The sequence below is a fragment of the Leptodactylus fuscus genome, chromosome 2, assembly GCF_031893055.1.
Source record: "Leptodactylus fuscus isolate aLepFus1 chromosome 2, aLepFus1.hap2, whole genome shotgun sequence".
Lineage (NCBI taxonomy): Eukaryota > Metazoa > Chordata > Amphibia > Anura > Leptodactylidae > Leptodactylus > Leptodactylus fuscus.
The window spans coordinates 24185022-24306917 of record NC_134266.1 but is presented as its reverse complement, the minus strand read 5'-3'; the positions used below and the strand labels follow the sequence as shown (position 1 = coordinate 24306917).

At 43.8% G+C, this 121896-nt stretch overlaps 4 protein-coding genes across 4 annotated transcripts; 1 reads left to right on the top strand and 3 right to left on the bottom strand.

Moving 5' to 3' along the window:
* Positions 1-1980: 1980 nt before the first annotated feature.
* Positions 1981-5882, bottom strand: LOC142194342 (carbonyl reductase [NADPH] 1-like). The gene is made up of 3 exons (XM_075263414.1): positions 5469-5882; positions 3014-3121; positions 1981-2437 (listed from the first exon to the last, which is right to left on the bottom strand). The coding sequence occupies exons 1-3, from the start codon at positions 5788-5790 to the stop codon at positions 2001-2003; spliced, it is 867 nt and encodes a 288-aa protein (XP_075119515.1). The 5' UTR covers positions 5791-5882; the 3' UTR covers positions 1981-2000.
* A 1399-nt stretch (positions 5883-7281) lies between these two features.
* Positions 7282-11379, bottom strand: LOC142194387 (carbonyl reductase [NADPH] 1-like). The gene is made up of 3 exons (XM_075263502.1): positions 11011-11379; positions 8179-8286; positions 7282-7866 (listed from the first exon to the last, which is right to left on the bottom strand). The coding sequence occupies exons 1-3, from the start codon at positions 11294-11296 to the stop codon at positions 7430-7432; spliced, it is 831 nt and encodes a 276-aa protein (XP_075119603.1). The 5' UTR covers positions 11297-11379; the 3' UTR covers positions 7282-7429.
* Positions 11380-24306: 12927 nt separating this feature from the next.
* Positions 24307-30117, bottom strand: LOC142194389 (carbonyl reductase [NADPH] 1-like). Its single transcript, XM_075263503.1, has 3 exons — positions 29710-30117; positions 27322-27429; positions 24307-25001 (listed from the first exon to the last, which is right to left on the bottom strand). Exons 1-3 carry the CDS (start codon positions 29993-29995, stop codon positions 24565-24567), a joined length of 831 nt encoding a protein of 276 aa, XP_075119604.1. The 5' UTR covers positions 29996-30117; the 3' UTR covers positions 24307-24564.
* A 2109-nt stretch (positions 30118-32226) lies between these two features.
* On the top strand, positions 32227-43488 carry SETD4 (SET domain containing 4). The gene is made up of 11 exons (XM_075263518.1): positions 32227-32289; positions 34173-34260; positions 36253-36348; positions 36654-36691; positions 37543-37631; positions 38059-38488; positions 38824-38998; positions 40415-40496; positions 41031-41111; positions 42314-42437; positions 43338-43488. The coding sequence occupies exons 2-11, from the start codon at positions 34197-34199 to the stop codon at positions 43467-43469; spliced, it is 1311 nt and encodes a 436-aa protein (XP_075119619.1). The 5' UTR covers positions 32227-32289; positions 34173-34196; the 3' UTR covers positions 43470-43488.
* Positions 43489-121896: the final 78408 nt, after the last annotated feature.

Below are 121896 nucleotides of genomic sequence, written 5' to 3'. Positions count from 1 at the left end.
CAGTGTCATGCTGTTCTCCCTCCTTCATCTGCCTAAAGTTTCATGTCCCCCCCCCATCTCTGCCCCCAGTTTCATGCTGTTCCCCCCATTCATCTGCCCCCAGTTTCAGGGGCCCCCTACATTATGTTCCCCTCAATGTTTAACACAAAAAAAACCACTTATACTCACCCTTCCCTCGCTCCCCCGCAGCTTCACTCACATAGCTGTAGGCACAATGTTACGTCATCACATCGCGCCTACACATGCCGGAGCGCAGCGGTAAAGCAAGAGCTGAGCTGTGACAGGACAGGACACCGAATCCGTGAATGTCCCGCGGAATCCGGGATGGTTGGAAGGTATGCTGCGTCTGCACAGTAAACTCCATAAAAGTAAAGCCCATATGAAAGCTGTGTAAACGCATTTTTTCTCTAATTCTCCCCCATTCTAAATGTTTTTCCAGCTTCCCAGTACATCATATGAAATATTAAATGGTGCCAATCACAAAGTACAATTGCTCCTACAAAAATTAAGCTCCCTTACGGAAATATTTAAAAAGTTATGGCTATTGGAAGGCAGCAAGCAAAAAAAATGACTGCAATGGGAAGGGGTTAAAGACAGGCATAACCAGGTTAGGGGTAGGACTGGCTGGTTTGGGCTTGGTCTTGGTCAAGGGCGAGGACTTGATGTGGTCTATGTAAACATAACCAGCTCATAGGACGCACAATAGTATGAGCCTTAAAAAGTGTTTAGTCATGGTTGTCCTGCAAAATAAGATTTGCTGACTCATAATGAGTTTCTTACTAAGTAATAAAATCTGCTGCATGTGAATCTACCCTTATACCCTTCCATGTCGTCTATGATGTGACATCCTATAATTGATGCAAAGCTCACAGTGCACCGAATTCAGAGCACTGTCACTTTTGCAGGTATATGCTCCAGTGCCAGATATATCAGTACCGTTAGTTTTGGTCTTGTACTGTTGGGGGCCAGGGGGAGGGTTCCTCATCCCCTGCGTCTAGTTGTGAGGCTGACCCCTCCGATACAGGAACTAACCACACCGATATCTCTGGCATTGCCCATTCTGGCAAAACTGAGAGCACTGTCAACTTTACAGCAGTCTATCATTTATCACATTGTAGAGGACATGAAAGGTTCCATGTATGTGAAGTATCTGTTACCTTGTTAAGTGTTGCGGTTAGGTAGCATGCACTTGACTGTACTTGTGTTAGGGGGGGGGGGGGGGTTTGGTGAAAAATGGTATTGCAGATTATATGTGGCAGAAACTAAGGTTGTCTTCAGAGGGTCATCCATCAGTAGGTCTCCAACATACAGTAATGACTTTGAAGAGTCCAAGAAGTTCTCCATCAAAGACATGAATCCTTTGTACTGTCCATACCTGATGTCAGAGAAGACCATCTATGCCCCAGATTACATATCCACTACAAGATCTCATCTAAAGAGCTTCCATTCCTAAAAAGTGGGGCTTCTCATTGAAATTTGTAAATGATAAATTCATGGGACTCCTCTAGTACTTCCTCAAAATCTGTACATGTTTCTAACTTCTCAAATAATTTATTTTTTTTTTTCAGAAGTTCATTCTGTATTCAGCCTTGTTGTCTTGGATCTTGATAGGTATAATGTAGTTAGCTACCCCCTAATGACCAAGCAGGCACCACTTCACTTAAGAAAAGATCAGTCTCACATCTTGGTCATGAGCTAAAGATGACTTTGCCGGTGGACAGCCATTTAACCCCCTGCGTGCTGGCTGCGTCCATTCATTCCTATGGGTGTGTGCTATTCGAAGCGGGAATTTCAAATAGTACTCGCTTATGACCTGACCTCCTGGAGGACAAGTGTGGTGCACACCAGGATGAGACTGCATACAGTTCTGTAACTGTTCCAAAATATGCACAAATCTATCCATAAAAGACAAACAATAAATCCTACAGTTTAGTAAATCTTTATTTTTACATATAAACTACATTTCCAGAAAAGTTGGTTTTCCACAGATTCAAAGGGATCTACCAGGGGACAACTTCCTTTTCGTGAACCAACTCTCCATATGGTGATTCCACTCCAGTTGGGAGAAGAGCCAAATATACCGGAGTCTCAGCACCTTCATCTGGAGACTTTGGGGCTTCTGGGCCAGTCAAATCAGTCCTCACCCACCCTGGGCAGCAGGCATTGAGTATAATGCCCTCTCCTTTCCTGGTCTCCTCGAGTTGACGCGCTTGAATTTTGGACAACACTGTTACCCCGATTTTGGACACCCCATAGTTAGTGTTTGGCCAGCCCTTCTCCAGATAATCTCCATTCTTGGCATCTTCCAAAAACTTCTCCATCAGCTTCGTCAGCTCGTCTTCGGTGATGGTGTCACTGCGGAATTTTTCCTTAAGTTCATTGCTGCATTTGGCGAGAGCGGTGTGGCTGACCATGCTGGACACATTGACAACTCTTCCTGTAAGAACATGATATATGGTATTTAGAAGCTCAATAGAGACGGTCCTAGGGCTAAGCCAATAATATGATGTCCATGGGGACTACCAAACCCTCACCCATAGCCTAAAATCAAAGGGGTTCTCTCCTGTTAAGCAGCAAAGGCCTATGAAATTTTTTCCAAAATATCAGTCCATAATCTGAGGTTTATGGGGCCTAATATTGGGTGGGATTTCTTCTGGATTTCTACAGGAGTAACAGAGGTACATGTTAGGTGCTCAAGGCCCTATGAGCTTCTCTGGGGGGGAACTGACTATGGTAATGGTCCTCAATTATTAACCATTTATAATGAGTATCTAGCCGGCCTGTTTTTTTTTTTTTTTTTTTTTTTTTACATATATGGCCAATTTGTTTCTGAGAAGATTCTAACCAATATGGTCGCACATCCTATTGTTACTTATGCAAAAAAAATAAAATAAAAGTTAGCTACATCCAACAAAAAAAAAAAAAAAAGTGGAAACTAGAATTTCTTAAATTTAACCCCTGGTGGTTGTGGTGCGTCACCTTACATCGCCCATAATTATTACCATGCACTTACCATTTGGTTTAATAAGTGGCAGCAGCTCATTGGAAACATCTCGTGTGCCAAAATAGTTGATCTTCAGAGTAGTTTCAGCTTGGGTAGCAAATGGGATTATGTTCCCAGCTGGAGAAAAAAAAATTAAAAAAATTTAGAAATTACATCAAGATAGGTACAAATTTTGCATACAGATTCAATTGAGGGCAGAAGAGTGACCAAGTTCCTGGCTGGATAAAGATGTGTCTGTAGTAGTTAGCTACCAAGTCAGGTTTGACCAATAAGTGTTCGCTGATCTCTGTATAGATGTCAGGGCTTTGACGTCGCTAGGCCGAACCACTGACTTTGACTTCTCTATTTTTCCACAGTCATGAGTTGGTGGTTTGGCCTAGCGACTCCACAGCCCTGGGTGGAAGTAGCTCGTAGATGTCCTGGTTCCTTATACAACAGATTTTGTAGGCCACTCAGTCATAAGAGGCCATGTACGTGGTCACAAGGATCCATATTGAAAAACTATGCCTATGGACACCTTGAGAATAACTCTCTCATGAAGGACATCAGATTATTCCAATACGTAAAAATTACAGTCTGTATGGGAGACGGCCTTCACCGGCCATGGCGTATTCTCAAAGATCGCCATCATAGAAAAAGACAGGAAGTCACCAATGGCATAGCACTGAACGCAACCAAGTAAAAAGGTGCAAGACCTCAAGCCTGAGAATGAAGGTCCCACAATCTGTCCTGCCACCATTGTAAGCGGAAAGGTGACCCTGCATATGTAGCTGTCTCCATTCACTTCTATGGAAGTTCTGAGTTTTTCTCCTCTCACAGCCAGGGGTGTAATAAGGATAACGTGGGCCCCCTAGCTGTTCAGAAAGCACCCCCACATCATGCCAAAGATCCCTGTGGCAGAATAATGTCCCATAGTGGCCCCTACTCTAATAGAAAAAAAATATACAGCTAATTTTGCAAAAATACTATAATTCTCTGGGGTCACTTCATAGCCCAAAGTAGAAATGGAGACCTAGGGGAAGTCACAAAACATAGCAAACTATCTTACTCACCTCCACTGGTTTCCAGCGTTTGTCACTGTCCTCTTTGGGCCTCCTGAGTGACATCAGGGACCACCAAGACGTGTGGTTGGGCCTCAGCGGTTACGTGGATCACTCCAGCATCATTATGTAAGGACACAAGCGTCATAATGTTCATGTGACCCACCAGACCGCTGAGGCCAGATCACAGGTCTAAGTGGTCCCGGAATATAATGGGGCCTAATGTGGGGGCAATCACTTGATGCTGGGCCCCCTTGCAGAGTTGGGCCCGGGCGTCCACACATTTTGACCTTATCTGCCCCCTGCTCACAGCAATGGAAAGTATAGGAAGTCCGGCAACCCCTGTTCTGGAGATGGAAGTACCCCTTTAATGCTCTGATGTGGAGCAGTGGAATGTCTTAGAATTATCTGATGATCTTTGTGATAATAGTGGACTTCTGAAGGTGGTCATAGGTTGTCCGCATTGCTGTCATGACATGGATGGTTGGACAAGCTTTCATCTGTTTTTGCACTATGGCTGCACCTTGGACTTTGTTCACATAGAACTTGTGTGTCCATTGCCCACTATGGGCCTGTTCAATATGTCTATGGTCGAGTGCAGATCTACAGGATCATTAGACCTACAGTTAGGTTGGGATAGATAAGCGACACCATATTTCAGGCAAGATGCATATGTTCATGTAGAGGTATCATAACAGGAGGGATGCGATTAAGCACATATGCCTTGCAGGATTCAAAGAAAGCTGGACGGCAGCTCTTTTTTGGAACTGCATTGGTAACCAAAGTGTAAATAGCAGCATTACCTGATGTGCAAAAAAAATGTGACATAGCAAAAAGCTTCATAATAAAACCAGACGTGCAGGTTGTGGAGCGGACACAGCTCAGCAAGAGTGGGCAGATCTACAGCCACATGTAATGGGCACAGACAACAGTACCAACATGTCAGCCAACGCCAACCTGTGGAATTACAACCTTCAACATGCCCCGGAGCTGCAGACAACAGGGGCTCTTTCCATCTGCTCTGTTCCTGAATAGGGGACCCCATTATTACCCAGAATTCCCCAGTAAGGCATCTTATAAACAAGACAATCCCTTTAAGTGTTTGCATTTAGAATAATGTTGCGGGTAGTCAGCAGGGGAGGTTTATTTCACAATTTACACCAGTTTCTGCTATTGAATGTAGTGCAGTTTTTGCAACTTTTTACAAAAAGTCACATTATTTACTTCAGAAATCTGGGGCAAATAACAGCTGAAATCTGCCCCAGCTGGTGTAAGTTTCAGCTCCTGGTGCAGGAGTCACTCAAGGTGCATAAAAATTATCAAGAGGCGCATCGGATGCCAACGGGGAATAGATTATGGGCAACATAACAAGCACCAGTTTTAATAAATCTCCTGACATGGAGTCAATTACCTGCAGGACTTACCTCTAAATCCAAATCCTGCATTATTGATGAGCACATCCAGTCCGCCATACTTCTCCTTTAAGAAACCCCGCAGTGCCTGGATACTGGTCTGGTCAGTAATGTCCAGCTGATGGAATAACGGGGACAACCCCTCATTATTCAGGGCCTGGACAGCTTCTTTTCCAAGTTTGGGGTTCCTGGCTGTCAGGTACACGTCTCCCTGGAACTGTTTGCAAAGGGCCCTGACCACAGCCAGCCCAACACCCTTATTAGCCCCTGTGACTACTGAAACCCGCACTCCGGCCATGCTGACAGCACAAGAACAAAAGTAGAAATGCACCATGCAGGGCACAGACAGGAGGTAATAATATATACAAGTAAGCTGATGCAGCCCCTCCCCACAAGGCCTGGACTAAGTGCTATCACCTGCCGCCCACATCTAGCGGTCAGATAGAAATATCTTAATAAATGACCTAAGGCCTGGTTCACATCTGCGTTTGGGAAGTCCGCTTGGGGACCTCCCCCCCCAAATGGAAACCTATTCTCATTAAAAAGTGGTTACGTATGAAAACAAGGCAGACCCCATAGACTATAATGGAGCCCATGTGGTTTCTGCACGAATCATGCGGAGAGAAAAGTGTTGCTTGCAGGAAATTTCTCTCTGCATGTTTCATTCAAAGAACCACGCGGACCCCATTATAGTCTATGGTCCACAGGTTTTAATGTGCATAGGTTTCCATTCGGGGGTGCCCCAAGCAGACTCCATGAACGCAGATGTGAATAGGGCTTAAGGCTTACATTTGCATATACGATAGTAAATGCTTGTGACGTTTCAGATTTATCAGTAAATCTCTATGGACCCAATTTATATAAAATAATGAATGACAGCAAACAGAGATTAGAAAACAGGGAGGAATTGGTACCGAAAGTATATTGGGAAATTGGCAGCACGGTGGCTCAGTGGTTAGCACTATAGCCTTGCAGCGCTGGAGTCCTGGGTTCAAATCCTGCTAAGGAAAAAACACCTGCAAGGAGTTTGCATGTTCTCCCTGTGTTTGTGTGGGTTTCCTGCCATTCTGCAAAGGGAAACAAAAGTGTATTGGAAAATTGTTCAACTTTTCATTATATAACTAATGACATTTGTCTCTCAAATATTGTTTTTAACTGGACAACCCCTTTAACAGGAAACTGTCTGAAAAAAGGGAAAAAAGTGACATGGAAACAGAACGAGGCATATTTATGACGCCTGGCCTCACGCCAATATTCATGGGCACACTGTCATGGTGGCTACCGGTGAACAAAATTGTGGGTTATCTAGAAAATTTTAAAAAAAATTACCAAAAATAAAATATTTGAAAGACCCCTTTACTCACCTCTTTAATCCTTCCCTGCTCCGGTGATCCCCAAAGGACTCTGCTCAGTTTCTGTTAGTGATTTTGTGCCGCCATAAATGCCCACGTGACCACTACAGCTAATGACTTGGCCTAACCTATGATGCCACCATACGTGGTACACGCCCTTTGAATGAAAATATCAGGGGCAAAATGGTGGCTCAGTGGTTAGCACTGCAGCCTTGCAGCGCTGGAGTCCTGGGCTCGACTCCTGCCAAATACAAAACCTCTGCAAGGCGTTTGCATGTTCTCCCTGTGTTTGCATTGATTTCCTCCTGTACTCGATAGACATACTGATAGGGAAAAATATACATTGTGATCCCTATACGGGGCTTACAATCTACAGAAAAACAAAAAAATATCCCTTGGGGCAAATGGCATAGAAGGGGATTTCACAGTCTCGTTGCGACCACGTTCATACAAGACTATAAATCGATAAATCCTACAGTTAAGCAAATCTTTATTTTTACATAAAAACTTCATTTTACCGAAAAAAAAAAGAACAAATCATTTATGCAATAGGAGTGTCAGTTAAGGAAACAGCTGACGTAAGGGCAACGCGGCATTGGTTTTCCAGGGATTCACATGGATCTACCAGGGGACAACTTCCTTATCACTGACCAACTCCCCATAGGGTGCATCCACTCCAATTGGGAGAAGAGCCAGATATACAGGGGTCACGGCACCTTCATCTGGGGACTTGGTGGCATTTGGCCCTGCCATATCAGTCCTCACCCACCCTGGGCAGCAAGCATTGAGAATAATGCCCTCTCCTTTCCTGGACTCCTTGAGTTGACGCGCTTGAATTTTGGACAACACTGTTACCCCGATTTTGGACATCCCATAAGCAGTGTTTGCCCAGCCCTTCTCTTGATGGTCTCCATTCTTGGCATCTTCCACAAACTTCTCCATCAGCTTTGTCAATTCGTCTTCGGTGATGGTGTCACTGCAGAATTTTTCTTTAAGTTCCTTGCTGCATTTGGAGAGAGAGGAGGGGCTGACCATGCTGGACACATTGACAACTCTTCCTGTAAGAACATGATATATGGTATTTAGCAGCACACTCGAGAAATGGTCCTAGGGCTAAGACAAAAATGTGATGTCCATGGGGACTACCAAACCCTCAGCCATAACCTAAAACCACGGGGGTTCTCTACTGTTAAGCAGCAGAACCGTATTGGAAATTTGTCCAAAATATCAGTCGATAATCTGATGTCTATGGAGGCTCCCATAGCCTCACCCATAGCCTAATGTTGGGTGGGATTTCCTCTGTATTTCTACAGGAGTAACAGAGATACATGTTAGGTGCTCAAGGCCCTAGGAGATTTTCTGGAACTTACCGTTTGGTTTAATAAGTGGAAGAAGCTCATTGGAAACATCTCGTGTGCCAAAGTAGTTGGTCTTCAGAGTAACTTCAGCTTGGGTACCAAATGGGGTTGTGTCAGAAACTGTAAAAAATAGAAATTACATGATGGTCTGGTTAAGAAAGTCGCGTATGGATTCAATTGATTGCAATGAAGAGTGACCACACGTGTGACGGACTTTATGCTTGGATATAAATACATGTTTGTAGTAGTAAGCTGCCAAGTGACCACCAATACTGTGCTACACGTGTAGATGTTTGTTACCGACTCCTCTATTTCTCCACAGTCCAACACCTTCATAAATGGCTGACAGTGACGGTCATACAGACTCAGAGGAATAGAGGAGTCGGTGGTTTGGCCTAGCGACTCTCCAGCCCTGAGTAGAAGTAGCTGGGACAAGTACTGTATCCTTATAGTACACAGACTTTTTAGGTCCCTCAGTCATAAGAGGCCATGTACATGGTCATAAGGATCTATGTTGAAATACAATGCCCCTGGCCTAAGTAATAAAAGCAATACGTGAGGCCTACGGACACCCAGTGAAGGACATCAGATTATTCCAATACGTAAAAATCACAGTCTCCATGGGAGATGGCCTTCACCGGCCGTAGCCTATCCTCGAAGATCCTAATACATAGACAGCAAGTCACCAATGGTGGAATACATCGGCATACCACCGAACACAACCAAGTATCCAAGTCAAAAGGTGTAAAACCCACCGGGCCCAACTCCAGTTTTGACCTTATAACTTCTACACGCCACGTTATTTGTTTGGTATACCTATTTACTTAGATGCTACGTGGCCCATAACAACCAATCCCAGAACAGCTTTGATTGTTCTATAGTAATTTAGGAGATAAGAGCTGGTTACTATCAGCAACAAGATCTGATTTTCGATGAATTTTAATACATTTTCTCTAATATGGAGTCTTAAAGGAATAAAGTGTCCGCTGAGGTGTCATCCCCAGTAGGTAAGTCCATCACTAGGTGCGAGGCCGTCTCTACACTTACAGTGGTGACAATTGGGGTTAAAAAAGCTGTTGGAAGGAATATGCAAATGAGCCTCAAGTGCAATGGGGGCGTGGACACAGAACCCTTGGAGGCTCTGGCACACCCTTATTGCACTTGACTCACCTTAAAGGGATATTCCCTGAGACATTTATGGCATATCCACAAAATGCACCCTAAATGTTCAATAGAGGGGGGACCCGCATCAATCCTGAGAATGAAGGTCCCTCAATCTGTCTTGCCCCCATTGTAAGCAGAGAGGTGACTGCATGTGCAGCGCTTTCCATATACTTCTATGGGAGTTCTGAGTTCTTCTCCTCTCACAGCCAGGGGTGTAATAAGGGTACCATGGACCCCAGGCTGTTCAGAAAGTGGTGCCCCTTCCCCAATTCATGCCAAAGATTTCTGTGACAGAATAATGTAGTGTAGTGGCCCCTAAACTGTATAAACACCAACTGCTAATTTTCCAAAAATTCTATTATACTCTGGGGTCACTTCATAGCGCAGAGTAGAATAATTGTAGACCCAGGGGAATTAGAAAACATGGAATTTGGCACGTTCTCCATTCATGGACTGCTGAGACCTGTGGTTGGGCCTTAGCGGTTATGTGGGCATCATTAGGTAAGGACACAAGCGTCATAATGTTGGTGTGACCCACATGAGCGCTGAGGCCAGATCACAGGTCTCAGTGGTCCCTGATGTCACTCAGGAGGCCGGATTATAATGGGGCTTAATGTGGGGACAATGACTTCACGTTGGGCCCCCTTGCAGAATTGGGCCCGAGCGTCCACACATTTCGCCCTAAGAATCTGCCCCTGCTCACAGCAATGGAAAGTATAGGAAGTCCGGCAATCCCTGTTCCCTTTAATGCTCTGATGTGGAGCGGTGGAATGTCTTGTAATAATCTGATGACCTTTGTGATAACATTGGACCTCTCAAGGTGGTCATAGGTTGTCTGCATTGTTTTCATGGTTTCGGATGGTTGGACAAGCTCTCATCTGCGTTTGCACTATGGCTGCACTTTGGACTTTGTTCGCACAGAACTTGTGTCTATTGTCCACTATGGGTCTGTTTGGTACCTCTATGGTCGAGTGCAGATCTACAGGATCATTAGATCTACAGTCGGGCAGGGATTCATGGACATATCATTTACACCATATTACTGGCAAAATTCTCCTTTGGGAATAATCCAGCACTTATCTGACTTTCCAAAAAACTTAACACAACAAAAAAATGTTATGATAAAACCAGAAATACAGGTTGTGGAGAAGACCCAGCTCAGCATGACTATGCAGATCTACAGCCGCATGTAATGGGCACAGACACAACGGTACCAGCATAGTCAACATGTCAGCCATCTCCGACCTGTGGAATTACAACCCCCAACATGTCCCGGAGCTGCAGACAATAGGGGCTCTTTCCATCTGCTCTGGTCCTGAATAGGAGACCCCATATGTTGCCCGGTATTCCCTAGTAGGGTATTTTCTAAACAAGACAATCCCTTTAAGTGTTTGCATTTTGCAAAATGTTGTTGGTAGTCACTGGGGAAGGTTTATCTTACAACTGGCGTAAACTAAATGGCAAAAGTTTTACAAGACGACAAATTTAACATTATTTGTGTCAGAAATCTGGAGCAAATAACGGCTGAAATCTGCCCCAGTTGGTGTAAATTTCACTTGAGAAACTCGATATTATCTAGAGATGCATCCGAAGCCTGCGGGGAATAGATTATGGATGACGTATCAAGCACCAGTTTTAATAAGTCCCCTGATATAGGAGTCAATTACCTGCGGGACTTACCTTTAAATGCAATTCCTGCATTATTGATCAGCACATCCAGACCGCCATACTTTTCCTTTAAGAAATCGCGCAGTACCCGGATACTGTTCGGGTCATTAATGTCCAGCTGATGGAATAGCGGGCACAACCCCTCCTTATTCAGGGCCTGGACAGCTTCTTCTCCAAGTTTGGGGTTCCTGGCTGTCAGATACACGTCTCCCTGGAATTGCTTGCACATAGCCCTGACCACGGCCAGCCCAACACCCTTATTACCCCCTGTGACTACTGCAACCCGCGCTCCGGCCATGCTGACAGCACTTACTATGTGCACAAGAAGAGAAGCAGAAATGCAGTGTGCAGGGTACAGACAGGAGGTAATAATACAAGGAAGCTGACGCAGCCCCTCCCCAAAAGGCCTGGACTAAGTGCTGCCGCCTACGCATAGAGCTGTGTGATACTGCCGCCATCTAGTGGTCATTAAAATCTTAATGTGCCGTCACTCGGTCAAGGAGTTTGGTGCCAGGAAAAGGCTTCTCATAGCCATAGCAAAATAGAAATAAATTTCCTGCACTCAAATTAATGCTTCCAAAATATTGTGAACTTTTATTAACATCCGACAAAAACGTTTCGGTCTTATATAGACCTTCTTCAGTTTGTCTTAAAAATACAAAAGGAAATAACAAAATATAAGTGATTCCATCTCATAAATATAGTACAAATAATATACAAATAACATACAGACAATAGTACACAACAAGGTAATCAATGGTGTTAGATATGTAGCCCAAAAGGTATAAGGTTTATGACATGTGCATATCTGGGTAACACCATAAAATGAGCAGGCAATAGTAGAGCATGCATAAACAGGTGAAGTAGGTGTATTCAACAAGATGATATACTGCCAAACTGAATAGGATATGTCGCCGTGCTTCTACTGAGGAATGGTGCCCAGCTTACTAGACAAAATGTTATGTCCTATGAATACATTGGTATCACAAATCCTGTACAATCTTACCGGTGGGGTATAGTGGAAAGTGGAAGCTTCTGAAATGGTCCAGGTCAGAGGGTGCAGTAGAGGTATGAGAGTGTGGGGTTAAAAGGGATTTTTGGCGCCAAGAGCCATCAGACCGGGAGCCCCGCCCCTAAAGGGGGCGTGGCCCCAAGCCAAAGGACCCTCGGCGCCTCCCCCACAATGTCTAATCAGCTAAGGGGAAGAAGGAGGAGAAGGAGGATGGCGTTGGTGGTATAGAGGGCAGACACAGGTTTCCCTGTGTCCGCAGCATTATAAGCCGCCCCGTGGAGTGTGGAAGTCGGGCACTTCCGGTTCGCGTGTGCCGCGACAGGAAGTTATGCGTTCCACTGTGGAACGCACAAGGAAGACGGGCACTTCCGGCTCGCATGTGCCGCGGCCGGAAGTTATGCGTTCCACAGTGGAACGCATCGGGGGAAGTATGTTGTTCGGCTAAGATAGCCGATAATAGGAGAGTGCAGGCAAGTCTACATAGGAAGAACTAATGGAGTAGATCACAGGAAAGAAGAAAGGAAGGAGAAAGTATAATAAAAATAAAGAATAAAAAATAAAAAACAAGGACAAGTGTATAATGGAATAACCATGCGTTCCAGGCTGGAATACATGGAGGAATTAAAGGGACATGTGTATATAAAAGGAAAAAGGAAAAAAAAAAGGGGAAAAAAAGGGGAAAAAAAAGGGGGAAAAAATCTAAATAAGAAAAAAGGAGAAAAATAAGGAAGAAAAAAGTGAAGGAATAATGGGGAAAAAAAAGGGGAAAAATCAGAAGAGAGGGGGGAAAAAAAAGGGAAGTACTAAGGGGAGGGGGGGGGAAGAAGGAAAAAAGAAAAAAGAGGTGAAGGAGGGGAAAGGGGGAACGAAAGGAAAAAAGAAAAGAAGAAGAGAAGTGGGTAAGGGGCAGCGAACTACCCCTTGTAAGAAGACACCGGTAAGTATTGCCCGGGCACCATAATTTTCCTCCTAGGTCATAATCGATTCTGCAGAGAAAGAAAAATATATTTTAGTAATCAAATAAAGAGTCTAAGCAAAGACTTAACAAAAACTCCTGATGTCATAATCACGGTTCAGTCCGCGAGGCTCTAGTGTTTGGAATTTGTGAATCCAAAAAGCCTCTCTGAGTTTTAATGTTTTAATTCTGTCACCCCCTCGTCTGGCCTTGGGTATATGTTCTATGACCTGGAATTTTAACTGAGAAATGGTGTGTTTGGCTTGGTGGAAGTGGTAGGGAATTGGTAATAACAAATTTTTAGTTCGTATGGTACTCTTATGTTGAGAGATACGGTCACGAATGGCCTGTGTCGTTTCTCCAATATACGCTAAACCACATGGGCATTTAATCATGTAGACTACAAAATTAGTGTCGCAACTAAAGTAGTCTTTAATAGGAAACTTCCTACCTGTGTATGGATGTGTAAGATGGTCACCTTTCTGAATGTTATTGCATTGTGGGCAATGTAAACAAGGAAATGTACCATTTTTGCGGGTATTGAGAAATGTTTGTCGTGGTTGTCTAGTACTTGAGCCTAAGTCTGCTTTGACTAATTTGTTGCGTAAATTGGCGGCTCTCCTGAAACATGGAAGGAAAGGTTGCGTGAAAGATGGAATATCAGGATAACCTTTTTGTAATAACGGCCAATGGGTACGGATAATTCTGTGGACCTTGTAAGTAAACGGATGAAATGTATGGATAAAGGGGATACGCTTAGAGTTATCATAGTGTGTTCTGGGGGTATGATTTCTGTTCAAAGTAGTGATTTTTGATGGGTATCCTCTCTCGGTGAATTTAGATTGTGTTTCTAGTAACCTTTGTTCCCTGAGTGAGCTGTCAGACACAATGCGCGAGACCCTTTGGTATTGGGACCATGGAAGAGATCTTTTAGTTGCTGGGGGATGGTAGCTAGAATAGTGTAATAAACTATTACGGTCTGTAGCTTTAGTGAATAAGTCAGTTTGAAGAGAGCCATCAAATTGTTTAATCACTGTGGTGTCTAAGAAATCAATTTGCTGTGTATTATGGTGTATGGTGAACTGTAGTTCAACCCATACTGAGTTCAAAAAAGAGTGAAAATGGAGGAGGGTGTCCAATGGGCCCTCCCATATGCAGAAAACGTCATCGATGAACCTTTTCCAACATAAACAATGTTGTTGAAACAAAATGTTGTTGTAAATGTATTTCTCTTCGAAGAATGACATATACGCGTTTGCATATGGGGGGGCCACATTGGACCCCATAGCGGTACCCTGTACCTGTAGGAAGAAATCATCACGGAACATAAAGAAATTGTTAGTCAAAACCAGTTCTAAAGCAGTCATGCAGAATTCTATTGTGGCTGGAGATTTATAGGAATTTTCTAGTAATGTACGAGTGGCCTCAATACCTTTCTGATGTATTATTGAAGTATATAGGCTGTTGACGTCAAACGTCACCAGCCAACAATCCTGTCCTAGTTTGGGTAGGGTCTTAATATGGTTTAGGAAGTCTCCTGTGTCTAATAAAAAAGATTTAGTTTTTTTGACTAATGGAGTGAGTATTCTCTCCAATACAATGGCCAGGGGTGACAGGACCGAATCCGTTGAAGCTACGATTGGCCTCCCCGGGGGGTTTTCCAATCGTTTATGTATTTTGGGAAGTACATAAAAGACAGGAATGATGGGATATTTTTTAAGGAGAAATTCATGTGTCTTGGAATCAATGATCTTTCTTTCCAAAAACATGTCCATAATAGTCTTGATCTTATTCATAATGGATAGGGTAGGGTTACCTGGTAATTTCTGGTAGATTTTGGTATCAGTGAGCTGAGATTCAATCTCCTGAATATAAGCTCTTTTATCCCATATCACTATTGCCCCACCCTTATCTGCGGGTTTAATTATTACGTCCTTATCCTCCATAAGGGTTTTGAGGGATGTTTGTTCTTCTGGGGTCAGGTTGGGAGGATTGAACCAGGTACCTCTCTCTATATTAGTGCAAAGGGCCCTAATATCTTTCTTAACCAGGTCCACAAATGCTTCTAACGCATGTGAGCCTCTTGGGGGAATATAAGTACTCTTATTTCTCAATCCGAGGGTAGTGACGCTCACAGGAGTAGTATCCTGTGAGGTATCTGGAATAGAGGCTACTTCGTCCTTGTGAAAATGGGCTTTCAAGCGTATATTCCTAAAGAAACGCTCAAGATCCATTTCAAGTTGGAAAGAATTGAACTTGTAAGCAGGACAGAAGGACAAGCCTTTCTGAAGTAATTTAAGTTGGGAGGGTGATAAGTTCTTGGAGGAAATGTTCACTACAAGTGGTGTTGTATTACCTGTGAGCGAGTTGTCATCCGTGTTTGATCGTCCTCTCCTGCATTGGCCACCCCTCCTTGTCTTCTTCCTCTGGGTGGTCTTGAATTCCGTCCTAAAAAAGTGGACGGTCCGGAACGATTTCCAGATAGGTCGCTCTCCGAACCTGAATTTGAAGAGTAGCCATGGAAACGGGGACCTCTTCTGTGGAATCTTGAGGAGTTGAGTGTATCCTGCCATTTGTAGACCCGGTTGGTGGTATAATCCTCGGCGTCCCGTAGAAATTTATTCCTTTTTTTCTTCTCCTGTTCCTGTCTGTAGGTAGATAGGGTAGAATCTACTTTATTTTTAAGTGTGGAGAAATCCGTTTCAGAGAGGGTGGATCTCAGTTGTGACTCAATACTTTTAATTTTTTCTTGTTGTTGAGTAATGGATTTTTGAAGGTAGTCAACTGTTAGGGTCATCAAGTCCAAAGAGCATTTGTTCAGAATTTGCTCAAACAATGAGCAATACTCCGTATTGTCGCTGAAAATGGTGGGTCGAAGATGTGACCGTAGGCCCCTAGGGATTCTAGGGCTTTAGAGGCCTTTTCATAATCCCTGGAGCGTAATTCAGTGGGAGCAATATGTAAAAATCCCCCTGATGTGGTTGTTCTGGATATGATATTTGCTGTGTCTTCAGGATTATAGGAAAATGTATTGATGGACATTATACCGGTGCTCGGTCAAGGAGAAATAATCCTTAAAATCTTAATGTGCCGTCACTCGGTCAAGGAGTTTGGTGCCAGGAAAAGGCTTCTCATAGCCATAGCAAAATAGAAATAAATTTCCTGCACTCAAATTAATGCTTCCAAAATATTGTGAACTTTTATTAACATCCGACAAAAACGTTTCGGTCTTATATAGACCTTCTTCAGTTTGTCTTAAAAATACAAAAGGAAATAACAAAATATAAGTGATTCCATCTCATAAATATAGTACAAATAATATACAAATAACATACAGACAATAGTACACAACAAGGTAATCAATGGTGTTAGATATGTAGCCCAAAAGGTATAAGGTTTATGACATGTGCATATCTGGGTAACACCATAAAATGAGCAGGCAATAGTAGAGCATGCATAAACAGGTGAAGTAGGTGTATTCAACAAGATGATATACTGCCAAACTGAATAGGATATGTCGCCGTGCTTCTACTGAGGAATGGTGCCCAGCTTACTAGACAAAATGTTATGTCCTATGAATACATTGGTATCACAAATCCTGTACAATCTTACCGGTGGGGTATAGTGGAAAGTGGAAGCTTCTGAAATGGTCCAGGTCAGAGGGTGCAGTAGAGGTATGAGAGTGTGGGGTTAAAAGGGATTTTTGGCACCAAGAGCCATCAGACCGGGAGCCCCGCCCCTAAAGGGGGCGTGGCCCCAAGCCAAAGGACCCTCGGCGCCTCCCCCACAATGTCTAATCAGCTAAGGGGAAGAAGGAGGAGAAGGAGGATGGCGTTGGTGGTATAGAGGGCAGACACAGGTTTCCCTGTGTCCGCAGCATTATAAGCCGCCCCGTGGAGTGTGGAAGTCGGGCACTTCCGGTTCGCGTGTGCCGCGACAGGAAGTTATGCGTTCCACTGTGGAACGCACAAGGAAGACGGGCACTTCCGGCTCGCATGTGCCGCGGCCGGAAGTTATGCGTTCCACAGTGGAACGCATCGGGGGAAGTATGTTGTTCGGCTAAGATAGCCGATAATAGGAGAGTGCAGGCAAGTCTACATAGGAAGAACTAATGGAGTAGATCACAGGAAAGAAGAAAGGAAGGAGAAAGTATAATAAAAATAAAGAATAAAAAATAAAAAACAAGGACAAGTGTATAATGGAATAACCATGCGTTCCAGGCTGGAATACATGGAGGAATTAAAGGGACATGTGTATATAAAAGGAAAAAGGAAAAAAAAAAGGGGAAAAAAAGGGGAAAAAAAAGGGGGAAAAAATCTAAATAAGAAAAAAGGAGAAAAATAAGGAAGAAAAAAGTGAAGGAATAATGGGGAAAAAAAGGGGAAAAATCAGAAGAGAGGGGGGAAAAAAAAGGGGGGTACTAAGGGGAGGGGGGGGAAAGAAGGAAAAAAGAAAAAAGAGGTGAAGGAGGGGAAAGGGGGAACGAAAGGAAAAAAGAAAAGAAGAAGAGAAGTGGGTAAGGGGCAGCGAACTACCCCTTGTAAGAAGACACCGGTAAGTATTGCCCGGGCACCATAATTTTCCTCCTAGGTCATAATCGATTCTGCAGAGAAAGAAAAATATATTTTAGTAATCAAATAAAGAGTCTAAGCAAAGACTTAACAAAAACTCCTGATGTCATAATCACGGTTCAGTCCGCGAGGCTCTAGTGTTTGGAATTTGTGAATCCAAAAAGCCTCTCTGAGTTTTAATGTTTTAATTCTGTCACCCCCTCGTCTGGCCTTGGGTATATGTTCTATGACCTGGAATTTTAACTGAGAAACCGGAAGTGCCCGACTTCCACACTCCACGGGGCGGCTTATAATGCTGCGGACACAGGGAAACCTGTGTCTGCCCTCTATACCACCAACGCCATCCTCCTTCTCCTCCTTCTTCCCCTTAGCTGATTAGACATTGTGGGGGAGGCGCCGAGGGTCCTTTGGCTTGGGGCCACGCCCCCTTTAGGGGCGGGGCTCCCGGTCTGATGGCTCTTGGCGCCAAAAATCCCTTTTAACCCCACACTCTCATACCTCTACTGCACCCTCTGACCTGGACCATTTCAGAAGCTTCCACTTTCCACTATACCCCACCGGTAAGATTGTACAGGATTTGTGATACCAATGTATTCATAGGACATAACATTTTGTCTAGTAAGCTGGGCACCATTCCTCAGTAGAAGCACGGCGACATATCCTATTCAGTTTGGCAGTATATCATCTTGTTGAATACACCTACTTCACCTGTTTATGCATGCTCTACTATTGCCTGCTCATTTTATGGTGTTACCCAGATATGCACATGTCATAAACCTTATACCTTTTGGGCTACATATCTAACACCATTGATTACCTTGTTGTGTACTATTGTCTGTATGTTATTTGTATATTATTTGTACTATATTTATGAGATGGAATCACTTATATTTTGTTATTTCCTTTTGTATTTTTAAGACAAACTGAAGAAGGTCTATATAAGACCGAAACGTTTTTGTCGGATGTTAATAAAAGTTCACAATATTTTGGAAGCATTAATTTGAGTGCAGGAAATTTATTTCTATTTAGCCATCTAGTGGTCAGATAGGAGACCTGTCCTAATCCTATCCTACTTCCTATCCTACTAATATTTGTGTGTTTGGTTGTTTATGGGTTTGTATGTTTGGATGTTTGTTCCCTAATCAAACCTAAACTACTGAACGGATATGTGTGAAATTTTGCATATACTTACCTTGGGTCCCAGAATGAAAGATAGGCTACTTTGTACACCCCTCCGCCGCCGGTCTTCATGGCAAATTACGCCAATGTTCGGTCTGGTTTCTGCTTCAGGACCTGAGATGACGTCCTCCCAGGCCCTTGAGAAGTAAGCCGATTGGCTCGCGCTGCAGTGTGGGCAGAGCTATCGGCCCTGCAGCAATGTAAAGAACATGCTGTCAGGACTCCTAGGACTATAGAAATTTGGCACACTCATAGATAGGAACCCCGATTAACATAAAGGGTACTTTTTATCCCGGTAAATGACGTCACTACATGACTGCTTAGCACGAATTTACAGACACATCACAGGCCCTTCAGCCGTCCCATTGGATAACGCTATGTGGTGGGTGGAGCTACACACTAATTTGGGGGCGGAGCTAAACAGGAGGTAGTTGGACAGTGTGAAAGCATACACTGTATGCACTCTATATACCACTATATACTGCTGTATACACTGTATGCACTCTATATAGGTCATCCCCCGAAAATAATTTCACATAGAAGCACCTCAAGTAACACAAAAAATGGCCATGAAAAACATCATCCATAACATCACGGAAAAAGCTCAAGCCAACACACAATCCAATTTGTTAAAAAAGTTTTTAAATATTTATTAAATATTTTGGCAAGTAATTGCCACTTAAAATTCAATAATATACAGCAGGGCAGATGGATTTAGCCAAAGACACAAACAGAATAGACAAGTAGAACAAATAGCATAAGGTGTTTATTAGAGATGAGCGAACACTAAAATGTTCGAGGTTCGAAATTCGATTCGAACAGCCGCTCACTGTTCGAGTGTTCGAATGGGTTTCGAACCCCATTATAGTCTATGGGGAACAGATACTCGTTAAGGGGGAAACCCAAATTCGTGTCTGGAGGGTCACCAAGTCCACTATGACACCCCAGGAAATGATACCAACACCCTGGAATGACACTGGGACAGCAGGGGAAGCATGTCTGGGGGCATAAAAGTCACTTTATTTCATGGAAATCCCTGTCAGTTTGCGATTTTCGCAAGCTAACTTTTCCCCATAGAAATGCATTGGCCAGTGCTGATTGGCCAGAGTACGGAACTCGACCAATCAGCGCTGGCTCTGCTGGAGGAGGCGGAGTCTAAGATCGCTCCACACCAGTCTCCATTCAGGTCCGACCTTAGACTCCGCCTCCTCCGGCAGAGCCAGCGCTGATTGGCCAAAGGCTGGCCAATGCATTCCTATGCGAATGCAGACTTAGCAGTGCTGAGTCAGTTTTGCTCAACTACACATCTGATGCACACTCGGCACTGCTACATCAGATGTAGCAATCTGATGTAGCAGAGCCGAGGGTGCACTAGAACCCCTGTGCAAACTCAGTTCACGCTAATAGAATGCATTGGCCAGCGCTGATTGGCCAATGCATTCTATTAGCCCGATGAAGTAGAGCTGAATGTGTGTGCTAAGCACACTCATTCAGCACTGCTTCATCACGCCAATACAATGCATTAGCCAGTGCTGATTGGCCAGAGTACGGAATTCGGCCAATCAGCGCTGGCTCTGCTGGAGGAGGCGGAGTCTAAGGTCGGACCTGAATGGAGACTGGTGTGGAGCGATCTTAGACTCCGCCTCCTCCAGCAGAGCCAGCGCTGATTGGCCGAATTCCGTACTCTGGCCAATCAGCACTGGCTAATGCATTGTATTGGCGTGATGAAGCAGTGCTGAATGTGTGTGCTTAGCACACACATTCAGCTCTACTTCATCGGGCTAATAGAATGCATTGGCCAATCAGCGCTGGCCAATGCATTCTATTAGCGTGAACTGAGTTTGCACAGGGGTTCTAGTGCACCCTCGGCTCTGCTACATCAGATTGCTACATCTGATGTAGCAGTGCCGAGTGTGCATCAGATGTGTAGTTGAGCAAAACTGACTCAGCACTGCTAAGTCTCTGCATTCGCATAGGAATGCATTGGCCAGCCTTCGGCCAATCAGCGCTGGCTCTGCCGGAGGAGGCGGAGTCTAAGGTCGGACCTGAATGGAGACTGGTGTGGAGCGATCTTAGACTCCGCCTCCTCCAGCAGAGCCAGCGCTGATTGGTCGAGTTCCGTACTCTGGCCAATCAGCGCTGGCCAATGCATTCTATTAGCCCGATGAAGTAGAGCTGAATGTGTGTGCTTAGCACACACATTCAGCTCTACTTCATCAGGCTAATAGAATACATTGGCCAATCAGCGCTGGCCAATGCATTCTATTAGCTTGATGAAGCAGAGTGTGCACAAGGGTTCAAGCGCACCCTCGGCTCTGATGTAGCAGAGCTGAGGGTGCACAAGGGTTCAAGTGCACCCTCGGCTCTCCTACATCAGAGCCGAGGGTGCGCTTGAACCCTTGTGCACACTCTGCTTCATCAAGCTAATAGAATGCATTGGCCAGCACTGATTGGCCAGAGTACGGAATTCGGCCAATCAGCGCTGGCCAATGCATCCCTATGGGAAAAAGTTTATCTCACAAAAATCACAATTACACACCCGATAGAGCCCCAAAAAGTTATTTTTAATAACATTCCCCCCTAAATAAAGGTTATCCCTAGCTATCCCTGCCTGTACAGCTATCCCTGTCTCATAGTCACAAAGTTCACATTCTCATATGACCCGGATTTGAAATCCACTATTCGTCTAAAATGGAGGTCACCTGATTTCGGCAGCCAATGACTTTTTCCAATTTTTTTCAATGCCCCCGGTGTCGTAGTTCCTGTCCCACCTCCCCTGCGCTGTTATTGGTGCAAAAAAGGCGCCAGGGAAGGTGGGAGGGGAATCGAATTTTGGCGCACTTTACCACGTGGTGTTCGATTCGATTCGAACATGGCGAACACCCTGATATCCGATCGAACATGTGTTCGATAGAACACTGTTCGCTCATCTCTAGTGTTTATGCTGAATCCTATAGTATAAGTTCAGGTAATTTCAATATAAATATATGGAATAGCAGAATTCTGTTATATTCACCATAGAATATTATTAATATATAACAATATTCAAAATATGTGAACCATGAATGTAGATATACAATATTATGTCAGTGCATCATTAATAGCAATGGGAAACACATCAAGATTTTGTTACACAAAATTGAGCATGAAAGTGTAAGGCAGCTATAAAAATACTAGTCTCATTGACAAAAGTATAGCACCCATAAGATCATACATAAATATGCCCAACCATCTTCAAATTTAAGTGTAACATCCTGCTACAAAGCCTGACAAGAGTTCCAATATAATAATGACTGTATTAATTACCTGATGTCATGTTGAAAGATTTTAAAGGTCAGCAAAACGCCCAAAGACAATGTATTGATAGGTAGAAGGACCACCCCTACGCGTTTCGCCACGAGACTGGCTTCCTCAGGAGGTGACTGCTGTATATTATTGAATTTTAAGTGGCAATTACTTGCCAAAATATTTAATATTTAAAAACTTTTTTAACAAATTGGATTGTGTGTTGGCTTGAGCTGCATCCCCCGAAAATAAGGCATGGGGGAGGTTTCTGTTTAATTGGCTAATATAAGGCACCCCCCGAAAATAAGGCATCTCCCAAAAACCATTGCAGCCTGCTGAACACTGTGCACGATGTTCTGTGTGCACAGGAAAGCCGGCTGCTGCCTCTGCTGTGATACTGTAGGTTGTATCCACTGTCCCTGCTGTAGGAAGAGCTGGGAGATGCTGTGCATATGCTGCGGGGAGTTGGCTCTCCCAGCTCATCTCACAGCAGCAGTATGAGTGAGCAGAGCGGACCGATGAGTTATTTGAAGAGAACCCGCTGCGTCAGGTCAGAGGACGGTGCTTTACTAATTGGTTTTCGTTTTCCCTGACCCGGTGTAGTGCGATTACGTTCTCTTCAGATAACTCATCATCCACTTGCCCGTTCTGTGTAGGGCTGTTGTCAGTAGAGTTAACCCTTGCTGGAGTTTACTTGCTTCCTCCCAGCACAATCTGCCATGCCAGGAAAATATAGCTCGCGTGCCACTTTTGGCATGTCTGTTGGGGGTTACCGACCCCTGCACTGTGACCTCTTGTGACATATGTCAAGAACATCCATCGAATCCTCTCCTTCTTCACCCCTGAAACTACCAAGATGCTCGTCCAGGCCCTCATAATCTCCCGCTTAGACTACTGCAACACCCTTCTCCATGGACTCCCAGCTAAGACCCTCACCCCCCTCCAGTCCACCTTAAACTGCGCTGCTCGCTTAATCCACCTCACCCCCCGATCTTCATCGGCTACTCCCCTCTGCCAGTCCTTCCACTGGTTACCCATAACCCAGCGAATCGAGTTCAAGCTACTAACGCTAACACACAAAGCCATCCACACCCTGTCCCCTCCATATATCTCTGACCTAATCTCCTGCTACCTGCCCACACGTAACCTCAGATCCTCCAATGACCTCCTACTCCGCTCTGCCCTCATCCGCTCCTCACACAACCACCTCCAAGATTTCTCCCGTGCATCCCCCATACTCTGGAACTCCCTACCAAGACACATAAGACTGATCCCCACAATCACAGGATTCAAGAAGGCCCTGAAGACTAAAGGAAGGCCTACAACCCCCAATAACACTGTCATCGCACCGCCATCTGTACAGTCTCCCCCTCTCCTTCTGTCTCTATCCCCCTTCCCTCATAGATTGTAAGCCCTCGCGGGCAGGGCCCCCTACCCCCCCATGTGCCAGTCATTGTTAGTATTATATCTACCTGTATATTCTGTGTATTGTATGTGACCCCCAAATGTACAGCACCATGGAATTAATGTAATAATGTAAAGCACCATGGAATTAATATAATAATGTACAGCACCATGGAATTAATGGTGCTATAGAAATAAACAATAATAATATGTGTCAGATTTATCAGTAAATCTCTATGGACCCAATTTATATCAATTGTGACTTTTTATGCCATATGTCCCAGAAAACTGGCTTACAAGATGTAATAAATTTGCCCCAAGGTGCGTAGGAACTTTCATATTTTACAGATTAATATGTAACATTTGCATACAGTGTTTTTTTTGCCTAAAAATCACCATAAAAAAGCACCACATAAAGGTCACAAAAAGCCCTAAAACACAGTAAAAATTTTTATGTGAAACAAGTCTTGGGTTACATGTGCATCGTAGAACGGATGACAATGATATCTGTGCGCCGTCTGTGGCCTTGGAAAACACATTCATTTGCAGCATTGAGCCTAGGCCGTAAAATAGGACCTATCCTGAATTTTAGGGGAAAACCGTCTCAAAATCAGCAGCAAATTCCTTAGTGTGAACGGCCCCTTAAACGTCAAATGAAAAAAATGTTACTTTCCTGACGGCTCTTTTAAAACTCAGACACATAAAGGTCAAAGTTGCCTGATGGCGCGGTCATTGGAGGCCGTTCCAAAAAAAGTGTTTTTTTTTTTTTTTCTAACTATGTTTAAAAAATTCTTGAACTATACAAATTTTTTATTAAATTACCACAAGAAAGGTTTCATGATCCTGCACTGATCATGTACATCACACATTGTATGTAACTTTATAGTTTATTCTTACATAAAAAACTACATCTCATAGGAAAAATAATAGGTACATATACCGGTATTAAAGGGGTTATCCAGGATTGGAAAACATGGCTGCTTTCTTCTTCTCGGGAAGTGACATCACATCTCTTGGTCACATGGCTCAGAACCATTCAAATGAATGGGACTTAGTTGAAGCATGACCATGTGATCAAAAGATGTGTCACTTCCTGAGAAGAAGAAAGCAGCCCCTTTAAGGCCAACAGCTGATGTTAGGGGTTCATAGGGATTTTACATCTACCAGGGGACAACTTTCTTTTCGCTGACCAGCTCCCCATACGGTGAATCCACTCCAGTTGGCAGGACAGCCAAATATACAGGGGTCACGGCACCTTCATCTGGGGACTTGGGGGCTTTTGGCCCTGCCATATCAGTCCTCACCCACCCTGGGCAGCAGGCATTGAGTATAATGCCTTCTCCTTTCCTGGTCTCCTTTAGTTGACGGGCTTGGATTTTGGACAGCACTATTATCCCGATTTCGGACACCCCATAGGCAGTGTTTGGCCAACCCTTTTCCTGATGGACTCCATTCTTGGCATCTTCGACAAACTTCTCCATTAGATTCACCAGCTCATCCTCGGTGATCGTGTCACTGTGAAACCTCTCCTGAAGGTCACGGCTGCACTTGGCAAGAGCGGAGCAGGCGAGCATGGTGGATATATTGATGACCCTTCCTGTAAGAACATGATATTTGGCGTGAAGAAGCAGAACATGAGAACAGCCTGATTTCTACAGAGGGTTCCACAACACTTAAAGGGGTTTCGCCATTAAAGACACTTATCCTCTACACACAGGATAGGGGTCAGATTGCTGGGGAACTAACCCCTAGGACCCCCCAGCGAGAAGAACAGAGGCCCAAAAGTCCTCCATGCGTGTCTCCTATATGTGAATGTATCGTATGCATTGCTATGGGACATCTAGACAAGACAGAATCAGAAGCCTAAAAATCAGAATTACTAAAGGGGATGTCTAAGGATTAAAAAATAATTTTTACAAGAGCTCAAAGAGGTGGACAAAAATTTATAACGTCATAGTCACCGATCCCTGCTGATCCTGTCTGTCCCCCTGCCAGTCTCTACTTCCTGCTGCAGCACTGATGTCCCAACACTACCGATTGACTCAGCGGTCACATGACCTTTTTGGAGGTTTTCCTGAGTCTCTGGACCAGGAAATAGAGACTTGCAAGAGATTAGAGAGAAGAGTATAACTTCAATGGATAACCCCTTCTATCTTCTACGACAACAACTGTTCTATAGGGGCCTCATCATTAGCCATATAGGTCAACCAATAACCCCTTCCCAAAAGAGACATTTTTCAAGTTTGCGAGTCCCCGCCTTCCAAACCACATAACTTTATTATTATCCCATGCGCAGAGCCACATGAGGGCTTAATGTTTGCAGGACAAATTGTTCTTCAAATGGTGCCATGTATTATTCTGTACATTCTTCTGGAAAGCTGTAAAAAAAATTAAGAATTTGGCTGAATTGTAGAAAAAGTGTATTTGTGCGGCTTTCTTATGGGCTTTGTTTTAACAGCATTCACTCTGCAGCCAAAATGACATGTCACCTGTATTCTGTGTTTTGGTACGATTCCAGGGATACCAAATTTCTATAGTTTTATTTACATCTGCGGGGCTGGGGTGATATGCTGGTTCTGGAGACACTAACCTATCTATCTGTAGGGCTGGGGTGATATGCTGGTTCTGGTGACACTAACCTATCTATCTGCAGGGCTGGGGTGATATGCTGGATCTGGTGACACTAACCTATCTATCTGCAGGGCTGGGGTGATATGCTGGTACTGGTGACACTAACCTATCTATCTGCAGGGTTGGTCTGGTGACAGTAACCTATCTATCTGCAGGGCTGGGGTGATATGCTGGTTCTGGTGACACTAACCTATCTATCTGCAGGGCTGGGGTGATATGCTGGATCTGGTGACACTAACCTATCTATCTGCAGGGCTGGGGTGATATGCTGGATCTGGTGACACTAACCTATCTATCTGCAGGGCTGGGGTGATATGCTGGTACTGGTGACACTAACCTATCTATCTGCAGGGCTGGGGTGATATGCTGGGTCTGGTGATACTAACCTATCTATCTGCAGGGCTGGGGTGATATGCTGGATCTGGTGACACTAACCTATCTATCTGCAGGGCTGGGCTGATATGCTGGATCTGGTGACACTAACCTATCTATCTGCAGGGCTGGGGTGATATGCTGGTACTGGTGACACTAACCTATCTATCTGCAGGGCTGGGGTGATATGCTGGGTCTGGTGATACTAACCTATCTATCTGCAGGGCTGGGGTGATATGCTGGGTCTGGTGATACTAACCTATCTATCTGCAGGGCTGGGGTGATATGCTGGATCTGGTGACACTAACCTATCTATCTGTAGGGCTGGGGTGATATGCTGGTTCTGGGGACACTAACCTATCTATCTGCAGGGCTGGGGTGATATGCTGGGTGTGGTGATACTAACCTATCTATCTGCAGGGCTGGGGTGATATGCTGGATCTGGTGACACTAACCTATCTATCTGTAGGGCTGGGGTGATATGCTGGTTCTGGTGACACTAACCTATCTATCTGCAGGGTTGGGGTGATATGCTGGTTCTGGTGACAGTAACCTATCTATCTGCAGGGCTGGGGTGATATGCTGGATCTGGTGACACTAACCTATCTATCTGCAGGACTGGGTGATATGCTGGTTCTGGAGACACTAACCTATCTATCTGCAGGGCTGGGGTGATATGCTGGTGCTGGTGACAGTAACCTATCTATCTGCAAGGCTGGGGTGATATGCTGGTTCTGGTGACACTAACCTATCTATCTGCAAGGCTGGGGTGATATGCTGGGTCTGGTGACAGTAACCTATCTATCTGCAGAGCTGGGGTGATATGCTGGTTCTGGTGACGCTCACTTTAGATTTAACCCCTGGTGGGGGAACATGACATAAATTACAATCCATAATCATTACCATGCACTTACCATTTGGTTTAATAAGTGGCAGAAGCTCATTGGAAACATCTCGTGTGCCAAAGAAGTTGGTCTTCAGAGTAACTTCAGCTTGGGTACCAAATGGGGTTGTGTCAGCAACTGGGAAAAATGAAGATGGAAATGACATTAGGTTTTGGCCATGGTTATATTTTCAGTAGACATTGATGGACAGTGACCACTTGGGGATCATTGGTGGAAATGTGTTTGTTGGGGGAAAGGGGGGGGGGATCGCTTTGTTAAGACCGCCATTACTGTACTTCCATTGACTAGCAGAACTGGACTTAAAGAGGCAGTGACCAACATCAGATTGGTTTAAGAATTATGTGCAAAGACTGTATTCACCAGCTGTGAACACTGAGTAGCAAGGAACACTGGGAGATCACAAGCCATAACTCAGGGCAAGATAAGATATGTGTAATATATGTACACAGTGACTGCACCAGCAGAATAGTCAATGCAGCTCTGGAGTATAATACAGGATAAGTAATGTAATGTATGTACACAGTGACTGCACCAGCAGAATAGTGAGCGCAGCTCTGGAGTATAATACAGGATAAGTAATGTAATGTATGTACACAGTGACTGTACCAGCAGAATAGTGAGTGCAGCTCTGGAGTATAATACAGGATGTAACTCAGGATCAGTACAGGATAAGTAATGTAATGTATGTACACAGTGACTGCACCAGCAGAATAGTGAGCGCAGCTCTGGAGTATAATACAGGATAAGTAATGTAATGTATGTACACAGTGACTGTACCAGCAGAATAGTGAGCGCCACTCTGGAGTATAATACAGGATGTAACTCAGGATCAGTACAGGATAAGTAATGTAATGTATGTACACAGTGACTGCACCAGCAGAATAGTGAGCTCAGCTCTGGAGTATAACACAGGATAAGTAATGTAATGTATGTACACAGTGACTGTACCAGCAGAATAGTGAGCTCAGCTCTGGAGTATAATACAGGATAAGTAATGTAATGTATGTACACAGTGACTGTACCAGCAGAATAGTGAGCGCCACTCTGGAGTATAATACAGGATGTAACTCAGGATCAGTACAGGATAAGTAATGTAATGTATGTACACAGTGACTGCACCAGAAGAATAGTGAGCTCAGCTCTGGAGTATAATACAGGATGTAACTCAGGATCAGTACAGGATAAGTAATGTAATGTATGTACACAGTGACTGCACCAGCAGAATAGTGAGTGCAGCTCTGGAGTATAATACAGGATGTAACTCAGGATCAGTAATGTAATGTATGTACACAGTGACTGCACCAGCAGAATAGTGAGTGTAGCTCTGGAGTATAGTACAGGATGTAACTCAGGATCAGTACAGGATAAGTAATGTAATGTATGTACACAGTGACTGTACCAGCAGAATAGTGAGTGCAGCTCTGGAGTATAATACAGGATAAGTAATGTAATGTATGTACACAGTGACTGCACCAGCAGAATAGTGAGTGCAGCTCTGGAGTATAGTACAGGATGTAACTCAGGATCAGTACAGGATAAGTAATGTAATGTATGTACACAGTGACTGTACCAGCAGAATAGTGAGTGCAGCTCTGGAGTATAATACAGGATGTAACTCAGGATCAGTACAGGATAAGTAATGTAATGTATGTACTCAGTGACTGTACCAGCAGAATAGTGAGTGCAGCTCTGGAGTATAGTACAGGATGTAACTCAGGATCAGTACAGGATAAGTAATGTAATGTATGTACACAGTGACTGTACCAGCAGAATAGTGAGTGCAGCTCTGGAGTATAATACAGGATGTAACTCAGGATCAGTACAGGATAAGTAATGTAATGTATGTACACAGTGACTGTACCAGCAGAATAGTGAGTGCAGCTCTGGAGTATAATACAGGATGTAACTCAGGATCAGTACAGGATAAGTAATGTAATGTATGTACACAGTGACTGTACCAGCAGAATAGTGAGTGCAGCTCTGGAGTATAATACAGGATGTAACTCAGGATCAGTACAGGATAAGTAATGTAATGTATGTATACAGTGACTGCACCAGCAGAATAGTGAGCACAGCTCTGGAGTATAATACAGGATAAGTAATGTAATGTATGTACACAGTGACTGTACCAGCAGAATAGTGAGCACAGCTCTGGAGTATAATACAGGATGTAACTCAGGATCAGTACAGGATAAGTAATGTAATGTATGTACTCAGTGACTGTACCAGCAGAATAGTGAGCGCAGCTCTGAACTTTTATGCATACAGTGAGGTTGTGAATGGAGGACCCCCTTAGTTACTCAGGCAACCCTTTTAAGCATACTTTGTAACATATTGCAAGCTTTTTATTTACTGATAAATTACCTGATAAGGATTTACAAACCCATTAGGACTTACCTTTAAATGCAATTCCTGCATTATTGATCAGCACATCCAGACCGCCATACTTTTCCTTTAAGAAATCGCGCAGTGTCCGGATACTGTTCGGGTCATTAATGTCCAGCTGATGGAATAGCGGGCACAACCCCTCCTTATTCAGGGCCTGGACAGCTTCTTCTCCTAGTTTGGGGTTCCTGGCTGTCAGATACACGTCTCCCTGGAATTCCTTGCACAGGCCCCTGACCACAGCCAGCCCAATTCCTTTATTACTCCCTGTGACTACTGCAACCCGCGCTCCGGCCATGCTGACAGCACTTGCTATATACAAGAGAAGAGATGCAGAAATACACAGTGCAGGCGCAATCAGAGCTTATTGTCACTGGAGATTAGAATGCAAGAAATCACTGAATCTGCCTGCAAGCCTTGCACTATGGCCAGCCTCCGGCTCATAGAACTGTTTGGTTATGCTGCCATCTACTGGTCAGAAAGGAGGACTTCCCTGCTAACTTACATAAGGCTTTGTGCACACTGAACTATGGCATTGTAAACACTGACAGGTTACATGAACAATATCAACTAGACAATGGTGCCTGCAAAACCGTGGGGTATATTAGGCATCAAGTTCCCAAAATGCCGAATATTAGGCCCAGCTGGACAACTAATATGTTACTGGTTCTGCACATGAGACTTCAAAATCCAGTGGTAACCTGCAAGGGTCACAGCAGCCACACTAGGGGGTAGATAAGTTTTTTGTTTTTTTTTTGTATACCTCTCATTTTCATCTGGGTTAGCCTGAAATAAAAAAAATCATTAATAGAGATGAGCGAACACTGTTCGGATCAGCCGATCCGAACAGCACGCTCGCATAGAAATGAATGGACGTAGCCGGCACGCGGGGGGTTAAGTGGCCGGCCGGCGTCAAAGCGGAAGTACCAGGTGCATCCATTCATTTCTATGGAGCGTGCTGTTCGGATCGGCTGATCCCAACAGTACTCGCTCATCTCTAGTGCTTATATATAAAAAGAGAGAAACCAAAGTGGCAAAGACTAGCAAAACAGTTGTAAAGTAAACGGGAGAAACAAAATAAAAATCCTTATTAGTTATAGTCCTTTTGTTTCCATGGAGCTCGGACGATGGCCAGCACTTGGCTTGTTGGCGCTCTAAGAAGGTGTGACAACATTTTCTTGGAATTGACAATTTTTGGAATGATGGGCCCAGGCTCATGTACAGTCGCACACTCTCTGTTCATGAGTCTCATCTAGTTCAGATGCCTCTTTGTCATGGAACCCCCTCAGCCTCATGAGAAAGTTGGGTTTCTCAGACTGTTCCCTCGCATCTTCTCTGATGTCTAGTAATAAGTTCCTATGGCAGTTTTATAACCCCCTCATGTGTCTTGTTCTACTTCAAAGAGGCACCAAGCACAGACTTAAGGCCTCAATCACATCAGCGTTCATATTCCGTCCGGGGGAGTCCACATGAGCACCCCCCTTCCCTGAACGGAATACCGAACGCAACTGCAAGCAGTGCGCCAGTGAAAGCACACAGACCCCATAGACTATAATGGGGTCCAGGTGCTTATCGCGAGATCTCCAGAGGGATCGTGCGGACAGGAAAGTACTTCACAATCTACTTTCCTGTCCACATGATTCATACGGGCAGAGCGCGGCAAGCATACGGAACCCATTATAGTCTATGGGGTCCGTGTACTTTTACTGCACACCGCTTGAAATTGCATTTGGTCTTCCGTTCCGGGGTTCCCCATGTGGACGAATACCGAACGCAAATGTGAAGGAAGGGTAAGGCCAGAGGTGACATCACATATGTACACACATACACCATAGAGTTCATATATACAAGTAAGGTTTTCATCACGTTTTAGTCATACTTGTCAACATGATCTGGAAGAAGGATGGTGGGAAACTTTTCAAGCATTGGCGTGCCCCTTTTGGTGAGGTCACACCCCATATTGGACATGATGTACCCATTTATTTATGCACCATCAGTATTTATAGTTGGAGACCCCCTTTAATAGCCTCTTTTATAGACTAGGGTAGCTTTTCTGGGCCAATGCACTCAGTGTATGCAGTACACAATTAGTCAATTGTAACAATTTGTCCAGAAAATTCTGAAATTCCCTTAAATCTAAAGAACACGGAAAATCTAAGTTGCCAGACGCCGCCATCATTGAAAGCGTTTAACAACGTGGCCTCCCGCAAAAAAATTAGTAAACTTCTTTCTGACATTTCTCTTTATTCTCACCTATTTTGATTGGTTTATCACATTTATGAATTTAATTTCCATTTTTGAGGGTGTTTTTTTTGCACCTGACACTTTCCTAAACCACTAAAGCGTTAAAAATTTAACATTTTTGTATAATTTATTTGCTTGATCTGTGAGAGTGATACTTAGACAAGATGGCGGCCTGCAGACAGCGGAGACATTGAGGAGAATGAACTGATTCACGGCTTCAACTCTGGTGCCGCGTAGTTCGTGACGTCACACAGTACTATCCAATGAGACGTCTCGCCGGAAGAAGCAATCCCGGAAGTAAAGTTCTGTCTCCCACGTGGACACCGCTGCATCCAGATCAGGTTTATTGTACGCATGGCTCCTGCGCTCAGCACGTCGCCTTGTTCTCGTTACATTACTGGATGAGATTGTTAATCGGTTCGTGTCAATGACCGTATATACCTGCTGACAACAGCTGAGGACGTGTTGCAATGTGTCAGTATAGATATCAGCCTGGAATCCAGGGAAACAGAGACCATTGAGATGCTGCAGTGTCTACCTGATGTTGTGTAGGCAGGATACATTGTAACACACTGTAGCTGTGTGAGCAGGACTAAGCCAGGAGTGGACTTAAAGGGGGTGTCTAATTTTTTTTCTGTATTAGCTGCAATGGTCTTCGTGTGGTTCAGAACGACTCAGGCGACATTCACATCTGTGTTGGACTGATGTGACACATCTTCCTCGCAGTGTGTCCAAAATCTCTAAAAAGTCCAGCAAGTTCAATTTTTTCATCCAGCTTTATTGAAGTCCGTCGGACTCTGTATGTGACCACTGTTGTGGCGATCTACCTGTCCGTTGTACTGGTCCTCCGAAGGTCCAGAACAACAGAAAGGCCAGCGCTGGTGTGAATGTGTGAACCTAGAGTCTGGAGGGGCCGAGGTCTGGTGTCCATATTGGGGCCATGTTAGGCTGAGGCCCCACGGGACGATTTGCAGCTATAAAGCACTGCGGAAAAAAACGCAGTGGGAATGCATCATGGTTCTTCCCGCAGCGCTTTACACAGAAAATTTGCGGAGTTTTCCTCCGCGGACTTTCTGTTATCATTATATCCGCCGGCATTTCCATAGATATAATTGACATGTTCAAATTTCCAAAACCGCGCCAGGTTTGGAAACCGCAGCGTGTCCGTGCTGCGGTTTTTACAGCAAAATGAGCATGGGATTCACATGAATCCCATCCATTTTGCAGTTACTGTAAAATGCTGCGATTTTTACACAGCAGTTCCAGCCCATGGGGCCCTGGCCTTAGTGTGAATTCAGCCTGAGTGTTTATGTGTAGTCCATCTGTGTTGTATGGACTGTAATACACCCACAAATCCCCAGAGGATAGGTCATCAATTGATAAGCCTAGAATAACCCTTTAAAGGGATCCTATCATTCAAACACAAGTTTTTTTCTAGGTACCACATCGGAATTGCCTTAAGAACGGCTGCTATTCTCCTACCTTTCGTTGTCTTCAAGCGCCGCCGTTCGCCTGTAATCCCGGTTTTTGTCGGTATACAAATGAGTTCTCACGCAGCACTGGGGGCGGGCACCAGCGCTCAAGCAGCACTGGGGGCGTCCCCAATGCTGCAAGAGAACTCTCCAGCGCCGCCTCCATCTTCTTCAGGAACCCACCTCTCTGCGTGTCTTCTTCCATCCTGGGTTTTCAATTTTCTAGGCCTCGGGCAGAGCCGACTGCGCATGCCCGGGCCACAAGAAAATGGCCGCTTACATTGTAAGCTGTGTAAGTGGCCATTTTCTTGTGGCCCGGGCATGCGCAGTCGACTCTGCCCGAGGCCTAGAAAATGGAAAACCCAGCACGGAAGAAGACGCGCAGAGAGGTGGGTTCCTGAAGAAGATGGAGGCGTCGCTGGAGAGTTCTCTCACAGCATAGGGGACGCCCCCAGTGCTGCGAGAGAACTCATTTGCATACCGATAAAAACCGGGATTACAGGCAAACGGCGGCGCGTAGAAGACAACAAAAGGTAGGAGAAGAATAGCCTTTCTTAAGGCAATTCTGATGTGGTACCTAGAAAAAATTGCGTTTGAATGATAGGATCCCTTTAAAGAAAATTTGTTTAGGAAAAATGACGTGTTTAAGAGAGGTCATACACTGTGCCAAATCTGTAGATAACAACCTTGAGATGGTGAAAGGAAAAATATTTTCACATCCCAAATCTTTATCTTTTATGGGGTTTTTTTTTTTTAAAGCTAAAACAAATATGAAGAGTAAAAATGACTCCTAAGCGAGGACGGACAGGAAGATGTAGGAAGAAGAAAGTTCTAGAAACATCTACAGGTAACACCAAGACTAGTTCTTATCGTCACATTCATAGTTACCTTTGTGTATGTTTTGGAAAATCGGGCATCCAAGACCTGCCCTAGGAATGACCACGACCTGACTAAGACAGCCCACTTCTGGGCCTGGTTTCCTAAAACCCTGCCTCTTTAACAGCCCCAAAGAGATTAAAGGGTATAACCAGCTTCCAAAAATTATCTGCAAATATATCCACAACAGTGCTAAATACTCACTATTCCCTTGTGCACCATTTGCTTGGCTTTATTTTACTTGCAGTTATTTACGTGCAGTGAATTTGTGGACAAACTCCACTTCCCATGATTCATCTGCCTGTTCTCACTCTCTGTTTACCCCTCCCTTCTCCACTCTCCCCTGTAAATCGCTCCCACAGGTCATGTGCTTCAGGGAGTTTCATTAGCTGGCTGCCTTGTTCACAGACAGGGGTAGTGAGTAGGGTTGAGTGTTCGGAAAAGATCGGATTCCGATCGATTTTAGGTGGGATCGAGATCGGTGATTATTTCCCACAATGCTTTGCTACTGGCCAAGCATTGTGGGAAAAGCAAACAATGTTAGCCTTCACACTGAGTATACGCTCCGCTCATTCTGAGCGGAGTGTATACTCAGTGTGAAGGCTCCTCTGCGGTTCCATAGGAATGAATGGAAGCAGCCGGCACACAGCCTTTACCCCCTGCACGCCGGCTGCGTCCATTCATTCTAATGGGAGACTAGCTAACATCTCTAGTAGCTACTTACCTGCAGAGATGACTGGTCTGGTGCCCGGTGTTCTTGTTCTTCTTCGCCTCGCTGCCCCCGCCTCCAAGGTTAGTGTTTAAAGAGCTAGGAAGAAGGCGGGGCTTGTGGCTTAGGAGAGTGTGGGCGGGTACAGGGCGGGGAGACATGACGTCTCCCAGTACCCGCCCACACTCTCCTAACCTGGGAGGCAGGGGGCAGCGAGGCGAAGAAGAACAAGAACATCATACACTGGACCAGCCATCTCTGCAGGTAAGTGGACACCAGGGGGGACTAAGTAGCCAGGGGATTAAAAAAAAATCCTCTGGCTACTTAGTGATTAAAAAAAATCACTACACAGCGTGGATTCTAACAATTAAAGCGTTCAATTGTTAGATTCCATGCTGCATAGTGAATAGGATTTTTTTTAAAATCAGATCTCCAATTAGTAAAAAAAATCCCATTGACTTGCATTGGGATCAGAATTGGGATCGTGATCGGGTTTGAATGAAAAATGATTGGAAATCGGATTTCAAAATCGATCCTGAAAAGTCAAGATCGGCTCAACCCTAGTAGTGAGGTTGCAAATGAAACGTCACTGCTGAAATCAATGATCTGAAAATAAATGGATAAAAAGTGCTGAATTAAAATAGGATATATAAGTTAGGAAATGTTTTGCATTGATGCCTCCTGTTATTTGGCCCATATTTTTTTTAAAAAATTGGATAGCCCCCTTAATTTGCCAAAATTGTATCATTGGAACAGACCCGGCAAATTTGGGACTGTTGGCAAGTATGCAATCTAAAGTGATTCTTGGGGAATGCTGGTTCTTATTGTCATCAATATCTAGTCACAATTCACATTAGTCCCTGCCTCGGTGGGCCTCACAATCTAATCTTCTTATCCCAGACATACACACACAGATAATAATCACATAGGAAGTCAATTACCATAAAGTATATCACCTTGACATGCCGGGCTGTGCCTCCCCTTGCTAAGAATTGTGCCCAACCTGGTTCCTGTTTGGAGAACTGTGAAACACAAAAAGTAGAGAATTTTGACCCAGAAATATGAAAAATTGAGATTACTGTGCGGGGAGGAGGGAGGTGGAGCTGAACTGGCCTCATCACCTATTGTCCGGGGCAGATCCTGTGTTATCTGCCTCTGGCTTTATAACAGACACGTTATCTGGGAGGGGATTACACCGTCCTGGTGTGGGATGTTATCTGTCATTGTAATCCTTGCTGTCTTTGTCGTCTGTAGTAAATCAGAGCCAAGAATGGCCGTACATCCAGCTGATGAAGTGGCTGAAGGAGAGAGGTTTTCGGGACAAGCGACTGAGGGCGGCACATTTTCCAGGTTAAAACAAAAAAAAAAAAATCTCCTTTCTAAGGGAAATATATAGTATATTGGTTGTGTATACTTTTGCAACGTTTCGGTTTTTTTTTGGCCAGTGCAACTAAAATGATAAAATGTAGCAACTTTGTAAATGTGTGTCTTCATGGTTACAGACTACAAGCAAACCCCGTGTAGTCTGATCCGCCTTGTCATCTGATATTTTTTTTTTTAACTTCAAAACAGTGACAAATCTAAATACCAGAACACTCGGCTTTCCTCCGCCTTCTCCATTCACTGTCTAACGCTCAGTTTTAATTATTTTCTAGATACTGGGAGGGGGTTGATGACCACTGAGCCTGTGCGGGTAGGTGATCAGACACGTCTAGTAGTATAGAGCTTTCTACTATGTGTATAAGTTGATAAAATTCACATGTTCATAGTTCTTGTTGCTTCTGGGGTCAGATTGGGTCTGTTCTGGGTTGTCCGCCATTACAGGGTGGGGAGAAACTTACTAAAGTCTTCTTCAAGGACATGGCATCCCCATGGAGTATCAATCCCTTACTAGCTTTTATTATCTCTGCCTGCTGTCAGTGAATAGAAACATCACTGGTTGTATTCACCGTACCATATGGCGGCACATAGAAGGGTCACCTGACTTTGTAGTGCGCACGAGGCCTTCGATTTTTCCAGTGATTGGAATGGAATGCACCATTTTCTTCATGTGCATTTGATAAAGGGGTTTATACCCTGAAACGCGTAGTGTATTGTTCATGAATTAGGGTTGAGCCGATCTTGAGATTTCAGGATCGTTTTTAAAATCTGATTTTCGATCATTTTCCAGCCGATCCCGATCGTGAAATTTGGTTGATCGCTGATTGGGATCCGATCTATCCCGATCGCTCAACCCTAAATGCAATAAGTCATAGGTAGGGTTGAGCCAATCTTGAGATTTCAGGATCGTTTTCAAAATCCGATTTTCGATCATATTCCAGCCGATCCCGATCGTGAAATTTGGTCGATCGCCAATCGGGATCTGCTCTTTCCCGATCCTGATCGCTCAGCCCTATTCATGAATAAAGAAGACTTTGATTGAATTTTCCTGGGTAAGTCCTCTTACCCAGTTGGGGGTCTTACTCCTGGTCCTTTTTCCAGTCTCCTTGGGTAGAGATTTATTTTAGGTGTGTTTCTTCACCATAATCTCCATTCTTTCCCCAGCCAGGCGAGCTGATCATTTCTCTACCGGAGTCTTGCCTGCTCACCACCGGCACTGTCCTCACCAGTTACCTTGGCCAATATATCCAGGGGTAAGTAATTCATGACCCCTCTTGGACCAGTGGGGGGGGGGGGGGCTGTACTTGTTGTTGTGTCTAGTTTTTGTTTCAATGCATCCTACATGAAAAATGAAGTTACTTTGCAATAGGTTTTCATTAAAAATTATTTACGAATTTGCTTCATTTTCAATTTAGATACAGTGACACATGAGGAAATAGCAGGGACCTTACAACTACAGAACTAGGCAGATAAGCCATTCAGTATCCTAGGAAAGCTGGATGACCCCCCATGGGGGAGCTGTAATAGCAGCCATATTGTTTGGCACTCTCTGACTATATCATACCTGCAGTGCTATGTAAATTCTCTTCATTCATCACGAGTACCAATAGACAAACTCAGCTCTGCTGCATCACACCGACATCATTGCCTGTAATGGAGTCATTTTATGTTTATGTCTAGGTGGCGCCCCCCTGTGTCCCCTTTGCTGGCTCTGTGTACATTCTTGGTCTTAGAGAGGTACGCTGGAGATCGGTCATCGTGGAAGCCGTACCTGGACATATTACCCGGCGCCTACGACTGTCCGGTGTACTGGGCGGCCGAGACGCTGAATTACTTGCCGGATCCTGTTAAGCAGAAAGCCTTGGAGCAGCGGAGCGCCGTTCAGGAGTTCTACTCTTCTGCACTGCCGTTCTTCAAGTCCCTGAATCCCTTGTTTCCCGAAATCCTGGAGAAGGTGCTAACCTATGACGCAGTGCGGTGGGCCTGGTGCACGGTGAATACCAGGACGGTGTATATGAAGCACGCACACAGGGAATGCTTCTCTGCTGAGCAGGATGTGTACGCCATGGCGCCATATTTAGATCTACTCAACCACAATGCAGGGGTGCAGGTAACCTATGGATTTATTAGAAGAATTATGCCCCCTTGGGTTCAGGGAGGTTGTTCCCGCCATCTTGGAGGACTAAGCACAGATCTTCTGTGGATGTTGCTTGCTCCAATCCGTCTGTCTCTTCATGTCATCCCAGACAGACTGGATGATGATGAGATCAGGGCTATATCTGTGGGGGCCGTGTCATCACTTCCAGGACTCCTCCTCTAAACGACAAAGGTCACACCAAATATTGATTTGCCCAAAACCTATGCACAGTACTGTATGGGGGATGTATAGAGTAGTGTTGTTTATAGGAACCGTATTCTTTGTCTCATATGTTTTGACTTTTCCAGGTAGAAGCTGCCTTCAATGAGAAGAATCGGTGTTATGAGATAAGGACGATGGTCCCTTATAAGAAATATGATCAGGTGTTTATATGCTATGGACATCACGATAACCAGCGCCTCCTCCTGGAGTACGGCTTTATTGCAGCCAACAATCCCCATCGAAGTGTGTATGTGACCAGAGGTTCGTATGGTCTTCAATGGTTGTGTGTAATATCTATCTATCTATCTATCTATCTATCTATCTATCTATCTATCTATCTATCTATCTATCTATCTATCTATCTATCTCATATCTGTCCATCTATCTCTCCTATCTATCTATCTATCTATCTATCTATCTATCTATCTATCTATCTATCTATCTATCTATCTATCTATCTCATATCTATCCATCTATCTCTCCTATCTTCTATCTATTATCTATCTAATCTATCTATCTATCTATCTATCTATCTATCTATCTATCTATCTATCTATCTATCTATCTATCTCTCCTATCTATCTATCTATCTCTCCTATCTATCTATCTATCTATCTATCTATCTATCTATCTATCTATCTATCTATCTATCTATCTATCTATCTATCTCTCCTATCTATCTATCTATCTATCTATCTATCTATCTATCTATCTATCTATCTATCTCTCCTATCTATCTATCTATCTATCTATCTATCTATCTATCTATCTATCTATCTATCTATCTATCTATCTATCTATCTATCTATCTATCTCTCCTATCTATCTATCTATCTATCTATCTATCTATCTATCTATCTATCTATCTATCTATCTCTCTCTCTCTCTCTCTCTCATATCTATCTATCTATCTATTTATTTAACTATCTATCTATCTATTATCTCTCTCTCTCTCATATCTATCTATCTATCTCTCTCATATCTATCTATCTATCTATCTATCTATCATCTAATATCTATCTATCTATCTATCTATCTATCTATCTATCTATCTATCTCTCTCATCTATCTATCTAACTATCTATCTATCTATCTATCTATCTCCTATCTATCTATCTATCTATCTATCTATCTATCTATCTATCTATCATCTAATATCTCTCTATCTCTCTATCTATCTATCTATCTATCTATCTATCTATCTCTCTCCTATCTATCTATCTATCTATCTATCTATCTCCTATCTATCTCCTATCTATCTATCTATCTATCTATTTATTTAACTATCTATCTATCTATTATCTCTCTCTCTCTCATATCTATCTATCTATCTCTCTCATATCTATCTATCTATCTATCTATCTATCATCTAATATCTATCTATCTATCTATCTATCTATCTATCTATCTATCTCTCTCATCTATCTATCTAACTATCTATCTATCTATCTATCTATCTCCTATCTATCTATCTATCTATCTATCTATCTATCATCTAATATCTCTCTATCTCTCTATCTATCTATCTATCTATCTATCTATCTATCTATCTATCTATCTATCTATCTATCTATCTCTCTCCTATCTATCTATCTATCTATCTATCTCCTATCTATCTCCTATCTATCTATCTATCTATCTATCTATCTATCTATCTGTCACATTCTATGATTGTAGATATCCTCCTCCAGTACGTATCCAGGAGAGACAAACAACTAAAGAAGAAATGGTCGCTGCTTAAAGAACATGGCTTTTTAGAGTAAGTTCTTACCCAAATCCTATTAATCATTCATCTATGGACATTGCTGTTACCGTGGGATAGGGGATAAGTGTCAGATCTCAGGGGGTCTCACCGAGAACAAGACCCAGAATTATCTCTGAATCCTCCCTGTGAATAAGACGCCCGTGCTTTTGTCTATTCACCTTTATGGGGCTGTCGGAGACTGCGGTTCCAGACGTCCCGTAGAAGTGAATAGAGCTCAGGTCGCACTTGTACTTCATACACGTTAGGATACAAGGACTTTCAGGTCCTGATCATTGGGGGTTTCAGCAGTCTGTCCCCCGGTGATCTGACCCCCTGTCCCGTGGATAAGGGATAAGTGTGTGTAATGGCACAACCCCTTTAAGTATCTGTTGTTACTGTGTCAGTATTGTCCGGTCACCTCGTACGCTTCTTCTCTAGACCATGTTTAATGGCTGTGTCGCTGATGTTTTTGTGCCTTTGACCTCGTGCGGACATGTTTTATGTCTACTCTCATCCATAAGTGATTCTCAGGGTTTTGTCTTCTTCCAGGAATCTGACTCTTGGACAGGACGGTCCCTCCTGGAGGCTCCTTACAGCGTGCAGACTGCTGTGCCTCGCTACCGATGAATTGTATGGCTTGTTTCTTACTTTATTATTAGTTTTACTGTATACATTATATCTATATACCTTACACGTATAGATACAATAAGGAAATGTTCTTTCTAATGCATTCTTGAGCTGCTGCAGAACCTCTTAGAGACGCGATGAATGGCCGTAATGGTCATTGACTGACACAATTTTCCTTTCAAAGAGGTTCTGCTGCAGGTAAAGTGTATATGGTCAAAGGTGGGGTAATAAACCTTCTATTATCAAATCAAATCAAATAAGCTTTATTGGCACGTCCGAATAGATATTTGGCATTGCCAAAGCTAGTAAAGTGTGTGTGGGGGGGGGAGTTGGAGTCGGGGAAGTGGGGGAGGGAGAGTATGGGGGGGGGGGGTTTGGGGTATAACAGTCCGTGGAGTCTCGTCTTCCTCTTAGTTGGTGACCGCTATATGGGGAGGTGGGGTGGGGTGGGTGGTTTGGGGTATAACAGTCCGTGGAGTGTCATCTTCCTCTTAGTTGGTGACCGCTATATGGGGAGGTGGGGTGGGGTGGGTGGTTTGGGGTATAACAGTCCGTGGAGTGTCATCTTCCTCTTAGTTGGTGACCGCTATATGGGGAGGTGGGGTGGGGTGGGTGGTTTGGGATATAACAGTCCGTGGAGTCTCATCTTCCTCTTAGTTGGTGACCGCTATATGGGGAGGTGGGGTGGGGTGGGTGGTTTGGGGTATAACAGTCCGTGGAGTCTCGTCTTCCTCTTAGTTGGTGACCGCTATATGGGGAGGTGGGGTGGGTGATTTGGGGTATAACAGTCCGTGGAGTCTCATCTTCCTCTTAGTTGGTGACAGCTGGACATGTATTGGGCAGCGATCTCCACAAAATTCCTTTAATCTGGGGCCCATGAGACCTGATCGGCACCAGATTATGGGATTTGATAGGTTATAGAAGGGAATATAATGCCAACATACCAGTGTATTACCGTATATGCTGCCTTTAGCTGTAACCAGTGTCCGGATTATTGTATGCTGGATTACAGGGATGTCAGATGTGTCACATATAATCCAGTGTATTCTGGCCCGCTCTCCTCTTTACGTTCCAGCCTCATTGCAGACTATTATTACCGTCTCATTGAGCGTTTTCTGTAAAGGAGATTAAAAATGAATGAAATAAAAATAAATTTCAGTAAATTTTTCACTTTTTTTTTCTCTTCTCTACTGTTTTTATTTCAGCACATACTGGAAAAAAGTCTTTCTGGGAAGTTTTGTGTCCGAGTCCAATGAGCGGGCTTTAGGGGAACTTGTAAGGAAAATCTGCCTCCATTTACTAGAAGAGACCTCCCAGGCGGTGGCCGCGGTGAGTCAGGGGAGTGTGGAAATACAGCTTTGGAAATTGGAGCCAATTTTTGTCCCAAATTAAAGGGATATCGTCATTGAAAATGTAGCACAGTAACCTGTAAAGGGTTGTATGTAATAAATAATGATGGCTGCACTCTTTTTGAAACAGCGCCGCATTTGTTTTATGGCTGCGTCTGGTATTGCAGGTTATCCCTGTTCAAGTGTCCAAGAGCGACTCTGTCTCTACTATTCATTGGGTAGGATTTAGCAAGACTGGCGTATTGTATGGTGGTCATGATGACCCTTATACCATGGTGATGACCATTCGCGTCGGTCCAATCCACACACCAATTCAGGGCTGTCCTAGATTTTGCCATTATTTACTCCACTTTTATTGTATAAATGGTGATAAATATGAGTGTTGAGGTCACATAAAAATCACAAATTTTTGGCGTAACCACAATGGAAACCCCATTGATTTTTCCTCTACTTTTCTTGACCTCCTAATTTCTGGAGTGTTGTGTTGTGCTCGCTCTGGGGTTGGTACGGTTACATCAATACACTACATCAAACCCTTCCTGTAACTCCCATTGTGGCCAGTACATCCTGTTTCTACATTTAAAGGAGTTGTCCAAGGCTAAACAAACATGGCTTCTTTCTTTCCTAACCAGCATCCCTCCTGTCCAAGGGTCATGCCTGGCTTTGACGTTTATCTCCATTAAAGTGAATGAAGCTGAGCTGCAGTACCACCCATGGACAGGTGCGGCGCTGTTTTTGAAAAAAAGCAGCGTGTTTTTTCTAATCCTGGACATCCTCTTTAAATGAGGTCACGGGACCCCTGCTCCTGATAAGTGGAGGTTTTGGCGGAGACCCCCACACTTATAAATTGCTCATTTTCAACATAATATCCTCCTTTCAGATATCTTCTCGGAAATATGAGAAAACGGCAGATCCTCACCTGGTCTTAGTGGAAGCTTTAAGACAAGAGGAAATGAAGATCCTGATATATTCGGTCAATATCCTGGAGAATGGAGACACGGGCACAATATAACTCAGAAGAGGGAGCTAAGATGTATGTATATGTCTGCATTGTACGCGCTCCTCCTCCCCTACCTGCGCCGTCCTGACTACACATCAGGGTTAGGAACTGTCCAGGAAGATGTATTGGGAGAGAACGCCATTATTCGTTTGCCTGTAACAAGTTATTTGTCATACAAATATCTGGGCAACCCACTGGCCGGACGTGAGCCCACAAAGAGGCGGCACAATCTATAGGAATTCTCTAGATATCACCCTGAGATTGGCTCCACCCCAGACTAGATTTTCAGCCTTTACCCTTTGGCCACATGACATACATATGCTAGCCCATATTGTCGTATATTTCTGGTGGTCGCTTAAAGGGATCCTATCTTTCAAACCCTTTTTTTTCTAACTAACACGTTGGAATAGCCTTAAGAAAGGCTATTCGTCTCCTACCTTTTGTTGTCTTCTCCGCGCCGCCGTTCGCCTAAAATCCCGGTTTTTGTCAGTATGTAAATGAAATGAAATGTAAATGAGTTCTTTCGCAGCACTGGGGGCGCCCCAATGCTGCTAGAGAACTCTCCAGCGCCGCCTCCATCTTCGTCTGGAACGAGGTCTTCACCACATCTTCTAACTTTCAGGCCTGGAGCAAGCCGACTGCGCATGCCCGCCGGCCACGAGAATATGACTACTTACAATACTATGTAAGCGGCCATTTTTCTTGTGGCCGCAAGCATGCGCAGTCGGCTTGCCCAAGACCTAAAAGTTGGAAGACACCGCCGGAAGAAGATGTGGTGAAGACCTCGTTCCAGACGAAGATGGAGGCGGCGCTGGAGAGTTCTCTCGCAGCATTGGGGACGCCCCCAGTGCTTTTTGAGCGCTGGGCACCGCCACCCAGTGCTGCGAAAGAACTCATTTACCTGCCGACAAAAACTGAAGTGAATGGGATGTGCTGGCGTGTACGGCTATCTCTGCTCATGCCGAGCCGTATACACCAGCACTTCCCATTCACTTCAATGGGACTGCTCGCAGTGAAAGAAGCAGCCCATTCATTTCTATGGGGAGCGCTCGTATGCCGGCTCCCAAAGAAATGAATGGAGCTGCTTTATACGCCGCTTATTCTGAATGTGTTTTACGTTCAGAATAAGCTTCAGTATACGTAGTGTGAATGCACCCTTATCGTTTGAATTTATGTCTGTTTTTACTATATATTTATAGGTATATTGTTTGCCCCATAATTTTATTACCATCATGAATTTTGATATGTAATACATGTGTTTTATATACAAATGAATTTGCTTAAAATTTTGTTATTGTACTTTTATACCTCTAGGTGGAACTTTTTTTTTTTTTGTAATAAAATGCATATTATTTATTTTATAGTTTAGTTTACTATTTTATTTATTTATTTATTTATTTTGCTTTAATTTAGTTTTCAGGAGCCTCTACTTGCATTTTGTTTAAGCATAACGTGCTGAGATTTGTCTTTACTTTATTATTATTATTACTTTTAATTTATTTATTCCCCCTCCCCCCAAAAGAAAAAAAAAATCCCTTAATCCAATCTTTTCTGAGAGCTAAATATTGTTGGCCTATCCTGATTTGTGATCCATGGTGGTCCAACACCCAGATCAGCAGAATGAACGCTGCTTCAGCTTCAAAGAAAAGTGATGTGCAGCCCAGTCCTATTCAAGTGAATGGGGCTGATCTGCAGTACCAAGCACAGCCACTATACAATGTTGGCGCTGTGCCTATTTTTCAGTGATGAGGCTGCAGCACTCACCTTAATGTTGCGGGCTCTCAAACAGCTGGGGTCCCAAGTTCCAGACCACAACCAGTCTGATAGTGATGACCTGTACTAAGGATCGGTCAGCAATATTTTTGTCTTGGAAATACCCCTTTAAGGCTTTGTTCACACTGGAACCATGGCTCTTCTCTGTACGTGATCTGTGCCCCCAACAGATATAAAAGTGTAATCTGCTGGGTTCCGAAAAATCCGTTAAAAGTCACAGGCCATATTAGAAGCAGATGCTTCATATCTATTGGGGCAACCAATTCACAGGATCCACGACTGATCAATGTTGTAGCGGATCCCATTGTCCTGTAATGGGATCCGTCAGGTTTCTGTTTATTTCTCCATTGCAAGCCACACTTATAATGCCCATTGTGGGCAATGAAAGTCTATTGGAACCATGACACCAGTGTGAACAGAGTCTTAGACGGTAACCCCTTACGGACAGGATCCCCTGTACTATAAAGTGTAAAGAAAGTCGCTCTGGACATCACAAATCGCCAGGGCTCTGAGATCTGGATTTAATGCTGATGTCTGTCAAGTGAAAGGGTTAAATAGGCCGTAAATCCTGCCTGCAGTTTGCACACTGGCCTGTAGAGGGTGCTGTTGGCTTTAAGATTTTCCAACCCTCTGCACAACCTTCTAAGGACGGCAATTTACGAGGAGAGGAAATGGCTCTCACTTTATAAAGTGTATAGTAGACCTTCAAGGACTTCTCATGATGTCAGACTGAAAATAAACGGCGCTGAATATTCCCGTACTTCACAGAAGGATTTGGCAGCTGTAAACCTTTTACTTGGCAGGAAGCAGTAGCCGAAGTGCGGCCTGCGGGGAGGTGAGAGGTGGAGGTTATGAGTGCGCTAGCGAGTGCTGAAATAATGGAGTCACAGCCCGGCAGTGGGATACTCGCCGGGTAAATGCCCTTCAGTCTGGTAAATCCCAAATGTCAGAAGCGGCGTCATCGTCGTCAGCGGTGCGAACGCTCACTTTCTACACTTTCGGGGGGAATTCCAGCCAAAAAGCGCCTTATTAAGGAAAATATCACAAAAAATGGACATGTGAATAGTTCGATGGATTTCAACGGGCAGATTGATTAAATTTATTGTTTCATTAACAAGGTGGGGACGTCTATTTTTCCTTTTTGTTATCATTAACAGCAGCATACAAGGGGTTAAATGGCACGTGCACTTCCGATTGATAATGAGGGGTGATATCTGGAAAAAAAAAGTCCATGGTGCCCCCTCCCCTGGGGTTATCTGACGTGACAGGCAGGGTTGCACCTCTAATGAGGGGGCGGAAGCCGCAGCAACTTGATTTTTTTTTTCTAAGCTAGCGCAGAACAGAGCCGCTCTGAAAACAAACCGAGTGGCCCTCTCTTGCGCTGGTTTAGACCTCTGCGTCTTATCGGAGGCGGCGTCATCATGCCTTCTGCGCTGAGATGCATAAGTCTTATTGACGGGTGAAGTGAAGTACCATACAGGCCCGAAGCCTGTGCTAGCTGTACCATACAGGCCCGAAATCTATGCTAGCAGTACCATACAGGCCTGAAGTCTGTGCTAGCAGTACCATACAGGCCTGTAGTCTGTGCTAGCAGTACCATACAGGCCTGAAGTCTGTGCTAGCAGTACCATACAGGCCCGAAGTCTGTGCTAGCAGTACCATACAGGCCCGAAGTCTGTGCTAGCAGTACCATACAGGCCTGAAGTCTATGCTAGCGTACCATACAGGCCCGAAGTCTGTGCTAGCAGTACCATACAGGCCTGAAGTCTGTGCTAGCAGTACCATACAGGCCTGAAGTCTGTGCTAGCAGTACCATACAGGCCGAAGTCTGTGCTAGCAGTACCATAAAGGCCTGAAGTCTGTGCTAGCAGTACCATACAGGCCTGAAGTCTGTGCTAGCAGTACCATACAGGCCCGAAGTCTATGCTAGCAGTACCATACAGGCCTGAAGTCTATGCTAGCAGTACCATACAGGCCCGAAGTCTATGCTAGCAGTACCATACAGGCCTGAAGTCTATGCTAGCGTACCATACAGGCCCGAAGTCTGTGCTAGCAGTACCATACAGGCCCGAAGTCTGTGTTAGCAGTACCAAACAGGCCTGAAGTCTATGCTAGCAGTACCATACAGGCCCGAAGTCTATGCTAGCAGTACCATACAGGCCTGAAGTCTATGCTAGCGTACCATACAGGCCTGAAGTCTGTGCTAGCAGTACCATACAGGCCCGAAGTCTGTGTTAGCAGTACCAAACAGGCCCGAAGTCTATGCTAGCAGTACCATACAGGCCTGAAGTCTATGCTAGCAGTACCATACAGGCCCGAAGTCTGTGCTAGCAGTACCATACAGGCCCGAAGTCTGTGCTAGCAGTACTATACAGGCCCGAAGTCTGTACTAGCAGTACCATACAGGCCCGAAGTCTGTGCTAGCAGTACCATACAGGCCCGAAGTCTGTGCTAGCAGTACCATACAGGCCCGAAGTCTGTGCTAGCAGTACCATACAGGCCCGAAGTCTGTGTTAGCAGTACCATACAGGCCCGAAGTCTATGCTAGCAGTACCATACAGGCCCGAAGTCTATGCTAGCGTACCATACAGGCCCGAAGTCTGTGCTAGCAGTACCATACAGGCCCGAAGCCTGTGCTAGCATACCATACAGGCCCGAAGCCTGTGCTAGCAGTACCATACAGGCCCGAAGTCTGTGCTAGCAGTACCATACAGGCCCGAAGCCTGTGCTAGCGTACCATACAGGCCCGAAGCCTGTGCTAGCAGTACCATACAGGCCCGAAGCCTGTGCTAGCAGTACCATACAGGCCCGAAGTCTGTGCTAGCAGTACCATACAGGCCCGAAGTCTGTGCTAGCAGTACCTACAGGCCCGAAGTCTGTGCTAGCAGTAACAGGCTGGTTTTGGGCCTGTATGGTACTGCTAGCACAGGCTTTGAGCCTGTATGGTGACAGGGGCAGGAGAATAAAATAAATCCTCTTCTCCCTGCACTGTCGGCCGCTCCTGTTCTCCTGGTTAAAGTGAAGCTGTGAGTAATTGCAACTTCACTTTAACCAGTGATATCTCTAAATCTATGGGGACTACAGACATGATCTCGGTCCAGCTTTAAAGCCAAGATCCGGAGATATATCTGTTATAAGTTCCAGGGACCCTGACCATGTCTTACTCAGGGTGAACTGTAATGCACTTAGCCCAAGCCCAGAGTCCTGCTTGTTCAAAATTGTAGGGGAGGTTAATCTTAACAACCTATGTTTTGTTACAGTACAATTTGAGAATGTGGCCCAAAAAATTGCGACCGTTGACTTTTTGCACGTAATGGCTATATGCAACCATCGGGTGGTGATATTGTCATTCCAGAGATGAATGGAAGCTGCGTTGTGATTGGCTGCTACGAGTAACACAGGCAGTCTTCATATTCATATATCTTCATATATCTGCCCCACTGATCCGAGTATGGAGTCATGTACAAGACAGCGCCCTGTGCGGGACGCCTCTCCCTGTATGAGATGTCCTCTAGAGATGAGCGAGCCGATCTGAACAGCACGCTTGCATAGAAATGAATGGACGTAGCCGGCACGCGGGGGGTTAAGCGGCCGGCTGACGTCAAAGTGGAAGTACCAGGTGCATCCATTCATTTCTATGGAGCGTGCTGTTCGGATCGGCTGATCCGAACAGTACTCGCTCATCTCTAATGTCCTCTAGAAGCAATGCTTCCTTATACCGCCATATGGTGTCCGATCACATCACATATTGAATCCAAAAGAACAAAAATTTCTAATCCTCTATATCAGGGATAGGGAACCTTCGGCTCTCCAGCTGCTGTGAAGCTACAACTCCCAACATGCTCCATTCACTTCCATGGGAGTTTCAAGAACAGCAGAGCCAGTATGCATGCTGGGAGTTGTAGTTTTGCAACAGCTGGAGAGCCGTACGTTCCCTACCCCTGCTCTATATGGACCGTCTATTTTTATTTTTCCATAAATTTCCAGATTTAGGTGATGCTCTGTGCCAATATCCCTTATGCAGTGTTCACACTTGCGCCGCTGTCCGCCCTTTGTGTTTACACCTAAATCCTTGGAAAAACTGCAAAGGGACAGCTTGCTGGCGGTCAGTTTAAAAACCCATTCATTTCAATGGCTTTTTTAAGCAAACCGCCCGTGTCCATATGCCTGTTGTTTTTTTTCTTGCATGGACACAAAATCTTGCATGTTCCACTGATTTGGGACACTAAACTACCAAGAGGTCTTTCACTCTGCAAAGTACTCTTATTATGGATCAGTTTTGCACCACAATTATATTGGTTATACATATGGCCGGTTATAGATATGGCGGGCCCAAAACGTTCAGGAGACTCCTGCAGAAAGGAGTGAATCCCTAAAGTCCCATAAGAACGGGAACGGGAGGCGTTACTAAAGGCATTGCTAAGGGGTGCAATGAAATGAAACTTTTTGCAACCTGGATGTCGCTCTGCAAAAGTTGGCAAGCCTGCTTATTATAGATCAGTATGTGGTTTCATATGAGGGCAATAGGGGCACATTTTTGCCCCCAATTTACAGCCTGAAATCCCAAACGTGGCCCTTATGACCCGAACTACGATCATCACAGATGTGAAGCAAGGCTTTCTTCTAAATATCACACCAGTTTTTCAGTGACTGGCCCCCTCCCATTGTGTGCGTGTACATACAGTATAACCTCTTGATAAAAGGCTGAAGGGGCCGTCCAGGGATTTGCTGTAACCAGTGATGTCATCGCTATGCGTTACGTCTCCTTCGTCTTGTCTGAGGTCGGCAGGGGGACGTGCCGGGGTGAATGGCTCCTTTTGATCTATCATTATCACACCTCACTATTGTTTTAGCCGCTCTTTTCATCTTTAAACAAAATGGCTGCTATTTATAGAAGGCCTCGCTCCTGGCGCCAAGGAAAAGTTTTGCTTAGAAAATGGGAGGATTTATTTATTGAACCTGATATTGTGAACCAGTGCCGGAGCTTATGGATTGACTAAAGCCAGATATCCAGATTTATAGTCTATGAGAGGGGGATTTATCAAAACTGACAGAAAACTGGCCTTGTTATCCATAGCAACCAATCAGATAATCACCCCAGTCCTGCAGATAGATAGGTTAGTGTCACCAGAACCAGCATATCACCCCAGCCCTGCAGATAGATAGGTTAGTGTCACCAGAACCAGTATATCACCCCAGTCCTGCAGATAGATAGGTTAGTGTCACCAGAACCAGTATATCACCCCAGCCCTGCAGATAGATAGGTTAGTGTCACCAGAACCAGTATATCACCCCAGCCCTGCAGATAGATAGGTTAGTGTCACCAGAACCAGTATATCACCCCAGCCCTGCAGATAGATAGGTTAGTGTCACCAGAACATCACCCCAGCCCTGCAGATAGATAGGTTAATGTCTCCAGAACCAGTATATCACCCCAGCCCTGCAGATAGATAGGTTAGTGTCACCAGAACATCACCCCAGCCCTGCAGATAGATAGGTTAATGTCTCCAGAACCAGCATATCACCCCAGCCCTGCAGATAGATAGGTTAGTGTCACCAGACCCAGCATATCACCCCAGCCCTGCAGATAGATAGGTCAGTGTCACCAGAACCGGCATATCACCCCAGTCCTGCAGATAGATAGGTTAATGTCACCAGAACCGACATATTACCCCAGCCCTGCAGATAGATAGGTTACTGTCACTAGAACCAGCATATCATCCCAGTCCTGCAGATAGATAGGTTAATGTCACTAGAACCAGCATATCACCTCAGCCCTGCAGATACAGTACCTTGCGACTGACTGACTGACTGACTGACTTCAAACTTAAAGATATAAAATTTTAATTTTTTGGGGAAGAATCAACAACAATTGGGACTCAATTGTGAAGTGGAACGAAATTTATTGTATATTTTAAACTTTTTTAACAAAGAAAAAACTGAAAAGTGGGGCGTGCAAAATGATTTGGCCCCTTTACTTTCAGTGCAGCAAACTCACTCGGTTCAGTTTAGTTCAGATCTCGGAATGGTCCAATGTTGTCCTAAATGACTGATGATGAGAAATACAATCCACCAGTGTGTAGCCAAGTCTCCGTATAAATGCACCTGCTCTGTGATAGGCTCAGGGTTCTGTTTAAAGCGCAGAGAGCATCATGAAGACCAAGGAACACACCAGGCAGGTCCGAGATACTGTTGTGGAGAACTTTAAAGCCGGATTTGGATACAAAAAGATTTCCCAAGCTTTAACCATGCCAAAGAGCCCTGTGCAAGCAATCATATTGAAATGGAAGGAGTATCAGACCACTGCAAATCTACTAAGACCTCGCCGTCCCTCTAAACTTTCATCTCAAACAAGGAGAAGACTGATCAGAGATGCAGCCAAGAGGCCCCTGATCACTCTGGATGACCTGCAGAGATCTACAGCTGAGGTGGGAGAGTCTGTCCATAGGACAACAATCAGTCGTACGCTGCACAAATCTGGCCTTTATGGAAGAGTGGCAAGAAGAAAGACATTTCCCAAAGCTATCCATAAAAAGTCTTGATTAAAGTTTGCCACAAGCCACCTGGGAGACACCAAACATGTGGAAGAAGGTGCTCTGGTCAGATGAAAACAAAATCCAACTTTTTGGCCCCATGGCACAACAATATGTTTGGCGTAAAAGCAACACAGCTCCTCACCCTGAACACACCATCCCCACTGTCACACATGGTGGTGGCAGTATCATGGTTTGGGCCTCCTGTTCTTCAGCAGGGACAGGGAAGATGGTTAAAATTGATGGAAAGATGGATGGAGCCAAATACAGGACCGTTCTGGAAGAAAACCTGTTGGAGTCTGCAAAAGACCTGAGACTGGGACGCAGATTTATCTTCCAACAAGACAATGATCCAAAACATAAAGCAAAATCTACAATGGAATGGTTCACAAATAAACGTATCCAGGTGATAGAATGGCCAAGTCACAGTCCAGACCTGAATCCAATAGAGAATCTGTGGAAAGAGCTGAAAACTGCTGCTCACAAATGTCTCCATCCAACCTCACTGAGCTCCAGCTGTTCTGCAAGGAAAAACGGGCAAGAATTTCAGCCTCTCGATGTGCAAAACTGATAGAGACAAACCCCAAGCGACCTGCAGCTATAATCGCAGCAAAGGTGGCGCTACAAAGTATTAACGCAAGGGGGCTGAATAATTTTGCAAGCTCAATTTTTCAGTTTTTTATTTGTCAAAAAAATGTAAAATATCCAATAAATTTCATTCCACTTCCGCCAAAAATTAAAATTTTATATCTTTTTGTTTGAGGTCTGAAATGTGGCAAAAGGTTGAAAAGTTCAAGAGGGCTGAATACTTTCACAAGGCAGTGTAGATAGGTTAGTGTCACCAGAACCAGCATATCACCCCAGCCCTGCAGATAGATAGGTTAGTGTCACCAGAACCAGCATATCACCCCAGCCCTGCAGATAGATAGGTTACTGTCACCAGAACCAGCATATCACCCCAGCCCTGCAGATAGATAGGTTTTTGTCACCAGACCCAGCATATCACCCCAACCCTGCAGATAGATAGGTTAGTGTCACCAGACCCAGCATATCACCCCAGCCCTGCAGATAGATAGGTTAGTGTCACCAGACCCAGCATATCACCCCAGCCCTGCAGATAGATAGGTTAGTGTCACCAGACCCAGCATATCACCCCAGTCCTGCAGATAGATAGGTTAGTGTCACCAGAACAAGCATATCACCCCAGCCGTGCAGATAGATGGGTTACTGTCACCAGAACCAGCATATCACCCCAGCCCAGCAGATAGATAGGTTAGTGTCTCCAGAACCAGCATATCACCCCAGCCCTGCAGATAGATAGGTTAGTGTCTCCAGAACCAGCATATCACCCCAGCCCTGCAGATAGATAGGTTAGTGTCTCCAGAACCAGCATATCACCCCAGCCCTGCAGATAGATAGGTTAGTGTCTCCAGAACCAGTATATCACCCCAGCCCTGCAGATAGATAGGTTAGTGTCACCAGAACCAGCATATTCCCCCAGCCCTGCAGATAGATAGGTTAGTGTTACCAGAACCAGAATATCACCCCAGTCCTGCAGATAGATAGGTTAGTGTCACCAGAACCAGCATATCACTCCAGTCCTGCAGATAGATAGGTTACTGTCACCTGAATCACATACTGTTTTCGCTTTGTGAATGACTGCCTGCTTTGCTGAGAGATCACAGTTTTTAGCAGTATGCAAATTAGCTCTATGGAGCAATGAGGGTGTTGCCATTGCTCCAGCAGCAACGAAACAGAGGCAAGGATTCACAAGTGGAAACAGAGTTTGAGTCAGGTGATCTTAACCTAGCTTTCTAATCTGCAATACTAACCTCAATGACAAGACCTCTATACAAACATACAAGTTCATCAAGTCCAACAAGAAAAATCCCCTGAGGTGGTGCCATCTGCCTTATATTCAGGGAAAAATTCCTTCTTGACTGCAAATGTGGCAAACAGAACAAATCCCTTTATTGATATGCCATCTCCAGAAATCTAGAACCAATAACTTGTAATATAATAGTTCTCAAAAAAGGCACATAGGCCTCATGTAATTTACCATCACGACAGCCTGTGTCAGCGAGTTCCATCTCACTGCTCTTACTGTAAAGAATCCCTGTCTATGATGAGATCAGGTGCTCAGGAGGGCATTTCTCTTCCGAAGTGCAGTAAAAAACAAGGTGCTCTCGCTGTCACGGGGAATACTCTGCCGTCAGGTCTTGGGCTTCTGCTTGCCAAGTGTCTGCCCCAATTTGTGGAACAGGTTAACGTCCCACTCCTTGTTGCGGGCAGATCATACGTCTCTACCGTCTTGCTTGACCTTCTAGGTGTTGACTCTTCCAAATGGTCCATCAATTGCACATCAGATAAGAGCCTCAAACAGAGTGTAAGGGGAGACTGAGAGTGAGACCCTGGGCTTAGAGCCAAGACATGTCAGAGGAGAGGCTGCACCAGCGCCATCTTTACAGCAGTTCAACTTGGAAGTTGGACAAAATCTGAGGATTTTTCATGAATAAGTAGACATGACTGAACCTCTCAAGATTCGTTTCGTCTTGGGTTCAGGTGGCTAATTTGTTTTGGGTCAAACAAGTTTGGCACGAACAGGAAGTGAAATTATTATACTGTGGGGTCTTTAGACCTCAGAATATAGTAGGTGGAGATGCCGTGGAGTGTCATAGTACTGTACCCAATCTCAGGCGTCAGTGGTGATATGGACACGTAGAGTGTCAAGATGTCCTAACGCTCGGCGTGCTCATGCGATTGGGCCACAGCAATGACCTGGGTGCATGACGTCACCAGGAGGCTGGGATTGGCCCAAAAGAGGTGAGGGAAGGTGTATAGATATTTTTCTAATTTTTTTCACCTCCCCTCGGCCTCTACCTCTATACTCTAGGAACTGAAGAGACCCTGAGTATAATAATGTCACTTCCGGATCATGCTAAACTCGTTCGACCCAAAACAAATCAAGGCCCAAACCACCCAAACCTAAGACAAATTTAATCTTGGGAGGTCTGCCCATCTCTGGAATGACCCCAGAGTATAACAATTTACCGCAATGCTGGTGGTGGCTATTTTAGTTTGCCCAAGACGAAACCCCAATTGTTGGTTTAGTTACAATTTGGAATATTCGAGTTGAACCAGGGTCGGAATGAATTGGTCGCCCATGTCAATTAATAACTTTGTTTTGGGGTTCCACTGGCACAGGTACCTAAGGGGGCCCAAAGGCCCACCTGCTACATGAGAGAGTACCAGTAGTATAAACGCGCCGCTGCATTGCGCCCCAGACGTTCTTCTAGTACTTTGAAGGCCTAACTCTTCTACGGCGGTCAATATATGTCAAGGAGGATCTAATATAAACATAAACCTCTTAGTAACTGTAAAGTACTGTACCTCATACTTCAGATTACAATAGTGGTGTCTTAATGGATGCCTTGAGGTGACAGGACTAATTCCTCTGAGTGATCCTACACGCCGGGCTACGATGGGTGGTCTACCGTAGACAATTGCGGTTAAGGGGAAAAGGAGTTTATGCGGTAAATAAATCACACTTGGCCTGGCAGCGATGAAACATGTTAGGACGGAGCGCTCGCCATCCAGCTGTATATACACAGTAAGTGTGAGGAAGTCAGGAGTATATTACTAGCAGATGTAATGAGGTGACAGCGCCCACATCCACAGGTGGAAGATCCCCTGAGGTCCTGCCAAGTACCAGGACTGATGAGGTGACGGGATGAGGGCTGTCATGCGGACGACCAGCGAAACAATGAAAATATGAAGTGACCTCGATTTGGGGGAAGAAAAAAAAAATCTTTTGATAAACTTTACACATTACTTTGACAAAACCTTTGAGATCAGTGGTGCAGATGAAGTACGTGTTGGCTCGGAATTCGTGCCGTGATCTGTAGGGTCGGGGTTTACTGCAGAAATAAACACTGAGCTCACACTTATTAGGACGTGCGATGAAAGAATTCCACCATAACATTTAGGAACCTCTTACGTTGAACCTTGTTGAACCTCACCAGGTACATATCTAAATTTTTTTATTTTTTTTTGCACCCACCCTTCATAGATGAGAACTGACAAGGCCCTTTAGCGTGAAACTAAAATCTGAAAACCGTTTTTGAATATATTTTTTATAGGCTGAGATAGGAGTGCTTGAAATTGCAGGCCCGAAGCCTGAGGCTGCACTACTGGGAGATTCTGATGAAAACGTAATACAAATACTTTTTTGATTTCTGTCAAGTACAGTGTTGTCCAGTTGTCATTTTAACCATCTATGATCTCTTCAAATAACTGATTGGTGGGGGTTTTGGGAGTCGGACCCAGGGGTGAACCTAGCTTTTATGCCGCCTGAGCCGGACGACAGACAGCGCATCCCCCCCCCCCCGGGAGGAGGGGACGGAGCGAAGGGGGGTGGGGCGGAGCGGAAGGGGCGGCATTAGGAGGCAGAGAGCAGGCAGGGAGAGGACCTGCTCTCTGCCTGAGCATGAGGGGAGGCCGGTGGAGCAGCGCTGCGTCCAGCAGGGCCGCCCCAATCCACCGCTCGCTTCCCGTGCCGGGCTGCTGAGACGGTGAGACAGTTTGTCTTGGACTGGCTTAGGTCAGCAAAAATGCTGCCCCCCCGGGGGCCTAGCATAGCGCCGCCTGAAGCGGTCGCTTCAGGTCACCTCATGGGAGGTGCGGCGCTGGTCGGACCCCCACTAATCTCATACTCATGACCTATCTGAAGGATAGGTGAAATATTTTATAGCCCTGCAGATCCCCACTAAAGGGGTCGTGCCATTATGGATAGTTATTCATTATCTACAGGACACCTCATCGCTGGGTGTCCAACAGCCAAGTCCCCCATCGGTGAGGAGGATAGGGGACCGAAAGTCCCCCTAAAGACTCCTTGTGAATGGAGCACCAATGCGCTTGGATGACTGGTGCTCCATTCACTGCCATGCGGCTGTGGTCCAACATGGTACTCCATTCATAAGGAGGCTTTAGGATGACTTTTGGACTCCTGTCTTCTGGATCACTGGGTTACCCATCGATCGGACACTTATCCCCTATCCTGTCCATAAGAAGTTATGGTATCACAGTACCCCTCCTACCCCGTCTTGTACCATACAGCAATTTCCACTTCTCCACTTCCCATATCCAGTCCCACAAATCCCTCTGCATATTACTAGGGGGGCGTTACATCACCATGGGATTACTGCGGTTTAGGACAATGTTTTGTCCTAATGTTTTGCTCCGACCCTGCGCAGGGGCCACTAGGAAGCTGACCTCTTAATTTGTGGTTTATAGAAATGGCTGCCAGGTCACAAGTCATCCTAATCTGACACCCGCTCTGTGGTCTGCAGTAACAGCAGCCGCCTCATCTCCAGGATCCCAAAACCAAACATCACATAAACCTACTTACATCCCAGGAAGGAATGTGAGAGCCACTGCCGGGACGCCCGTTAACCCTTCACTGCCTCTGCTTATGACGGGTCCTTAGAAAGGAAAAAATAGACATGAACTTTTTTTATTTTTAGTTTTTTAGACAGAGCAATCTGGGATGGAAATAGTTAAAGTGGCCAAGGATTTCGGACACCATTTCATATTGCCGTGTAGCACTCTACATATAGAAAGGGGTTGTCTCTGGAATGTAACTGCACCACCACAAGAGGGCCCCATCTTCAGCTTTGCCCAAGATGGGGCCCTATTGTACAGACCTCCTGTACAAAAGGGGACATTATACTCTAGGAGCAACCCGGCATGGAGACATTATACCGTGAGGGCAAAGTAGAGGGGGGGAGGATAATATAATGTCTGAGGGGCCACTGTAGGGACCCTGTTAATTTTTGATGCCTCTGCAGGGACATTTAATAGTGTGATAGTCCAGTGAAGAGCATTATATTTTATGGGATAATTAAGGAGGCATTATAAGGGCATTATAAGGGCTACTAAGGGGTATTATACCATGTGGGATTCACTGATGGGGAAGACTAGGTATAATTTGTGAGGGTGAGGTATTTTGTAAGGTGTGGTGATGGGGTCCCATTTATGAAACCTCTGCACTGGGTCCATCCGTGTGCTGAAATGGCCTTGGTTTGAGGCATCTAGTCTAGGACTGGTCTGGGGGTTATTTAGGAGTCTGATCTGGGGTCTCTTTGTTTGGGGCATCTAGTCCAGAGTCTGGATTTGTTAAGGAGGTTTGGTCTGGGGGTGCATCTATTTAGGGTTTGGTCTGGGGTCTGTGTTTGTTTGGGGTATCTAGTTCAAAACCTTTATTGGTTCAGGAGATATGGTCTGGGGGTGCATTTATTTAGGAGTCTAGTCTGGGGTCTATATGTGTTTGGGGCATCTAGTCCCGACTGTGGATTTGTTCAGGAGGTATGGTCTGGGGGTGCATTTCTTTAGGGGGTCCTTATTTGTTTAGGGATCTTGATTGGGGTCTGTTTGTTTGGGGTATCTAGTCCAGAGTCTGTATTGGTTCAGGAGGTTTGGTCTGGGGGTGCATTTATTTAGAGGGCCAGGTCTAGGTCCGTAATTGTTTAGGGGTCTGGAGTCCTGTATTACTTTTTGGGTATGATGAAAGGGGTCCTTATAGGAAGTACTTTTGATTCAGGGTGGGGTAACTTTCCATATGTGAATGGATGGGCCTTATTGTGAATCTCCTTAATGTCACTTATTAAGAGTTGCCCATTCTATAGGACTCTCTCACTTAAGAATTTCAGGATTATCAGATGCAGAATTAAAGGAATTGCACTAGATATTGAATTAGGACGTATTCGGGAATTAGCGTTTTCTCGTGCTGTCTCGGGGACCATGTAGGAATCAGTGACAAGGGCATAAATCCAGCCTTGTGAACTTCCAAGTTACAGTAACTTCTTGTCGGAGGAGCAGGATTCCTTTCATCCAGCTATCTCCGCTCACACTGCCTTTTTCAACTCACTACCAAATGGTATTTGTCAGAAGTAATTGGCAAGTGCCCGAGGCGGTCTTCAAGGCTGTCTGAATGGAAAATCTCAAAGCAGTTTGTCTGCGTTGAAAGAAAATATTACATTTGATCTTTTTTTATTGTATTCGCAGACATGATGTATGTCTGCATTCTTTAGCATGAAGACACTTATCCCCCTTCAACCCCTCCCCCACCCCCCCAAAAAAAGAGACTTACAATTCATTAACAGCAAGTAACCGCGGCCTGAGCCCATACAAATCCTTGTAAAGCTCCTTAAATAATTGTTCAATTACATTCAGAGGTTTAGTAGGTTGTAGATCTACTGATCGGCGGGGAGGGAGATCGGCTGCTGTCACTCCATGGAATCCAAGGGAGCCTACTATATTTGGTTGGATCAGGGATACCCCATTAAATCATCCAATCCTTCCGAAGTTTGGCCAACATTTATGTAATTATGGGCATCTTTGCCCCGGGTGCTGGTTGTCGGGGGTAGACCAACAAGCCAAAGTGAAACGGTAGTGAACTGAGTCTGTGCCCCAGGTGAAGGAAAGCCGAGCTACAGCTCTGGTGTATGGCCACCTATAAAGGGAACCTGTAAGGTCTATAGGGGACAGAAAAACCACCCACGGGACCCCATCTGTGCCCACAGTTAAAAAAACAGAACCTTAATACTTACCCAGCTCATATACTTCCAGCACCAAGGCAGTTCTACACTAATGCTGGAGAAGTACACTCTGGCTTCAATGCGCGTGCGCTGGATCTTGGGCACATGCTCAATGAAGCTAAGGTGTACGTAACCACTATACAACTTTGCTCCGTGCTGTGTACAGGTGTCAAAAGCTGTACCCCTTAGAGCTGATCTGTATGGGTGCAGCCTCTAACCCGCCCCCTTTTCCACAGATCAGATATTTATGGCCTATCCCTAGACCAAAGTACAGGCATTGGAAGCGGCCCTGTACAGCTGATCCATGCAGGGACTGCCTGTCAAACCCCACAGGCTTAAGTCATAAAAATTCATGGAAACCCCTTTAAGGATAGGCCACCAATTTCAATAACTAAGGGTAACCTCATTAAAGTCCTTTTTTTGTCAAATATGAGAGTTTTTCCCCAAGACAAGTGCCAATCGACAATATTATTGGGTCAGTCGGTCCATTTAGGCCCCGTTCATACGACCGTAGTGGATTTACTGTCCGCAAATACTGCTCTGCAGAAAAAAAACACGCCCGCGTTGCATCTGTATGCCATCCACTATCACTGATCTTGTTGGATTCCCTGCACAGTTCTGTGCCACATGTGCAACCTAATATAGGGCATGCGCCATAATTTACCATCCTTGAATATGGCACGGACACACGGCTGCAAAAACTGCGGTCTGTGCCCATAGAATTTGTGGATCTGGTTGTGTGCACGAAACAATCATCCTGACTGTGACGGAACAATTGTCTGTACGATGGTTCGGTCACGTGGTAAGCTGCGCTGTCCGCAAATAACATAAACGCATAAAAGATGTGATCACCCGGCGATCAACTGACCGTAGATCGCTTACGTTGGGAACTATTCCTTCGCCTCACTCACTCATCGGCCTATTAGTCTTCCATTTTTTAGCCGTAGGGTGAGCTTCTTCGGGATTGTACCTACTACAACATAACATTGAAAAAAAAAATGGGTGTAAAAATCCGCCCAGACTACACAACATTCCTAAAGTAAGTCATCCATGTTTGCCTTGTAGGATGAGATCCTTGGGGTCTGTAACCTATTTCCAGGTGATGTGTTGCAGCCTGCAGCAGACAGATTCTGTCATATTGTTATCTGTATGCGCACATCAGCGTTCAGGTGAGTGATCACATGACAACGGATGGGTTTTCGCGCACCTCTTCAATTCGTGTAGACCCCCCGGGCATTACAGGATGCTTCCAGCCGGCTGTCAGGATTAAATACTGGCAGGCCTTGTAGTGCCGAGGAATAACGCTCTTCCTACGTCTTTATCATGATAGATTGAGACATTTTGGCCCCGCTAACTGGTAGATTTTGTTCTACCTGTGATAAAATTTTCAAAGGGATAATGGATGAAATGGAAGAGCCGGCAAGATGATGAATGTAGGAAGCTGCGCAGCGAGCTCGAGTGTCTGCTGCGTGTTAACGGATCGCAACGTGATGGTTTATTTCATATAGCGAGTCCCAATGGGAAATCGTTGATTAAGACGTCTTTAATGGATGTTTAGGGTATTCTCGGGGGTCTTACAAGTCTTTTAATAAGAATAAAACTTTGCTAATGACTCGTAAACTACCGTAATACTAATAGTCTGAAGGGCACCCACCATCTTTCGTTTTTTTTTCTGAGCCTACTATATAAATAATAGTTGAAATAACAATAAATTTTGGTTCTTTTTTAGATATGAGCGGAGCTTGTAAGCAGGGGTGAACCTAGCTTTTATGCCGCCTGAGGCGGACGACAGAAAGCTGCCCCCCACCTGGGAGGATGGGGCGGGGCGGAGTGAAGGGGGGCAGAGCGGACGGGGCGGCGTTAGCAGGCAGAGAGCAGGCAGGAAGAGGACCTGGACCTGCTCTCTGCCTGCGTGACGGGAGGTCGGTGGAGCAGCGCTGCGTCCACAGGGCCTCCCCAATCCACCGCTCGCTTCCCGTGCCGGGCTGCCGAGACGGTGACAGCAAAAATGCCGCCGCCCCCCCCGGGGGCCCGGCATAGTGCCACCTGAAGCGGTCGCTTCAGGTCGCCTCATGGAAGGTGCGGCGCTGCTTGTCAGATTAATGTTCTGAATATGGATTTTGACAGATTCAGCCCCAACGGAAAAGGTGTATTTTCCGCCTCCCATTCATTTCAACGGGGGCTCTCTGGCGAAATACGCCCGAAGAATGAGCTGGGTACCTATATTTTCACTAATCTGATTTCAGGCAGAATTTAAGAAAGACTTTGAGGCAGAATTTGCCTCAAATTCAACGTCAAATTCCTACGTGTAAGTACTTACCTTTCCGCATCTCTCCATCACCACCTCAGGGTCCATTTTGGTCATCTTCTGAGCTCTTCCAGTCTCTTGCGTGATGTTTCAGGTCTGGGGTGACCATTGAGGCCTGTGACTGGATCTCAGTATTAATGTGGGGCCTATGACTACACCCAGGTGGGTGAAAAACAATGGCGGGGGACCACGAAGGAGCCTAGGAGAGGTGATGGGAAGTGAATCTACGCCAGACCCTCCAACGCAGAGGCCTTACTTGTACTCAGTTTACATCATACTGCGGCAGATCTTTGTTGCCTATAGCAATGAATATGATGACCTATTATTTTAGCTATAATGGCAGTACAAAGTCCCTGCACCTCGGCGTGCTGCCATATGATGTGTCTAGTGGAGAATTCCTCTATAATATGGCATGACGGCGTCATCAATGGGAGCTGAAATGCTGTAACTAGACAGGGCCACTATACAGTGTACAGAGCTGTCTGCTTCTGGCTCTGCGCACTGTATAGTTCATGCATAGTACAGGGATTGGACACATTCCTGACCAGCTGATCTGTCACGCATCAAATATTTAGGCCGTAACAAAAATTCCTGAACAACCCCTTTAACAGGCCCCAAATTTCCTATATAGTGTAATGTAAAGACTATATTATAATATAGGATATAAAGCGATTCATAGTAAAATATCTGTCCATTCTTGCCAACATTGGGACAGGTCTTTTATGGAGACTGGCACACAAATTTTTGGGAGTGGTTATGCCCAGTCGGTGAGACCATGTCTCCTCTGGGTGCAGGCCCGTTTTTGTAACATGGACACATTATGTGGTGCCATGTGACAACCTGTCGACTACAGGAACGTTTTGTTAGGCCTGGGAGATTTCCCAACTCTTCCAAGAATTCATGAGGTCATCTCTTATTTTGGGAGATATTTGGGAGAGTTGGCAAGTATAGGCTAGGCTTTCCTTCACCCAAGGCAAGGATTTGGTTCAATGCATTGGATATGTATAGAATTACCCTGTCATTGGTGGATGCCCCCGACACCCAGCGTCTGGGGCATAAGTTCTGCCAAATACCCTGAATTACCCCCCTGTTCTGACCAGAGAGGGCTACACGTACATTCAGACACTTTCCATATTACTTAGCTTGAACATGGCGCCAGGTGACATAAGGCTTACATAAGACGTCTTCTGCTAGATATTGGTCTGGTAGGAACAGGAGCCCTAGGAGGTTTCCTGACATTTTTAGGACTTAAGAACCAAACTCCTCCCTGGAAGACAAATTAATCAAAGTCAGAATCTGCTTTTTAGCCAGAAGAGCTGTCGTGAATCACTTTGTTTCTTCTTAGATAATTTTACATGGAGTCACCTTTGAAGCGGAAACCCGACCTGACTTCTTGGCGTATTACAGTAGCTCTGAAGAAGTCTCGGTGTCTGAAAGCCTCTCGGAGGAGCAGACAGGTGTTTGGTTTCAGGATGATCAAAACCTTCTTTTATTAACTTCTGCAGCTTTTGTATCTGGACTTTTCATGTAGGCGAAATGTAGTCAGCAGAGAGATGTCAGGTCATGGAAAGGATCACATGTATGACGTGGACTCATCGGGAAAGATGACGTCAATGGAGGGGGGTCTTCAAAACTTCATAAGAGTGGTATAGCTAAAATTTCTCTAGGTAAAAGCTATACTTGTGCTCATCCAGATATCTGATGCCATCATCCTGCCTATGTACAACCATATTATATTGTATTCTGCTTGTTCTCTTGTAACACCTAAGGTCTATGGGTCCCACATTGGTCATGGGCAGTGGTCTACAAGCGATAGTTGCCTCTGTAACCCCCATAGCTACATTATTGTGACACATGCTGATGTCTGTTGTTGTGGGGACATTACATTGTAGATTATTTAGTAGTCTGTCTTCCATTTTGTTTGTGTGGTTCCCTATTACTGTGTGCTATCTTTTATGGGACTGCTGTGGTCACCATTTATGTGGGCACTGTGGCTGTCTCTTTGTGGAACATTGTTGCTTTTTTATGACTGTCTGCTTTGGAACCTCTGGGGTTGCCATTTATGGGGTCCCTTGGGGACCACTGTCATTGCCATTTATGGGGTCACTGTGGCTGTCCCTTGGGGACCACTGTCATTGCCATTTATGGGGTCACTGTGGCTGTCCCTTGGGGACCACTGTCATTGCCATTTATGGGGTCGCTGTGGCTGTCCCTTGGGAACCACTGTCATTGCCATTTATGGGATACTGTGGCTGTATTTTGGGACTACTATGGTTGCCATTTATGGGGCACTGTGGCTGTCCCTTGAGGACCACTGTCATTGTCATTTATGGGATACTGTGGCTGTCCCTTGAGGACCACTGTCATTGTCATTTATGGGATACTGTGGCTGTCCCTTGAGGACCACTGTCATTGCCATTTATGGGATACTGTGGATGTATTTTGGGACTACTATGGTTGCCATTTATGGGATACTATGGTTGCCATTTATGGGATACTGTGGCTGTATTTTGGGACCACTATGGTTGCAATTTATGGGGCACTGTGGCTGTTAAAGGGAACCTTTGGCTGCTATTTATGGGGAATTGAGGCAGAATTGGAGATATCCTGTGGATGTAATTCATGGAGGTCCTGTGGCTTTCTCTTAGGGGTCCATCGCTGCCCTATTTTATGGAGTACTGTGCCCGTCTCTTACGAGTCCATTGTTTCTCTCTATTATGTGTGCTCTGTGAATGTCTGTTGAGGGAACACCATTATTGTATGTTATCAGGTCGCTGTGGCCGCCCCTTAGGATGGTATTGTATCTGTCAATATTGCTTTCTGTTATGTGGGCGCAGTGACTGTTATGGGGAATTATGGCCCTGTTATAGGTGCATTGTGACTATTAGTCAGGGGGCACTATCTCGTACAGCCTCCTAGGAGTGCACTGTCGCTTTCTTATAGGAGCAATGTCACTGAATGTGTGATGGGCTCTTTGGGTTGTCTCTTGTTTTATGGGACATTGTGGCTGACTTCTATGAGGGCATTGTAGATGTCTGTTATGGGGACCTTGTGGCCGACTGCAATGGTGGTATCATGGCTGTCCTCTATGCGGTATATTAGCTGTCTGTTATAAAGTCATTGTCAATTTCTGCTATTGGGGGGGGTATCATGGCTGTCTATTATGGGAGCATTGTGGATGCCAATTATGAGGGTATTGTGGATGTCTGCTAAAGGGGCATTATGGCTGTCCTCTATGGGGGTATCTTGGCTGTCTGATATTGGACAATTGTGACTGTCTGCTGTGGAGGATATTGGGGCTGTTTATTATGGGGTATCATGGTAGTCTCTGTTATGAGAATAGCTACATTTGCCATATGACATGGTGAGCTCAGGACGTTCCATAAATTTGTCCCTTTTACTCATCTTCACAATTTGGAAAGTCTCCAGTCGTTCCTCTTTGACAGGGCATTGTACAGCCGTCACCAGTATACATTACATTCCTTATAGGGTAGTGATCATATAACCGGTCCCGGATAGTATATACGTTACAGACAGGTGCCTGATGTACTCGGAGATGTGCTGGTAGCTGGATATTTGCTTATCTTGGGGATTGTTTGGAGACCAAAACCACAAGCACGTTGTGTAAAACAACTGAGGTCAGGCAGTGATAGCACACTCTAAAAACACACAATTCTGGCTTACCACAAAAACCTCAGCCGCACAGATCCTTCCACCTATACAAATGAGCGCAGGTTGTGAATCCTTCCTGGTGATAATGTCATCCAGGAGGAGAGAACAATGGCCGTCAGATCGTCTACAAACCCTATTCGAGCAAGTTTCAGCACATTGCTGGAGGAGAGTTCACGTCTAGTGTATCATGAGTGAAGAATTTGTATCGCGTCCAAAGATCTGTCTTTTAGTTTTCATCACTTATAGTGTGAACGTGTGTGTAATTGTATTATACATGGACACTGTTACCTTCTTCTCCATACTTAACAGTTAACCCCAAAGATCTCACTTCTCCAAACTAAGCAGCAAAATATCCCAATTGTGTGGCCAGAGAAACCTGAGAAAACTGGTATAATTACACCGCCATATAGTATCCTAGTAATAGTACCATAGAGTGCCCAAGTCATATATAACCCTAATAGTGCTATCAATCAGACTCAATTCCACCCAATTGCCCCATTGTACAATTCTCATACAATTTCCATTATCGCATCCTACAATCTCCATCCAATCTCCAATACTCCCTCCTACAGTCTTCATAAAATGTCCATTGCCCCATCTACAATCTCAGACATCCTCTATCACTTTCTATGTTGATCTCCATGGTCTACGAAGCCCATCTATACACATATATATATTATATTCTCTGGCCTCACCATAAACATGCATGCTTTACTCAGTTGAGCATACATGTTTATTTTAACAAGTCAATGTCAGATACTTCTTATCGTTAATGCTCATTTTCCACAACATCTGCCTTCAGGGAACATTTGGGAGACCTCCATACATGACCCTGGAACATGACAGGTAGAGAGCCAAAGGAACATGGTAGAGACATTCGTATTATTGTTTATTTATATAGCGCCATTAATTCCATGGTGCTTTACATTATTATACTAACTCCATGGTGCTGTACATTATTATATTAATTCCATGGTGCTGTACATTATTATACTAACTCCATGGTGCTTTACATTATTATATTAATTCCATGGTGCTGTACATTATTATACTAACTCCATGGTGCTGTACATTATTATATTAATTCCATGGTGCTTTACATTATTATATTAATTCCATGGTGCTGTACATTATTATACTAACTTCATGGTGCTTTACATTATTATATTAATTCCATGTTGCTGTACATTATTATACTAACTCCATGGTGCTTTACATTATTATATTAATTCCATGTTGCTGTACATTATTATATTCATGCCATGTTGCTATACATTATTATATTCATTCCATGGTGTTGTACATTATTATATTAATTCCATGGTGCTGTACATTATTATATTATTTCCATTGTGCTGTACATTATTATATTAATTCCATGGTGCTTTACATTATTATACTAACTCCATGGTGCTTTACATTATTATATTAATTCCATGTTGCTGTACATTATTATATTAATTTCATGGTGCTTTACATTATTATATTAATTCCATGGTGCTTTACATTATTATATTAATTCCGTGGTGCTGTACATTTGAGGATTTACATACAGAACACAAAATATACAAACAGATATCACATTAACAATGACTGACTGGCACAGTGGGATAGAGGACCCTGGCCGCGAGGACTTACTGTCTATGAGACCAACAAGTATCCTAAAAAGTAACCTTTCACTGTTCTAGACCTGTAATAGAACAAGGATCCTAAAAAGTATCCCCCTTCACTATTCTACACCATCGAGGATTCTGACGTTGGACCCTTCATTGCTCTAGACCACCAGAAGTTGTAAAATGAACTCCTCTACTGTCTGTAACAGTGAAGATCCTAACACTATCCCCTTTACTGCCCTAGACTACTAGTGATTCTGACATCAACCCATTCACTACCCTAGACCACCATGGATTCTAACATTAGCCCCTTTCACTGCCATGGTCTCCATCATTGTCTACACTCACCGGCCACTTTATTAGGTACACCTGTCCAACTGCTCGTTAACACTTAATTTCTAATCAGCCAATCACATGGCGGCAACTCAGTGCATTTAGGCATGTAGACATGGTCAAGACAATCTCCTGCAGTTCAAACCGAGCATCAGTATGGGGAAGAAAGGTGATTTGAGTCCCTTTGAACGTGGCATGGTTGTTGGTGCCAGAAGGGCTGGTCTGAGTATTTCAGAAACTGCTGATCTACTGGGATTTTCACGCACAACCATCTCTAGGGTTTACAGAGAATGGTCCGAAAAAGAAAAAACATCCAGTGAGCGGCAGTTCTGTGGGCGGAAATGCGTTGTTGATGCCAGAGGTAAGAGGAGAATGGCCAGACTGGTTCGAGCTGATAGAAAGGCAACAGTGACTCAAATAGCCACCCGTTACAACCAAGGTAGCCAGAAGAGCATCTCTGAACGCCGCACAGTACATCGAACTTTGAGGCAGATGGGCTACAGCAGCAGAAGACCACACCGGGTGCCACTCCTTTCAGCTAAGAACAGGAAACTGAGGCTACAATTTGCACAAGCTCATCGAAATTGGACAATTGAAGATTGGAAAAACGTTGCCTGGTCTGATGAGTCTCGATTTCTGCTGCGACATTCGGATGGTAGGGTCAGAATTTGGCGTCAACAACATGAAAGCATGGATCCATCCTGCCTTGTATCAACGGTTCAGGCTGGTGGTGGTGGTGTCATGGTGTGGGGAATATTTTCTTGGCACTCTTTGGGCCCCTTGGTACCAATTGAGCATCGTTGCAACGCCAAAGCCTACCTGAGTATTGTTGCTGACCACGTCCATCCCTTTATGACCACAATGTACCCAACATCTGATGGCTACTTTCAGCAGGATAATGCAATGCCATGTCATAAAGCTGGAATCATCTCAGACTGGTTTCTTGAACATGACAATGAGTTCACTGTACTCCAATGGCCTCCACAGTCACCAGATCTCAATCCAATAGAGCATCTTTGGGATGTGGTGGAACGGGAGATTCGCATCATGGATGTGCAGCCGACAAATCTGCGACTGCAACTGTGTGATGCCATCATGTCAATATGGACCAAAATCTCTGAGGAATGCTTCCAGCACCTTGTTGTATCTATGCCACGAAGAATTGAGGCAGTTCTGAAGGCAAAAGGGGGTCCAACCCGTTACTAGCATGGTGTACCTAATAAAGTGGCCGGTGAGTGTATGTGTGCCAGAGATCCTGCTAGTAACCTCCTTATTGCCCTAGACTGCTAATGATCCTGACATTAGCCCCTTCACTACCCTACATCACCAAGCATTCGGGCAATAACCTATTTCACTGCCCTAGACCACCAGGGATCATAACATGAACTCCTCCACTGCCTTTGACCATAAGAGAGCTTGACAGTAACCTACCTTACTGCTCTAGACCACCAGTAATTCCATAATCCACGTTATATAGCCTAGAATAGTGGTTCTGGTGTCATATATAAGATGAGACTCTTAGCTCATTATTATGCCCAATATATACGTCCTTTTCCTCAGCCTCAGCTTCCCTGCATTATACATAAGCCTGCCATCCCGTACTCCAGCGAGAAGCCATCTAGAGATTTCAGCAGACAATAGTGGAACATAGGGATTTCACACAAAGGAGCCAAAATCTGTTATTAATGTATATTACACCATTTATTAAGGTTGCAAATTCTGCCAGAAAATCAAACGTAGTTTGACATTTTAAGTACACTTTAAAGTTTGCTACAACTGTAACCCCATTGTATGGCTTAATAAATGTAGACGGAGGGAGGGCGGGAGGTTCGGGTGTATCCTAATATAACATCTTTACATCAGAAGATTATTTTCAAGTATTCTATCAGAAAACAAAAGCTTCCTCGGGTCCAGCAGTGATACCGGCAGACAATGCCATGTTGACACAGCGCTCTGAAGTTACATTCTTTAGATACAGGAGTAGGGGAGAGGCCGACATTATGCAAAGTCGACATAATCTCCAGCGATAGGAAACTTAAACTCTCTAAACACCACTACATACATACACTAGATCCCTGGGCTGGATGAAAGGCCTCTGCAAAAACAGGCTCTTTTACTCTCAGAAAGTCATCCTTGTTTTCTTTGAGTCTCCAATTATGACAGAGAGAAAAAAAAAGTCTTTACAAAAACATATAGAAAGCCGTCATCGGGGATTACAATGTATCAAAGGATGGCTCTGCTCATGTCACAGCAACATCTACAAGGCAACAATACACTGTACGCTGTATCCTGTATTACTGCAGGCAGATATGGATAGATGAAATATCTGAACCAACTAGAAATTTATCTATCTATCTATCTATCTATCTATCTATCTATCTATCTATCTATCATCTATCTATCTATCTATCTATCTATCTATCTCCTATCTATCTATCTATCTATCTATCTATCTATCTATCTATCTATCTATCTATCTATCTATCTCTCTCCTATCTATCTATCTATCTATCTATCTATCTATCTATCTATCTATCTATCTATCTATCTATCTATCTATCATCTATCTATCTATCATCTATCTATCTATCTCCTATCTATCTATCTATCTATCTATCTATCTATCTATCTATCTATCATCTATCTATCTATCTATCTCCTATCTATCTATCTATCTATCTATCTATCTATCTATCTATCTATCTATCATCTATCTATCTCCTATCTATCTATCTATCTATCTATCTATCTATCTATCTATCTATCTATCTATCTATCTATCTATCTATCTGGGCTATCTGCAGCTAAGTGCACAATTTTATCAGCAGTGCCCCCCCTTGTGGGTAATAGAGGTATACTGACACTTATAATTTTGTGTAAGATATGTGTGTGGTCAGGGGACTCCTTGGCCAGCCATACATTGCAATAGGAATGTAGTATTACATCGCAGACCCTCAGATGAATAGCTATTCATGTAATATATGCATGTGATAGAGAGAAATGGGGACCCCCTCTACGATGTCCATATACCCTCCCTTGCAGCCCTGCTTCTGCCCCATACCTACACGCAACTCCCCCCCCCCCCACCCAGCCTCCCTTATTAGCCTATATACACACAGCACCCACAGGCTTCAGTTCACATTTGCTTTCCTGTTAGGACTTTTGCATAGTATTCAAAGCATGTGAAAACTTCTATTATCTCCGCCAGCCGCAGCAAAATATCATTTTCCAGTCAGTTCCAACAAAGAAATAATCCTCATAAAAGGGTATGAAAAGCATTACCCCTGATGTTATTATATGGTCGGTCTACCCTGTGGCTTCTTCTACTATATGGTAGGTCTACCCTGGGGCTCCTCCTACTATATGGTAGGTCTACCCTGTGGCTCCTCCTACTATATGGTAGGTCTACCCTGTGGCTCCTCCTAATATATGGTAGGTCTACCCTGGGACTTCTCCTACTATATGGTAGGTCTACCTTGGGGCTTCTTCTACTATAAAGTAGGTCTACTCTGGGGCTTCTCCTACTATGTGGTAGGTCTACCCTGGGGCCTCTTCTACTATATGGTAGGTCTACCCTGGGGCTTCTTCTACTATATGGTAGGTCTACCCTGGGGCTTCTACTATATGGTAGGTCTACCCTGGGGCTTCTACTATATGGTAGGTCTACAATGAGCTTTTTCTACTATATGGTAGGCCTACCCTAGACTTCTCCTGCTATATGGTAGGTCTACCTTGGGGTTTCTTCTACTATATGGTAGGTTTACCCTGGGGTTTCTCCTGCTATATGGTAGGTCTACTCTTGAGTGTCTTCTACTATACGGTAGGTCTACCCTGGGGCTTCTCCTGCTATATGGTAGGTCTACCTTGGGGTTTCTTCTACTATATGGTAGGTCTACTTTGGGGATTCTCCTGCTATATGGTAGGTCTACTCTTGAGTGTCTTCTACTATATGGTAGGTCTACTCTGGGGCTTCTCCTGCTATATGGTAGGTCTACCTTGGGGTTTCTTCTACTATATGGTAGGTCTACTTTGGGGATTCTTCTACTATATGGTAGGTCTACCCTGTGGCTTCTTATACTACATGGTAGGTCTACCCTGGGGCTTAGCAAATTGTTCTGCTATTCATTTAATTCCATTTTCCTATAATTGATTGTTCTCTGTTATCAGGTACATGGGGATTGGCCTTTTTTGTCTAGCCATATATTTCCTATGAATTGCTGACCATTGTAGTAGATATATGGTTGGAGTCTACCCAAGAAGAACCTTCTTGTACTTGTAGCAGGCCTTTGCATTGGCTAATAATGGTGTCCAATATACTTGCCTAATAAGTTATATGGTAAAAGTTCTCTTGATGAGAAACCCCATTCCAGCCCTAAGGCTGAAACTGTCTTACTCCTTAAAGGGGATGTGGTCACTTTAACATTACTTTTTCTGCTTCCAGCTCTGTACACTGTGTAGTGGCCATGCCAGGGTACAGCATAGTGTACGGAGCTGTCTGCTTCCGTCTCCATACACTGTACTGCAGCTCAGCTCCCATTCCAATGAAGAACTTTTATGGGGCTACTTATTTTTTTTACTCTGCCATCCTTTTACTAACCACATAAAGAGCAGGTCGGCCTGATGTTTATGCGATTGTTCAGACATATGATCCAAAACCTGGTATTGAGCTGGAAGAAAGGAAACCATTAGACAGATCCTTCATGTTGAATGCGGCTCCCAGTCTCTGAGCAACATTACGACTTGAAAGTACGAGGACTTTTGGAAGATTACACGCCCTCTTTGTCAACGTGGCGCAGGTGGCCGGCCATAATACCTGAATAAATATCAGCAGTCACTTATGAAACTTTCTTTGTATCAACATTTGTTGGCTTTTATCGAGCAAACAGATTGAATTAGTGGAAGGAGAATGGAATGATTTGAGGGGAGAGGGGCAGCGGGTAAGTGGCCGATAGTCTTATCTCGCCTACTGTTTTCATCCTATTAATTCTATTATTTGCCTCAGTTCAGGAGTCGGTGGATGCTGTGTCAACAGTCTGCATTGTGTGCTATGGACTGGATGGCAAGTGTTCACCATAATCTTGTAGCTGTCACAGTTTACTAATGAGTCTCATGTCCGTAATGTCCATATCAGACAGATGTCATGGATGTAAAGCCAAAAGCTCCAAGGAGCTGCCCTGGGCCTTGTGGCCATAATACAGTGGATAATATACTACAGCCATCTGAAACCAGATTGTGCAAGGGAAAGTCAAGAACTAGAGCAGTGTCCTCCAGCCTTCAGCTCCTCGAATTAGCTCATGCCCCACAGATTAGAGACCCCGGTTTACATGGACATAGCAGTCACAATCCACTGGCCCACCTCTCCAGGTGTCCTTCATCTTGGTTCTTGTCTTGTTCCCTACTTGAATTCTTGACCACATCTTTTTGTCTACAGCCTGTCTACAGATCATGACTAATCTCTGCCTGCCTTGACCTGTGCACTGTCTGACTATGATTTCTGACTACTTCTTTGGTACTTCAACTTGCTGACTTCTGGCTTTCAACATGGCAGGCTTTACTAAGGAAGACTAAAAAATAGTTCCCCTTTCAGGGTCACCAGAACCAACATATCACCCCAGTCCTGCAGATAGATAGGTTAGTGTCACCAGAACCAGCATATCACCCCAGCCCTGCAGATAGATAGGTTACTGTCACCAGAACCAGCATATCACCCCAGCCCTGCAGATAGATAGGTTAGTGTTACCAGAACCAGCACATCACTCCAGCCCTGCAGATAGATAGGTTACTGTCACCAGAACCAGCACATCATCCAGCCCTGCAGATAGATAGGTTACTGTCACCAGAACCAGCATATCACCCCAGTCCTGCAGATAGATAGGTTACTGTCACCAGAACCAGCATATCACCCCAGCCCTGCAGATAGATAGGTTACTGTCACCAGAACCAGCATATCACCCCAGTCCTGCAGATAGATAGGTTAGTATTACCAGAACCAGCACATCACCCAGCCCTGCAGATAGATAGGTTACTGTCACCAGAACCAGCACATCACCCAGCCCTGCAGATAGATAGGTTACTGTCACCAGAACCAGCATATCACCCCAGACTTGCAGATAGATAGGTTAGTGTCACCAGAACCAGCATATCAACCCAGCCCTGCAGATAGATAGGTTACTGTCACCAGAACCAGCACATCACCCAGCCCTGCAGATAGATAGGTTACTGTCACCAGAACCAGCATATCACCCCAGACTTGCAGATAGATAGGTTAGTGTCACCAGAACCAGCATATCAACCCAGCCCTGCAGATAGATAGGTTAGTGTCACCAGAACCAGCATATCAACCCAGCCCTGCAGATAGATAGGTTACTGTCACCAGAACCAGCACATCACCCAGCCCTGCAGATAGATAGGTTACTGTCACCAGAACCAGCATATCACCCCAGACCTGCAGATAGATAGGTTAGTGTCACCAGAACCAGCATATCACCCCAGCCCTGCAGATAGATAGGTTAGTGTCACCAGTACCAGCATATCACCCCAGCCCTGCAGATAGATAGGTTAGTGTCACCAGAACCAGCATATCACCCCAGTCCTGCAGATAGATAGGTTAGTGTCACCAGAACCAGCATATCACCCCAGTCCTGCAGATAGATAGGTTACTGTCACCAGAACCAGCATATCACCCCAGCCCTGCAGATAGATAGGTTACTGTCACCAGAACCAGCATATCACCCCAGTCCTGCAGATAGATAGGTTAGTATTACCAGAACCAGCACATCACCCAGCCCTGCAGATAGATAGGTTACTGTCACCAGAACCAGCACATCACCCCAGCCCTGCAGATAGATAGGTTACTGTCACCAGAACCAGCATATCACCCCAGCCCTGCAGATAGATAGGTTACTGTCACCAGAACCAGCATATCACCCCAGCCCTGCAGATAGATAGGTTACTGTCACCAGAACCAGCATATCACCCCAGACCTGCAGATAGATAGGTTAGTGTCACCAGAACCAGCATATCAACCCAGCCCTGCAGATAGATAGGTTACTGTCACCAGAACCAGCACATCACCCAGCCCTGCAGATAGATAGGTTACTGTCACCAGAACCAGCATATCACCCCAGACCTGCAGATAGATAGGTTAGTGTCACCAGAACCAGCATATCACCCCAGCCCTGCAGATAGATAGGTTAGTGTCACCAGTACCAGCATATCACCCCAGCCCTGCAGATAGATAGGTTAGTGTCACCAGAACCAGCATATCACCCCAGCCCTGCAGATAGATAGGTTAGTGTCACCAGAACCAGCATATCACCCCAGCCCTGCAGATAGACAGGTTAGTGTCACCAGAACCAGCATATCACCCCAGTCCTGCAGATAGATAGGTTAGTGTCACCAGAACCAGCATATCACCCCAGTCCTGCAGATAGATAGGTTAGTGTCACCAGAACCAGCATATCACCCCAGCCCTACAGATAGATAGGTTAGTGTCACCAGAACCAGCATATCACCCCAGCCCTGCAGATAGACAGGTTAGTGTCACCAGAACCAGCATATCACCCCAGTCCTGCAGATAGATAGGTTAGTGTCACCAGAACCAGCATATCACCCCAGTCCTGCAGATAGATAGGTTAGTGTCACCAGAACCAGCATATCACCCCAGTCCTGCAGATAGATAGGTTAGTGTCACCAGAACCAGTATATCACCCCAGCCCTGTAGTCTGATCCTACATCTGTTATCTTTTTATTACTAACCTATATAACGTACATTAAATAGGTAGAGGCAGGAGGATGATGAACTCTAAGCAATAAGCATATCTTCACCAAAGCAAGAAACGAAAAATCGGATTTCTTCCCATAATAAAGCGAGTATCAATTTCCCATACAATCTGCCCTTTGCTTTTCAGACTGTTTTTGTTCCGTGTGTCCCGTCACATCCTTCTCTGCTGGACTGAGAAAACATTTATTCACGGAATAAACTCTGCAGACGCCCAGGGGAGTCAGGGAACGGATTTACAGGAACATGACTAAATCATGCTTGGAGTAAAGCCCCTGAGCTAGGAAGACCTGACATGCAGAGGATTCAGGCCGGGATCAGATGACATATGGCTGCACTTATGATATTATGTACAGATGGGCCAAACAGCAGAAGAACCAATACCGAGGAAAAAAGTGGTGACAACTTATAGTTGTATATGAGGCATATCGTATAGATGTAGCAGAGCTGAGTATGCAAGTTATGGGATCACAGCTCATGAAAATATAATCGCACCACCCCAGGGGTTACATGGAACGGTAAGACCCCATAGATGTAGCCTTCTAGTGTGTTATTGATGATCCCCAAAATGGAGAAATCTTGGCAAATAATTTAGGAAGAGGACAAAGAAAAAACTGCAGCACAAGTGGGTTTTTATTACAGTTTATACCCAATTTCCACATGAAATTGTGGGGCAAAAAATGGACTCTAGACCAGCCCTGTAAATTACCAGACTATAGACCAGAGCCCAAAATAATTAGACCCCAAACCAGATAGATAAATTGATGTGGACCACAGACTAGACCCCTAGTGCTATCAGATGGTAGACCATACCCCACAATGTATTCATGACACAGACCAGACCCCTAAATTAACTCCAGCCCCCTATATTACTGGACTCCAGACTAGACCTCTAAATTACTGGACTCCAGACCCCTATAGAACCAGACTCCAGACCTCTATAGAATTAGACTGCAGACCCCTATAAAATCAGACTCGACCCCTATATAACCATACTCCAGACCTCTATATAACCATACTCTATATAACCATACTCTATATAACCATACTCCAGACACCTATATAACTAGACTCCAGACCCCTACAGAACCAGACTCCAGACCTCTATATAACTAGACTCCAGACCCCTATAGAACCAGACTCCAGACCTCTATATAACCAGACTCCAGACCTCTATATAACCAGATTCCAGACCTCTATATCATCAGACTCCAGACCCCTATATAATCAGATTCCAGACCTCTATATAACCAGACTCCAGACCCCTATATAATCAGACTCCAGACCCCTAAATGATCATACTTGACCAGACCCCTGAATTACCAAATTCCAATCCAGACCCCTAAATTACCAGACTCCAACCCCCTATATTAATGGACTCCAGACCAGACCCCTGTATAACCAGACTCCAGAGACTTAAATTGCCAAACTGCAGATCAGACCCTTAAATTACCTAACTCCAGATCAAACCCCTATATATCCAGACTCCAAACCAGACCCCGAAATTCATCAGATCCCAGTCCTAGAACCCTTATATATGAAAATCTTGTAATGTTGGCCAGTGATAAGATGTTTTGCTGTGGCCCCTATGACAGCTATTGGGGTAGGTGCACTAATGATAAGTCTTTGGGGGTAGTTTGAGATTCTAAAGAACATTCTGCTTTATCTGCCGAGACAATACCAATCCTGTCCATGGGCTACATCTAGTCTAGTTCTTCAGTCCTATCTTCGTACATGTGACTGTGCTGCATTACCAGTCTCAGTCCATTGACAAGGGTGGCGCTGTTGTGTAGGAAAAAAAGCAGAACCTTATTTTGTAATCTCATACAACCCCTAAGTTCAGTAGACTCTTACTGGTGGTCAGGCAGTGCTCACTGACACATCCTTTGACCTCAGTTACATCCTTTGCTGGAACAAATTTCAGTTCTCAGGGAAATCATTTATTTTATTCCATAAATCTGATTTTTTTTAAATAAGCATTGGCGCCAAATTTCCATCCAAGACATCATGGATTCATTTGCCCCCAATTATCCACGTTAGCACACGTCTTGACATTAGTAATAGTCCTCAGGGTATTGCAGCATCCGGCTGCGTCACTTGTGCCCCTCATGCCAGGGCGCTTGTGAAACACTAAATGAATAAAACAGTCCAAAGACTATTCCTGCTCCTCTATAACCTCACCCGAAATTATGCAGAGTCTTCTCTGGGATAAAACTCCATTGGCTTCAATCTGTTACTGGGAAAGCTAGCCACCTTTTATCTGGCATTCAGCTTTCTCAGGTTCCAGACTTACACATTTCCATAGCTATGAAGGGGTTCCCTAGCTCCTCCTCACCTGTACAACTAAAATAAAGAGGTTTGTGACAATACAGAGATAATACACACAGTGATGTCACAGTACAGAGATAATACACACAGTGATGTCACAGTACAGGAATAATACACACAGTGATGTCACAGTACAGGAATAATACACACAGTGATGTCACAGTACAGGAATAATACACACAGTGATGTCACAGTACAGAGATAATACACACAGTGATGTCACAGTACAGAGATAATACACAAAGTGATGTCACAGTACAGAGATAATACACACAGTGATGTCACAGTACAGAGATAATACACACAGTGATGTCACAGTACAGGAATAATACACACAGTGATGTCACAGTACAGGAATAATACACACAGTGATGTCACAGTACAGGGATTATACACACAGTGATGTCACAGTACAGGAATAATACACACAGTGATGTCACAGTACAGGGATAATACACACAGTGATATCACAGTACAGAGATAATACACACAGTGATATCACAGTACAGAGATAATACACATAGTGATGTCACAGTACAGGGATAATACACACAGTGATGTCACAGTACAGGGATAATACACACAGTGACGTCACAGTACAGAGATAATACACACAGTGATGTCACAGTACAGGGTAATACACACAGTGATGTCACAGTACAGGGATAATACACACAGTGATGTCACAGTACAGGGATAATATACACAGTGATGTCACAGTACAGAGATAGTACACACAGTGATGTCACAGTACAGGGATAATATACACAGTGATGTCACAGTACAGGGATAATATACACAGTGATGTCACAGTACAGGGATAATACACACAGTGATGTCACAGTACAGGAATAATACACACAGTGATGTCACAGTACAGAGATAATACACACAGTGATGTCACAGTACAGGAATAATACACACAGTGATGTCACAGTACAGGAATAATACACACAGTGATGTCACAGTACAGGGATTATACACACAGTGATGTCACAGTACAGGAATAATACACACAGTGATGTCACAGTACAGGGATAATACACACAGTGATATCACAGTACAGAGATAATACACACAGTGATGTCACAGTACAGGATAATACACAGTGATGTCACAGTACAGAGATAATACACACAGTGATGTCACAGTACAGGGATAATACACACAGTGATGTCACAGTACAGAGATAATACACACAGTGATGTCACAGTACAGGGATAATGCACACAGTGATGTCACAGTACAGGGATAATACACACAGTGATATCACAGTACAGAGATAATACACATAGTGATGTCACAGTACAGGGATGATACACACAGTGATGTCACAGTACAGGGATAATACACACAGTGATGTCACAGTACAGGGATAATACACACAGTGATGTCACAGTACAGGATAATACACACAGTGATGTCACAGTACAGGGATAATACACACAGTGATGTCACAGTACAGGGATAACATACACAGTGATGTCACAGTACAGAGATAATACACACAGTGATGTCACAGTACAGGGATAATATACACAGTGATGTCACAGTACAGGGATAATATACACAGTGATGTCACAGTACAGAGATAATACACACAGTGATGTCACAGTACAGGGATAATACACACAGTGATGTCACAGTACAGAGATAATACACACAGTGATGTCACAGTACAGAGATAATACACACAGTGATGTCACAGTACAGAGATAATACACACAGTGATGTCACAGTACAGGGATAATACACACAGTGATGTCACAGTACAGAGATAATACACACAGTGATGTCACAGTACAGGGATAATGCACACAGTGATATCACAGTACAGAGATAATACACATAGTGATGTCACAGTACAGGGATAATACACACAGTGATGTCACAGTACAGGGATAATACACACAGTGATGTCACAGTACAGGGATAATACACACAGTGATGTCACAGTACAGGATAATACACACAGTGATGTCACAGTACAGGGATAATACACACAGTGATGTCACAGTACAGGGATAACATACACAGTGATGTCACAGTACAGAGATAATACACACAGTGATGTCACAGTACAGGGATAATATACACAGTGATGTCACAGTACAGGGATAATATACACAGTGATGTCACAGTACAGAGATAATACACACAGTGATGTCACAGTACAGGAATAATACACACAGTGATGTCACAGTACAGGGATAATACACACAGTGATGTCACAGTACAGAGATAATACACACAGTGATGTCACAGTACAGAGATAATACACATAGTGATGTCACAGTACAGGATAATACACACAGTGATGTCACAGTACAGGGATAATATACACAGTGATGTCACAGTACAGGATAATACACACAGTGATGTCACAGTACAGGATAATACACACAGTGATGTCACAGTACAGGGATAATACACACAGTGATGTCACAGTACAGGGATAATATACACAGTGATGTCACAGTACAGGATAATACACACAGTGATGTCACAGTACAGGGATAATACACACAGTGATGTCACAGTACAGGATAATACACACAGTGATGTCACAGTACAGAGATAATACACACAGTGTTGTCACAGTACAGAGATAATACACACAGTGATGTCACAGTACAGGAATAATACACACAGTGATGTCACAATACAGAGATAATACACATAGTGATGTCACAGTACAGAGATAATACACACAGTGATGTCACAGTACAGAGATAATACACACAGTGATGTCACAGTACAGGGATAATACACACAGTGATGTCACAGTACAGGATAATACACACAGTGATGTCACAGTACAGGAATAATACACACAGTGATGTCACAGTACAGGGATAATACGCACAGTGATGTCACAGTACAGAGATAATACACACAGTGATGTCACAGTACAGAGATAATACACACAGTGATGTCACAGTACAGAGATAATACACACAGTGATGTCACAGTACAGGGATAATACACACAGTGATGTCACAGTACAGGGATAATACACACAGTGATGTCACAGTACAGGGATAATATACACAGTGATGTCACAGTACAGGATAATACACACAGTGATGTCACAGTACAGGGATAATACACACAGTGATGTCACAGTACAGGGATAATATACACAGTGATGTCACAGTACAGAGATAATACACACAGTGATGTCACAGTACAGGGATAATATACACAGTGATGTCACAGTACAGGGATAATATACACAGTGATGTCACAGTACAGAGATAATACACACAGTGATGTCACAGTACAGGGATAATACACACAGTGATGTCACAGTACAGGGATAATACACACAGTGATGTCACAATACAGAGATAATACACACAGTGATGTCACAGTACAGAGATAATACACACAGTGATGTCACAGTACAGAGATAATACACACAGTGATGTCACAGTACAGGGATAATACACACAGTGATGTCACAGTACAGGATAATACACACAGTGATGTCACAGTACAGGGATAATGCACACAGTGATGTCACAGTACAGGGATAATACAAACAGTGATGTCACAGTACAGAGATAATACACACAGTGATGTCACAGTACAGAGATAATACACACAGTGATGTCACAGTACAGAGATAATACACATAGTGATGTCACAGTACAGGGATAATACACACAGTGATGTCACAGTACAGGATAATACACACAGTGATGTCACAGTACAGAGATAATACACACAGTGATGTCACAGTACAGGGATAATACACACAGTGATGTCACAGTACAAGATAATACACACAGTGATGTCACACTACAGGATAATACACACAGTGATGTCACAGTACAGGGATAATACACACAGTGATGTCACAGTACAGGGATAATACACACAGTGATGTCACAGTACAGAGATAATACACACAGTGATGTCACAGTACAGAGATAATACACACAGTGATGTCACAGTACAGAGATAATACACACAGTGATGTCACAGTACAGGGATAATACACACAGTGATGTTACAGTACAGGGATAATACACACAGTGATGTCACAGTACAGGGATAATACACACAGTGATGTCACAGTACAGGATAATACACACAGTGATGTCACAGTACAGGATAATACACACAGTGATGTCACAGTACAGGATAATACACACAGTGATGTCACAGTACAGAGATAATACACACAGTGATGTCACAGTACAGAGATAATACACACAGTGATGTCACAGTACAGAGATAATACACACAGTGATGTCACATTACAGGATAATACACACAGTGATGTCACAGTACAGAGATAATACACACAGTGATGTCACAGTACAGGGATAATACACACAGTGATGTCACAGTACAGAGATAATACACACAGTGATGTCACAGTACAGAGATAATACACACAGTGATGTCACAGTACAGAGATAATACACACAGTGATGTCACAGTACAGAGATAATACACACAGTGATGTCACAGTACAGGGATAATACACACAGTGATGTCACAGTACAGGGATAATACACACAGTGATGTCACAGTACAGAGATAATACACACAGTGATGTCACAGTACAGAGATAATACACACAGTGATGTCACAGTACAGAGATAATACACACAGTGATGTCACAGTACAGAGATAATACACACAGTGATGTCACAGTACAGGGATAATACACACAGTGATGTCACAGTACAGGATAATATACACAGTGATGTCACAGTACAGAGATAATACACACAGTGATGTCACAGTACAGAGATAATACACACAGTGATGTCACAGTACAGGGATAATACACACAGTGATGTCACAGTACAGGGATAATACACACAGTGATGTCACAGTACAGAGATAATACACACAGTGATGTCACAGTACAGGGATAATACACACAGTGATGTCACAGTACAGGATAATACACACAGTGATGTCACAGTACAGGATAATACACACAGTGATGTCACAGTACAGGATAATACACACAGTGATGTCACAGTACAGAGATAATACACACAGTGATGTCACAGTACAGAGATAATACACACAGTGATGTCACAGTACAGAGATAATACACACAGTGATGTCACATTACAGGATAATACACACAGTGATGTCACAGTACAGAGATAATACACACAGTGATGTCACAGTACAGGGATAATACACACAGTGATGTCACAGTACAGGGATAATACACACAGTGATATCACAGTACAGAGATAATACACACAGTGATGTCACAGTACAGAGATAATACACACAGTGATGTCACAGTACAGAGATAATACACACAGTGATGTCACAGTACAGAGATAATACACACAGTGATGTCACAGTACAGGGATAATACACACAGTGATGTCACAGTACAGGGATAATACACACAGTGATGTCACAGTACAGAGATAATACACACAGTGATGTCACAGTACAGAGATAATACACACAGTGATGTCACAGTACAGAGATAATACACACAGTGATGTCACAGTACAGAGATAATACACACAGTGATGTCACAGTACAGGGATAATACACACAGTGATGTCACAGTACAGGATAATATACACAGTGATGTCACAGTACAGAGATAATACACACAGTGATGTCACAGTACAGAGATAATACACACAGTGATGTCACAGTACAGGGATAATACACACAGTGATGTCACAGTACAGGGATAATACACACAGTGATGTCACAGTACAGAGATAATACACACAGTGATGTCACAGTACAGGGATAATACACACAGTGATATCACAGTACAGAGATAATACACATAGTGATGTCACAGTACAGGGATGATACACACAGTGATGTCAAAGTACAGGGATAATACACACAGTGATGTCACAGTACAGGGATAATACACACAGTGATGTCACAGTACAGGATAATACACACAGTGATGTCACAGTACAGGGATAATACACACAGTGATGTCACAGTACAGGGATAACATACACAGTGATGTCACAGTACAGAGATAATACACACAGTGATGTCACAGTACAGGGATAATATACACAGTGATGTCACAGTACAGGGATAATATACACAGTGATGTCACAGTACAGAGATAATACACACAGTGATGTCACAGTACAGGGATAATACACATAGTGATGTCACAGTACAGAGATAATACACACAGTGATGTCACAGTACAGAGATAATACACACAGTGATGTCACAGTACAGAGATAATACACACAGTGATGTCACAGTACAGGGATAATACACACAGTGATGTCACAGTACAGAGATAATACACACAGTGATGTCACAGTACAGGGATAATGCACACAGTGATATCACAGTACAGAGATAATACACATAGTGATGTCACAGTACAGGGATAATACACACAGTGATGTCACAGTACAGGGATAATACACACAGTGATGTCACAGTACAGGGATAATACACACAGTGATGTCACAGTACAGGATAATACACACAGTGATGTCACAGTACAGGGATAATACACACAGTGATGTCACAGTACAGGGATAACATACACAGTGATGTCACAGTACAGAGATAATACACACAGTGATGTCACAGTACAGGGATAATATACACAGTGATGTCACAGTACAGGGATAATATACACAGTGATGTCACAGTACAGAGATAATACACACAGTGATGTCACAGTACAGGGATAATACACACAGTGATGTCACAGTACAGGGATAATACACACAGTGATGTCACAGTACAGAGATAATACACACAGTGATGTCACAGTACAGAGATAATACACATAGTGATGTCACAGTACAGGATAATACACACAGTGATGTCACAGTACAGGGATAATATACACAGTGATGTCACAGTACAGGATAATACACACAGTGATGTCACAGTACAGGATAATACACACAGTGATGTCACAGTACAGGGATAATACACACAGTGATGTCACAGTACAGGGATAATATACACAGTGATGTCACAGTACAGGATAATACACACAGTGATGTCACAGTACAGGGATAATACACACAGTGATGTCACAGTACAGGATAATACACACAGTGATGTCACAGTACAGAGATAATACACACAGTGTTGTCACAGTACAGAGATAATACACACAGTGATGTCACAGTACAGGAATAATACACACAGTGATGTCACAATACAGAGATAATACACATAGTGATGTCACAGTACAGAGATAATACACACAGTGATGTCACAGTACAGAGATAATACACACAGTGATGTCACAGTACAGGGATAATACACACAGTGATGTCACAGTACAGGATAATACACACAGTGATGTCACAGTACAGAGATAATACACACAGTGATGTCACAGTACAGGGATAATACACACAGTGATGTCACAGTACAAGATAATACACACAGTGATGTCACACTACAGGATAATACACACAGTGATGTCACAGTACAGGGATAATACACACAGTGATGTCACAGTACAGGGATAATACACACAGTGATGTCACAGTACAGAGATAATACACACAGTGATGTCACAGTACAGAGATAATACACACAGTGATGTCACAGTACAGAGATAATACACACAGTGATGTCACAGTACAGGGATAATACACACAGTGATGTTACAGTACAGGGATAATACACACAGTGATGTCACAGTACAGGGATAATACACACAGTGATGTCACAGTACAGGGATAATACACACAGTGATGTCACAGTACAGGATAATACACACAGTGATGTCACAGTACAGGATAATACACACAGTGATGTCACAGTACAGGATAATACACACAGTGATGTCACAGTACAGAGATAATACACACAGTGATGTCACAGTACAGAGATAATACACACAGTGATGTCACAGTACAGAGATAATACACACAGTGATGTCACATTACAGGATAATACACACAGTGATGTCACAGTACAGAGATAATACACACAGTGATGTCACAGTACAGGGATAATACACACAGTGATGTCACAGTACAGAGATAATACACACAGTGATGTCACAGTACAGAGATAATACACACAGTGATGTCACAGTACAGAGATAATACACACAGTGATGTCACAGTACAGAGATAATACACACAGTGATGTCACAGTACAGGGATAATACACACAGTGATGTCACAGTACAGGGATAATACACACAGTGATGTCACAGTACAGAGATAATACACACAGTGATGTCACAGTACAGAGATAATACACACAGTGATGTCACAGTACAGAGATAATACACACAGTGATGTCACAGTACAGAGATAATACACACAGTGATGTCACAGTACAGGGATAATACACACAGTGATGTCACAGTACAGGATAATATACACAGTGATGTCACAGTACAGAGATAATACACACAGTGATGTCACAGTACAGAGATAATACACACAGTGATGTCACAGTACAGGGATAATACACACAGTGATGTCACAGTACAGGGATAATACACACAGTGATGTCACAGTACAGAGATAATACACACAGTGATGTCACAGTACAGGGATAATACACACAGTGATGTCACAGTACAGGATAATACACACAGTGATGTCACAGTACAGGATAATACACACAGTGATGTCACAGTACAGGATAATACACACAGTGATGTCACAGTACAGAGATAATACACACAGTGATGTCACAGTACAGAGATAATACACACAGTGATGTCACAGTACAGAGATAATACACACAGTGATGTCACATTACAGGATAATACACACAGTGATGTCACAGTACAGAGATAATACACACAGTGATGTCACAGTACAGGGATAATACACACAGTGATGTCACAGTACAGGGATAATACACACAGTGATATCACAGTACAGAGATAATACACACAGTGATGTCACAGTACAGAGATAATACACACAGTGATGTCACAGTACAGAGATAATACACACAGTGATGTCACAGTACAGAGATAATACACACAGTGATGTCACAGTACAGGGATAATACACACAGTGATGTCACAGTACAGGGATAATACACACAGTGATGTCACAGTACAGAGATAATACACACAGTGATGTCACAGTACAGAGATAATACACACAGTGATGTCACAGTACAGAGATAATACACACAGTGATGTCACAGTACAGAGATAATACACACAGTGATGTCACAGTACAGGGATAATACACACAGTGATGTCACAGTACAGGATAATATACACAGTGATGTCACAGTACAGAGATAATACACACAGTGATGTCACAGTACAGAGATAATACACACAGTGATGTCACAGTACAGGGATAATACACACAGTGATGTCACAGTACAGGGATAATACACACAGTGATGTCACAGTACAGAGATAATACACACAGTGATGTCACAGTACAGGGATAATACACACAGTGATGTCACAGTACAGGGATAATACACACAGTGATGTCACAGTACAGGGATAATACACACAGTGATGTCACAGTACAGGGATAATACACACAGTGATGTCACAGTACAGAGATAATACACACAGTGATGTCACAGTACAGAGATAATACACACAGTGATGTCACAGTACAGGGATAATACACACAGTGATGTCACAGTACAGAGATAATACACACAGTGATGTCACAGTACAGGGATAATACACACAGTGATGTCACAGTACAGGGATAATACACACAGTGATGTCACAGTACAGGGATAATACACACAGTGATGTCACAGTACAGGGATAATACACACAGTGATGTCACAGTACAGAGATAATACACACAGTGATGTCACAGTACAGAGATAATACACTCAGTGATGTCACAGTACAGAGATAATACACACAGTGATGTCACAGTACAGAGATAATACACACAGTGATGTCACAGTACAGAGATAATACACACAGTGATGTCACAGTACAGAGATAATACACACAGTGATGTCACAGTACAGAGATAATACACACAGTGATGTCACAGTACAGGGATAATACACACAGTGATGTCACAGTACAGAGATAATACACACAGTGATGTCACAGTACAGGGATAATACACACAGTGATGTCACAGTACAGAGATAATACACACAGTGATGTCACAGTACAGAGATAATACACACAGTGATGTCACAGTACAGAGATAATACACACAGTGATGTCACAGTACAGGGATAATACACACAGTGATGTCACAGTACAGGGATAATACACACCGTGATGTCACAGTACAGAGATAATACACACAGTGATGTCACAGTACAGAGATAATACACACAGTGATGTCACAGTACAGAGATAATACACACCGTGATGTCACAGTACAGAGATAATACACACAGTGATGTCACAGTACAGGGATAATACACACCGTGATGTCACAGTACAGAGATAATACACACAGTGATGTCACAGTACAGAGATAATACACACAGTGATGTCACAGTACAGGATAATACACACAGTGATGTCACAGTACAGAGATAATACACACAGTGATGTCACAGTACAGAGATAATACACACAGTGATGTCACAGTACAGAGATAATACACACAGTGATGTCACAGTACAGGGATAATACACACAGTGATGTCACAGTACAGTCTAGTTCAGTCTAGTACTTGTACTTGTAGCCCTTGAAGCGTATAGAGAGAAGGGCTGGGACTGGAGGGCGGGTGGTTTTTTCCACAGTTTATGTTTAAAATGATTGGAGACTCCTGTATTATTAATTTTGGATTGGTTACTGGTTGCTATGGTAAAAATTGGTATTTGATAAATATGGGGGCACGTGGTAGTGGAAGCACCTTCTCTCAGTGTTGGTGCTGCTGAGCGGATCTCCCTCCCACCCTGCCCTCACGTTTTTTTGCTGCTTTTTCTTGGCTAACGGCATTCTCTTTCAGGTTTTGTTAGTCGTCACAGCTGGCGGAAGATTCCATGCCCCAGAGGTTTGATGGTCCGCATGCCCGCCGGCGGAAGGCGGTCCGGCATTTCGGACGAAAGGCCGGAGCGAAGTTACAGGGCATGGATTTGGTTTATTTTGTTTGTTTGTTTATTTTATGCTAATTTTTTGGTATGTTATTAATAAACAAGCTGTGGCCAACCCCCAGTTTATGCACAAAAGATGGTCTAGCGTATTCATTATAGATAGATACAGGAGTTGTGTAGCTTGACAAAATGGTGTTACATGTCCCTCCAGTCCTATTGAGAACAAATAATGACAGCCATCCATATGATATTAGATGCTAGAGATATCCTATGAGATAGTAAAACCTCCTTAAAGGGGTTTCCTAGGATATTTTGATCACATGAACTTTGGACAAGTGCTGTGATCCCTTCACTGGTTACTAAGTATAGAGACATACAGTGTAAAGTGGTTGTGCGTAGTATTGCAGTTCATCAAAAAGTCTCATGAGTGTGGAAGGCCTAGTCTGTAAGTGAGAGATGTCTATTCCGTGAGAGCGGGAGGCCTAGTACATAAGTGCGGGAGGCCTAGTACATGAGTGCGGGAGGCCTAGTACATGAGTGCGGGAGGCCTAGTACATGAGTGCGGGAGGCCTAGTACATGAGTGCGGGAGGCCTAGTACATGAGTGCGGGAGGCCTAGTACATGAGTGCGGGAGGCCTAGTACATGAGTGCGGGAGGTCTAGTACATGAGTGCGGGAGGCCTAGTACATGAGTGCGGGAGGCCTAGTACATGAGTGCGGGAGGCCTAGTACATGAGTGCGGGAGGTCTAGTACATGAGTGCGGGAGGCCTAGTACATGAGTGCGGGAGGCCTAGTACATGAGTGCGGGAGGCCTAGTACATGAGTGCGGGAGGCCTAGTACATGAGTGCGGGAGGCCTAGTACATGAGTGCGGGAGGCCTAGTACATGAGTGCGGGAGGTCTAGTACATGAGTGCGGGAGGCCTAGTACATGAGTGCGGGAGGCCTAGTCTGTAAGTGAGAGATGTCTATTCCATGAGTGCGGGAGGCTTAATCTTTGCGTGCAGGAGTGACGTTTATCTGTCATGGCGAATAAGATGTCTGTGAAGTCTTCTGTAACATATTTTCTATAAATCCTTATTTTGTATCTCTACAATCAAGATCGGACACTGTCTCCTTTAGGTCTTTTCCTTTCCTTCCAATCTTAATTCTTCTAAACATGTCCACCACACCACCCCACATGTCCCATTGGCCCTAGTGTTTATACCTTTTGGTGGAATACACGACTATAAGAATCTAGTCCCTGAGGCCGCTCATATATAACTACAGGGTATAACCCCCATCGTTTCTTACTGTATATCTGATTTCCTCCTATTTATGTACACTTTCTTCTGCAGATCTGGGCGTGACTACAGTTATCGCCGCGTCCTTCAATAATAATAGTGAAAAAAAAAAAAATCTCACCGGCGCTATTTACTCAGCTGCTGTCAGTTTACAGTGCTATTTAGTCCGTTCTATAGAAAGGATTGCCTGAAACGTTTGCATATTCCAAGAAGCCACAATGGCTGAGCACACATAATGATGAGTAATCCGCACAGAATCAATGATAACCTCTCCGCATTATGAATGATAAAGTTTGCACTTAATCGCTCGCAGCCAAAGTATGGGTGTGACATCCCGGAGCAGCGTCGTACCAGAGCTGTCAGTTTGCAAAAGGCAGAAATTAATGGTGCGCTTAGCATGCAAATGTCCCCGCTGCCAATACAAATGTTTCATATTTGTACAATAAAAATGTTCTGATGTGTCGTATTATTTGTGTCATCCGTCACCGCCAGAAAAAAGGCCTCGGCAAACAAACAGGAGGGACACATGATCTCATGGTACAGAGAGCGATCGGTAAGACTGGGCAGGAGTCAAGTGTTACTATAGAAGCCTTATATTAGAAGCTGGCACGGGGACAAACAAATATTAGGATTCCCAGGATCATCAATCCTTGTGATTCATCTGCAACGTGTCACATTTCAAGGGGTTGCTCCATATGTTTCCTTGTGTCACATATGGAGCCATTGATAAGAGTGGGTTGTATTCTGGAAGACCCTGGTAGTCTATATATTATGCCGTCACCTATTCACTGTAATTGGTGAAATTTAATAGTTAATTTCTCCCACGGGGTCACTGCAGAAGAAATATGTGTGCTGGTTGCCATCAGTTGATCCTCAATTAGTGAAGGGGTAATCCATAAAGGACCACTCCTGTAAAGTCCATTTCCACCTTAAACCCCCACATCACCTCATTGGGAGAAAGAAAAGAGTCATCCATCACAGGGAAAACACCTTTAAGAAAGTATTCTCTTTCCTGTAATATCCCTTTAAGATAGGAAACTTGTTTTGTTCCGCAGGGGCATACCTTAAAGACCAAATGCAAACTCTGTAACAGTCCTCCCCATCCACCATTTCCCATATATAGTAACCATATCTTCCGACCATCCAGGGTTTAGTGGGACAGTCCTGAATTTCAGATACTGTCCCAGCTGGCGGGAGGTATGTCCCAGTTTCAACCCTATTCAGAGGACATAGGTGGACTTGAGTACAATGTTGAAATGGAGAGCCATCTGCTCCCTGTTTCATCATTCAGTCCATGTCTGCCCTGCCAGCAGTTTGGAAGGAGGCAGGAGGATCTAGTAACATCACTACACCATACCCGCTGATCCCAAGCTTCGAAGGTGAATATTATACAATGAGAGGGCCATTATACTGATGGGGCCAAAATGAAGGGGATATTATACTGTGGGGGTCTTAATAAAAGGGACATTATACTGTTGGATCCAAAATGATGGGGACATTATACTGGGTGAGCCAAAATAAGGGGAACATTTTACTGTGTCAGGTGACACTAAAGGAGCATTAGACTGTTATCGATGCACAAAGGGACTGTTGAGAATGAGCAGGGCCATTGGTGGGGTTTTATAGATAGGTTCCTAGGAGTCCTGACAGTGTTATACACTATGTTTTATAGATAGGTTCCTAGGAGTCATGACAGTGTCATACACTATGTTTTATAGATAGGTTCCTAGGAGCCCTGACAGTGTTATACACTATGTTTTATAGATAGGTTCCTAGGGGCCCTGACAGTGTTATACTCTATGTTTTATAGATAGGTTCCTAGGAGTCATGACAGTGTCATACACTATGTTTTATAGATAGGTTCCTAGGGGCCCTGACAGTGTTATACTCTATGTTTTATAGATAGGTTCCTAGGAGCCCTGACATTGTTATACTCTATGTTTTATAGATAGGTTCCTAGGAGTCATGACAGTGTCATACACTATGTTTTATAGATAGGTTCCTAGGAGTCCTGACAGTGTTCTACACTATGTTTTATAGATAGGTTCCTAGGAGCCCTGACAGTGTTCTACACTATGTTTTATAGATAGGTTCCTAGGGGCCCTGACAGTGTTATACACTATGTTTTATAGATAGGTTCCTAGGAGCCCTGACAGTGTTATACACTATGTTATATAGATAGGTTCCTAGGGGCCCTGACAGTGTTATACACTATGTTTTATAGCTAGGTTCCTAGGAGCCCTGACAGTGTTCTACACTATGTTTTATAGATAGGTTCCTAGGGGCCCTGACAGTGTTATACACTATGTTTTATAGATAGGTTCCTAGGGGTCCTGACAGTGTTATACACTATGTTTTATAGATAGGTTCCTAGGGGCCCTGACAGTGTTATACACTATGTTTTATAGATAGGTTCCTAGGAGCCCTGACAGTGTTCTACACTATGTTTTATAGATAGGTTCCTAGGGGCCCTGACAGTGTTATACACTATGTTTTATAGATAGGTTCCTAGGGGCCCTGACAGTGTTATACACTGTTTTATAGATAGGTTCCTAGGAGCCCTGACAGTTTTCTACACTATGTTTTATAGATAGGTTCCTAGGAGTCCTGACAGTTTTCTACACTATGTTTTAAGCCAATATAAGGTGTTGTTCACACTGACCTAGTTCAACTTGACATGAATCTTGGCCCTAAACCCGAAACAAAATGATTCTTGAGAGGGTCGCCCATCTCTAGTCATCAATATCAGATTGGTCCCTACAAGTCTTGACCAAATATGAGACAAGGAGATTACGTGAGACTATGAATCACCTAGGAGGTCATACAGCTCTGTATGAGTCCTATTAAAGCAAGTGCCTGCTGATTTCACTGCTATGAATTTCTAAAAACCATCTGCATACTATGGAGACCAGTGGAAAGCTCAATGTAAAGGACCTTCACAGATCTCTATACATTAATGCTGTTCTTTATTCATTATGTTGAAGGACAGGCGATCCCACGATACATAATATACCTTGATGTGTATGGATAAAGAAACTGCCTTTCATGATGGTTTTACCATCTTAGAGTTCCTATGATTTCTCTGAATGGAGCTTCTACTTTTATTTACTACAGTGTTTTCTATGGGACATTGAGTCGATGTATCTTCTAATCCTTCCCTGGAGATACAGGAGGATTACCGTAGTATATTATGAGTAACCACATCTGTACAGACTGCACAATACCTCACAGCAGACCTATAGATTGAAGCTTCACAATGTGGACCATTTGTATAAAGAGAGTATATAAGAGAGTGGAATAGGCTGCCACGGGAGGTGGTGGGCGCTCCATCAATGGAAATCTTCAAGCGGAATCTGGATAAACATATAGCTGGGATGATTTAGGAAAACCTGCACTTGCAGGGGGGTTGGACCCGATGGCCCTTGAGGTCCCTTCCAACTCTACCATAAGAAAAAAAAAAAAAAAAAAATGACCATCCCTGACCATCATATTTCCATAGATTCAAATTTCACAAAAAAATATCTATTCAGTAAATAATTTTTAAGGTATCATTAGAAAATATTACTAAAACTGCATTTTTAAATATAAAAAAAAATTCTTGAAATACTGCAATTTTACCATTGGTCACATTAGAACACAAAATAGAAAGACAGATTTACTGTACAGGCTGGGACATGGTAAGTTGAGTCAATCATTGTTGGATTGGCCCATCAGAATACCAGAGGATCCTCCAGTGGATCTAAGCTCTAACACAATAATATTCAGCAGAAGATACCCAAATTTGAAGTGTACTATGGTTCCTAGAGGTTGTGGGAGGGGGCTCCCAGAAATATTTTAAGTGGACTCCTAGATAAGGCAGAATAACAATACTTTTCGCTATACACTCAGATTGGACTCTGTATGCCACAGCTGTTTCGCTCAATTTTACCAGTGGTCACTATAGCATACCAAAAAAGGTGAAAGATTTCTTGTATAGATTGGGACAAGATAAACAGAGTCATTTCACTATGATTGAAGTGTTGGTGAACTGTACTGCTGGTCTCTTAGATATGGCAGGATAGTAGTAGTTCTTAATAGGAGCTTCACTTTATACCCCAGAGCCATAATTTTGGGTAGACAAGACTCAATATTCTCCCGACATTGAAAGGTAGTCACAGTCAAATACTTTTCCTGTATACACCACCCTATTAATGTCTCTGATAGTATGTCTTAGACCCTGGTAAGCATGACCTTTTCCCATCCTACCATCAGATCTCAGCAATGGCCTTATCCCTTCCTACCAGATGACTACCCTTCTACTCCCTTGCTCCTCCTCCGCTTACCCCTGACCTAGCTCTGGATTCTCTGTATACTTGGCCTTGTTACTTGTGCTTAGCCTTGTGTCTTTTTTTTTTTAAATGTAGATTGTGAGCCCCATATAGGGTTCACAATGTACTTTTTTTTCTATCAGCATGTCTTTGTAGAATGGGAGGAAATCCACGCAAACAAAGGGAGAACATACAAACTTCTTGCAGGTGTTGTTCTTGGCGGGATTCGAACCCAGGACTCCAGCGCTGCAAGGCTGAACCACCATGAGCTAACCACTTAGCCGCCGTGTTGGCCTTCAGCCCTGTGTTTTATAAGGTTCTGGTGAACATTCCCGGCATTGTAATGAACTCCGGTGACTGGGAGAAGATTTTCAACCATGATGCTCCAATTATCTATGCCATGTTCTTCTACGTAAGATCTTACTAGAGATATGCGGTTAGACTATATGTAATTTGTAGAACAAGCTCAGACTGCTAGGCACTGAAAGAATATTTTACATTGCACGTCATCTTCGCAGATGGACCCTCCGGCCCCAGACACAGGTGGTGGACAAATGGCAATACCTCTATAATGACTAGGAAGTCACAGGAGCCGATGATCAATCTGATACAAATCAGAACCAGATATAGCATATAAATAGTAGAAATATAGCATGTGATATATTGGGCTTTCATAAAGTTACAGATGTGAATCAAACCAAGGTCTGTCTATCGTACTTGCCAAGTCTCCTGGAACGTCGGGGAAACTCCTGGAAAAAGGGGAGATCTCCAAGTCTCCCAGAAGAGATGGTCAATCCCTTGTGTGCCCTACTCTCTAGCACAATACAATGGGTGAGCTCTGCATCTTCCCTCTCATTGGTTGAGGAGTGTTACTGACTACTTCCTTCCACACCGCCATGACACTAGAGGTGTTCCCTCCACTTGGATATCAACAGTCTTTCAAATCCTAAAGCAATATGGCATAGCTATAACTAGAGGATGGGCAAAAACCCAAGATTTGTTGGGTAGCCCATGTCCCTGGTTTGTTTCCAATCGAACAAGTTCGGGTAGAACCAGAAGTGAAATTATTAAACTCTGGGATCTCTTCAGATCCCAGAGTATAATAGATGGAGGCCCAGTGGAGGTGTAAAAAAATGAAAAACACCTCAACTCTTTTGCCCCCCCTCGAGGCTTCTCTCTTGGTCTTTATGGTGAAGTCATGCACCCAAGGTCACCTCGGGGGCCTTTGATTGGGCCTTAGCAGTGACATGGGCATGCTAAATTATCTTAAAGTCATGACACTTGACGTGTCCATATCACCACTATGGCTCAATCATAGTCCTCAGAGGTCACCACGGGTGCATGACATGACCAGGAGAGCACGAGACACTGTGAGGAGGGCCAAACGAGGTAAACGCAAGTGAGTATAAAAATTTGGGATATTTGGGACAACCCGTCCCGTGCCGAGGTGGTTCGCCCATCCTTGTATGGGCTAGGCCTCAGTGATATTGAGTCCATAGTGATATAATGCCACATGGACACTGCTCAATTCAGTAACGCATTACAAATTTTACATCTTTCCTTACTTTTTCAGCTTGGACTTATATGGGAGATTTATTTGATCCCTTTTAGCCGGGCTTTCCGAGATGGACCTAAATTTACGATACATCTCCCTCGGAGAAATTATAGTGGACTCCATGTTCCCAGTTCTAAGTCATTTACAGTTGACCTAAATATCATTGAACAGCAAGAAAAGGGTTAAAAATTTGACCAGCAAGGAAAGCGTTAATAATCCAACTCGCTAGATTTTCATCACACAGACACCTACAGTATGTTCTGTATGGTTGCTCCTAAGTGGAGTGAACGCTCTGCCGGGATGTATTGTCTGCAAAGCCTTTCAACCATGCAAAGGAAGATTATTTCCTCAGGCTTTATTGTAGGTTTGTCATCGCTCCATGCAAATCCTTATGTCGTCATCCCTTCCATTTGAGATGCAAACCATATACGGTAGATCTCTACATTGTAGTACAAGGCCTATAGAATAATACATCAGAAAAAGCAACTACAACTATGGATGAATGGCCAAAAAATGGGCTTTGTAGGCCCCTGGAGAAGATTCAGTACAATATATCATATGATAAAGGTGGTTGGGCAACTGAGAGGTCTGATAGGCCCGTTTATGGATTTGGCTTGGACTCCACTGTGGTCGATTACTGATAGAGTAGATAACGTAGATGTAGACCATATAGTCTCTATAGGGGACCCTTTCCTTAGGTGGTAAAACCCATTCATGTGTCTCCTCTCAAGTGATAAAAAATTGTACATAGGGTCATCATGTAGAAGAAACAACCACCAGTCCTCCTGGATTTTTGCTATGGGGCCCCTTCTTTTCTCTGTCCACCAGAGGATCCTCTCATAACTTTAACACTTAGCCATTGATTGTTTTATCTCGTAGGCCTGTACGCACAAAATATGGCTTTCAATATGTTTATACCTATACATGGTTCTGCCCTTGATGAAAAGTCTTTCAGGTTATGCTAGGGTACCATCAGTGGTGTAACCAGGAATGGCGGGGCCCCGTGGCGAACTCATACGCATTCCTGCGCGTTCTATTATGCCCCATAGTGGTCCCTTCACACAGTATTATCCCCCATAGTGGCCCCTTCACACAGTATTATCCCCCATAGTGGCCCCTTCACACAGTATTATCCCCCATAGTGGCCCTTGCACACAGTATTATCCCCCATAGTGGCCCCTGCACACAGTATTATCCCCCATAGTGGCCCCTGCACACAGTATTATCCACCATAGTGTCCCCTGCACACAGTATTATGTCCCACTGTGGACACCCATAAACAATTATTATACTCTGGGGTCTTTTCAGACCCCAGAGTATAATAATCGGAGACCTGGGGGAATAAAAACATAAAAAACTACTGTTTCTTACCTGTCTCCCGGCTCCTACGCTGTCGGCCTCCGCTGCTGTCCTTCTTTAATGACGTCGGAAGTCACATGACCCGGGACACAGGCCGGGTTCATGTGATGTCAGAGATATCAGACAACTAGGAAGGAGGCCTGGCCAGGATTGTGGAGATGTAAGTAACAGTGTTTTTTATGTTTCTTACCTCTCCCGGTCCGCCAATCATTATACTCGGGGGTCCAAAAAGTCCCCCGAGTATAATGATAGCAGCGGTAGCGGCTGTCACCGGGCCCCTAATGTCCCGTGTCCTGTGGCAGCTGCTTCTGCTGCTATGGCAGTAGTTACACCACTGGGTACCATGATCAGAACCAGATCAAGAGAGGTTTTTGGTTCTTGAGGACCTATAAATCAGGGCTTGACTTATTATACAAGCCAATTCTAAGTCCTGTCACGAGGCTTCATCAAAGGCAAGCACTGACTTATTGGTAGTGCTTGAGATACAGTTTTTCTTTTTCAATAGAGAAAACCAATTTAGGGTCTACTCACCAAGTGAGCAGCAACACTGCATGTCATATAGCACACACAGACCCCGCCCCAGAGGAACTACAGTGTTACCGCTCACTTGGCTGGTAGACTTAAACTTGCATCAACACTAAAAGGACTTCTATCTGTGGAATAGCTGAACAGATTTGGATAAACAAAACATCAAATGCTCAGGGTGACAGCGACGATCAATGATGAACGTCGTTGGGTTTTTCAGGTCCTTTTTAACATTCCATTCACTGGCAAAGGTGGCCTGAAGACATAGTAGCCATAGTACCCCCCGAACTATGATACATGGGACAGTACACACAGTTCTAAACTCCATTTTTCTACTGTTAGAGATAAGGAGCTCGTTGCTGAGGGTTTTGTTTCCTCAGACACTTTCCACTTTAGAAGTTTCACTCATTGTCGAATCTTTACCTTGAGGCTAAAACCATTTGGAGACATAAAACATATGCAGTATCCGGCATCACTGTCTGCAGGAGACAGACTTAAAGTGACATTTCAGTGAGCAGACGCGACAAGACGGAGTCTCTGCACGACTCAGGGGTTCCTTTCACCTTGACCTGACATATCTGCTCCAGGGGGGAATATAGTGCTTCTGTTGAGTGACAACACTCCTGTGCAGACATTTAAAGGGGTTTCCCATGAACATAACCATGTGTGATTTTATAAGCAACTAAAAGTTAAACAATTGTGAAAATATAAATAATGAAAACTTTTGCCAAATTCCCTCTAACCATCTTAGTGGTGGCATCAGTTGCCAATGGATATGACTATGAATACAGGAACTTTCTATGGTCTGGGACCAGCCATGATGTCCTTATTATGGACAGGTTATCAGGCAGGGAATCTACATGTATGAGAAAATAACCTGACCACAGTAAGGACATCATGGCTGGTTATCAGGAGGACACTACATGTATGAGAAGATAACCTGACCACAATAAGGACATCATGGCTGGTTATCAGGAGGACACTACATGTATGAGAAGATAACCTGACCACAAAAAGGACATCATGGCTGGTTATCAGGAGGGACAGTACATGTATGAGAAGATAACCTGACCACAATAAGAACATCATGGCTGGTTATAAGGTAGACACTACATGTATGAGATAAGCCTACCGCAATAAGGACATCATGGATGGTTATCAGGAGGACACTACATGCATGAGAAGATAACCTGACCACAATAAGGACATCATGGATGGTTATCAGGAGGACACTACATGTATGAGAAGATAACCCGACCACAAAAAGGACATCATGGCTTGTTATCAGGAGGACACTACATGTATGAGAAGATAACCTGACCACAAAAAGGACATCATGGCTGGTTATCAGGAGGGACAGTACATGTATGAGAAGATAACCTGACCACAATAAGAACATCATGACTGGTTATAAGGTAGACACTACATGTATGAGAAGATAACCCGACCACAATAAGGACATCATGGCTGGTTATCAGGAGGACACTACATGTATGAGAAGATAACCCGAACACAATAAGGACATCATGGCTGGTTATCAGGAGGACACTACATGTATGAGAAGATAACCTGACCACAATAAGGACATCATGGCTGGTTATCAGGAGGACACTACATGTATGAGAAGATAACCCGACCACAATAAGGACATCATGGCTGGTTTGAGGAGGACATTACATGTATGAGAAGATAACCCGACCACAATGAGGACATCATGGCTCAATTTCAAAAAGTACAGAAAATTTAAGTTAATAATAATGAATCAAACCAAATGGTTATAAAAGTTCCTTGGACTTTCTGGTAAACTAGTCCCAGAATTCCCAGGTATCACTAACCCCCCACTGAATATTTCCTAGAATTTTATCTATTTATTACGGTACATGTCGTCTTCTCCTTTCATATTCGAAGCAAAATCCAGAATTCTCTCCTTTTTTAGGGACATCTTGGGACAGTGCACAGATATTACAAGGCAGAACGTAATCTTACAGAGCAGTAAGTGGTGACACGTCCAGGAGCACAGCACATCTTCCTGTCATCCAGCTGTTTAATAGTGAACATATTGCTCAAGAATTGGCAGCTGACAGACACATGCAAGCTAACATGACGGAGACAATGGCCAGGAGATACTGACTGTTCTACGTCTGCATTTTTGGAATTCTCTTGGGGTTTGTATTATTTTTCATTTACGAGAAATAATTACGTGAATGAGATAAAATGATGAATAAGAAGGAAAGCGAATATCAATGCTGTAAAGACATCTTTATATTAAGGGATGTATGCAGAACCTTAAATTCTGAGTGCAATTGAACTCACTGAGTTCCCAGTTGTGAAACCCCTTGACATACGCTGCCCCCTACATGCAAATATCTACCTCACTACATGACCACATTACCAGGGGCACACACACGATAGGGACACACTAGCCCCTCTAGAAGGTGGCAGTGTGTAGGTGCAGCCACGCCTTCCTTTAAGTAAACCTGTGCACCCTCATTTCCCTTTGCACTGCCCTCTATATCTGCATTTGGGTACTGGGGCATCTAATGCCTTTGTCAATGACATAAAATGTATGTGACTATGTGGCTACTATTCGGAGATTTGCCAACAATTCCAGTAGTCCAGGAGGAGAACTTTTTTTTCCGAGAGCCTTCCAGATGGTTTAGAATCCTTGCAAATATGGATATTGATGATATGTATCTAAGCAAGATTGAATGACATCACTTCCTGTCTCAGTGACTATGTATGATTGAATTATGTCACTTCCTGTCTCAGCAAACATGCACAATTGAGTGACATCACTTCCTGTCTCAGTGACTATGTATGATTGAATTATGTCACTTCCTGTCTCAGCAACCATGCACAATTGAGTGACATCACTTCCTGTCTCAGTGACTATGTACTATTGAATGACATCACTTCCTATCTCAATAACCACGGACAATTGAATGATGTCACTTCCTATCTCAGTAACCATCAATAATGGAATGACATCATTTTACATCACAGTAACTAGGCAGCCTAGACATCACTTTATGTCTCAGTGACAATATGAGATTTCATGACATCACTTCCTGTCTCAGTGACCGTGCAAGATTTTATTACATCACTTCCCATCTCAGTGATCATGTAGCATTGAATGATGTCACTTCCTGTCTCGGTGAACCTGTGAGATGACATGACATCACTTCCTGACCCACACAACATGTCACTTCCTTTCTTAGTGACAATGCAACATTAATGACATCACTTCCTGGCTCACACATCACTTCCTGGCAACATTAATGACATCACTTCCTGTCTCACTGACCATGGCGTCTAGTCTACTATGAAACCTCTCTCTATAGACCAGTCTTTTATATAAACCATAGAAGGTGCTATAGGGGTGTTATAGGGTGTAGGGCATATCCCAGACTTGTACCCACCAAGACTCTATATATGAGTTATATAGCAGTATTATTTATTATTATTCTGCGCTGTTATAATACTTTTGCACCATATTATCATTATATTTAGACTTATTTGTACACCATATGGGGGCGCCAACAGATGGTACTGCAGGGGGTATAATCCAACTATGTCATCCATGCCATCGAAAACACCTGATCTCACATGAAACAAAGCACCAGTGTGAACAGAACCTAATTTACTTATTATCCTGGAAAAGAAGAGTAGGGAACAGAGAAATTCATTAGCTCAGCCCCTTACGTACAATCTAATAGACAATAGGGAGCTACTAGACACTTTTAGGTTGACATTAGATGGTCCCCTTTCCCACCAGGCCCAATCATATTCCTGCTGAGAATAAAGTGAATGCAAGATTGGTGATACGGAAAAAAAAAAATCATTGTACGAAATTGTAGACGTATACACAGCAATGCCACAATTGACCAGTAGATGTCATTAGTTCTCCACACTACCAGCACTCGCTTAACTACACGGTTGTAAAACGAGGCCCTACACCTGATGTTATACTTTTAGTGTTTGATGTCTGGTTTTATAGTTCACTAGAACAAAAAGATGAGATCTCCTCCTTCTTTGTAAACATTGAAGACATCCTCAGCCCATAAGGATTGTTTTATTTCATGGACACTGCAGCGCAACTCCCGGCTGTCATCTGTCGGCAGGAACAAACTAAGATTTTACAATTTTAACCTTGAAAAAGGGAAAATTTCTCTTTATAGGGCTTTTCCACCCAAACTAAATTTATTGGAAAGGTAAGGTAAGGGGTTAAAATTAAATATGTTTCCACATTCACATATCATGCCCTGTCTCAGTGCCCCAGCCCAGCGATAATGTCAGTCGCCCCTCACGTGGCTGTTATAACCAATAATGGCCTCAGGGGTCGTGTATGGTAGTCGGGAATGTCATTGCTGCAGAGGTTACGTTACCTCTATACCTACTGAAGACCAGTGCAAGGACTGGGCACTGTGGCTGACATGGCGGTGTTCTATTTTAACCCCTTCCATCCTAGGATCAAGGGATAATAACACTCCTTAGGGAGTGTGCACCTTCACAGTCTTATGGAAACTTACAAGCCTTTTTTGCTCCACTGGGGGATTATGGGAAAATATGCAAATCTGTTTTCCAAGACGTAAATCGGAACACAGTGCCTCTGCTTGCTCTCCATATGCCTGTGAAGGTGCGCACTCTTTAAGGAGTGTTACTATACCCTGATCCTGGTCTATAGTCTCTCACTCTGCCAAACTAGTATCCTTACGCTGTGCTGAAGAGTTCCAACCGATCGAAACAGCGCTGTCCACAGCTGGGAATCTGTTTCTTTTGGAATAGAAATACTAGTTTGGCTAATCCTCACATCTCAGCATTAAGACTTATTGAAAAAGTTGTGCATGATTTTTAAGGGGGCTGCCCCTACAGGACAGCAAGCAGAGGCACTGTTTTCCTATTTACATCTTGGAAAACAGATTTGCATATTTTTCCCATGACCATGGACTGTTTTTAAGTTTTTTAAGTTTTTATTTTTAATTTTCCATTTCATTATCAATATTTTTTAAATTACTAACTCCTGCAATTTTTTACTCTGGCCACCAAGTCTAATAATATACAGTGTTGGCCAAAAGTATTGGCACCCCTGCAATTCTGTCAGATGATACTCAGTTTCTTCCAGAAAATGATTGCAAGCACAAACTCTTTGGTAATATCTTCATTTATTTTGCTTGCAATGAAAAAACACAAAAGAGAAAGAAAAAAAAGTCAAATCATTGATCATTTTACACAAAACTCCAAAAATGGGCCGGACATAAGTATTGGCCCCCTCAGCCTAATACTTGGTAGCACAACCTTTAGACACAATAACTGCGCACAACCGCTTCCGGTAACCAGCAATGAGTTTCTTACAAGGCTCTGCTGGAATCTTAGACCATTCTTCTTTGGCAAACTGCTCCAGGTCCCCCCTGAGATGTGAAGGGGGCCTTCTCCAAACTGCCACCAAGAGATCTCTCCCCCTCCCCCACAGGTGTTCTATGGGATTCAGGGCTGGATTCATTGCTGCCACTTTACAAGTCTCCAGGGCTTTCTCTCACCACCATTTTCTAGTGCTGACCTGAAGTGTGTTTTGGGTCATTGTCCTGCTGGAAGACCCATGACCTCTGAGGGAGACCCAGCTTTCTCACACTGGGCCCTACATTATGCTGCAAAATTTGTTGGTAGTCTTAAGACTTCATAATGCCATGCACACGGGCAAGCAGTCCAGTGCCAGAGGCAGCAAAGCAACCCCAAAACATCAGGGAACCTCCGCCATGTCTGACTGTAGGGACCGTGTTCTTTTCTTTGAAGGCATCTTTTTTTCCTGTAAACTCTATGTTGATGCCTTTTCCTACTTTTGTCTCATCTGACCAGAGAATATTCTTCCAGAACGTTTTTGGCTTTTTCAGGTAAGTTTTGGCAAACTCCAGCCTGGCTTTTTTATGTCTCTGGGTAAGAAGTGGGGTCTTCCTGGGTATCCTGCCATACAGTCCCTTTTCATTCAGACGCTGACGGATAGTACGGGGTGACACTGTTGTACCCTCGGACTGCAGGGCAGCTTGAACTTGTTTGGATGTTAGTCGAGGTTCTTTAACCACCATCCGCACAATCTTGTGTTGAAATCTCTCGTCAATTTTTCTTTTGCGTCCACATCTAGGGAGGTTAGCCACAGTGCCATGGGCTTTACACTTCTTGATGACACTGCGCATGGTAGACACAGGAACATTCAGGTCTTTGGAGATGGACTTGTAGCCTTGAGATTGCTCATGCTTCCTCACAATTTTGCTTCTCAAGTCCTCAGACAGTTCTTTGGTCTTCTTTCTTTTCTCCGTGCTCAATGTGGTACACACAAGGACACAGGACAGAGGTGGAGTCAACTTTAATCCATTTCATCTGGCTGCAAGTGTGATTTAGTTATTGCCACCACCTGTTAGGTGCCTCAGGTAAGTAACAGGTGCTGTTAATTACACAAATTAGAGAAGCATCACATGATTTTTCAAACAGTGTTAATACTTTTGTCCACCCCCTTTTTATGTTTGGTGTGGAACTATATCCAATTTGGCTTTTTGAGAATTCTTTTTGTGGTTTTCCATTGAAGACAAATTAAATGAAGATAATAATACCAAAGAATTTGTGATTGCAATCATTTTCTGTAAGAAAATGAGTATTATCTGACAGAATTGCAGGGGTGCCAATACTTTTGGCCAACACTGTAATGGCACTTGCCAGTTCTGTAGGTTTTTTCTTTTGCAGTGGTGAGCACATTTACATCACAGACAGGATTGCTATAGATCACACCTGTATAGATAACACCATTGAGCCATCATAACATCCATTACGGACAATAGATGATTAATCCTCCCCCTCCCCGCACTGAGCATGTCTACAAAACTCTCCTATAGACCTCAGTGAATCGGCTCCATACTATTACTGCCTATGGCCATGACTATGCTGTAAAGCAGATCATTAAATGCTGTTAACAGAGCGGAGAAGAAGCTCAGGCAAGATGTACAAAAAAAACTATAGAAAATAAAAACTGATTAGAATAAAGTGATAGATTTAACTCTCTGGTTTTAATGTAAGTAAGCAAAATGAAAAATAAATAAAAAAATGGCGACATATTCGCCATTTTTGTCAACAGCAGTGAGGAAAGTGACAATGGAGTGGCAGAGTTTGAGATCGCTGCCCACCCACCACTTCCATGATCCACGTGAAGAGGACGTACGGTCCAGCCCCAGGGGTAGAGGGCCTGATCAGCTATTGACTCCCCTCCATTAAACAAAGTCAGCATTTCTGAGCCCATGACTAGTAAGTTACAGTTTACTGCTGACCATGGATGGGAAACCTTAATCATTATATAACAGGCATATGGGGGAGCTCATCAGGATACAATGACACATCCAAAAATATCATTGATAACATTGATCTGCGCTTCCCAAAATGTACAAAAAAATGAACGCGAGGTTCTTAGAATGTTCTTAGAATCAAAGAGTAAAATCCCACTAGCCACTTCATGGCAACTTTTGTATAGTGGGTCCCTTCTCTATTGGGTGTGGCGCTGCATGGTGACCTCCAGTACTACACAGGGAGTGACCCAGTAGCCCATGGCACCCCTGGTGCCAGGCTACCCTCACAAGCTCTGTGCCATCTCCCACAGGCACGGAATCACAACAATGGCAGCCACTAAAGATAGGCAAACCCCAGAAGATTTGTTTCATCCTGTGTTTGAACCAAGTGAACCCCCGCTTTGGTTCAGTCTGAACTTGTTCAGATAGAACCGGAAAAGAAATTATGATACACTAGGGTCTCTTCAGACTCCCAGAGAATAATAAGTGGAGGCCCAGGGGAGGTGACAAAAATAAAAATACACTCATATTTTTCGTTATCTCTTTTGGGCCTCACTGCGGTGGTCGGCGTTCTTCTGTGACGTCACTGGCCCAGGGGTTATGGCTGAGGCCTGTGATTGGCCCTGCAGTGATCACATGGATATGCCAGGTATCATGACGCTTGGTGTACCCAGGTCACTGCTGAGTTCCAATCACAGGTTTCAGTGCTGATCCCTGGCTGATGACTTCACAGAAGAGCGCCAGTCACTGTGAAGGGATCCAAGAGAGGTAACCGATGGCTGAATATGATTGTATTTTTACCTCCCATGGGTCTCCAAGTATTATTTTCTCAGGTCTCAACAGAGTTTGATGCGGAAGCCATTTTATTTTGCCCAAGGAAAATCTCCATTTCTAAAAAAAACCCAAACAATTTGGAATATTCAAGACGAACCCGGCTTGTTATGAACCGATTTGCCCATCTCTGTTTTCTAATATGCAGAGGTTTTACTTTTACATAAGGTGCCCAAGATTGGAAGACCTGCCCTGTGAACTTGGCCAATCCATGTGAAACTCTTCTCTGACGTCGTGACACTCAGCAGCCATGTCATCACTGAGGACTAATCAGATGCTTAAAAGGCATGAGGTCACAGAAGAGCATGCTGGCTCTGGTGCTATTCTGTGATGTCATCCACCTAGAGGAAGAAGACATGGTTTGCCAAATGCCATGAGATGGCCCAAAACAGGTAACAGAAGGTGAATATAAATGAGTTTATTTGCCCATCTCCAGCTGCCACCATACAATACTGTACATATGAATATATCTCAAATACTTCACCTTACCATGTGGTCTCAGTAGATGGATTGTATAGTACTAGGATGGGCAGTCCACGTCTTTTTTTCTTCTAAAAAGTTGTTATAGTTGCATTGTCCAGACTACATTTTGTTTTGTATCGTGAAAAAAAAAGCAACACAGAAGTGCCAGCAATATGTAATGACTAGAGATGAGCGAACACTAAAATGTCCGAGGTTCGAAATCCGATTCGAACAGACGCACACTGTTCGGCTGTTCGAACGGATATCAAACCCCATTATAGTCTATGGGGGGAAATGCTCGTTTCAGGGGTACGCAACATTCAATAAAATTATACTTACCAAGTCCACGAGTGAGGGTCGGGCTGGATTCCCCTTGAAGTCTCCCGGCGCAGCGCCCCCGCGGCGTCTTCCGGCTGGAATTCACTCTGCCTAGGCATCGGGACCTAGGCAGAGCCGACTGCGCATGCCTAGATGCCGGATGCCTAGGCAGAGTGAATTTCAGCCGGAAGACTCCACAGGGACGCTGCACGGAGAAGACTTCTAAAGGTAAGAGAAGAACCAGCTTTGATTGGCAGAATGTATAGCATTTTGCTAATCAACGCTGGTTCTGCATCGAACCTTAAACTTCGAACAGCTAGTAGTGTTCGATCGAGTACGAGTATCTCGAATACCGTAGTATTCGATTGAACACCTACTCGATCGACCACTACTCGCTCATCTCTAGTAATGACCTGAAAAAGTCATTGGCCATCTTCTGCACAAAAATGAAGATGTAAAAATGTAACGCTCACTTATTGTCCATGTAAGTAAGAAAAGAATCCAGATTTTCCATCTCATTCCCAAATAAAGATAAGGTAATTGCTAAACCACAAGAGGACCAACCACATCAAGCCCCCAGTGAATATGGTACACTTCTCATAGAGATTAATGAAAAGGGGGTAGAGATTGACCCCATGGCAGGACCACTTTTCTGAAGATGAACTATCACCTGCAAAAATTATCACTGAATTCTTTTTGTACCCCTGACAATAAAAATTCCATTTGGCCATGTGAAATTGAGGAACAGTCGAGCTTCCCGAATACACATTAGACTGTCAGCAGATTTTAATGTTAGCCAACATCTAACTTATGTGTATGGCCGACTTATGAGCCAATGGTTAGTGACAGATGCCCTTTCCCTGCAGATAATTCACTTTAAAATATGGAAAGCCCCTGAAATGAGTAATCCTGAGATGTTGACTGCAGGTCCCTCAGACCTTTAGATGTATCTCAGATCTCAGGACCTCAAGGTCACCTTATAAGCATCCTCGGGAATGGCTGCAAGGTTTCACTCCTGTATAACCTCAAGTTCACACATTCCTTTGCCGGGAAATGTATGTAATAAAGTGCACACCTATGGCACCCTACTTCATTTCTCTCTTCCAAGCTGTGTTCTTGTATGACATCTGCTCGAAACTATTCTGATATTTTACACATCTGGCGCCGAAGGAAATGTCTATCAGTACGGCGGATATTTAGCTGGTCATTAGCACATTTGCTTCTGAAAGCATCTTGTCGTGTAGATGTAAACTGTTTGGAATGTTCCAAGGAGAAGAGTTCAGGTGAGAACAGGTCACTCTTAAGGTTACCGAGAATATTAAAGGAGTTTTTCTACAAATAACATCTATTGCCTATCCACAGGACCCACCACCGGGATTCCCACTACAACTAGGGTTCTGGGCCCCTAGTTCTGAAGTTCTGTGGTCATGTCACAGTCTATGGCATTGATGGAAGTAGCCGAGATCTGTATTGGAATTGTAAGGGAACCGTATCACAAATACGTGACCATTGCTCCATTCAAACTCTTTAATGGGTACATTGGGACCCCATTATATTGATATGTCTTGTGCCTGGGAGCCCTAGAGAATTTAATACTAACAAACCTTAGGTCACTGGGCTGTCCAGTATCATAGTTGCCAAAATTTAAGATGTCAAATCCAGGACACTGGAACACAACCAAAATGGCCTCCTTCGAACTGGGTTTGAATAACCACCACCCCTTTTGCGGACCAGTTTCTAGGATTGTCTTCCCAAAGATTAGGACTGTTGGCAAGTATATTATATTAGTGTGTGTTAGGGTATAAAATATTATCATATGGATATGGGAAGTGCTGGAACATAGCCCTGAAACATGATGGGAACCCAAAGGTCCCTCTACCATATACGCTATGTACAATACTACTATTATAAAGGGCACTAATTAAGTAGTGGCCCCATCACAATTTTTGTATTGGGTCACAGGAGCTACGAGTTGTTCCTAGGATAGATACCCTGGCCAGGGCTGAATGGTGTGTTGGTGCCCTTCTGGTATCCAGCACCTGGACTCGACATTTCACCTACCCCACTTTAGCTAGGTTCCCTTGTGCAATTTTTCACCGTATTGATTTCATTAGTTAGGCTTTCCCTTACAGGGATTGTCCTAGGAGTGTTGCTATTTTTGGACAAAAGCCACCATGTTTTTTCCTAATCCTGCACAAACCCCTTTAAGTCATAGCCAAGTTTTAATCCAGCTACTTTATAATGTGCAGATTTACTAAATTTTGCCAAGTCCACTGCCATATATGAGAAATATTGCTGTCGCTATGAAAGTGTTGAGTCTTCGTACAGTTTCCGCCATGTCTCTTGGTAGGAAATATCAGAATGAATGAACTGGTTCATTTTGCCATTACCTAGGACTTTGAGTAATACGTCTTTAAGCCTCCCCTCTGGGACCGGGTCCAGGTTGTTCAGTAGGCATTTATATCTGTGCACACTCCATGGACACGGATTAGGGCTCTTTGTGATGATGGATAGTCATTGGAAAGAATTCATCAGCTTGTGATCTTAATATATTTTTAAGTTAAGTACATTGGATGGAGATCAGTATCCGGGTAAATCCCAAATCTGTTTTACGGGCTGTAAAATTTAGAATCGTCTTCTGTGAATTTTAAAGGGGTATTCCATCCTTACAATGGACATTCTGACAAATGTCCATCACTTCCTTATGGGTTGGGGTCTGAGACTGTCAATGATGCTCAAAGAGGGGCCACAGATCGTAAAGAGAAAATACAGAGAGGGCCAGGGTAATATATAAAAAAGAAGGGATCCTTACCGACTCCCAGTACTCCATTGTGGCATCAAGGCCTCCATTCTATCCGGTGTACACATTGGTTAGTCCGGGACCAGAAATAGATCTTTGTGGCAACTGAGTGGCATCCGAGTTGCTTTCAAATGGGATTGTCTTCTGCTAGACCTTTTGGGCCCTGTTGTATTAGGGGCCTTACTATGATCTGCTAGATCTATTGAGCGTTGTTGTATTGGGGCCTATTATTAAGTCAGAGCCTGGGCTCACCACGAGATCTCTGTCAAATGGGTTTGTCTTCTACTAGACCTTATGAATCTTGCTTTATTAGGAGCCGATTATTATGTCAAAGCATGGGCCCAATGGAGGATCCTTTGTCAACTAGGGTTGTCCTCTGCTAGTCCTTTTGAGCCCTGTTTTATTCGGGGCCTATTATATTGTCAAAACCTGGGACCAACAGAGGATATCTGTCAAGTGGACTTGTCTTCTACTAGATTTTAGGGGCTCGGTATTATTAGGAGCCTATTATTGTGTCAAAGCCTTGGGCCATCAAAGGTAGATATCTATTACTGTTAGAGCTTTGGGTAATCCTCCATTAAATTGGGTTGTCTTGTGCTAGGCCTGTTATATTAGCACTGTATATTGCCTCCTCATAGGTCTCCATACAGTTTTCTGCCATCTTTACTGACCCCCCCCCCCCCCCCTCACAGTATGCTATCCCTTTATTGTCCACCATGCAATAAGTGCCCCCTTTACAGGCCTTCATATAGTAAGTGCTAGTGACTTTAGGCTTCCACCTGTCCTAGGCCCCTCCAGAGTTTGTCCAATTCCTGGTCAACCCCTTTAAGACTAATGCCTCATAGTGCACACAGTATAATGTCTCACGATGGCCTCTCCACACAGTATAATGTAGTATACTGGCCCGTTACAGTACAATGTCTCTGGGCACACCATCATATTGGTTCCAAATGGGTTTGTCCTGTTATACAGCTTTTGGGTTCTACTGTAATTGGGGCCCATTATTGTATCAAAGCCTGGGCCCACCAGATGATCGTCTACCATATAGATCCTGCCCTATATATTAGTCTGCCCTATATATTACGCAGTTCCCTCATCTACATGAATAGGTATTGGGTGAGGGATACATAGTCTCCTATTATTAACATATTTTCAACCTCTCTGTATGGCTGTAATAAGATTACTCACTTGATGGATGATTTGTGTCTGCATTTTACGGTATAAGAGTTCCGTTCCCTCATGTATTAGGAAGTTGTACCTATGCCAGGAGGGCACGCTGACCAAAGAGGTTTTCTGGTTGGCTAGGCCCATCAACTGTCTAGCCACAGTGAGTTATTTACGGAAGAGTTGCGGTTCCGCCATAGAGATTAATGTGGTTGTAAATGCCAACAAATTATGGACTGAAGGTTTTTTGCTAATATTGTTTGTTTGATATATAGACCAGAACCAAGACAAAGTGCCCGGGAACCAAATGTCAGGTTATGCTTTCTTCTCTTAAAATTTACTTAAAATTCCCTATTTTTTCTCTCCTTAACCCTTTGATAACTAAAGGATAAGTTTACAAGCATTGGATCCGTGTTGAACTGGCCCACTAGAGGAATCTCCAGTGGGCCCAGGTTCGTTTTTTTCTTTTTTTTTTGTAGATTGTGAGCCCCCATATAGGGATCACAATGTACATTTTTTGTACCCCTAAGGGTCGTTGTAGGGTGGGCCCTAGAATCATATATCTGGTGGGCCCAAGACTGCAGTGCAAACCACTTTGCCACCATGTTGCCCCCCAGTGGGCCCAGGTTCTGACACAATAATGGTCCAGTAGAAGACACCCATTTGAATGGTACTATGGTCTATTTTCTAAGGGTCGTTGTAGGGTGGGCCCTAGAATCATATATCTGGTAGGCCCAAGGAGCCTCAGTGTGATACTGGTTAGACTCATCATAGCTTCTTTATATTTTCTGTGTGTGGAGTTGTGTAGAGCATCTTTTTTTGGTGGGGCGAGTTGCCATTTTTATTCATACCATTTGTCTGACATTTTGATTTTGATTCAACTTTTTTTTTATGGAAAAGTTTGTCCATTTAATTTTTTCATGCCATGGGAAAAATATTTTTTATATCTTTATGGTTTGACCATTTTCAGAAGTGATGATAGCGGATGTTTTGGAATTTTCTATTTTTTTATTTCCTGTATTTTTTAATTTTGCAATTTTACTTTTTACTTGTTCACCAATACAATATACAGCAGTATAACTGTATTGCAGTATATAGATTGCTGTCCCCAGATCTTGGTCCAGGGGATGGTGATCCTCTTTAACATGTTAAAAACCCAACTTTACAATGTTATGTTTTACTTGTTGACCAATACAATATACTGAAATATAAGTGTATAGCAGCCTGTATTAGAAGTATAGTAATTAGAGATGAGCGAGTAGTGTTCGATCGAGTAGGTGTTCGATTGAATACTATGGTATTCGAAATACTCGTACTCGATCGAACACTACTAGCTGTTCGAAGTTTAACGTTCGATGCAGAACCAGCGTTGATTAGCAGAATGCTATACATTCTACCAATCAATGCTGGTTCTTCTCTTACCTTTAGAAGTCTTCTCCGTGCAGCGTCCCCGCGGCGTCTTCCGGCTGGAATTCACTCTGCCTACGCATCCGGCCTAGGCAGAGCTGACTGCGCATGCGCAGACGGCTCTGCTCAGGCGTCGGGCCGGGCAGAGCCGACTGCGCATGTCCGCGCATGCGCAGTTGGCTCTGCCTAGGCCCCGATGCCTAGACAGAGTGAATTCCAGCCGGAAGAAGACGCGGGGACGCTGCGCCGGGAGAAGACTTCAAGGAGAATCCAGCCCGACCGTCACTCGTGGACTTGGTAACTATAATTTTATCGAATTTTGCGTACCCCTGAAACGAGCATTTCCCCCCATAAACAATGGGTTTCAAAATCCATTCGAACAGTCGAACAGTATGCGGCTGTTCGAATCGGATTTCGAACCTCCGGCATTTTAGTGTTCGCTCATCTCTAATAGTAATAACAGGCCAGGGAGTCTTTGTGGGAATGGATTGCTGTCCCCATATCTTGGTCCAGAGGAAGGCGATCCTTTTTAACATGTTAAAAACCCAACTTTACAATGTTATGTTTTACTTCTTGACCGATACAATATACTGCAATATAAGTGTATTGCAGTATATTGTAAAATCAATTCACTTCTATTGCAGGCAGCCTGTAATAGAAGTATAATAATGACAGGCCTGGGAGTTGTTGTGGGAATGGCTTGCTTCCTCCTGATCTTGATCCAGAGGAGGGAGATCCTCTTTACCATGTTAAAAACCAAAATTCTGCCATAGTAGCTGTCAGAAAGTTCCTTATTTTATGTGATGGAGGGGTCTTTGACTTATTGAGGCACCAGGACCCAGGTACAACTTCTACCTCTGCATCCCTTGAGGACTGGCGTATAATAGAAGTTTTTGGGTTCTTTTACCTCCGTGCTGATTTTTAAGGCTCTGTCGTCTCTATGATATTTATTTCTACTTTGTTTGAAGGGAAGAAAAAACTTCCAAGTAATTTAGCAGAAATAATTTATCTTCCTGTGCGCGGTCATTGCATCTGATCAAATCAAGTGTATTTACTGCGCGGCCAGGATTCAGATCCAATCTCCATTAGTAGAAATATCACAATGTGAGTCTTGGCCTTCTACACCCGCTACTTACTACAGCTTATCAACCTTTATTGGCGCGAGCCACGAGGACGTTTTCTCCAGCAGATTAAATTAACTTTGTTCTAATTGGATTCTTTATGGCATTTACAAAAATCTGCCCATTCACGTTATTTCCTATATGTGTCATTGGGAACCCTATAGATAGATGGAGAAAAAACAATATATCCATGAAGTTTTTAGAAGTGGGCTTAATATGGAGGAGACCAATTTTGGAATTGCTCATTTTGATGGGAGTCTGTGGGCAAGTTTGGTTAGCAGTGCTATATAGGGAATGGGGAGAGCAGTGTAAATGTATCTAGAAATCCTTTTTATAGCCACAATGTTCCGCAGCCCCTCCCCTCTGCGCCATCATCCAGAGCAGAAGAGAGGGCCTAGGAAGAGTTTTTTGCAGAGAGTCCTGGACTCTGCACATGAAACAGCCTCCCCCCCCCCTGGGCACTTGGGGTATTAAATGTAATGTAATGTGATGGGAGCTTCCACCTGTCAGTGTGGAGTGCTCTTATCTGTCCATAAGTGGTTCTTGGGATTTACCTGAAAGCTATTGCCTGGAACCTTGGCATGTATCTAGAGAAGTGGTTCTCGAGTGAGCTGTGTGAACAGGGAAACTGTTGTGTGTTGCTGCACAGCTACTTCACTCATTGGATAGGGGATAAATGGATTTCAGGGGACCCTCAGCCTTCAGGAGAATGGGGGCCTGAACGCTCCCTTGCAGTCTTAGTTGGTGGCGTGCCAGTGCATTTGTATGATCAGCACTCCATCGACTTGTGAGGGGTGCCAGGGCTTCTCTCTGGGTTACGTTATCCCCACCCTGTCATTTTACCCTCGCCTTCTATATGGCTTTTTTTTTTTCTTTTTTTTTTTAATGTAGATTGTGAGCCCCACATGGGAATCACAATGTGCATTTTTTTTTTTGCTCTCAGTATGCCTTTGTAGAATGGGAGGAAATCCATGCAAACACGGGGGAACACACAAACTTCTTGGAGATGTTGATCTTGGCAGGATTCGAAACCAGAGCTCCAGCGCTGCAAGGCTGCAGTGCTAACCACTGAGCCACCGTGTTGCCCTCGCCTTCTATATAGCTTTGTCAGCAGCTTTGAGGGGTCAAAATTGCTGCAAGATTCCCTTTTAGACCGGAAAACTTGATCTCACAGACAGTGGCGTAACTAGGAATGGCGGGGCCCCGTGGCAAACTTTTGACATGGGGCCCCCCCCCGACCGACACCGACGCCGAAGACCTCAACCAACCCCCTCCTACGCATTTATGCGCGTTCTATTATCCCCCATAGTGTCCCCTGCACACAGTATTATGTCCCATAGAGGCCCCTGCACACAGTATTATGCCCCATAGTAGCCCCTGCACACAGTATTATTCCCCATAGTGGCCCCTGCACACAGTACTATGCCCCACAGTGGCCCCTGCGCACAGTATTATGCCCCATAGTGGCCCCTGCACACAGTATTATCCCCCATAGTGGCCCCTGCACACAGTATTATGTCCCATAGTGGCCCCTGCACACAGTATCATGTCCCATAGTGGCCCCTGCACACAGTATTATCCCCCATAGTGGCTCCTGCACACAGTATTATCCCCCATAGTGGCCCCTGCACACAGTATTATTCCCCATAGTGGCCCCTGCACACAGTACTATGCCCCACAGTGGCCCCTGCACACAGTATTATGCCCCATAGTGGCCCCTGCACACAGTATTATCCCCCATAGTGGCCCCTGCACACAGTATTATGTCCCATAGTGGCCCCTGCACACAGTATTATGTCCCATAGTGGCCCCTGCACACAGTATTATCCCCCATAGTGGCTCCTGCACACAGTATTATGCCCCATAGTGGCCCCTGCACACAGTATTATCCCCCATAGTGTCCCCTGCACACAGTATTATGTCCCATAGTAAGCCCTGCACACAGTATTATGCCCCATAGTAGCCCCTGCACACAGTATTATTCCCCATAGTGGCCCCTGCACACAGTATTATGTCTCATAGTGGCCCCTGCACACAGTATTATCCCCCATAGTGACTCCTGCACACAGTATTATCCCCCATAGTGGCCCCTGCACACAGTATTATCCCCCATAGTGGCCCCTGCACACAGTATTATGCCCCATAGTGGCCCCTGCACACAGTATTATGTCCCATAGTGGCCCCTGCACACAGTATTATGTCCCATAGTGGCCCCTGCACACAGTATTACGCCCCATAGTGATCCCTGCACACAGTATTATCCCCCATAGTGGCCCCTGCACACAGTATTATCCCCCATAGTGGTCGTCAGTCACCTAGGAAGGAGGCCTGGCAGGATCGTGGAGAGGTAAGTAACATGTTTTTTTATGTTTCTTACCTCTCCCGGTCCGCCAATCATTATACTCGGGGGTCAGAAAAGACCCCCGAGTATAATGATAGCAGCGGTAGCAGCTGTCACCGGGCCCCTAATGTCCTGTGGCAGCTGCCTCCGCTGCTATGGCGGTAGTTACGCCACTGCTCACAGATCTCTGATGCGTTTAAAGGAGATCTTTTCATCAGTTTTCCTTTTTTAAGTCAAGTACTTCAGATAATTCCCCTTTAAGTGTGCAGATATGCCTGAAAGACATAACATAAGTGATATACTACGTCACTACATTGTTGGGAGTACATGCTCCGCACCGCTGGATTGATGAACAAGTAGTCACCTGGCATGAACCTGAGCATAACTTCCTCCCTATGTCATATGTCATGGGAGGTAACAACCCAATGTCAGTTATCACTTGTAGCTCTTTGATCCCTTACACATTTCATATATAGTGGAAATTTATGCAAATTTTAGCATGCATTTCATTTCCATTGTGTTTGATATTGCAGTGTTACTATTGCACACCACGGTCTTGCTTCCCGCAACGGTGGGATGGTGCACAATATGGCGATCACCTGGTTGTACACAGTGCAGCAGTCCTCAACGTGCCTGTTGACTCTCATTGAACAGCTGCCCATTCACAATGCCCCTCTTGATGGTTGCCTTCTGGAACTCTTAACTGGCAGGGTCTCTGGACCCTGGTGGCAGACAAATAGTAGAATATGGCTAGTGTCCCGCTTACAAGAACAGCTACATGCTAATGTGCCTCCTTACCTAAACCTGGCCAGGCAGACCTTCAAGCAGCTGAACCCCATTCACTTGGGATTGAGATGTAGCTTCATTGTTTCAATGGGAGCCGGTACCGTACACGCGGCGCTATTTTGCGGCCGCCGCAAAATAGCGGCGCGTCTACGATACCGGCTCCCATTGAAAACAATGGGAGCGTATACGGCCCGCAAAAGCTCCCGCGGCGTCTATGTGCCATATTACGTGCCAAAATACATCGTGTGAACCCGGCCTTAGGGTCACCCTTTTACACCTTGTTTTTAACCTTCACTAGACCACGTAATTGCGTTGCGGGTTGCTATATAAGTAACTGTTGGAGCTAACTCCTTCTGTCAATCTCCTTAAATCCTGCACTCCTTATTGACCGTGGCAATTAAGGGGTCAAATAGCCAAAATTGGACTTATTTATTATACCAGCTATGGCAGACAGGTGACAGGTGTAGAACATGACTAAGGCTAAGTTCAAATCTCCGTTGGCGCCTCCTCCGTACATGGAGGACTTTTCTCTCCGGTTTCAGTATAAAAATTTCAGACCCCCCAATGGATACTGGGCAGACCCCATTATAGTCTATGGGATCCGCGAATGTCCGCAGGTAACTGCTGGTTTAGTGTTGTTTTAACCTGAACCTAGCCTTAAAGGGGTTGTCCCATCACAAGGATCCTATCTATACTGCTTGTTAATGCGGATGTAAGACTTTTCCTAAATACACTGCTTCAGCAAAACTGCTTTGTTTGTCCACTATCTTACTTTATTCAATTCATTTTTGACACAGCCCTTGACTTATCTGCTCAAAAGTCAAGTGATGTATCTGCTGCTCTCAGGGGGGAGGGGCTAAGTGCACAGGAGCGAGCCTGTGTTTCTAGCTATTCCTGTGTCTGCACCACGTGACCTAGCTTCCTGCTCTCAGATAGGGGAGAGGAGCTGCTTTCATTTCTGAACTCGTCTTCTGTTCTCCCAGTTATCAGGCTAGCTAATTCAATTGTGTTCATTATGGCAGAGACAGGCAGTCTCTGTATGTAACACAGAATGGAGTTGCTCCTGCCTGTACTTCATAGTCCAATATTGTGCATATAGTGTTGTTTGAGGACCTTTGATGACATCACAGACTCTTCAGCCGCCCCATAGGATCACGCTATGCGGTGGGCAGAGCCACACTCTAATTCGGGGGCGGAGCTAAACAACAGGTTGCATATGAAACCCCGCCCACCAAATGACACAAGAAACCAGGAAGAAAGAAGATTTTACAGCAGTGAAGACTGGTGAGTATGCGACGTGGGAATACCCCTTTAAAACTGGTGTGTATGGAGCAAGCGTAACCTCTGAGCCCTTTCCATAGACTCCCTGTGTGCATGTGTATGTCAAATGTCAGTAAGGGGTTAAAAAATTAATTTGCACTCATCTTGCAAAAAAACCTAAATCTTCAATAGCAACATAGTCATTATAATAAAGATATTATTGTTGATGGAATAAGGGAAGGCAAAAACAGTCCTTTACGTGAAAATGGACTTGGCCTGTAAGGGGTTAAGGAGTCTGGTTATATTATTCTCTAGCGAAATTCGACTACAAGCTTCCACCCGAGCACTGCACAGTCTGTTGACATTGTATAAATGAGGAATATAATAAGGAGAATCTGACCATGACTCACCAGACATGTGACCTCGGTCAGCCGGGCCCAGACACTGTGCTCCCCTGATGTCTACCACTAAACCAAAAGTCACAAGTGTGAAACCACTACACCACGACGGGATCAAAACAAAAATCACGGACAAACTTACAGCGATGGCTCAGGGAGTCTGACATCTGGATCTCCACATTTGCTTTTCATTTTACAGTTCATTAGCTTAGTCAATATTTTTGGCAAAAAGTTAAATAATAGAGAGAAGTTAAAGTCAGCTCCTCGAGACGCAGCGATAGGAAGACTGCAGCCGAGACATCTTATTTATAGACAAACACCATAAAAAGCGAAGGACACAAAAATACTGCAGTAAATCAGAGCACATCTGCCTGCTTACTCAGCCCCAAGTTGTCTGGACACTAAGCACATTAGATTAAGGATATTAAAGGGGTCTATGGGGTCAACTAAAAATGGCCATACACATTAGATTTGGGATGACCGTGTAGTAGCCCTCTTTTGTAGGAATGATCCCACTTTCATCATCACTAACCAAACTGCCTGGTTAGGAGTCAGTTTACACGTTAAAAAAACCCTCAAAAACCTGTCAGTTTATGATTGGCCAAACATCTATATATTTGACCGCCCACTGATCAAAAATATCAAGTATGCTCAATCTTCTTTCAGCAGACTAAAGTCTTCCTTTGGCCAATAGTGGCATTTCCATGGTTGCTTTAAGCTGGCTATACGCATTAGACTTATGTCAGCTAAAATAAATAACTGAAAAAAATGACAAGGGGTCTCTCCATTTTTCATATTTAGTCATGGTAAAAACTATTATCAGGGTGAGAAGACCCTCCCCAGCCTAAAAATAGCATCCCAAGGCATCCATAGTAATGAACCATCAATTTAGGTAGTTAAGGATGGTCCCCAGCTCTTTCCGGCACCCCTGATGCATTGGGTACTAGAATAATAGGAAGGAAAGGTTGGGCAAGTGTTAGAGTTTTGAGTGGCCTTACTAATGGAAAGTTGTCAATTAGACAACCTCATTACTAAAGCTGTCACACACATTAGATTTTTTTTTATTGGCCAAAATTCCAGCCATTTTGGTTGATGAAAATCTAATGAACATTCTGCAAATGCTGATTTGCAACCGGCTGACAACCAACTTCAGTCAAAGGATTTTCAAAAAATTTATGAACAAACTTCTGAGTTTTTGCATTTTCACAAAAAAAAAATTGAATCAAAATCAAAATGTCAGACAAATGGTATGAATAAAAATGACAACTCGCCCCACCAAAAAAAGATGCTCTACACAACTCTGCACACAGAAAATATAAAGAAGCTATGATGAGTCCACCCAGTATCACACTGAGGTTCCTTGGGCCCACCAGATATATGATTCTAGGGCCCACCCGACAACTACCCTTAGAAAATAGACCATAGTACCATCCAAATGGGTGTCTTCTGTGTCAGAACCTGGGCCCACTGGGGGGGCAACACGGTGGCTCAGTGGTTAGCACTGCAGTCTTGCAGCGCTGGAGTCCTGGGTTTGAATCCCGCCAGAAACAACATCTGCAAGGAGTTTGTATGTTCTCCCCATGTTTGCGTGGATTTCCTCCCATTCTACAAAAGACATACTGATAGGGAAAAAAGAATTACAAAATGTACATTGCGATCACTATATGGGGCTCAGAATCTACATTTTAAAAAAAAATAATTACCATGGGAGAAATTTTTTAAATCAATTTTGCTGGAGATTGCTTTGCTATAATTTATGCCAACAAGTCTAACACTCCTGTCCTGAGATGTATGGCAACTCTTCTTTCTGAGCCAACACCCTAACCGGAGTAAAGATTGCCCAATTATTGAAACTTTTGATAAATCTGGTGTGGTTCGCCTCACCAGGCTAACCATGTCCGCTCTTCTACTAGGGAGTGAATTGTGTAAATTTTTGCAAACTTTTTGCTCAGGCAAGCCAAAAAATTGCAAAGTTTTTGATGCCTGAATTCTGCACGATAAGCTTTGAAAAAAATTCCTGCGTTGTGTCTATGTTATTTTTGTCAGGTCTTGGCCACTGTTGGCTTGGCGACCCATTTGGAAAGAGTCGATTATCTCATGTTGTAAATGAGGAAAACCGTAACTAACACAGGTAAGAAAAGTTGACACGATTTTGAGTACCGACAAATGTCTGAATAGACACGTGGCACGGAGCCCTGCCAGGCACATGTAACCCACTGTGTGCAGTCATATGAAGCTCAGGACTCGCAGACATCTTACCTCACAGGCTTCAAGTGCAACCACAACAAAAGCTGCAAGAGGAAAGGTCAGAACTGTGAAGTGCTATTTGTTTTCACTGTAACTTTATCCTGCACTTACCACCAGCCTATCTAGCAGGGGAATCAATTACCACTTGTCAGACCGAAATCCGACCTGAGAAACAAAGAAAGGTCATGACCTCCAGAAGGGAAAAATTGGAACCGAGATGGATCAGACTCTCCCACTGGAAGGGTTAACGGGGCCGAGCCAATCTTTCCCTTTTTGTGAGCGGATCGATACCATGGCTCGGTAATTCTTCCTTCCCTCATCATGGATGGTCAGTGGAATGTTGGAGAACGTTACTTTCTTTAATAATTGAAGATTCAAAGATTACATTTGCTTAAAACCAGGCACAAAAATAGAGAAAAAACGAGATAATTCAAGGGGAATTCAGAAGAACAAAAATTCTTACTTTTTTCTTGTGTCTATTTATTAATTTTTAATAAACCTACTTGGAAGGAGAAGGTAGTTACTTCCTTCCCCGTGGACAGGGGTAAAACTTTGCCAATGGATGTCGCTATTCCCCGATGTGTAAGTCAATATTTAGCCATTGATATTGGATCATATCTCATATTCCATGTCGCCAGGTTAAAGCATGTCTTTGTAAAGGTAGAGCGATGTATGGCGGAGGAATCTACTGCTGTATCTGACTTCATGACTAAGCTGAAGGAAAAGATGGATCTGCTAAGTGACCCGTAAGAGCTAGCATGGCTGTCATGCAGATGTTGGGTCAAACCAAAGAATCAGAGTATTCAGACTGGTCAGCTATTGAATTTATAGGATTAAAATACTTGGATCAAACTAGAAGACTTAATGATCCATATTGACCCACCAGAGGTTTATGGGGTGCAAACTGACCCATCAATGGAATAGTGCACCAAGATGACTGGCCCATTTGAGGACTAAATGATCCATACTGGCCCATGGAGGACTAGGGGATCCAGACTGGTCCACTAGAAGATCCATATTGTCCCATTAAAGACTTGGGGATACATATTGGCCCACTGAAGACTAGAGGATCCAAACTGGTCCACTATAGCACTAGGGGATCCATAATTGCCCAGCAAAGGACTATTATTGGCCATATTGGCCCACTAAGGCTTAGAGGATCCCAGGTGGCCAATTAAAGAACTAGCTTAATCAGATGGTTCCACTAGAGGATTAGATGTTCCATATTGGCCCACCAGAGAACTACAATAACCTGATTTTCCCACTAGATAACTAGAATAACCAGACTGGCCCACTACAGGACTAAATGAACCATATTGACTTGCCTGAGGACTAAAAGATACAGATTAGTCAGTTAGAAAAACCATATTGGCCCATAAGGAACTAGAGGATACTGACTGGCCAACTGAAGAACTGTTTGATACAGATTATTCCACTAGAGAATTAGATCCTATTGGCCCACCAGAGGACTACAGGATTCTATTTTGCCCACCAGTGGACTTAAATATCTAGAATGGCCCAATAGAGGACTAAGTGATCTCTATTGGTTCCCTGAAGACTAGAGGATCCAGATTGGTCCACTAGAAGATCCAACCAAATAACTCATCCATATTGAACCACCAAAAGACTACAGGATTCTGATTTGCCCAGTAGAAGACTAGATTATACATAATGATCCACTGGAGGAGTAACAGATCCATGCTGGTCTACCTTAAGGCTAGAGGCTTCACATTGGCCCATTAGAGGAATCAGATTGGCTCACTAGATGACTAGATGATCCAGACTGGTCAACCAGAAGAATCTCCAAGAACCCTAATGAAGTATTTTTGATATATTTTGAAGAACAACTTTATATTGGCTGATTATTTGGCCTGTATGTGCCTACATCAAATGGATTAAAGAGTTTATCTGGGGTAATAAAAAAGGGGCTCCTTCCAAACAGCGCCACCTTTGTCAATGGACTGTGTCTGGTATTGCAGCCAAAACTTATTTAAGTGAATATTGCAAAACAGCTTTAAAAGTAGAAGGTAACTTGTT

Bases quoted from the DNA above. Each gene is read 5' to 3' on its own strand.
- SETD4 (XM_075263518.1), top strand. From the start codon at position 34,197: ATGACTCCTAAGCGAGGACGGACAGGAAGATGTAGGAAGAAGAAAGTT. The intron at 40,497-41,030 runs GTAAGTTCTTAC...GTCTTCTTCCAG, and splicing joins AAAGAACATGGCTTTTTAGA to GAATCTGACTCTTGGACAGG. The intron at 41,112-42,313 runs GTATGGCTTGTT...TTTTTATTTCAG, and splicing joins TGCCTCGCTACCGATGAATT to CACATACTGGAAAAAAGTCT.
- LOC142194387 (XM_075263502.1), bottom strand. From the start codon at position 11,296: ATGGCCGGAGCGCGGGTTGCAGTAGTCACAGGGGGTAATAAGGGTGTT. The intron at 8,287-11,010 runs GTAAGTCCCGCA...TATTTTTTACAG, and splicing joins TGCAGGAATTGCATTTAAAG to TTTCTGACACAACCCCATTT. The intron at 7,867-8,178 runs GTAAGTTCCAGA...ATGTTCTTACAG, and splicing joins TCCACTTATTAAACCAAACG to GAAGAGTTGTCAATGTGTCC.
- LOC142194389 (XM_075263503.1), bottom strand. From the start codon at position 29,995: ATGGCCGGAGCGCGGGTTGCAGTAGTCACAGGGAGTAATAAAGGAATT. The intron at 27,430-29,709 runs GTAAGTCCTAAT...CATTTTTCCCAG, and splicing joins TGCAGGAATTGCATTTAAAG to TTGCTGACACAACCCCATTT. The intron at 25,002-27,321 runs GTAAGTGCATGG...ATGTTCTTACAG, and splicing joins GCCACTTATTAAACCAAATG to GAAGGGTCATCAATATATCC.
- LOC142194342 (XM_075263414.1), bottom strand. From the start codon at position 5,790: ATGGTGCATTTCTACTTTTGTTCTTGTGCTGTCAGCATGGCCGGAGTG. The intron at 3,122-5,468 runs GTAAGTCCTGCA...TTTTTTCTCCAG, and splicing joins TGCAGGATTTGGATTTAGAG to CTGGGAACATAATCCCATTT. The intron at 2,438-3,013 runs GTAAGTGCATGG...ATGTTCTTACAG, and splicing joins GCCACTTATTAAACCAAATG to GAAGAGTTGTCAATGTGTCC.